The sequence below is a fragment of the Elgaria multicarinata genome, chromosome 5, assembly GCF_023053635.1.
Source record: "Elgaria multicarinata webbii isolate HBS135686 ecotype San Diego chromosome 5, rElgMul1.1.pri, whole genome shotgun sequence".
Classification (NCBI taxonomy): Eukaryota; Metazoa; Chordata; class Lepidosauria; order Squamata; family Anguidae; genus Elgaria; species Elgaria multicarinata.
In genome coordinates, this window is record NC_086175.1 from 114,354,095 (window position 1) to 114,498,273 (window position 144,179).

The window sequence follows — 144,179 nt, forward strand, 5'->3', positions numbered from 1 at the left end:
AGGCATATCGACTACCATACCTAGATAACGTTAAAAAGGGACAATATTGCAACAGAGTTGGAAGCAAATACACCAGAAGTGTTTAGGATCCAGGTACCAAGTGATACAAATGTACACTAATATGCATCAAGCACCTGGGGTGAAATAAATCTTGAAACTGAAGCTTCAGTCCAAAATGATGTGCAAATGTATGTATGTTCTCTCTCCTTCCTATTCAGTCTCAGGTTTCAGAGTAATACCTAAAAAATAATGTGCAGTGAATTGCCAGATAAACTCAAGATGGACTATGTCCCCCAATTGTATGGAATGCTTTCTTTGCTTAAACCTTTTATGATTAAGTTCTCAAAACATTCTCCTGCAGAATGTATTGTTCTGACTGCTAATGATATTTATTGCTTAAATCACATCCTGCTCACATAAAAGAAAATTGGAAAAATAGAAAAAAGATTTATTTCAAGATTTCTAAAACATTTGAGAAATATGTACATATTGAGCAGTTTGTTCACCAACATTTACAGGATAATTAATGGACTGGAAAGAAGTGCTGGTATCTTTCTGAATGGCTATGTAAGATGGACCATGATGATTGTAAGCCCCCAAACTCAGAGGCTTATGATCCTCCAGCGCGACAGAGGCGATTTTCACCTCTCTGTCATTGTGTCCTGCATTTTTTTTTTGGTTAGACAGGCTTTTTTTGCTCATCTAGGCATCCTGGAAGGAAGCTGGCAGAGGGTCACAATAGCTCATATCCTGGCTTCTCCGGGTTCCTCCCCTCCCTGTCCACTGAAACACTTTTCCTCCTCTTCAAGGTTGAGTTCCTGACCTTGGAGGCCAGTCAGCATAGTTCTTTCCTGAGACAGGGAGTCGGATCTCCGATTTTCCCCTCAGAGGTTGGAGCGCTGTCTCTGACCTTGGATCGGGGTATCCAAACTATCCTACGGCTCTTCAGATGCTGTCTAAGGGCCATAGGATTGCTCACTGATTCGTGCAACCAAATTCAAGAAACATGTTCCTTTTAAAGCACAGGTAAACTTTGCATTGAAGTGCTACCTCAGAAATTCTCTTCACCAAACTAAAGTGGGCTGTGTTGGTTATTTCACAACCAAATTTGTTTGATACTATGGCAAGATAGTTCAGGATCAAAGAGTTTATATTATGAAACACAGCATACAATAGTTCAATTTTCTGTGCATATCAAGTCTCCATGAAGATCTGTTCTTCAACAGAATCTGAAGCATTCTTAATAGTGTTATTTTTTCCACATAATCAGCGTACATAGTGCCTTAAAAGGATAGAAGAGGGAGAGAAGGGAAAATATGGTTCATTTTCATTATGTGAGCGTACAGTCCTCATGGGCCAGTGGAAGAAGACAGTAAACATGTATAGTTTGTATTAATTATCTTTCCTTGGCTCATTTCATTTTTCAATTCTTTTATGCCCTAGTGCATGTTGGAAATTACTTAGGTAACTGTGTTATTTGATATAAGATCCCACACAATAAAGGTTAGTATCTTATATAGATTTAAGGGCCAAAGGTCCTATATATATTATCATTCTGAACCAGGCTCAACAAGGTTAAGGCCACCCAACAGAAACAATATTACAAATATTTGTTTTTTGCATGGCTTGGGACCAGAGCACCTGAAGGAAAGCCTGGCTCCATATAGGTCTGCCTAAAAAGAGGAACAAATTAACATTTGCATAAACCTCCTCAAAATAATTGTATAAGCTACATATGTAGTATTCTTTTGAATACATATGTACACAATTTGATAGGATTTAATAGGAATATACACACAACTGATGCTTTCAAAGTACCTAAAAACTGCACAGCTTAAATTTATTACCAGACTTGCCATCAGATAGTGGCAACTGCCCAACAAAAAATGTATGTGGACATGTGGGCATAATCTCACAGTTGGGCTACATACATGTATTTGCAGCAATACATATTCTAGATCAAAACCACTTTTGCAGAACAGTAGCCATATTACATCAATATAGAGTTCTGACCCTCAAATCTCATATGACACCTGTTTTATATCGCCACCGTGTCCGGTGAGAAGAGATTCATACTCTGGTAACACATATTTTCAGTGCTTCAGGAAATTCCAATTTAAAAATGAGACCCCTACTTACACTCATCTTGAAGCCGGCACCCAGTGTAGCAAAGTAAAATTCCTAGTGCGTAGGAATTTGAAAGCTTTTTTTTAAAAAAATCACGATTTCAGCAGTAAGAAAATATTTCTTATTAAATGCAAAGAAAAAGAACTATTTCTTTTAGGAGAAAAAAACGGGTGATTTCTTATTGCACTCTGTGTTTAACATTCCACAGTTCCTTTCTAAATATTTTCTGATTTTAGAATCATAAAAAATAATGTTGTTTTTGATAAAGAAATTCATGATAACTGAATACTGATAATCCTAAAATGCATGTTTGTGTATATTATCACATTTCATTAAGTATTTAGAAATAAATTATACAAATATTTTCAATATTATGACATCCCCCCCCCCCCAACCTAAAGATCGTATTTTAAGAGGTCTTGCTCATATCCATAGATTGTCGGGCATCAGCAACAGTTTCAGGCACTCGGACAGTCATATTATTCATAGATTTCTTCAAGCAGATTTGACAACCCAATCGAGATCTAGAGGAGGGGGCAGAAAGCAGCTTATAAGAACACATAAATGTGACAGCACTTTCTGTCAGGGTCAACGAGGAGATGAATAAATTAAATATTAGATGAAAGGATAGTAAATAGAAGAGCAAAAAGACTACATAATAAATACTTAGCTTTAGACAGTTCAATGCACTCTGAATTCATTTGTTTATTGTAATTCTTACAACCACCCTGTAATGTAGGTCAGTATTATCTACATATTGCATCCAAGGCTGAAAAAGAAGGTAGCTAGGCAGAGTCAAGATTTCCTCTGCTCAAGTGATACACCTAGGCCTTAGCCAGACCTAAGGTTTATCCCGGGATTGTCTCAGGGTCATGCCTGTTCATGTAAATGGCACACAGGGGATCCCGGGATCAGGCAGGGACGACCCCAGGACATCTCGGGATAAACTTTAGGTCTAGCTAAGGCCTAAGATAACATCAAATACTGAGCTTAACTCTTGGTTCTTATTTATTTATTTATTTATTTACCCTCTTACTATGTATGCAAAATCACAAGAAAGAACTATCTGCCAAAAAGGTTTCCTTTTCAAAACATACTAAGAAAATATACCATGGAAAATGGTTTTGGCAGATAGTGAATGTTGCATTGAAAGTTGGAAAGAAACTCAAAAATATGCTTTTGCTTTGGCCTCTATTGCTCTGGAAAGTTAATTCAAAATTTTTTAGAAGCCACCATAAAAACTTTCAAAATAAAGATTTAAAAAGTAGGGGTTCATAGGCTTGGGACAAAGAACTGAACATTTCAGCTCTCAGGTTAGATACAGGGCCATTTTGCAAGAAATGGTAGCAAATTGTGGGTTACTTAACTCATGGCAAATCATGGGTTAATTAATACACAATTTGCTAGCTTGCATGCCGTGTGTGCGCTGCTGCTTTGAATATGCAACCTCTGACTGGCCTGATCATAGGTTGCTTTGTGACATACAAACCTGGACACTAAGGTCATGGCTAGACCAGGCCAAATCCCGAGATTGTCCTGGGATCATCCCTGTGCATCCAAATGACACACGGGATCCCGGGAGCAGGCAGGGACGACCCCTCTATTTGCCTGGGATAATCCTTAGGTCTAGCTAAGGCCTAAGAGTAATTATTGGGTTCAACAACACACAGTTAACATAAGAACTAATAGCAGAAAACCTAAGATTGGCCTGAATGAAGGCTGCATATTCAAAGTAGCAGTGGTATGCACACAAACCATGTGTTAATTAAACCATGATTTGCTGCTATTATGTAGGAACTGGGTCAATGTCTTACAGGTAGATGGCATGCATCACCTAAGGACAAATTACACTTCAGTTTTTGATTAACTGCAGGTTAGAATTACATCCCAACACTAAACTGGTGAACAATCTAATTTTATAACCTATAAGATTAATCAAAGTTTGTTGAGTTCAGATGAAGATGGAAAGTTAATCAAAAACTGAAATGAAAGCTTGTTTTTTCCTTATCATGGATAAGTTCAGACTGCTGTGACTTATACTAGATGTCATATATTTAATATAAACTAAACAGTGTGTAGTTTCTAGAGTGATGCAGTCAAGATCCTTTGGTAGATTTCAAGCTGGTTCCAACTTACTTTTCTGTCAACCCATAGGCAAGGTCCAGCATATCCATTTCCTCATCAGTGATTGCATCTAGCTTTTCAAATATATGATCTTCAAAGATTAAGTGACAAGTAGAACATGCCAGTGTTCCTTCACACGCACCTAAAGATAAGCAAAACAGTTTCACACTCATACGTAAAGTGGGTTTTCTGGTAAATTAATCCTTGTTCATTTTACATATACATATCTCAAAATTTCTCAATATCCCAAAGTATTTGAGGTGCAAAATCTGAGCATCCTTAACGTGGTTAAATATTCAAATAAATTCATATCTCTGAATTATTTTTATTAGGATATTTATAAACATTTTAACCCTGGATAGTTCAACAGCATGCACTTCCACTTCATTTAACTTTTAAGGGAAAGAGGGGAAACAAAAACATTAAATTATTATTATTATTATTATTATTATTATTATTATTTATTTATTTATTTATTTATTTATATAGCACCATCAATGTACATGGTGCTGTACAGAGTAAAACAGTAAATAGCAAGGCCCTGCCGCATAGGCTTACAATCTAATAAAATCATAGTAAAACAATAAGGAGGGGAAGAGAATGCCAACAGGCACAGGGTAGGGTAAGCAGGCACAGGGTAGGGTAAAACTAACAGTATAAAGTCCGCACAACATCAAGTTTTAAAAGCTTTAGGAAAAAGAAAAGTTTTTAGTTGAGCTTTAAAAGCTGCGATTGAACTTGTAGTTCTCAAATGTTCTGGAAGAGCGTTCCAGGCGTAAGGGGCAGTTAACATATTAATTTTAGCCTATTTAAAGAGCTGTGCATTAGATATTAGGCTCAGCCAAAAGTTTTCCAAGGATTTTGACCAAATTTGGGGGAACTTTCAGGAGAGGTCTATCTCTCTCACCGTTTTCACTACTCTCTCCACCCCCCACTCCCTTAGCAGTGAAGATAGCAGTGACTGTCCCAGTGGCTGCCATCCCTTTCACCCCACAGAATGGCATCATGTCATCACGGAGAATAATTGCAGGAGTATTTGGAGGAAGGAGGCGGTGAATGGGGACTGGCAGCTGCCCCTCGTAAGTCTCCCCTTTTACACTGTGAACTACCAAAAACCTTCCCTCATCATTAACACCTATGAATATGATGGTGGCTATGGTGGGCAGCATTTTGAGAGGGCAATAATAATAATAATAATAATAATAATAATAATAATAATAATAATAATAATAATAATAATAATAATAATTTTGTTACCTGCCTCTCCCTCCGGATTGATTTCCTACAGTCCCCTGCCAAAAATGAATTAGTTTCAAAACTTCCTATTGTGCCATTCATTAGGGGAACAATCATATAGCCCCTAGACAGTCTGGGGGAACAGAGGATAGCATGGATCCTTGGATCCAAGGACGGAATCAGCGCTCCCACTACAGATCCAGGAATCCCAGCTCCCTGTCCCCTACCCCTCGCAGCTGGCATGGATAGAACCATGTTGGCTGCTTCGTCAAGGTCGCAAAGGCGACCTCAGAGAGAAAGTAAAGGGGGGGGTGTCAGAGTGTGCCAGGGGGAGGGGAGGGAACTGGGGAGGCCAGCTTACGATGCACCTTCAGGTCTCCTCGGCCTCATCCCTTGCCGCTCCTCTGAGCCCATCTAGACCAGTGAAAAAACCCGTCTAGCCAAAATGCAGACCACGAGGAGCGTGGAGGTGAGGATTACTCCTTCACTCTGCCTTGGATGGCCTTAAGCCTTCGAGCAGGAGGCTTATAGCCATCCTGACAGGATTGTGTCCAAAGTTACTATTTCATGAAATTGCACTTTTCAATAATTTTTTCCCCATCCATCAGTTACTGTATTTATCTTTTAATGAATGTTTCTATCTTTATCTGTAGTCAAAAAAGAACTAACATGCATGAAATGTCTCAGGCTATTAATGTACGACAAATCCTTGTGTGTACTCTGTCTACTTATTTTCCCCATCATCTGTGGATGTTCATAATCATTTTAAGAACTAGATTTGCTATTTAAGTGAAGGGGAATAGGTATCTGAGACATGGCAGTGGAACTTGCTACAAAATGTAATAGTGTGGAGAGCTTCTATTCCATTTCCCCCTCTGCCCAATTTTAATCTCCCAACAAGCACTTGGCATTCTATAAACATGGAGCATGCTCAGTCCTCACTGGGCCCTCATGCTTTGTTTGGTGGAGGGAAAACACTCCTTCAGGGTTAGTTTCCTAAATATTGTTTGTATTTCTGCAAACATTGGACTTCGCCTGAACATACCTTCCTCTTGTTTCTCAGTGGCCCCTTTTTGGCCAAAATCCTGTAAGTTCACTATTAGAGGGAATGATTTTGTTAATGGTGTCCCTGAGGCTTCTAATGCAAATTAGCCTATCAACCAGGAATGGTTTCAGCATCCCAGCTTCCTTGCTCCAAATGGCCTTATCTATGTTAAACATATAGTAGGAAACAGGAACTAATAATAATATATCAGGAACTAATAATAATAATATATCAGAATTATAAAAGATGTATTTATGCCTCTGGTAAGAATTAAAAGAGCTGAAGCCAGAATAAGTAAAGACAAAAATGTGGAGATGGAGGTCATCTTATAACACCAACAGAGCAGCCACTTTACTGAAAGACAGTTATGCTAAAGGTAGGCAAGATTGTGTCAAACTTGTTTAAATCTTTCTGGAGCAGCACGCTATCTGAACCTGTATCGCCCCCTAGTGATAAATACACAAAAGTCTTTACAGGCCAGGAGCTTCTGGTAACAATTTTAAAGTGGTTAATGAGGGTTTTCAATAACCACACTAATTTTCTGTAACTTTTTAGATCTTAACCATCTTGCTTCCCTTATCTGGTTTAATAAAGTGCTTTAAGATGTGTCCAAAGAAAAACATGCTAAGCCACGGTGGTTAAGCATTTTGAGCGAAGTATTATGGCTTAGCATGTTATGTGAACCATGACTTAGCTTGTCATGAGAACCATTCCTAACCATAGTGGCTACAAAACCACGGTTTAACCACGTTCACTAAACCATTTGCTGCAAAAGGTTTAGCGGCCCAACCATGGCTTAGTGTGTTGGCTGAACAAACTCCTTGACATATTCATATATCAGAGTTCTAAGCAGAGTGATAACAGTTAAAATGATTTAACATTTCTTGCTATGTCAATTATTTAAACTCTTTATTTAAATCATATTTTAGAAGTATTTATTATTGTGTTAATTGTTTTAATTTTTGTAAGCTACTTTGAAATCATTGATAAAAGGCAGTATTATGAATATTTTAACTAAAATAAAATAAAATAAATGAGAAGAGGGGGACCAGACAGAAAGACAACAGTTATACTATGAATCAGAGGTGATGGTGGATTGTGGAGATAATTCAACAGAAAACAGGAAAGAGATTACAAACGTGGGTTCAGTGGAGACAGGAACAAATGGTAAAAGAAACACAGGAACATTCAACAGATAAAAAGAGAAAGGCAATTGGTCACTTGCTGTAAAAGATCCAGAAATAGTGTGATCAGTTATAGCTGTCTGACTGGAATGGTTGAGCAGGCAGGTGAAAGAACATACTCTAAGACGGTTAGAGTGCACCAGCAGCTCAGGGTTACCCCGTATCTTCTTAAGGATCAGAAACAGCAACACATGAACCAGTTCTAGGCACTGCATTCCAAGAAAGTTCCCATTGCATGAAGGTGAAGAGCTAGATAAGTGCATCTGCTTATTTTTTTTTATTTATTAAGGATTTTATTATTTCATCTAACCACTGGGCTCAACCCATGTTCTGAGCCACACAGAATATGAGATCTTTATCTTCCTGATAGTACTGAGCCTGAGGAAAGTAGAAATTACATGATAGGAACTAGAAATTTACGACACAGAATGAAATACCCCTATTGGTATTTCATTCTGTGCATACAAGGCAATCCATTATACATGGACGACCCTCCAACTGCAGAGCAGAATAAAATCAGGGCTACAATTAGATTGTTAAAAAGGGAAGGAACATTTGTGCGGGAGGGGAAAAAATACTCATGGAGACCATGCCAGATTAAAAACATTCCTGTTCCAGAAGGCACTAGATCAGCCCTATTTTAGTTTACTTTTAAAATTGACTAGTCTTGTAGCTCTCTAGTAAAAACTTTTGCATAACTCCCTCATTAATATAAGTGGGACCTGCAAGTGCTTAACAGTTTGAAGTTAAAACTGATGTTGAAGTTAAAAAAAATAGCAGAATATCATTTCCTTATTAAATTATATACTCTAGTTACATGAAATTAAGTACTTTTACTTACCAAACCCATCTATGTCTACATTGTTATCAACCACAACATCTAGAAGAGAGTCCCCAACTTTCCCTTTGGCTGTTAGCTTGTCACCATCACGATTTATGAAGTGCACAGTAACTTTATCTTCTGAGCTGGAAAAAAAATTAAAACAGCGTCTTCAATCATTTTTACGTATAACTGTGTGAGGGACTCAAAAAGACTGTACAATTTTCTGGAGCTTGGGTAAGCAACATGATAACACAAACTTTCAATATTTGTGAACAGGACTGCTGAACCACTTGCGGGAGAGATAAGCTGGTTGAAGGTTAGCATATATGTGATAAATATGGACTTTCATCTTGAATCCTTTAGTGTAGCTTAAAACTGTCTGTAGTTCACTGTCCAAAACATAATTTGAGATTTCCTAAATTTAAGCTTTTAATGTAATATTTCAGAAATCTGTTTAGTGTGTATGGCTATCAGAATTATAGAAGTCAGCTTATTCTATATCTTTGGCTAAAGAACAGTTATGTATTATTCTTATTATTTATAAGGCACATACATTTTCTGTGCATTGTACAAAGATCAAAATCCATTCCAGTTCCTCACTACAACCTCAGAAGTCCTAACACACATGATACAGAAGGAAAAAAGGAATGGAGAAGAAGACAACCAAACTCAGGCACCAAACCTATATATTAATATTAAACTCATTCTCTTGAGTTCCAATTCTGATGTAGCCAAAACAGCAGCATCCATGTACAACAGGGAGACATAAGTAGACTTGAGGAAACCCCCAAAAATCTTTTAGAAAAAAACTTTAGTAAAAAGCTGTAAGGGACTCCCCCCCCCCGGCCTCAGTACAATGAGGGCCAGAGAATACTGTGCTTGGTGGGGGTAGGGTTTGTGGGTGGGGGGTATGGAATGGAATGACACCCTGACTAGGACACTTCACACTGCAATATTTTGTTGCAAGTCCCACTTGTTCATAAAGTAACAGTTCATCTTTGGATCCAAAGGCAAGTTAACTTAGTGAGGTTTATCGATGGAAAGTTCTCTGCCCACTCTTCACCCACATTGTTCAGGAGCCTCCCCGACCCGCCAGCCCTCTGGTTCCAGCAGTTACAAGTGGCAACAGGGGAGAGGAGATAGGTTAATTTAAAGAAGCCTATGGAAGGAAAGTTTCCTATCGTAGGATCCAAACCATAATAATTTCTAATACTTCAGAATGTATAATTATGCCCACGATTCAAGAACCTCAAAATGATAATACAAAGAACAGAGGCAAATAATCAACAACGTCACATGGTTCTGCTTTTGCTGAACTACTGTTCAGCATCAGTTTGTCCATGGGGGAAACGCCATGCTTTAATACTTTTCAATATAAGCAAACTTCTTGCACACAGAAAACGAACATGCTGGGGAGAAGACTGCACAGAAAAATCTTTTCTTGGCATGCCAGCATGCTATATGAAGGCAGGCTTTTTTGTTTGTTTGTTTTTTGAGGAGAGAGGCATTCTGCTGCATTCTGAAAGCACTGTCCTATGAGCTGCTGTTGATCATGCAGGTAGGGTCAAAAACAAAGAACAAGAGATAAGTTTAATAACTAACATCTAAATAAATTTAAAGAACAATCTTTAGATATGGATTTTCTGTATGGGGGTATTTTTTAGGCATTGTGGATGAATAAAGTAATTGAAATGTGTCAATTAAAATCTTGAGTTTGTGGTTTTACAGTGGTCATACTTTAGTCTCTGACCCACCTGGATGCAACAGTGTAAATCTGAAATCCAATTAGACCACTGAATTAACAAATCAAATCGTGCTTCCAGAGCTCAGTTGACCAGCCTTTTCCAGCGCTACAATTTTATTTAAGATGTATGACCTGCCTTATCAACCAAATATTATTCTAGATGGTATCAAAAAGACAAAACATGGTTCTAAATTACATATGATTGTTTCAGTAGTAACATTCTTTAGCAGCAGTATGTGGCATAATTTATTATGATGCCACATTTAATTCATGTCAAATGTGTCCTCAATCCAGTCCACCCACAACTTTCCCCTGAGGACAGCCACAAGCAGTTCTCAGGAACAAGGATGCATTCCTTTAGATATAATCAGCGATGAAAGACTGACCTTGTTTATCAGCAAAATTCAGTGAAGTATATGCTAATTTGATTCTTAGTTAAGTTCCTGAATTTCTACAAAGGCTAAAATAATAGCATTTTAAAATACTGAATTATCATGCACACGCGCGCGCGCACACACACACACACGCACCGAGGACCTTTTTGCTTATTGTGTGGTCCCTGGGATTCTTCCTACAGCAAGATGAGAACAGACTTCAAGACGACTTCAAGTTCATGCATTCCCCTTTGTACCTTCCTACAGGAAGATATGGGAGATACTCAATTTAATCTAATTTGCATAGGAAAATTTTCCCATTCAAGTTTCTCTAGAAAACTCACATCACTAGTCAGATACAACTCCCTAATAGTCTAGGCAATACTTAAATCATTACATACTAAACAAAGTTCTAATTTGACTACATCCAATAAAATAGGGACTGGATACTTGTGTAATTTATAATTAGGTCCAATCAGATTTCAAGGTATCCATGGGTTACTACTACTACTACATCCAATTAGATACAATGGTGAGTGCTCCCATGGGATGGCTGTGACTTCCATGTTGGCAATGACTGTGTTTTTATAATGTATTAGTATTAATCAGGATACATGTCATCATGCATCATGCAGTAACTGGTAACTCATTAAAATAAGAGTATGTAACCCTTGTATATTCTTGTTTGTTCAGCTAGAACAGTGGTTCTCAACCTGTGGGTCACGACCCCTTTAGGGTCGAATGACCCTTTCACAGGGGTCGCCTAAGACCATCGGAAAACACATATTTCCGATGGTCTTAGGAACTGAGCTACATAATTTTGCTACATAACAGTAGCAAAATTACAGTTATGAAGTAGCAACGAAAATAATTTTATGGTTGGGGGTCACTACAACATGAGGAATTGTATTAAAGGGTCGTGGCATTAGGAAGATTGAGAACCACTGAGCTAGAATAAATAGCATATTTTGGCTCATCAAACCTTTGGGAGGAGGAAGAGTGTCAAAGGGGTCTTTGCAGAGTTCTGGTTGACCAGGTAACTGGATTTTGAAGGCAACGAAAAATAATTAGATAGACAGATAGATAAGACAAAAGAGAGGAAATAGGTTCTCTAGGCTCTCTAATAGGTTCTCTAAATAGTTCCCTGACTCTGTGAGAGATGGGCCTCTGGGCCCTCCTGGTCTTATCAATGAATTCTGCTAACTCGCATTCCCTGTACTACTGGTTATTCACCTACGAAACAGACAAAAGGGCAGATAAAGGATACAAAGTAACACAAACAGTTTAATTGCTGGAAGAGGGCAACCACAATGATCAGGAGGCTGGAGCACCTTTCTTTTGGCAAAAAGCTACATCATTTGGGACTTCTTAGTTGGGAGAAAAAAGTGAATGGGAGGATGGGACATTACATAGGTTTATACAATTATGCACTGTGCAAATCAAGGATGGGTCACTTGTGGCCCTCCAGATGTTTTGCTCTGTACTTCCCGTTACCCCTCATCACTGGCTATGCTGGCTAGGGCTGATGGGAGTTGTAGGCCAAAACATCTGAAGGGCCATAGTTTCCCACCCCTGGTGCCGAGAAAGTGAAAATGTCCCTGCCTGTTTTTTTTTTTATTGGTGCTCTTTTTTAAAATAACTGTTAATGTGTTATCCTTTTTATCTTTTATTGTTTACTACTATGGAATCTGCTTAGATGTTTAGATATATAAACGTTGTAAATAAATAAAACAAAAATCTTGGGTAAACTGATCCTTACTTCTAAGAATCTGTCATCCTCAGGCCTCATAATTTAGCTTGCAGGGGTGACTGAAGGAGCTAAACAACCTTCTTTTCCTTTTTCTTACGTTTTCTATTCTATTCTTCATCCCCAGAATTCTTCAGTGTGCAAGGGGAGGCCCTGTACACTGATATGACATTATTTGAGGAAGGGATGGGATAAAAAGTGAACCCGTTATTCTCCCCTCTACTCGTTTATCCTCACAACAATCCCATGAGGTAGGTCAGGCGGTGTGTGAGAGAAAGAAATATGAGAGTAATTGGCCCAAAGTCACCCAGGCAGAATCTACGGTACTGCTTTAAAATGGTTTATAACAGTACTGACAACCCATGACACTCTCCATATACAGTTTTCAAACCATTTTCAAAGTGTTACATCCTGCTCGGTGTCGCTCTGGCCCCAGTGAGCTTCACGGTTGACACTTTGGAAGGGGCATCCTACTGCTATGCTCTTGGGCTGAAGGTGAAGCCACAGCCGCCCTAGTGCAAAGTTTACCTGCCCCTTCAGAGCAGGGGGACGATGAAGGGAGGGAGCGGAGGGGACGGGAGAGGAGGGGCGCGAAACCTCTCCGAGAGGACCCCTGCTCTGAGGGGCGGCTGGAGGGCGTGTGGGGAGGCGAGGGGGGCTCCTCGTCCCCCGAGCACAGGGCATTCCCCGCGTACCTGAGTTGTACCAGGGCCGAGGCGTGGAACAGCCGGCCGGGGCCTAGGTTGGCAGCGCCGCCCCAGCTTCTCCCTGTCCCGCCACCACGCGTTGTAAGGAGCCGACGGCAGGAGGAGGCCGCAGCCACCCGAAGCAGGGCTCCCGTGGCGCCTGAGGTAGCCATGCCGTCAAGACAGGCAAGGGCGCAGGTCACGGAGGCGGCGCTGGGGTCGAAGGCGACGGAAACAGGCCGGGCGACTTCCTCCTCGCTCCGCTCACGCCGACTAAAGTCGAAAGGCCGCCCGTTTGCCCAACCGGCACCAACTGCGGCTATTCTCGTAGCCTCGTACGCCGACAGCGGAGGCGGCCGCTTTCGAATGAGGCGCCGCAAAGTGCGCAGGACCAGCGCTTCCTTAGCGTAGGCGTCGGATTACGGAAACTGCACAAACGCAGCGTGCTACGAAGAATGCGCAGTCATGGGGCGGATGGCGGCTGCTTCGGCTATTGCTCGCTTTTGCTCTTTCTGGCTCTCTCCGCTTTTACCAGATTCACCTTACAGCGGACGTTCCCGCTCAGAGAAGGCGGGGACACACACACACACACACACACACACACACACACACACACACACACACACACACACACGCATAACTAGACTGGCCTACTTTACAGGATTGTTGTAGGGATTGTTGAGATAATGTGCAAACCCAACACTGTATAGCCGTAGCCAATGTAGGCTGGTGGCTCCGTTTTCGGTGGGGCTGTGTATCCATCCTGAGTTTCAGTCAGAAACAACCAGAACTCTAAAGGAGCTATCCAAAGTGCCGAATCATATCACCAAAATAGGTTCAGAACCTTGGGTAACTCCTGTAGAGTTCTGGCTGGTTCTGACTGAAACCCCGAATGGATTCACACACCCGCTGGAATCAGAGCCACCATCCTCCACTGGCTGTAGATTTCAAACTTGTCTGTTTGATTGGCTCCTTCAGGACTCTAGATTTCTCTAAACTGATATTCCTTTCCTCTCTACATGTATCCCAGGAATGCCTATGCCAGTGGTAGGGAAAGTGTGGCTGTCCAAACATTTAGTACTCCAACTCCCATTATCCCTGGACATTGGCAATGCAGGCTACGGCTGATGGGAGTTGCATTCCAACAGCTTCTGGCAGACTCCCTCATCCCCCACTCCTGGCCTATGTGCTCATCTGTATGGTGACTTCCCACATGGGTGGTTCAGTGCCGAAGAGCTAAACCAAAATGGGGTGGGGGGGAGGAAAAGGCACCATGACAAAAAGGAGGTGACAAGCCGTGTGGGTATTTTGTGCTATCATAATTTTTTTGGACCAAGAGCTTGGCAACCTTTTTAGCCCCAAGGGCAGCATGCAGCATGCATAGCCCCAAGGGCAGCATGCACCAGCATGCAGTGTTAGATCACAAGGCTGCACCTGCACACTCTTCTCCTCCCTGTCTCCCACCACATCCCAGCATGCAGGGGTGGGGAGGATCAAACCTCATACTGAGATGAGAGGCGGGGAGTCTCTTCATGCCAGCAATCTGAGCGAGATTGCTGGCCAAATTTAAGACCTCTCCCCCTACTCTGTAATCCTAATCCAGTTTGCTGTTTGCCCACTCTTATTAGCAAGGAAACAGCAGTCTGTTCCTGGACAACCAGGTGATGGCTGGGAAGTGGGGGAAAGTGGGCAGAGTACACAGGGGCCCTCCACAGGCCGCATACAGCCTGCAGGTTGCCCATATATGTTTCGGACAGGGCCACCCATGTGCCGATCCTGCTAGTTTCCAATCTGCCATTTGAAGGATTGACATAGTCTTTGTGTGGCTGGCAGGCATGCCCAATAATAGAACATAAGAAGAGCCATGCTGGATCAGAACAAGGGTCCATCTAGCCCAGCATTCTGTTCACACAGTGGCCAACCAACTGTTGACCAGGAACACACAAGGCGGACATGAAAGCAGAAGCACCCTTCCACTCATTTCCCCCAGCAACTGGTGTATATATAGGCTTACCACCTCAAATACTGCAGGTAGCATATAGCTATCAGGACTAGTAGCCATTGATAGCCTTCTCCTCCAGGAATTTATTCAACCCCCTTTTAAAACCATCCAAATTGGTGGCCATCACTACATCTTGTAGAAGCAAATTTCAAAGTTTGACTGCGCTGTGTGAAGAAGTACTTCCTTTTATATGTCCTGAATCTCCCACCAGTCAGCTTCATGGGATGAGCCTGGGTTATGGAAGAGGGAGAAAAATGTCTGCCTATCCACATTCTCCACAGCATGCATAATTTTGTACACGTCCACTCTTAGCCTCCCTTTTTTCCAATCTAAACAATCCCAGCTGTTGCAACCTTCCCTCACAGGGGAAATGCTCCAGTCCCTTGATAATTGTAGCTGTCCTTCTCTGCACTTTTTCCAGCTCTGCAATATGGGTTTTTTTTTAGGTGTGGTGACCAGAACTGTACTCATCGAACAACCTTCATTTTGCAAACAATCTGCCATTACAGCCTCACATTTCCTTATCTGATTGCCATAAGTGGATGGGAGAGAAAACATATAGTTGCTTTGCCTCTTCTTCCACTTGGGTTGCTTCCCAGACAGTAAACTGAATCAACTGGTATCAAGCCTTACCTTCTTAATAAAAAATTTGCATAACTCATTTGTGCCTCCTCCTAATTAGTACCCATGTACTCGGGTAATAATGTTGACTTCAAAAAAAGCTAGTTTGCATGAAAGCGTTCACTCTGCCGAAATCGGGACCTGGTGAATAACTTTATTCACCAGGTCCCTGGTGAATAACGTTGAGCTTTTTTATTGTATTTTATATTATGGTTTTATACTGTTGTTTTATGTTATGAATGGTTTTAATTTTTGTGAACCGCCCAGAGAGCTCCGCTATTGGGCGGTATAGAAATGCAATAAATAAATAAATAAATAAACTTTATAAACAGGTTGGACCCAAAATTAAAAGTTACAGTATGAAGTGCTCCCATTCAGCATGCCAGCCACCCATGCCATCTTCCAGGATACTCCATTCCATTTCTGCCCTTCCTACTACCAGATGGTTTTCCAGTTTCCCTTCAACTGTCCATCAGCATTTCATGTCCATTGGTCATGCTCAGTCCTCATTGGACTCTTTTGACTAGGGTGGAGAGTGGGAGAGTCTCTCTATTAGGGGTTATTAAACTAAAGATTTTGTGTTCTTCTGCAAATCTTGTGGTTCCACAAGCCTGCAGATTTCTCACTTTTGTACATGAGTAGTGTCCTTTGACTATATAAAGATTGGCACTCGAGAATTGAGCTTGTGATTCGTATTAATTACATAATGATGACTACGTGATATGATTCATGTGAAATATTTGGAGGCCCAGGGTCATGTTTATAAACAATGCAGAAGTACAAGAGGGACAGTGAGTGGATTGGTGGCTATCTTGCACAATCTTTGCTTTCTTCAGGCTTGAAATTGCTCAGAAAATTCCTGGCGGGACACACAATCCAACTTCTGTGGGAAAGTTATGCCTCGTCCAGTTTGGTGATAACAATGATAACAGAATAGCTGTGATAGCTATGATGACAGCTGCAATGTCATAGCCTGAAAAGCTTATAAATATGGAAGTTCCATTTATATGAGGGCAGAATTGGATCAGGAACACATACATGTGATGCCTTACTAATCAGGATATGAAGCTAGGATCAGATTAGGACAGGTCTTTTCAGTGACTACATTTCCTCGCTAAAGAGAATCACCAGACAACCTCCCATATTACGTTTAGAAGGCTGGCAGAGACCTTCCTTTTTAGTAAGACCATAAGCAAGTGATCCCTGCTCCATGTCTTACCGAGCTGTTATAGTTTTGCATTTTTAATTGTAATCATTTCTTGGTTTAGTTTCAATATATGTTATTATCATTTTTGTAACTGTTGTGCTCCACAGCAAGGGACCATTGGGATATAAATGTCATTCGTTATAAAGTTGACATAAAACATTACACATTTCTGGGAAGATCAGAAAGCAGTCTACATTCTAGTTACACCCAGGAGGGGTGATGTACTCCCACTACTTCTGTACAGCACCATGTACATTGATGGTGCTATATAAATAAATAATAATAATAATAATACTTCCATGGAAAGGTTGTGATACCCAGCTCACCAGCGGAAACCACAATACTTGGAAAATCCCCAGAAGGCATAAAAACAGCAGCTAAACCCACAGTTTCCACAGAAATACAAGCATAGCCCACGAATCAGAGACTTTGCTGGTGTTGACACCCATATGATGTATTTATTGATTGATTGATTTAATTTATTTATTACATTTCTATACTGCCCAATAGCCGGAGCTCTCTGGGCGGTTCACAAAAATTAAAACCAAAGTGTAAAACAACAGTATAAAACCATAATATAAAATACAATATAAAAGCTCAACCAGATAAAAACAGCAGCAATGCAAAATTACAAATTTAAAACACCAAGTTAAAATTTATTTATAGACTGTTAAAATGCTGGGAGAATAAAAAGGTCTTCACCTGGTGTCTAAAAGCATATAATGTAGGTGCCAAGCAAACCTCCTTAAGGAGCTCATTCCACAGCCGGGGTGCCACAGCAGAGAAGGCCCTCCTCCTGGTAGCCACCTGCCTCACTTCCTTTGGCAGGGGCTCGCAGAGAAGGACCCCGAGGATGACCTCAGGGTCTGGGCAGGTACATATGGGAGGAGGCGTTCCTTCAGATAGCCTGGCCCCAAGCCGCAGCACTTTGAATTGGGCCCAGACCTGGACTGGCAGCCAATGAAGCTGGAAAAGGACTGGCGTGATGTGGTCTCGTCGGCCAGTCCCTGTTAGTAACCGCGCTGCCCTGTTTTGTACGCACCGCTTTTCAAGCTGCTACATGTATGCTATTCTTTTATGCTATTCTTTCAATGCTACTATGAGCATTACTAGCACGGACTTCATAGGTCAAATCAATCCGAGTTGCTACTTGTCAGCACTGGGCCAAGTACACAGTGGGTGAGTACTTTATATTAAGTCTCAGCAGGTTAAGAACCAGAACCTGATGGAGCGCTGGCGCATACAAAGAGGCAGGATCTGCTGCAAGCCAAGATCTGGAATTGGGTAAGTTCTCCAACTGGGGCAACAATCACTACAGAGAGAATATTGGCCACATTCAGGATGTGGTCTGTGATTTTAGTTTATCAGTAAACCATAGTTTGTTGGGTTCAGACAAAATGGCAAACTATGATTTGCTGCAAACTGGGAGTGGAAGTTTCTAATCTTGGCAGATGATGGGACGAGAGAAGAGGAAGGGAATAAGGAACCACATGAGCCCAAGGCTCATATCTGCTTATTCTTATACCACAAAACAATTTATTTCTCCCTCTGGATAAAAGTACTATAATAAATAAAATAAATATATGAAGCCAAATGATGGGAGATTCAGGATATGCAAAAGGTAGTTCTTCTTTATGCTACGTGTAATTAATTTCTAGAATCTGCATGGGCACTTGCTTTGATGGCATTAAAAGGGGGTTAAAGAAACACATGGAGAATAGTGTTAGAGCACTATAGGTCAGGCAAGACACAGGATTCACAGATTACAAAGGAGCACAAGGAGGAGAAATAGAGTTGCAGTAATTTGGCTTTGTACATGCCTGCCCCTCTTCCCTTGCTCACCAGTGCCAGGGCAGAGTACCTGTGTGGTGTGCTGTCTCCTGGCACCCCCAGTTCTAAGAGTGGAGTGAGAGTTGCGATTGGGTGTTTGCATCCCTAGAAATGTTTAGCCACGTGGTCAAGTTCTTAGGATTGTTTTAGAGACTGGCTGCTTGTGCAAAGTGGTCGCTTTGGGTGCAAAGTGCCCTTTCTCCCTAGTGCCCTAACTCAAAGTTTCCCTTTGTGTGTTCCAAAGTATGCACAACATGGGGCCAGCGAGAAAGCATCTCAGATGGGCAGGATCTACACTACTGCTTTAAAATGGTTTATGACAGTAGTGACAACTACTGGGATTGCAGACTTGGTAAATAAGGCAGGTGATGTGACATTGCCTTTCCCTGGCCTCAGGGAAAGGCAGCCCACCAAGCTCAGTGAGGGCATGGAAACTCACAACATGATTGATCGCAACATATCATGCTCTTCTAAGCAGTCCACAAGACTCCATGCCCCTCGCAGTTCAGGTGACACAGAAATGCCCACTGCTTCTTCATCATTATCTCAAATTTGATGAAAGAGAAACCTGAGACATGGCAAGGCCAGCTTGAGAAGCAAACATGATCGTATTTGTACATACACACCCATCTCAGAAACCATGGCCCATTTGCCGCCCTAAGCATGTTTCAGAGTCTAGGTGTTTCCGCAGCAGCTGTGAAACACATCCAAGTTGGCTCTCCAGAGAAGTACAAGAGGGACAGTGAGTGCAGCAGAAGGCAGATTTATCTTGTACACTCTTTGCTTTCTTCAGGCTACCTGCCCTCTTACTCCAGGGCTTGAACTTGTTCAGAAAATTCTTGGCAAGACATGCAATCTAATTCCTGTGGAAAAGTTATGCCTCATCCAGAGCATCCAGTGGAAATCACATTGTACGTCCTTGTTCTTTTGTGCAATTGTTATGGACTGCATTAGACGGGCAGAGAAGGGTCACCATGTGCCTTGAATTGAATATTTCCCTTCCCTTCCCTTCTATTGAGACGATGCCATCAGGTGGCACAAAATCCTGCTTTCCCCCAGATAGTACTACATTAAAAGTGGTTCTTTTCATAGCAGGATTTCCAAGGGATACCGTGGGAGACATCCTGGTCACTGACAATGTCATGTAATGGACCAAAAAACATCCAATCCTGAGCATACATTCAATTGCAGAAATATACATATGGCACTTTTTTTGAAAGCAGACAACCTTGGAGTTGAAGGTGGGAGGAAATTTAGGTCATCCCATTGAGAAAAAGCAGTGGTGGCGAGTCATCTTTGGGATATATACTTGTATATTAGTCGAGGGAGAGTAGAGAGACTACAGTTATTGCTGTAGTCATTTCAGTGCTGTGATTTGAGTGAGTTTAAAATGCAAAACTACACCTGCTCAGAAGATTAGTGTTTTTTGTGTTTTTTAAATCAGGGATGGCAAACAGGTTTGTCGTTGTTCTAACATACCTGGAACGTAAAAGCATTTTAAAGCATGGGATAGCAATTTGGAGGGGTGCAAGAGAAATGTTTGTTGTGTACTTCACAACTGAAATAACACACGGCTACCTCCATACCACACATAAGACAATTACGCTCAGGGTCTAAAATGACCTAACTGCACTTGGTTAGGGAAGGTTACTCTGGCATATTGGTGGAGTATCCCTCAGGCATATTGGAACAGGGTATCTCAGGTTCCACCGGCATAGATTTGTGTCCTGAATCATGTTAATTGTGTAATCCTATACATGTCTACTCAGAAGTAAGCCCCATTGTCTTCAGTGAGACTCTCTTCTGATAAGTGTGTATAGCATTGCACCTAAACTGAAGTTATCAATTCATATATGGTAACTCTGTGTTTGGCATATGTTTCATTAACTTTTATTTTCACTTGGTTCTATCACTTTGAACACCTGTGTGTATTTGGTTTCAATTTTCTCGTTGTCCATTCCATGTATCTAACCGTGTGGACTTTCCCCCATGAAGGCTCATGACTTTACAATAAATGCATTAGTCTTGAAAGTGCCACATGGCTATTTAATGCCTTTGCTACAACAAGCTCTTCTGGAAATGTAATGTCTCCTGCTCGGTTTGTATTCCTCTTCCAGAAATCCACAGCTTTCTACTTGCTTTGTACTGCTCAGTAAAGATCTTTGATTGGTTATTCACCACAACTCCGAGATCTTTTTGTTGACTAATCACAGGCTACTTGGAACAAGTTGTAATAAGATCCCGCACCATTAGGGGGCAGAGCAAACCAAAGAAGGGTCAATTTCTTCAATATCTATGCATACTGTTTTGTGTGCAATAGATATTTTCAGTGTTTGTCATATACAGATAGGTACAGCTCCAAGACATTGAGAGAGATGCTCCTTATAGCAAAGGGGTGAACAAACGGCCTAAGCAAAGAATCATAATATTAGTTTGCCATCTAGTAAGCACATCTTTTAACTTTTAATATCCCAGTATATAATTATAGACAGCTGAATTGCTCCATTATGAACAGAAAATCTATAATCCACAGTAAGGCAATAACTTCATTGGGACCAACTTAAATGTCATAAAATAGCGAGCAAGCTTTTGAGTTCTTCAGAACTTTTGCATGCAAGATATGAAACAAATTTGGGAGTTTAGTTGCTCCCCAAGTCTGCAGTTTATAACCATCATTGCCTAAAATGCAGCATTTCATACAAATCTAACTTCTAAATACTATGCTTTTCAGAATTGTGAATTTCATTATATGCCAGTAGAGTGGGCACACTCTCAGAAACATTAACAAGTTTTCACTTTTTGGCCAAAATAATAAAGTGAAGCCGGACAAGATGGAGACACTGTGGGTAGATGGTTCTTGGATCTAGGAAATCAGTGTTCATTCTGTTCTGGACAGGATTGCACTCCCCCTGAAAGAACACAGGTACACAGTTTGAAGGCATTCTTAGATCCAGCATTGTCACTAGAGGCCCAGGTGACCTCAGTGGCACGGAGTGCCTTTTACCAGCTGGCCATTCTTGGACAGAAATTATTTATTTTATTCCTTTATTTTAAACATTTGTATCCTGCCCTATATCACTAAGATCTCAGGGCGTCACACAGCTAACATTTCTCTTGCACCCCTCCAACTGCCATGTCATGCTTTAAAACTGCTTCTACATTTCTAGTATGTTGGGACAACAACAGAACTGTTTGCCATCCCTCTTAATGGATCAAAAGAGCAGGTCATAAACCCCTACGAGCAGTGAATACTGGAACGTACCACACATCAGGATATATTGATTTATTTGTGGCCTGTTTCTCATCTAAGATTCCCAGAGCGGCTTAAACAGAATCATTGAAACAAGACCGCCCCTGTCCATGCAGACTTCTAATAGTATTATTTTTAAAATCTAGGCAAGGGGTGGGTGTGCATGTTTTAGGAAAGTATGTGTTTTCCTTTGCCCTCCTCTTTTGTGATACATTGCCTCCATGTCTTTTGACGATGTATAAGTAGGCTCACTATCCTTCTACTTATTTCTGGTATTAGGTATAGTTACCCACTTAAGCCTTGCCCCACAAAAGAGGAAGTGCATCACCTAGAAAGAGGGCATTGATTTGCATAAAATCTAAATATGTTGATTTACATGCACATTTATAAGTCTTTGCTGTAATTCAAATACAGCAAAGAATGTGACCAGCTGACCCGCGCAGCTGCTCAGTCTGTGTTCCAGGTACAATCTGTGGGTGGGGAACTTCAACGCCCCTTTTCTTTCTTTCCTCCTCCTCCTCCTCCTCCTTTTCCATCTTATGTTTCTTTATCTTTAAACCAGACTTGGACTGGACAGGCCTTGAAATAGAGGACTGTCCTCCATAAAATAGGACAGCTGGCCACCCTACTAGGCTACAAACAAAATTTAGAGGACGGGGTGGGGAGAGGTACTGTCACTTTAAACTGGAGACATTTGGAAGGTTTGCTTGAACCTTCCCGTGACACTCGTATAGCTCTGTACATAGATCAGTCTGAAGACCGGAAGATAATTTGTGGTTTTCCTGTTGACTTTGAGCATTTGCAATAAAACCCCTGATACAATAAAAGGCTACATCTAATTGGTAGTAAATAATGTTATGTTTATCTAAGCACATGTTAACTGTGTTTGTGCAAAGAAAGCCTATTCATCAGCTTGTTTGCATTTCTTATCAGCTCACTCTTGTGCAATATATTTTGTGGTGCACTGTGCAGTTATAAACGTTGTCACTTCTCCTGCCAGAATCATCCCTTCAAGCAGTCCTCAGCTGGTTTGCCTGCATCCAGGACCCTATCTTGGCTAGGCTATGGAAACAGAACCAAGAAGCTCCAGGACTAGCAAGGATGAGGATGTCATATGCTTCTCAGGCTTCTCTGTTCACTCTGAGTTTAGCTACAATCCTCCCAGTAGCTGGAGGAGGGCTCTTTTCCCAGCATGAACATACTGTTATGAGCTATCCCTATTGTAATGCAAAGTATTTGGGGGTGGCTTGGCCCCCGTCTTTAAGGTGGCACTTTGGTTGCGTGAGGTGCCTTGCTTGCGCCCGCACTTGCGTTTCTTCCCGATATCTGCACAGGAAGCAATGCAAGTGCAAACTTTCCCAGTGGCCAGCAAGTCACATGGCAATTCAATCACCTGAATGTTGTTGTTGTTGTCGTTGTTATAAATATTTCTTGGTTGCTTTTCAGGACAGAAGCTCTCTGAAGGCAGTGTACAGTAATGAGCTAGCGGAGATGGCGAAACTCACGGCGATTATGAGAGAAAAATCAACTTTAAGATTTATAACTGAATGGTTACCAAACCATTTTGTAAACCTTTTGTAAACTTTATGAAGGGACGAAAAAAGATGACTTGTACATCTGTGGATTCAACAAATAATGTAGAAAATGTTATGAGAGAAATTAGAGATTTGGATTTGACAGTGATAGAGTAAGAAAATATAACAACAATATTGTTACATACTTTTGCTGGGGGGAATATTGGAAGGACATTTTATTTTTGTGTTTTTTGTTTGTTTTTGCTTTGTTTGATTTGTGTGTGTGTGTGTGTGTGTTTATATGTATTTTTTAATTTATTGGCGTTTTTTTAATTTATTGGCGTTTGGAAACAATAAAAAAGATTAATCCTCGTAAAAAACACATCAAACGAGAATGCTAGAGCGATAAAAATACAACAAAAACAGAACACAATAAAAGCAGCAAAAAAACCCAAAAACCCTAACAACAAAATCAGCAATAAAAATGGATAGAAAAGGTTAAGAAGTCCCTTTAATTTCCGAAGAAGGAACCTTGTTAGTCTGTTGCTGCAAAAATAACGAATTTATTACAGCTGAAGCTTTCACTCCAAACTAGTTTTCTGCTGTAAATTGCTATGTCTGGGTTTACATTTTTTAAAAGAAAATGTCAGAGAAATGTGACATGATGGCAATGAGCATGAAACTTCTCCCTTTCCAAGCACTGGGAAGATTTTAAATGGGGAAAGAGTCAAACGTGGAGGCCCTGGCCTGACTTCAAGAGTGCTGTTGTCTAAGAACGGCCTGTTCCACACATTATTTCTCTGCGTGTATCAAATTTCTCTTAGTCATCTTGACAGGAGCGGAGAATAAATGGGTTATTCTGGTTTAACATTCCGGTTTAACTGGTTTGTGGGCTGAACCATTTTCACTTAACTAATTGCTATAAGTATTAAATCGGTATGTGTTATAATTTGACACTTTGAATTTCAGAGGCGTTTCCCACCAGATATTTCTTGATTTACATTTATTGATGTCCTGGCTTTTGTGGAGCCAGGCTGGAAAGTTTTAATGTAGTGTTATATTAGAGTTATAATATCCCTTTACAGCACTGCAGAATTGCCCTTCGACCTTCTCCTTTCAGAAGAAGTCAGGTCTGCATCCTACTCTTCTCTCACCTTGACCGCTATGATTGTCTTCTTTCTCTCTGATCTCCCATTGACCATCTCAGTCCACTGGTGTCAACTCTGCTGCCAACATTATTCACTGCTCTTGTCACTCTGACCATTTGATGCCCCTCCTCTACACTGGCTTCCTGTCCATTCTCAAATCCTGCACAGTCCCTCCTTCCCTTTGACCCCACTTAGAGCGGATCTACACAGAGTCCTCAGGGCGCCCTGAAGGCGCTTGCGTGCGCCTCCAGGGCGCCCCGAAACTCCTGGTGTAGATAGAGGCGGCGGCGGCGGAGGAGGAGGAGGCGGCCCTGCATCGCCCCTCGCGGGGACGGGGCGAAGAGTTTCAGGGCTCGGCGGCTTCACTGGTGAGTCCTTGACGACACCCGAGCTCTCCAACCCGGGTGGCTCTTTCGCTGGCAGCAGGAGGCTGGTGGGGAGGTGGGCGTCGTCGGCGTCAAGGACTCACCAGCAAAGCCGCTGACCCCTGGAATTCTTTGCCCCGTCCCCGCGAGGGGCGATGCGGGGCCGCCGCTGCCTCCTCCTCCTCTGCCTCCTCTGTCCAGGTACGTAGGCAGGATCTACACAAAGACTTTCGGGGCGCCCTGGAGGCACACGCAAGCGGCTTCAGGGCGCCCCGAGGACTCTGTGTAGATCCGGCCTTACTCTCTACATTTACTGTATACAGCTCCATCCACCCTCACCCATCTGAAGACGGTCTGCTCCCTTAAACAACTTCACCCTTTCTCCCTTGCTGTCCTTTACGCCTGGCACTGCTCCCTAGAACACCTCTGTGGGATCACCCATTTTATGGGCTTCCCTTCCTCCTCTCTTCTCCCCTCATGTGACAAAATTAGAAACTTCCACAGTTTACAGCAAGCCATAATTAGCCATTGTGTCTGAAACTCTGGTTCACCCACAAACTAGGATCACAAACCACCTTCTAACCTTGGCCAGTGTTCTCTGTAGTGGCTGTTGCCCCACTGAACAGCTGACCTGATTCAAGGTCTTGGCTTGCAACACATTTTGTTTCTTTATTTGCCCCAGCACTCCATCCAACGCTGGCCCTTAACCTGCTGAGACACAGTCAGCTGACAAGTTGCATATTTTGGGGGGAATGCTGCTTTTTTACCCACCCACCCCACAAACATTTCAGGAGATTTGTGCACATTTGCATCAACTAATGAAGACCTTTTTATTCTCTCAGTATTTTATCAGTTTATCAATTAATTTTAACTTTGCTGTTTTAAATTTGTATTTCTGCACTGCTGCTGATGTTATCCTGGTTGTGCTTTCGTATTGTATTTTATATTATGGTTTTATACTGTTGTTTTATACTTTGAATGGTTTTAATTTTTGTGAACCCGCCAGAGAGCTTCGTCTACTGGGCGGTATAAAAATGCAATCAATCAATCAATCAATCAATCAATAAAATTAATGTGCATTAGTGAATGCAAATTGTGCACAAATCTTCCCAAATGTGACAAAAAAGGGTTAAAAAGCACAAATCCACATTTTCACACTTAAGCCTTTGGGGGGAAATGTATATTTTTGGTTTGCACCTAATGATAGTCCTACTCTATTCCCCCATCCCCCATCTAAATTTGTGTAAAATTCCAGAAAGTATAAAAGACGCGTTACAATCTCTGGAACACAGATGTAATGGATTTAACAAAGTTTTATTCTTTAAAAAATTGTTGTGCTGTAAAGGCCACTGGGATACATGCCAGGAGTGGGCAGGAATATCAAGGGGAAAACAAACCATGGCAAACCAAGGGGAACCTAATTGTCTGACAACAGCAGCCAGGGTTAGCAGTGGATTAAACAAGCCACCACAGTTTGTTTTGAGAGTGGCTTGTTGTGACTTGTGACCTCTCCCATTGAGTGGTCATTCAGGCACCCCTTGAGTGATGGGGGCTTTAAACTTTGACCTCAAAGCCCAGCCCTAGCTAAACCACTGGTTCTGGCTACGTAAGGACCAATGCTCGGAGAATGTGTCTTTTGGTTGGCACCTAATGATAGTCCTACTCATTGGTAGAGCTCAGTGGTAGAGCATCTGCTTTGCATGCAGAAGGTCCCAGTTTGATCCCCAGTATCTCCAGGTAGGGCAGGAAAAACTCCTGCCTGAAACCCTGGAGAGCCACTGCCAGTCAGTGTCAACAATACTGGGCAAGATCTAGATAATCCGTTTCATTCAAGAGTGCCTGGTTGCAGGACAACTCCAGGCACTCTTGGATGAAACGGATTATCTAGATCCATTTCAATCGTGTTTCAGGCCTGGTTTTGGAACGGAAACTGCCTTGGTCGCCCTGTGGGATGACCTCTGTCGGGAGAGAGACAGGGGGAGTGCGACCCTGTTGGTTCTCCTGGACCTCTCAGCGGCCTTCGATACCATCGACCATGGTATCCTTCTGGATAGGTTGTCTGAGCTGGGAGTTGGAGGTACTGCGTTGCAGTGGTTCCGCTCCTACTTGGATGGCCGATTCCAGAAGGTGGTGCTGGGGGATTATTGCTCTGTGCCATGGCTCCTAAGCCATGGGGTTCCGCAGGGCTCTATTTTATCCCCTATGCTGTTTAACATATACATGAAGCCGCTGGGGGAGGTTATCCAGAGATGTGGACTGAGGTGTCATCAATATGCGGATGATACCCAGCTCTACCTTTCCTTTTCATCAAACCCAGGTGAGGCAGTGACTGTTCTGAACCAGTGCCTGGGCACGGTAATGGACTGGATGAGGGCTAACAAACTGAGACTCAATCCAGACAAGACGGAGATACTGTTAGCAGGTGGTTCATTTGTCCGACGAGGTGATGTTTGCCCTGTCCTGGACGAAGCTGCACTCTCCCTAAAGGATCGGGTCCGTAGTTTGGGGGTGCTCTTGGATCCAGAACTGTCACTTGAGGCACAGGTGAACTCAGTGGCAAAGAGCACCTTTTATCAGCTTAGGCTGATATACCAACTGTGCCCTTATCTGGACAGAGATAGCCTAGCTACAGTTATCCATGCTCTGATAACCTCTCGTTTGGATTACTGCAATGTGTTATACGTGGGGCTGCCTTTGAAAATGGTCTGAAAGCTTCAGCTGGTACAAAACAGGGCAGCCCGTTTACTAACAGGGACTGGCTGGCGAGATCACATTACGCCAGTCCTTTTACAACTTCATTGGCTGCCAGTCCAGGTCCGGGCCCGATTCAAAGTTCTGGTATTGACATTTAAAGCCCTAAACGGTTTGGGGCCAGGTTATTTGAAGGAACGCCTCCTCCCATATGTACCTACCCGGACCTTAAGATCATCTACAGGGGCCCTTCTCCATGAGCCCCTGCCAAAGGAAGTGAGGCAGTTGGCTACAAGGAGGAGGGCTTTCTCCGCTGTGGCACCCCGGTTGTGGAATGAGCTCCCCAGAGAGGTCCGCCTGGAGCCTACACTGTATTCCTTTCGTCGCCAGCTGAAGACCTTTTTATTCACTCAGTATTTTAACACTTAATTTTTAACTTAAATTTAAATTTTACTGTTTTAACTCTGTATTTTAATCTTATATCAATTTTGCTGCGTGGTTTTATCCTGGTTGTGCTTTTTATACTGTATTTTGTATTTGTGCTTTTAATCTGTTGGTTGTTTTATCATGGTTTTAATTTTTGTGAACCGCCCAGAGAGCTTCGGCTATTGGGCGGTATAAACATGTAATAAATAAATAAATAAATAAATGGACCAATGGCCTGACTCAGTGGGCTTGTTCAGAAGACACACTAAGCCATGGTCAGACTGCTGACCCTTTTGCAGCAAATGGCGAGTGAGCGTGTTTAAATTGTGGTTACGTAGCCACCATGGGTAGGAATGGTTCACACAACATGCTAAGCCGTAACGTTTAGCTCAAAATGCTTAACCACCATGGCTTAGCATGTCATCTGAACAGGGTCAGCATAAGGCGGGTTCCTATGATCTTACTTACAGTAGAACCATTAAAATGAATGCAATTTAAGTTAGACTAATGGTAAATACATATTAATGGTAATATACCCTATTTCTTCGATTCTAAGACGCACTTTTTTCCCCATCTAAACATCTCTAAAAATGGGGTGCGTCTTAGAATCATGGGTGTATCTTAGGGGTTTTTTTTTCTGTTGGTGGTACTGAAATTAGTGTGCGTCTTACAATCGATGGCGTCTTACAACCGAAGAAATACGGTATCACTGAAAAGATGATTCTACACTTTCCCTTCCTTTCCTTAAGTCTCAAGAGTTGTTGTAACTAGAGAGTTTTTGATGGCTCTAGCCCAAAGTGCCTTTAAACTGCTCAGGCAGTTTCTTCTGTATCCTAAGTACAGAAATTGATTGCTGGTGAGTTCTATGTTTCCTAGGACTTCAAGGCAGTCTCTCTTCAGCTAACTTTAAAACAAAAGGCAAAACGGTCTTTAAAACCTGAGCGGCTGCCAGCACAGGACTGCTTCCCTCGGCAACACAGCCAAATACCCAAAGACCCTCGGTTCATTCAACTGATTTCCAAGTCTTCTCTTTGGCGTCAAGGGGATTATTCCTGGGCCCAGTGCTCTTCAACATTTTTATTAATGATTTGGACGAGGAGGTGCAGGGAACGCTGATCAAATTTGCAGATGACACAAAATTGGCTGGGATAGCTAATACCCTGGAAGACAGAAACAAACTTCAAAGTGCTCTTCTTAGGCTGGAGTGCTGTGCTGAAAACAACAGAATGAAATTTAATAGGGATAAATGCCAAGTTCTACATCTAGGAAAAAGAAACCAAATGAACAGTTACAAGATGGGGGATACTTGGCTCAGCAATACTACAAACGAGAAGAATCTTGGAATTGTTGTATCATAGAATCATAGAATAGCAGAGTTGGAAGGGGCCTACAAGGCCATCGAGTCCAACCCCCTGCTCAATGCAGGAATACACCCTAAAGCATCCCTGGCAGATGGTTCTCCAGCTGCCTCTTGAATGCCTCTAGTGTGGGAGAGCCCACAACCTCCCTAGGTAACTGATTCCATTGTCGTACTGCTCTAACAGTCAGGAAGTTTTTCCTGATGTCCAGCTGGAATCTGGTTTCCTTTAAGTTGAGCCCGTTATTCCGTGTCCTGCACTCTGAGAGGATCAAGAAGAGATCCTGGCCCTCCTCTGTGTGACAACCGTTGAAGAGTGCTATCATGTCTCCCCTCAAACTTCTCTTCTCCAGGCTAAACATGCCCAGTTCTTTCAGTCTCTCTTCATAGGGCTTTGTTTCCAGACCCCTGATCATCCTGGTTGCCCTCCTCTGAACACGCTCCAGCTTGTCTGCGTCCTTCTTGAATTGTTGAGCTCAGAACTGGACGCAATACTCTAGATGAGGCCTAACCAGGGCCGAATAGAGAGGAACCAGTACCTCACATAATTTGGAAGCTATACTTCTATTAATGCAGCCCAAAATAGCATTTGCCTTTCTTGCAGCCATATCGCACTGTTGGCTCATATTCAGTTTGATCACAAGCTGAATATGAGCCGACAGTGTGTTGTGCTTTTTATATTGTATTTTGTATTTGTGTTCTTAAATTGTAGGTTGTTTTTATGCTCTTCATGGTTTTAATTTTTGTGAACCGCCCAGAGAGCTTCGGCTATTGGGCGGTATAAAAATGTAATAAATAAATAAATAAATATAAATAAATAAATAAATAAATAAATGTGGGCTGCATGAATAGAAGTGTAACTTCCAAATTGCGTGAGGTACTGGTTCCTCTCTATTTGGCCCTGGTTAGGCCTCATTTTGAGTATTGAGTCCAGTTCTGGGCACCACATTTCAAGAAGGATGCAGACAAGCTGGAGCATGTTCAGTGGAGGGCAACCAGGATGATCAGGGGTCTGGAAACAAAGCCCTATGAAGAGAGACTGAAAGAACTGGGCATGTTTAGCCTGGAGAAGAAGAGATTGAGGGGAGACATGATAGCACTCTTCAAATACTTGAAAGGTTGTCACACAGAGGACTGCACTGACACTCAGTGCAGTGAAAAGGAGTGGGAGCCCCCCCCCAAAATGAACATTCAGTCCCTGGGCCTCTCAGAACCTTCAAAAGGGCCTGCAGTTAAGACAAGGGAGTGTACAAAATTATACATGGTGTTGAAAATGTGGACAGAGAGACCTCTCTCTCTCTCTCTTGTGGGTTTCCTGTGGGCAGCTGGTTGGCCACTGTGTGAAGAGATTGCTGAACTAGATGGACCCTGGGTCTGATCCAGCAGGGCCCTTCTTATGTTAACAGCTGGCTGGGCCATGGAAGTAATTAATGCCTCCTTGCGAGATGGAGTAGTCCTGGGTCACCTGAAAGAAGCAACAGTAAGATGACTCCTGAAGAAATCTCCCCTGGTTATCTGGGGGGGGGGAGGAACTTGACAGGGGTGGTGGTGGTGGTCCTGCAGCTTGGGTGTGTTGTGAGGTCATTTGTGGCACATGACATCATGACCAGTGTGCTCCCAGCCAGCCACTTTCACCCTGAAAAGCCACAGTATGGGAAAGTCCTTTTACTCCATACTTTTCAGTTAAAGCAGCTCCCAGGCGCTTGCTCTGCTGTGTGCCCCCGTGCTTCCGCATGAAATCCTGGCCATGTCGTGAGCTGCCCCTTCCCCCATTCAATCCTTTCCCTAGCATTCCCATTGAGAGACGTTTCTGCACTTCCTTATTGCTGCATAAATTCAGTTCTCTGATGTATTGTTAACTCCAGAGTTGTGAATAGGGAGCTGCGTTAATTTGCTACTCTGATCTATTGTTACCTCCAGAGCTGCACAGCTGAAGAATTGGGGGCTGCGTTAATTCGCTTTTCTAAAGTAGAGTTAGGGCTGGCGCAATCCTTTTTGTAGTGGGGCTTCTCCATTCCTATTCATAAAACTGTAGTGGAAGGGGGAACCTGGAGAGGGGTGGGTAACAAGCCTGTCTCCTTGATGATATTGGTAATACTCCGCTGACCCCCACCCAGAAGTATGTTTTTTCCAGCACTGAAAAGCTGGGTTTTAGGGACAGCTAGCTCTGCAGTATAACACTCACAGTGCAAAGCCAATTTCAGCAGGCTGAGGAGAATGACAACAAGGTGCACTCCTCCTGTGCTCATGAAGATGGGGGCTGGGAGCGTGGATATCTGCACTTTCAACCATATTGCTCCTCAAGTGGGATGCAGCCCAGCGCTGGGCTGCCTCCCACCTGAGAAAGGAGAAGTTTGAAGACATGGCCCCGTCTTGATGGCGCTGCGTTGGCACTGTGAGGCCTCGGGCTCCTGCACTTGTGCTCCTTCCTGGCATCTGCATGGGAAGGGGCACGAATGCAGAGTTTCCACCGCCACGCACTGGGGGGGGGAGGAACAAGGCAGCCAGAGGGGGAGGAAGAGAGGGACGCACAGCACCCGAATCTGGCTGCTCCGTTTCTCCCCTCCCCCCGCTGTTTTTAATCTGTAAATTAAAGATATTTATTTATCTGAAAATATGAAGCTTCGCATTTACAGATAAAAATAAAAATGGGGGGAAGGAACCGTTTTCCTCCCCTCTCCCATTTTTTATTTAAAGATAAAAAAAAAACTTTTTTAAAAATGGTGTGTGTGTGTGGGGAAGGAACGGGGCAGCCGGAGGGGTTGGAGGAGAGGGATGCATGGCACCCAGACCTTGCTCTCCTGACTCAGAGCTCCCGGAGGTCTGCCCCCTTCCCTGTCCAGCCATTGGTGACCAATCAGGGGTTGCTATCAGCTGTGACATGCCTCCACAGCAAAAAAAAGTCAGGGTAAATTCCTGACTATTTTTAAAGTGGAGTTTTGAGGTTTGCCCCTGGATGGATGACGGCTGTGTCATAAAAACCCATCTGTTGTTTGAGAGGGAGAGTAGGGTGGGTGGGTCAGGGAGCTGGATTTACCCCTTCCCTCCGCTCCCCATTAAACAGTTAACCAGGATTTTCCTCAGTCCCACTTCACATGTGCACCTGCGGATCGGAGTGATATTGTCAGAAAGGCACTGGTCTGAAATGTTCCTAGATCTTCACATATGCTCCACATAAGTCGATATGCAATTTCAAACATGGACCGAATCTACATTACTGTAGCTGTAATGTTATAGATAGCTTAGTATGACGTCAGTGATCACATGATGTGTTCCTTATATTGTTATACAGAAAGGTTTTGTACCGTTTTACTTTTCATTTTAATACTTCTGCGTCGTTAGACTTCTTTCAATGTGCTCCGTTGTTATGATATCTTCTGTGTCACATTGTGAAACTAATGTCACATGATCCCTCACCGGGCTTCCTGTTTGATGTAACTTCCTCTACATGCCTTCAGTAACCATTGTTAGAACTGGTGAATGGAATGAGTTAAATCTTTCTCATTTTTAAAACATTATTTCCGTGGCATTATATGCAACCTACCTTGGGTAAAAACTTTTTAAAATTTTTTTTATTAAAGGATGCGCATATGTGCATCTTTAATTTATTTTTTTTTAAAAAACCAAATTAAATTAGCAATGCGCATATGCGCATCCTTTAATTTTTTTTAAAAAAAAAGTTTTTACCCGAGGGAGGTTGCATGTAATGCCATGAAAATAATGTTTAAAAAATGAGAAAGATTTAACACATTCCACTCTCTCTGAAGAACTCCCGCCACAAAGATTTGAATTTAAGAGCATGAACATAAAGGAATGTTAGCTAGAGAGGCGCGGAAAATACAAAAACAAGGAAGTGGGAGGCGCAGAGAAAGGAAAGTCTGGGAATTGCAAGGATCACAGAAACGAGAAGAAGAAACAACACAGACAACGAGGCAACAAACAGTGTGCTCCACAACAACGCTACAAGAAAAGGTAAGTAACGCTACTGAGCAATGGTATACAAGGTAGCGATACAAATTACAACGTTACAAAGGCTCAAAAAATCGATATAAGCAGAAGTGTAGATCCACACATGGGCGTGACTTTCAGTTTTCCTTCGATTTAAAATTGTGAAGTGAATAGCGAGCCTACTGTTTGTAACATGTCAACGTTTTTCAGTCAGCTTTAAGAAGCAATAGAAGATATCAAATAGAGCTAATCATTTTTAATATCACTTTGGCTGGGTTCTTTTTAAAAAACATAAAACAGAATAAAACCCTGCATGCTCAGGCTAATCTAATCTCTGGAGTCAATAAAACACATGTAGAGCTAAAAGTCCTCACCTCAGGCGGGTGTTAAAAGTAGATAACATAAATAAAAAATGAACTGCTTTATCTGGCTTGGATCCCCACTCCGAATCGCCTTGCCCTGCTCTGGCCCTCCTTTTTCACAAGACTATAAAATTATAAAGGCATATATAACAATCAAAAGTCAATAAATGTTTGTGAATGTGCCAAGTAAGGACGTAGGTGGCATAATTGTAGCGGCTGATCAGTGGGTATGCCACTTTATTCAGTTCATGAACTAACATTAGCTGTGTAGTACATGTTTTGTTGCCTAGCACTGAAAAAGTACATTTAAAAAAAGAAAAAAATCAGCGACTCTGGCAGCTGTTCTCCAAATAGGGTGGCCGGACACGAAAGAGAACAAGGTTCCTGCACCTCGAACATAGAAGAGGGATTTCAGCAGGTGTTATTTCTATGGCACCTAATAGCCAGAGTTCTCTGGGCAGTTTACAAAAAATAAAACCCTAATCATGCAATATACTAACATAACATAAAACTATTAACATACAAAAATATAAAAATAATTTTAAACAATAAAAATCCAGTGACCCATTATAAAGCTGTCATATGCTGTCAAATGCCTGGGAGTAAAGTCTTAACATGTCGCCAAAAAGATAGCAATGTTGGTGTGAGGTGGGTCTCGCTGGGGAGGGTGTTCTAGAATCAGGGGGGCACCACCGAGAAGGCCCTTTCCCTTGTTGCCATCCTGTAAACCTCCTCAGAGGAGGCACTCAGAGGAGGGCCTCAGATGTTGATACCCTGTTTCCCCAAAAGTAAGACATCCCCCGAAAATAAGACCTTTTTTTTTTGTTCAACAATAAATGTGTACCGTATTCTTCTTCATGGAAAAATAAGACATCCCCTGAAAATAAGACCTAGCGCATCTTTGGGAGCAAAAATTAATATAAGACACTGTCTTATATTCACTATACCAGTGAATTAGCAGAGTAACAACGGTTCTTAACTATGAAAGTCAGCAAAGACCAAATTAACTTCAAGACAGAGTCTGTTTTGTTTGGTACAAAAATTAAGTATTTTACTGATAGAAAATAACATAGTTTATGGCAATACAAATATACACCAACATACTCACACACTTGGTCATATATACACGTCACAGCAGGGCTCACAGCAGCAGAGAGAGAATATTTTAATCTGGTTACAATGTTCCAAAACTCTCTTTATATACACTTCCCTGAACAAATGATGAAACCATTAATTGGCAATGGCAAGACAATTAGACTTTTGCATCATCCCAATAATTCAATAAAGTCCACCTGCAAACTTGACCTTTAAGCTGATTGACTGATGCTGAGTCTTCAGTTTCTTCCAGGTTTTGCAGACTTGTACAGAAATATGGAAATCACAAAAACCAGTCCTAATCTAGGACTTCAACATTATTTTCGGGGAAACAGGCAGAGGCGCTCTGTCGGGTATTGCGATCCCAAGCCATGTAAAGTTTTATAGATCTCCTTGAATTTGGCTTGGAAATGTACAACCAGCCAGTGCAAACGGGTCAGCTTCAGTGTTATATGTTCAGAACTTCTGGTCTCTGCTATCAATCTGGCCGCCAAAGTTTGCACAAACTGCAGCTTCCAAATAGTCTTCAAAGGCAGCCTACATAGCGTGCATCACAGTAATCTAACTTGGAGGTTACCAGAGCATAGACTGCTGAAGCCAGTTTATCCCTGTCCAGATAGGGGTGTGGCTGGGCTCCCAAGCGAAGGCACTCCATGCCACTGAGGCCACCTGAGCCTTAAGTGACAAAGACGGCTCCAGCAGAATCCCAAGCTACAAACCTGCTCCTTCAGGGGGTGTACAACTCCATCCAGAACACATTGCACACCTTCCATCTACTCAGAAGAACCACCCACTAACAGCATCTCAGGCCACCGCTAGACCTAAGGTTTATCCTGGGATCATCCAGGGTTCGCCCCTGCCTGAGCACTGGATCCCCTGTGTGTCACCTAGATGAACAGGTTTGACCCCTGGACGATCCAGGGATAAACCTTAGGTCTAGCTATGGCCCCAGTCTTGTTAGATGGGAAAATGCCCATTTTAACATATTGTCAAGGGAACTTTACATATATTTATTTAATTTATATGCCACCTTTCCACCAAAGAATGGCACTCCAAGTGGCTAACAATGAAATCTAGACTAACAAAATTTTAATTAAAACATAGCATAAAAACACAGTTTAAAACACAACAAGAGAAACAAATAGCCCAAGCTATTTCGAGATGGTTGTCTGAGCCAGTAAACCCAACTGGCTCTCTGCTTCCTTCACAGTGCACAGTGTCTCTCCTACAATACTTTGTGTGGCTTGAACTGTACTTTCTCCAAAACCAAAAGAAAACAACAAGAAAAAACTTGGCTACCATCTGTATGCTGCATCTCTAGGTCGTTGCTACCCTTGGGAAGGGAAAAAAACCACAATACACAACGGACAACATTCAACACTAGTTGTGTAAGGAATCTGAATTTCTCTGGGTCACAATGAGTTTAGGTGGCAGGGGAGAGGAAGGATGGGCCCCAAGGAAAACCTGCCTTGTATATGCATTGACAGGGCTGTCATCAAGGGTGAGACTGTGAAGGGCCCAGAGCTGTTTTTTATTGAACTGCTCACAGAGCCTCAGCTATTGGGCAGTATAAAAATGTAATGAATAAATAAGTAAGAGCCTCCTGAAGTTTTTCCTTGTCGACATTGCAATCTGCTTGTTCACTTGCTCTGGCCCAGACAACAGTGGTGGTGAGAAGGTGAGGCAGTAGATGCCACGGCCTACTCGCTAAATGGCTCTCTGCTTGACCAGCGAGCGTGTGTTGTTGCCTGCTGTGCTGTATATGATGTCTGGCTGTGCCATTAAATGACTCCAGGCAATTGTCTATGACAGTATAGTGCCTGCCTCTAAGGCCTTGGAATTTGGTTTGTGTGAAGTGGAAGGGGCATGGGATGGAAGGAGAAGAGAGCTAAATGCCAGTTGGAAAGGTGAAAGGGAATGTGGAGAGAAGAGGTGAAGGCAGCAGGAGAGGGAAGGAGGAGAGCCGAGAAGGAAATTCAGGAAGACCGGCAGTGTGGTGAAGAAGAGAAAGAAACAGACAAAGAAGCCTTCAGGTAGAAGAAGAGTGAACCGCCATAACAGACTAACGGAACTGGGGGGCTGTCTATATGCACAGAAAGCCCCAGGTTGGCTGTGCGGTGGCACTGCATTGATTATACAATGCAGCAACCTTGCAGTCATTGCGGGGCTTCCCTGTGAAGTTGCGAAGAAAAAAGTCGGGGACTTACCCTGACGTTTTTCTCCACAGCAAGGCAAGTACGGTGCATCTAGTATCTATTCTTGCTACAGATTCGCAGCGGAGGCATGGCTGGGCGGATGGCAACCCGATTGCTTGCTGTCTGCCTGGGCAGAGGGTGGGCCTGGCTGCCAGAAACCCTGTGCTTTTGCTGATACATTGGGATTAGCCACTGCCACCCCGAAGCAGCAAAAGTGCAGGGTTTTGCTAACCTGACACCCTATAGGCAGCCCTGGAACAAAGATGCACTTTAAGTGAAATGTGGCCTAAAGTTAGAGCTCTTGGTTTATCATTTTCTTAATACTGTTATTTACCAAATGTTCTAAAGTTAAGTAAATTTTGTTAAATATCTATTTTGTTTGTCTCTGGAGTGACTGCAGTCTGTCCTTGCTCATCCTAGTTATAGAAACCTGAAACATCACAACAGCACTTAGTACGGTTGGGTCACTGCAAAACATTGTGTGCAATGCCCCTGTTCAGGGTTGTGGCCAGTCAATCATGTCCTTTTCCAGGATACTCCATTCCATTTCTCTCCCCACGAAGTTGTCAGCATTCTGTGAACAGTTGTGTAGGAGAGGGCATTGTAGCAGGTGTAGCTCACATGCCATAATAAATGACAAATATATTGTTACAAATTGAAGATGACATTGTCTGAGCCTCCTGTAAAAATCTGTGAATGGGACAGGGGGTCTACAGAATAAAAGCCTGGTCCAGTAGTACCCTTGGAACCTCTGAAGCATGCATTCTGGGCTGCTCTTTAAGTAAGCCATTTACTGCGTATAACTGGCCCTGCAAAGTGGATTATATTAGTCCCAAATAAAGTGTGTCACTTTGGTTGTTTGACATACACCAGAAACGGATGTTAGAAATTGTGTTTTTAATTAGTCATTCACTGCCCTAATGGCTCTTTGACTGTGGATTCTTCAGCGGCTTGGCATAATCCTGCATTATTTCCATCAAGCTGGACAATGCATATCAATCCGATGCGCCAGACTGGAATGTCTTGGGCTGATTTAATAGGTCTATCTAGTCCAGTATTGACGACACTGACTGGCAGCAGATCTGTCTGGGATTTCACGCACGAATTTCCCCAACCCTGTTTGGAGACGATGGGAATTAAACCCTGGACCTTTTGCATGAAGAGCTTACGACCCTTCTCCATTTAATTCCGTAGGGCTTACTCCCGAGTAAACACGTGCACAGCGTATTTCCCATTTAATTCCGTGTGGGGCTTATTCCCGAGTAAACACATGCATGGATTCGGGCTGTCTAACCGTGCAGACGATTTACTCGGGAGTAAAGTGGGCATAATAGCACCGCGACACGAAGCGTCGGAGCGTTTCCCTGTTTTGGCTACCACCAACTCCAGTATCCCCCTCCCCTTCCCTCTCGCGCCACGTGACCCTACGATGCCGTTCACACGCGGATCCTTCCCTCCCCCCTCCCCCCGCGACCTTTCCAGCCAACCGGTTCTTTCTGCTGGGCTCCCTCCCTTCCCCGCTTCCCAAACCGAGTTGAGGGCAGCCCCTTCAGCCCGCCGGAGCGCGCGTGCTCCCGTCCCCGCCCGCGCATGCCCGCTAAGGCGACAGAGGCGCCAACGGCTCTGATAGGGAGGAAAAACCGAAACGGCGGCCGCCGCCATATTGCGGACCTGTCAGCGGGACGCGGCGCTGCCGCTCTTGCGCGTCTCTCCTGCAGCAGGACTATCGGCACCACTGAGCCCTGACGAGAAGGAGGAGAAGGAGAAGGAGAGCCCAGAGCGCGCGCGTGCGTGTGTGTGTGACGCTCGGAGCGGCCCCGCGGTCGTCGTCGTCGTCCTCCTCCTCCTCCTTCTACTCTCCCGTCGGACCAAAGTCTGTGGACGGCAGGCGGAAAGCGGCAACCGACGCCTCAGCCCCGCCAGGTGAGGGAGGAAAGCAGGCAGGGCCACGGTTACTCGCGTCGACCTTCTTGTAGCGCGGCTGCTAGGCCACGGTTCGCCTTGTCCTTCAACTCCTCTCCCTCCCCCCCTCCCCCCATCCATCCTTAACGCCTCACAACTTGGGACATAAATGGAAGCAAGTGTCCCGGTTCCTCCTGCGCCAGCTGAGGTGGATGTGCAGGAGGTGGAATATGTGTTCGTGTGTTTGTGTCTGGAAGACGGAAACTCCTCGCCTGCCACGATCCCTCCTTCTTTTCCTGACGGCGACGTAACTCCTCTTCTCAAACCCCCAACCTTCTCCACCCCGCCCCCCACCCCCAGGTATTTCCTTGCATATGAATTCCGTCTCTTCCCCGCCTTTGCCTTCTTCCCTCCTTTGAGGTAGAAAGGGGCTGGTGTGCGAGAGTATCACTGCTCCACGTAGCTGATGGCACTAAACGTGCGCACGCTTTATTTATTTATTTATGAATTATGTATTTATTTACAACATTTTATCCCGCTCTTCAGCCCCCCCCCCCAGGCGCCCGGAGTGCCCTATATGGATTATTAATAAATCGGTTTCTGCCCTCATGGTTTACACTTGAAAAGGTTTACACAGAAGGAAAACGGATTTGGAGGGAGGGGGGGAGTATATTCATAGAAAAAGTTTCTGAAATATATCCATATGAAATTAGAGTAATAGGGTGCAGACCTCTTCTAATGTGCATATTTCCCGCCCCTGAATCCACTTTTGCTCCACTTGTGTGTTTTCGCTGCTCAAGGGGAAAGAGCCTGGGGGGCTCTAAGGCTGCAATCCAAGGCATGTTTGTTCAGAAGTAAGTACCCCTCAATATAATAGGACTTATTACATAGTAAGTGTGTCTTAGCTTAAAGCTTTAGGATTGCTGCCAAACAAGCTGATTTTAAGTGTGTTTATATTGGATTTACTTGATGAAATCAGAGTGCAATTCTAAATGCTGTTGCTGGGGAGTAAGTTGCATCAAAATTGGTAGGACTTCATTCTGAATAAATATCTCTGAGATCAGGCTGCAAGTCTTTTAACAACAGGAGCTCAAGCACATCTGTTTAGAAGGAAGCTCTGATGGAATTCTATGGGGGTCATTTTCCAGTTAAACCAGTTTAACAAACTGCTGTCCAAGAATGATCGAGGTGCTGGTTATGTCTTCTCCCTCTGTATGTATGGTGAAGTGAATTGTGGTTAGTATTATAGGGGAAGAGAATCGTTTGGGAAAAGGGGAGTCTGAAATAAGCATCTCCACGACTACGTGGCTTGGCTACTTGTTGCAAAAGGGGACAAGTACATTGTTAACACGTTCCTCATGTCAGCAGCTGCCAAATCTCTACCCAACCCCCCTTATCCTTTACAGTTTCAGGAGGAGGGGGGAAGTCTAGAGAGGCTGCCAACAACTGGAGGAAGCAATGACTGCTGGTGTATTGGGTTCAGAAATGGCTTTCCAGGCTCTGTATGTTCTCCCCCTTTTACTGTTTTTTGCTGGTTGAGAACTGAAATTTAGATCATAGAATACAAAAACAAAGAGTTCCTGAACTAGCCTCATATTGGATCAAAAATCAGGAGAACTTGAAGTGTTAGAAGTTGAATCACTTGCATTATATTGGGTGGGTGTGTTCTGTTTTTAATGTCATAGGGCACAGATAGTTGAAACTTGCACAGTTCGCAAAACCCAGCACTGATGAAGAGAATTTAGCCCTTAGTATGGTTGGGCACCCATTCACTAGTCACATGTTCATGATAAAAGCATTCAGAATAGACAAATAATAAGGAATGACCTCATATGAAACAGCTCCAAATATTGATGCTGTCTATTGTTGAAAACAAATCTACATTTTAGTGGTGTTTGTCATTTTAATATATTGTTTTACGTAATGAGTACAATAACCCTATTGTACATTATTTGAGTCAGTGTTTTATCTCCTTAATAAGCTTCTGAACAAAGTAATGAAAGTTAAAAGTTAAGGTTTGAAAACTTTGGCAGCAATTCTCCACACAGGCTTTGTAAGTCCAATTGACTTCAGTGGGATTTAAGCAGCCTCTTATGTATGCAGCATTGCACTGTTTTAAACCCAGAATACTCTTGTTCTTAAGAACAGAAGAGCAGCTCTACTGAATCAGAACATGGGTAGAAGATATGTAAAATGCATGAGTGAATTTCATATATCTATTTTTTGTTGTTTAAATATCAGTTAGGGCCTGTTCATTTTTGGGTTAACTGTGTATTTAACCAATGATTAACCTATAGACCTGGTTCACATGATGGCTTAATTTACCAATAGGGGCTGTAGCATTGTGCTGGATACCTACAGGCACCTGGCTTGCCATAGCTTTTCATGTCATGTGAACCGAGACAGCAGGCATTGTTTGAGAGTTAGACAACCCATGGTTGGCTGTTGCAATGTGCAAGCTGGGAGGAACAGAGGTCTTTCCTTCCCTGTCCTCCAATCACCTATACTTTTGTTGAATGGGGTGGGGGGGAGGTGGGAGGGGAGGGGAGGAGGCTCAGGATAAATCATATCCTGACCTCTCTGGTATCCTCCTCTCCCTGCCCACTGTGATGCCTCCTTTCCCTCCTCTCAAAGGTTGATTTTCCAACTTGGAAAGGCAGCTGGCACGGTTCTCTACATGCCATTGAGAGGGGTTGTGTGTGTGTGTGGGGGGGCAGTTGGATCTCTGACGCACGCTTCCAAGATCTGAGTGCCGTCTTGCTGTCTCTGACCTCAAAAGGGGTTTTCTGACCCATCCTATGGTTCATGAGATACTTTCCCAGGGACCATAGGCTTTCTGAGTTTCCTAAGTTAATTTTACATTGTATAAAGAAGTACTCTCTTTTTAAATCACCCGCCTCTCAAAATTTGAGGATGACTTTAAATTCTAGAATATATATGAGAGAGGTCTTCCTTTTCCATTGCCTTTATGAACCTCTGTTATTTACCCCCAGTTACCTTTTTTCCTAACTTAAAAATGTTTAGCCTAATAAGGTGCTGATCTTAAGAACATAAGTACCATGCTAGATCAGAACAAGTTTCCATCTAGTCCAGCACTCTGTTCACACAGTGGCCAACCAGCCATCGGCCAGGGACCAACAAGGCAGGATATGGTGCAACAGCATTCTCCCACCCATGTTCCCCAGCAACATTAGATCCAAGAAAAGTGAACTAGTCTCAAGATGTGGAAATGTATGGGTCAGTCCTGACAGAGTTCTCTGAAGGTTTTTTAGGAATAAGTACACATAGGCAATTTTTGAAATGTATATTATTTTATGATACTTGTGAAGTTATAATTATGACATATTAAATTAATGTGATGTCTCTTTATAGCCCCTGACTAAGGCCACAAAGAATATATTGGCCTTCGACTTCTTAAGGAACAAAACTCTTTTTTCAGCATCTTGAGACTAGTTCTTGGATCTATTTTGGATCCTTTCTAGTTTCCTCATATTTGCTAATCATATTAACTGCTCATTTTCTATATCTTTTCCACTGCTAAGATATTCTTTTTGAGCTAGGCTGATAGGGCAATCACAATTGTACACAGTATTTCAAATGTGGCATCACGGTAGATTTATTTCAAGGTATGATATTGACCATTTCATTTTCAATCCTGTTTCTAATAATCTTCCTTTTTCATTGCCACTTAAGATTGAGTTAATGTTTTCATTTATTTATCCACAAAGACCCCTGTTCAGATTATTATCCTATTATGCAACACTTCACATTACTTTCATTGAATTTCATTTGCTATTTTGTTGCCCATTCACCCATTTTGGACAGATCCTTTTGGAACTCTTCACAGTCTGTTTCACATACTGAATAATTTGTTTTCATCCACAAACTCGTGCCTCCAAATAAGTTATGAATGTTTGCTCCCAATTTCTACTCCCTATTCTTAGACAATTACTAATTCATAAGAGGACCTGTCATCGTACCCCATGACTGTGAAGTTTCTTCAGGTGGCCTTGAGGGACTTAAAAGCTTTTTAGACGTCCATGTATATTAATGTTTACAGCATTATTGCTATCCAGATGTCAACATATTCAATGTATTCTAAAAGTTTAGTGACACAGGCCTGCCGACTTCCTTCTGCAGAAGCTCTTGTGAGGGTAGTAAATGTGACACTTTCCATGTTGTGGCTGTGAAGAATGAATTACAGTTCACATTTTATATAATTTTAAGATGTTGGGGGGGGGGGAATCAAGGTGCATAGTCATCTAAGTATCTAAAAGACTGATGTGAATGTTCTGAAATTTGAAACTTTCTGCCCTGTTTATGATTAGCACTGAGGAATCTAAAATATTTTCCTAATACTAGTTTAAGAGATCTTAGTTTGGAGGAGTCTACAGTTGAGAATTGAAAACTAGACATCAGCACTAATTTAGGACTCAGTCATAATTTATTTAATTTTGTTCATACACTGATTCCTATTTATATTACATAGCACATTGTTTTGAAGATGCATTTGTGTAGTACTTTGACCAACTATCATAGTTGGTCATTTAATACTGTAATATTGTACAACAGAAGTAAGAAAAAATTATTGCCGTTAACAAATAGTCTTATTGCTGTCTTGAAATGTGTTGTTACCTCACTGCATAAAATCTGGTAGAATGTTTTTGTTGTTAGTGAAGGCATTAGGATTTGCGGGGACATCTGATACCGGAGCTGCTTTTAATTTTTAGCTGTGTTAACTGTTTCACAAGGAAGTGGGGGCATCTAACTTATGTGGGTGTAAAATGTGCAACCTTGTTTTATTACTATGTTTGTAGATTTCTCGAACCAAGTCACTGAAATGACCACATAGTTTGGAACCTCGTATGTGCTGATTTGTGTATTGTGTAGATCAATGTTGCTTAATTTTTAAGATGATGGTTAGATATCTTATTCCTGTTATGCATGTGGCTGAAGTTGGAAAAATCAGTAATTTAACTGGAAACTTATACTTATGGAAGATAGGTTCTTTAGTAACTGTTACCTATTGTTGTTCAGGGTACTTTTAAATCTTCAACTGACAAGGGAATTCCAGCCTCATAACTAGTTCACTAATAGTGCCTGTGCCTGTAGTGATGCAATCCAGTTGCCTTTTAAAGACTTAATCTGCTGTAGTAGCCCTCTCTTTGCTTTCTCTTAAACCTATCTAAATCATTTTAAATCGGCAATAGTTTTTCAGGAATATATGCCATTAGGTGGGATCTGAAACAAAATGTTGCAATGTGGAGTGCTGCTGCTCAAGGTTTCAGCCACCCAGGCATGCTTTCTTCCAGGAGACTTCATTCCATTCCACCTCCTCTCTATTCTGCACCTTCACCCCACCTGCACAAGTTGGTCAGCATTCAGTGCCTACTGAACTTGCTCAGTCCTCATTGGACAATTTTGGGGGTTCATCCGTTATAAGACTCTTTGCAAAACCTGTGGTTGCCCAGGCATGCTGATAACCTCCCTCTTGTTTATGGATGGTGCTTTTTGGCTATATTATGATCTACATTTGGAAAATGAGGAACATCAGGAGAATGAGGAACATCCAGAATGTAGGAACATCCTGGCATCCATGCTGAGTATTTATATTATGGATCAGAATCAATATATTGATGAGGTTATCCATTTTTCTCCAGCACCACTCCACCTCCCACCCATCCCACACTCAAGCACATGTATTCACACAAGTTATTGCTAAGGATGGGAAGCTACTGTTTTTAGAAACTACCTGACTATCACATCTAAAAAAGAAAGTTGTCTTTAGGGCGTGCATCCCCCAAATAGAAGAAAATCTTATTTGCTTGCTAAAAGTATCATGTATATAGATCTCCACACCTTGTCATAATATAGGCATGGGTTGAATTTGTAAATAATGTTTATAGATTTTATGGAAGGCAGTGCAATTTTTAAAGTTCAAGGTGGCTCACTCTATAATAATAAATACATCAAATAAAAAAATGAATTTAACAAACCGACAGAGAAATGGCACCAAGGCAAGCAAAACAAAATTGCTGTCTAAATGGAATAGATGCATTTTGCACCCCCTGTAGGAAACAAATAAAATGCAGATTGCAGACCTCAGAATGAGTTGATTCCACAGCCTTGGGGCAATTATAGAGTTGGAACTGTGAAGTTGATTTATTTATTTATTAATTATTTTTATATACCGCCCCACAGCTGAAGCTCTCTGGGTGGTTTACAACAGTTAAAAACAGTAAACATCAAAAAAGTATACAAAATTTAAAAACCATCAGAAACATATAGACAACAATATAAAAACAACAGTTCTGATTGAAGCAGGTGGGTGGGACAACATAAGGAAAGGTGGTTTCTGAGATATGTGGGACCTAGGCTGTGAAGGTTTTCATAGGCCTTGTTCAGACAACACGCTAAACCATGCTGCTTCTGAACAAGGCCGTAGATAGCACTAGCACCTTGAATTGAAACATATTGGAAATTGGTGCAGTTAAAACAACATTGGCTGGCTATGATCATCCCATCTTACATTTGAGCTTGCAACCTCAAAACTGAATTGCAAATTGATAATGATATTCTGTTGGGTCTGCAGTGGGATTTTTGATGGTATCATTGTGTAAAATGCTTAAAATGTCAGTGTGTAAAATGTCTGTGGCTAGACACAGATTATACGACTGTTGTGTTTGGAACACCTGGAAACCTCCTCAGGTCCCAGGAATTTGTTTTCAAAGTGGTTAAAAATGCTGTTTTATCAAATTTGTTTATTTCAATTGTAAATAATAAGATTCTCTTAAGTAATAATTAGCTTAATATTAAATCTGTGTATAATGATGACTGCCTTTCTCAGCAGGCTTTCCCAAATTGGGAAAAGACTATGATGACTGGGGCTGATGGCACCAGATTGGGGAAGGCTGCGCAAAACAGAATCAATACCTCTTCCAAATACGTAGCTTTTGTATCATTATTATTTTCTGGTTGGTTTAACCTCTCCAGCTGGCAGGAGGAGCCAAGTGGGGGCAATTGTGCATTACATCCAAACACAGCTATTATCTCTGACTTCTAATCACATTTAAGAATGATTGATGTGCAGTTCTTCTGTGGTTCCACATAGTAACTTGAAGAGTTGACAAGGTACTTTAAGTGGAATCAGTTTTCTTCAGGTTTTTAAGATTCCTCAAAAAAGCTGTTCTGGTCTAGCTACATAGTTGAATTGTTCTGACAAGAAGGAACATTTCTAGGATATGGCTAAGTTAATTGGAGATAGTTTTGCTGGGTTTTATATTTTTATATTTATATTTTTTATATTATTAAAAATAGTTGTTGTCTCAGCTGTCCTAGGTGCAACCTGAATCCAGCATAGCACATAGTTAAGCCTAATCTAATTAAGTCTATCTCTGCCTCTACTTACCTTTTAACTGTGACCAAATGCAAACTTTGTGGGAGTAATATCAAGCCAGTTATCACATCCTTTGCTTAACTATTTTGAAACATTTTTGGTTGGTCCTAATAAAAGCATTGCCTGGCTGTAGATTTTTGAATTTGTCATGATAGTAAGTCTTAGCAGAAACTAGAAGGTTCAAAGTATAAAGCATCCTGCATTTTAATAATCAGTTTGTTTTTGGCAAATGATACCCAGGAAACATCTATTAGAATGCAGATATTTGCTCTTGTTTGTATATGACAAATAAATGCTCAGGAGTAGAGGAATAGACTTCATACCTTGATTAATTGCATTCATTGATGTGTAGTGAATTGAATATGTATAATGTAGGGCAAGGCATGCCATACAGTTGTGGAAGTAGATAATTGGGTATATACACTAACAAGTCTTAATTCCATCTGGTGGTTTGTTCACATAACTTGTAATCTAGCTAAGTCCAGGATAGGAATGCGTGGGGGAAAGAAAAGAGATCTGCTTCTATTACCCATCTGGCATAGTGGTTGGCACAGTAGTTGATCAGATTTGATTTGTTTATATGGTGATTAAAATGTGAGGTTTTTTTAAACCAGAAGATATATAAATAGTCTAAAGAAATAACATGTTATTTATTACTTAAGTATATAATTTAGATTTTTTTTTAATGTTTAAAATCTCTTAGAATTCTTCCATAGCCTTTGCATTTAATCTGTTATGCAAACCTGACCAAATTCAAAGAAAGTTTTAATACTAGTTTCTTTACTTATTTAAGTGAAGAAACCAAACAAAAAATTAGGGCCAGGGAGCCACTGTAAATCCTAATTCAGAGAAACACAACTTTCTGAACCTTTAATTTATACTATTCCTGATTCTTCCATATAAACAATGGAGCTATTTGAAGCATAGTATACATATGCACTGATAGCATATTGCACAGTTATAGTATGCATGGGTCAGTTAACTGACTAATGGAATGTGAACTACATCTAGTTATAAACAATTACTTTATTTTAACAGAAAAGGACAAGATTGTGGTCCAGCTGATGTTTTAACTGAACAAGAAGCAGAGAAGAGGGGGGAAGATGCCGAAGCCAGTAAGTAATCCACTCCTTACTCTTCTAGTACTTGATAGGCTTTCAGTTTGGTCTGTGCTCTGCTGGCAGGCAATTTTGCAAGCTAATACTTAAGCTAATACTCACATCACTAAATAGATATGCTGACTTGCATATGAGACCCTCCAAAGAAAGACCATGGGCTTACATCCCTGCTGATTCTGTTGTGTGAGTGGGACTCATTGCTTGTGCAACAAAGACTTAGCGCTTCCCAGAAGAAGCCCTGAAATGAGCGGAATCTCGTTTGTCTCTTGGGACAGGTCAGCAGAACTCTCTGATGCAAGCTACACTGACCTGCTCCCTTCCAGAAATGAGCGTTTCACTTGTTTCTGGTTGCTCCAGAAGCACTAAAGTTTAGTTTTGCAAGTACTGGGCTCTGCTTGCAGATGGGAATTGATCAGGCAGAAGAAAATTGGCAGAGGTGTAAGCGCTCCATTGGATTCTGCCCTGTGATCCAAAACTTAGGAACCTGGGGGTGCAGAGCATAGAGGCTCTATACTTGGAGGAAAGGAATCCAAAATACAGAAGGGAGGGCAAGTGTAGGAAGGGAATAGGCTAGTGCAGTGACCAAGGTCCATGTGTAGGGCTACTTTTGCTCTTATTACATTTTAATTTTATTTTTTACACTTTTAAATTTTTACATTGTATTTTATGTCTTTTATTTTCTGATTATAATTGTTGGGACCTGCTTCAGCTGTTGGACAGTATAGAAATGTAATAAATACATAAATTATAATTATCCTGCCTTGGGAGAGACTGAGACACTGGTTGCTCACAGGTGAGGAGTGTGCCATTAGCTGAGTGTCGAAAGAGTAGAGGGGGAAATAAACTAAGCTGTGCGCTGGCTATCCCTTTCCTCCCTACCTCTTACTCAACAACTGCTACTTGCTTCCTGTCCCTTGAGGGCAGAGCCTTCCTGTCCTATTCTCAATTTGCAGAGTAGCTGGATTGTAGCCAGTGAAATGAATATACTTCCAACAACTGGTGTGTGTTCTCAATGCATGCTTTAAGTGGGGAAATGTGCTTGAGAAGTATCTTATTTGGCAAACTGCTTTTACTACAAAGAACTAGTGAAAGGGAAACATGACTAGTGTGTGCTTCTTCTTATTTTTCTGGAGTTCATCCAAATGGTAGAGATGCTGTGCATTGTCCCCACATTGAGGGACTTGTACATTACCCACTGAGAAAAACGTCAGGAAGTATACCACTACTTTTCAGATAGTATCTAAAGAAGTACTGTGAAAAGTAGTGAAACAATTTTTAAAAAGTGGATGAAAGTGGTGCAAACATGGTCTCTTGAGATCTAGAGATTGTTTTTATTTATATCTGAAGAAAAAAGAAGTACCAAATAAGTACTGCAGCATGGTAATCCAGTTCTGTTGAGAATAATTTGACAATGACTTAGTCCTTAAAAATCATGAGTAAGATTGGGCTTTCCTCCCTTCCTGCTGCAGCCCAATGTGTCGTCCCTAAAAGCTAGTTCTATTGAAAGGTCCCTCAACCCCCAAGATTTGATGTGGGTGGGTGGGTGAGCTGTAACTGTGCAGTACAAACAATCAGCAGAAATGAGACCCTCCTCTTGTTTAAGTAGAAGTAGCTTCTGCTCCAGAAAGTGCTTTGATGGATGCAGGCCAGTGAAATTATTAACTTTTCAGCTTAGTGTGGTGACATCCACACAGTTCTCCAGCAAGTGTAAAAATGAGGATAGCTTTGTCGTAAGTGTCTGTTTTGTGTAACTTTCTAAATGATTGATCAAGATTTTCCTGGGGATGGGGGGAATGAAGTTATCCTTCATTGAGATCTGCAGATGTTCTGTAACTCTTGATGAAAAATTAGTATTCCAATACTACCATAGTTTCTTAGAGTGCTTCTCTTCTCCCTTACCCACCCAGTTTCTTGTTACAGTGATTGCTATAGGCCAGTCTAAAGAAGAACCTACCATGCCTATGGCCTTGAATCACCCAATCTGACTGCTTCAGCTTCATATTCTATATATTTAAGACAGCTGAACAATTTTATTGTCTGGATGTATAAAGCCATGCTTGTTCTCATCTGTAGGAATAAAGAAGTACTGCTTTCGGGGAGAAGACAATCTTGTTTTGTTTCCCTTATTTAAGTACATAATAAAAAATAATGAGCTAGTATAAGTGTCAGACTCGATAGAGCTATCCTTCAGTTAAGGCTGCTACTTAACTTTTGGAGAACATAATTGCTTCTAGGAGCCAGCTATAGCATGGACTATCTCAAACAGAAAAGGGTTATTTAGCCACTGTTGGGCTAGACTTAGTAGTTGGGGGTCATACATTTCTTGTGGGCATACTGCATTAGTTGTTTGGTTTCCTAGTGACCATCGCCTGGGAAAACCAATGTGGTAAGAAGCAAAGCTATTTAGAGCTCTTACCAACAAGTCAAGAGAGAAAATATTTGAATTTGGAGAACAAGAATTCTTAGGGAGAGTTTAAAAAAAAATATTACAGCAGCTAAATTATACTGCCAGAAAAACCTAGAATGGATTTTTGGTACGGAGAGTGTTCTGTAGTTCTGAATGGCATTTCCAAGGGGTTCTTCCTTTTCCCCTCCTGTTTATGGGAATATTGCAGGTCTGATTGGGGAGGAAGGAAGGCTGCACCATTTTCAGTTCCTCTGGTGCTTCCCAATATTGTATAAGTTTCTCTTGCTCTCCATGATTCCCCCATGCAGTCTTTCCTGTAAGTTGACTGACTGGATGGGAGAAGGAAGAGGGGTATTTCAAATCTCCCTTTTACGTTCCTCAGTTATTTGGTGCCTGCTTCCTCCCCTATGCATTTCTACCTCTGCAGCCTTTCTTCATTCCCCAACTGCACTTGCTGGGGAATGAAAAATAAATAGACAACTTTAAAAAGGTTAGGAGACAGTCTTTCCCTCGCTCTCAAAGAAATTTACTCCAGCTGTTTCCTTTCTTTGAAGCAGCTCCATTTTACACAAACCCAGTACTTGTTTGTTAGCTTAAAGATAATAAACAGGCAACAACCACAATCTAGTTTTGTGAAGGGGAACTGTTGCAAGGACAGAAGGATGGAAATCTGGAGTAGATTTCTTTGGGAGCGAAAGACTGTATCCCCTAGTCTTTTTAATACTAGTTCTGATGCTTCCTGGGCTGTGTTGGGGCTTGCCAGGGAAGTAGGGGGAACGTTTAATTTTCAGAGAGAGCTCAATGGGGCTCAGGCATATGGGGAACAGTGCTATCTGTGCTATTAACCCATCTTAATTTTGTGGGAGGGGTGTACTTCCACTTGCTGCGTAGAAAGGTCCTGGCACTCTGCATGTGTTCAGAGTCACTTTTACTATATTCGTGCAGGCTACCAAGCCTGGAGATAATTTTCAGACTCCTGATCATGAATGAATATTTAACATTAGGCCTTAGCTAGACCTAAGGTTTATCCCGGGGTCGTCCCTGCCTGCTCCCGGGATCCCCTGTGTGTCATTTACATGAACAGGGATGACCCTGGGATGATCCCAGGATAAACCTTAGGTCTAGCTAAGGCCTTAGTGTCATACTCTCTGATAGTCAGGTAGCCAGCCAGTGTCAGGAATACAACCAAAGATTATAATTTGAGAGAGTGATGGCACTTCAAATATTTCCTTATTTGTTTATTTAGGCCATAGCTAGACCTAAGGTTTATCCCTGGATCGTCCAGGGGTCAAACCTGTTCATCTAGGTGACACACAGGGGATCCAGTGCTCAGGCAGGGGCGAACCCTGGATGATCCCAGGCTAAACCTTAGGTCTAGCTGTGGCCTTAAATATTGCTTTCTGTGTCAAAGGATATCCCTAAGTGGTTTTATATACAGAGAGATTAAAATAAATAATAATAAATACAAAAATGCATAACTTAAAATGTTTAAAGTATTTAAAATCAAAGCTAAAAGCACAATAATGAATAAGCAGACAAATGGGACAGCACAGTCATTCAGAGAGGCTTGGGTGAAAAGATGAGTCTTCAGTAGATACCTAAAACATGCAACAGTTGGTGCCTCCTGAATATCAGGGGGAAGGCATTCTGCTTTACAGTAATCTAAATGTGAGGTTACCAATGCATGGACTACAGTGGCCAAGCTATCCCTGCCCAGGAAAGGGCATAGGTGACATACCAATGGAAGCTGGTAATTGGCAATCTTTGTTGTAGAAGTCACTTGGGCTTCTAGTGACAATGAAGAATGCAGGAGGATTCCCAAACTATGTACTTATTCTTTTTGAGGGAGTACGGTACAGACATACTCCCCACTGTACCTGTGAACCACCATCCATAGAGTCTCCATCTTGTCAGGAGTCAGTCTCATTTTGTTGGCACTCATCCAACCCATCACTGAGTCCAACAATGGTCTAAGATATTCATGGCCTTTCCTGAGAAAGGAAAGAGAAATATACACACAGAGAAATATACATTGGGTAGCACCTCACCCCAAATCTCCTAATGACAGCTACCAATGGCTTCATAAGATATTAAATAGCATTGGAGGCAAGATGGGTACCCTGTGGCACACCATGGCATAATTGCCAGGGTGCCAAATCACAGTCACCCAATGCTACCTTTTGGAAACATCCCCATAAGTAGGAATGGAGCCCCTGTAAAACAGTGGTTCAACTTAAGGAGGCAATACAAAACAATGTCAATGGTATCAAAAGCTGCCAAGAGATCAAGCTGGATCTCAGAGTCACACTCCCTCTGTCTTTCTCTCACAAGAGGTCATCCATTAGGGTGACCAGAGCCAGTTCTGTCCCTAAACCAGGCTTGAATCCAGAGAAAAATGGGTTGAGATAATTAGTGTCCTCTGAGAATGCCTGCAACTACACAGCCACCACTTTCTCAAGCACTTTGCCCAAAAAAGGAGCAATTAAGATTCAGCGGTAGTTGCCATAAACATCCGGATCTCCGGAGGGCTTTTTCAGGAGTGGACATACTACTGTTTCCTTCAAGGTGGTGAGCACCACCTCCTCATGCACTATTCCCTGGATCCACTCGGTCAGCAACTTCTGACTAGCTTGAATAAGCCAGGATGGGCAAGATTCAAGACACTGGCTGGATTCACACATCATGCTAACCCATGGTGGGTGGCAAGCTATGCTGGGTAGGTGGTTATGTAGACAACCTACTGTGCTCTTGTCAGATGATCAGGCAAACAAGCTACATATAATAATTTATTTCACCCCTTGCCCCTCCTCCTGTAGTCTTCCCACCCATCCAAACTTCTTTTATGGTGGGAATAGAGATTGCTTGAGAGGAGCAGAGCAGTAGCACCATTTTTGGCTGTTCTTGCCAAGCAGCTCTGTAGGCAAGCTCAGTAATCCATGCTGGCACAACAGACAACACGCTAACCCACCATATGTAAAATAACCTTTACTGCAGATTGTGGGTTCTCAGGGTGGCTTATTTTGTGGAAATAGCTCACCGTGGGGGCAGGGGGAAACATCCCACAAATAGCACTAAACCAGTGGTTCCCAAACCTTTTCAGGTCGCCACCCCCTTGGTTCCACAAACTCATGCCCAGTGCCCCCTACCCTACACTATAAAAATCATTATTCAGAATAGCCGTTTTCAATGACCCACTAAGGAAGATAATAACAAAATTCAAAACAGTAACAATTAATTGAATATTTATTCAAAACCCAATTACATTTTTTTTTAGTTTATTCAATTAAACTTGATCCAGTGATATCATCTTTTCAAAGTCTGATAGTCATTTAGCAAGAATATTAGATATCACATTTAGCAACTAGGGTAGAGTACCTCACTATTCTGTAAATTCTTCATGTGATGCATGGGCTTGATGAAATGATACCAGTTTCATCAATGTCTGGTTTGAAGTCACTTAACATGAGTCTTAAATCACCACATTTAGTAATCTGGAGTTAATTTCTTTGCTTGGAGAGAAGTAGGCAGGCCACACTAAAACCACATTCCACCAAATATGTTGGAAATGCAACCAGGAGCTTCTGAACCCACTCTCCATAGTGCAGGATAGCGGGGTACACCAAGCAGGGTATGTCTCTTAGCGTTTTGGTGCTTTCGAAACATTTCAATTCACCATTAAAAGGACTCTTCTTAAATGGTATTAATACATGTGTGGATTCTTCCCCTATATGGCTTGGGACCAAACTACCTTCTCCCATAAAAATGTCCCTAGGTTTTAAGACCTTCTGGAGAGGTGCTTCTCGGAAAAGACCACCTCAAGCGCCCCTCTGCTGCCCCTTTGCCTCTTAGCGCCCTCCTGCCGCCCCCTTGCCTCTTAACACCCCCCTATGCAATCCCACCGCCCCCTTTGAGAACCCCTGCACTAAACCATCCTGGGTTGTTCTGGAAAATAAACCATCATGGGTTAGTGTGTTGTGTGAACCCAGACAGTGTGTTCAGGCCAATCATCTGCAAGTGTCTTGTCCACATCCAAGAAAGCTCAGGAATATTACCTGTAGACTTCAATGCATTAAATAGTTCAAATGGGAAATTTAATCTTGTGTTCCCTTAATATGAAGCTGGATGTTGTCTGCGTATAATTGGGATTATTTCTTCCCATGAACTTTGGTTCTCTTAACTTGATTGCATGCCAAGCAGTATTACATTCAAGATCTCTTGCCTTGTTTTTTATGTGACTTTACATCATCTGCCCTTCAGCAGCCCTGTCCTAACATTATGCTTTGGATTGACATATGATTTTCTCTTTTATTCAAGCATTTGAATAAGGATTTAAAATCATTTCCTTAGCCATCTACCTTAATCAAATTGCTCATCTACCTAACCTTATTCTTTTCATTTCAAGAGAAATAAAAGTATTTGACTTTCTGGAGATGTTTAGGATTTATTTATTTATTTTTTTAAAAAAACTGCTTTTTTATTTTTTTATTTATTACATTTATGTACCACTCCACAGCCAAAGCTCTCTGGGTGGTTTGTTGGGTGCACATTTCACTGATAAAGGATATTTCAATTAGTTCTGACTTGAGTATTTATGCATTTTAAGAAAAAGGGTTGCACAGTTGAATATATACCTTTTTTGTACTAATTTAAAACAATATTTAGCTCTAAATGTCCTACCATGTGTCTAATTTTTTGTGATTTATTTTTAAGTTAATCATTCCTGTTTCTTAAGCATATATAAAAAAGAGTAATAAAACAGTGGGGGAAATCTAACATAAGTCCTACTTGGAGTAGACCATTGAAATGAATGTAATTTAATTTAAGTGTATTGTAGAATGAAGACACGTAAAAATGCATTCACCCACTATTGAATGATTACTAATTAAGTCATGTTCCTGGATAATCAGCAAAAATTGAAAGCTCTTTTTGGCTTTAGCAAGGCATTTATTTCCAAATATAATGTTGCTTGTGCTTATTAGAATGTTTATATAAAAAAGCTTTGCAATTAATGGAAGCCAGCAATTAAATGTAGCTGTGAAGTTAGAAGTATTATCATTACTCCTGAAGGCAAAATATTGTGATCACTCTTTGTTGTTAAAATGTATTCTACTATAAAGTAAAATTGCCGAGTTTTCAAGATTCTAGCCTGTAAAGAATGCAGAGAACTTCTTGCTTCATGGGAAAATTACTGTATCCCATTTCAGTAAACTAAAAATATTCTGAAATGTAAATTTACGTGACACCCATCAACTGTGGCACACGTTGTGCAGCTGAGGTTCTTGTTCAGTGTTGATTCTGTTTGCAGTGTTATACTTCTTGCGTGACTTATTCTATAATAGCCATAGTTCAATGGTGCAGCACATGTTTAGCATATGCAAAGTCCCAGGTTCAATCCCCAGCATCTCCAGATAGGGATGGAAAACGTCTGCCTGAAGGCTCTGCTGGACAGTGTCAGTGGTGCCAGGCTAGATCGATTAATGGTTTAGCTCAGTATAAAGCAGCTTCCTGTGTTCCCATAATAGCCATTACTTATTTGTAGTTTGATTAGAAATCCCTGCTAATACAGACTCCTTTGAAAGAGAAAATATGCTTGTCATAGTTGAATGGGATTAATATTATAGTTAGCAAATACTACAATATTTCTGCTTATAAGAGAAGTTCTCAAATTGTATTCTCTGCCAATTTGAGCAGCTTTCTGAGGTGAAGATTCAAACTTGTTTGCCTGCAATAATTAGAACTGTTGCTGTAATATCGAGCGCCATTCTAGGGAGTGGATCAAAAGCTTTGTGACTGGGGTCCTCAGCAGGAATTCTTAGTAGGCATATGAAGTCTGGGAGGAAAAAACATTTCTGTTTTTTCCAAAGAACTGTTTTTATTTTGTTTTTTCCCAAAAAATTGAACAGGTTTTGATAATAAAATATTTTCTTTTAGAATTTAAGACGAGGTGTATGTATATTGTTACCTAGCCTTTACTATCCCAAAATTATTTCTAAAAACTATATAATAACACTTTTATAGAAAGACTAGTGATGCAAAATGTCTGGAAATAATGAAGCCATGGGGAAAATGTTTTTAAATCGTTCCTGTAAGATCCCCTGTATAGTTATTTCTTCCCTTCCTTATTAAAATTATTGATCTAATGTATCTTTTACTGCTAGTCAAGATCAATTAGAGTCACCATATAATATGGAAGAAAACGTGTGTTCCTGGCAGTTTGAGTTTTGTTTTAGAGTCCTGTGTTTCTGGGCTTGTTCTGGTTAGATGCTGCAGCAGTCAATCAATGCGTGTGGCTTCCAGGTTTGCGGCCCCACTATTTCACTTCCCTGCCTCGGTGTCCTGGTCAATTGCTTGCTTCCCCCCCCCCCCCCAATCAGGCAATAGGAAGGCAACAAACAGGTCCTTTCCTATATAAAAAGTATTCAATAGAGGTTGTTGGAGCAAAGCTGTAGTGCATCCAACAACCTCTGTACAATGTTTGAGGGTGGGGGGAAGGTAGGAAAACGGAATTGTTTGTTTCCTTTCCTTCCCATTCTCCTCCCTCCCTCTTCCACCCCTTCACCACTGGCAGGAGCAAGTTTTGGTGGCTGGTCGCAGGCCTGGCCTGCACAGAGAGCTCGGCTAGTCAAGTCAATATGTGTAGTGGAGTAGAAGAATCTACTTCAGTCAGTCAAAGTTAGGCTGATGGGTATTACCCAGAGGACCTTCTCTTCTGCTGCTCCCAGACTGTGGAATGGCCTGCCAGAGGAGACTTGTCAACTTGACAGTCTATTAGCATTCAATAGGGTGACCATATGAAAAGGAGGACAGGGCTCCTGTATCTTTAACAGTTGCATAGAAAAGGGAATTTCAGCAGGTGTCATTTGTATATATGGAGAACCTGGTGAAATTCCCTCTACATCACAACAATTAAAGTGCAGGAGCTATACTAGAGTGACCAGATTTAAAAGAGGGCAGGGCACCTGCAGCTTTAATTGTTGTGATGAAGAGGAAATTTCACCAGGTTCTCCATATATACAAATGACATCTGCTGAAATTCCCTTTTCACTACAATTGTTAAAGATACAGGAGCCCTGTCCTCCTTTTCATATGGTCAGCCTACATTCAAGAAAGCTATCAAGAAAGCTATCTCTTCTGGCAGGCCTATCCAGTGGCATTTTAGGATGTTTTTAGAATGTTTTATCAATGTATATTATGTTCTTAATTCAGTTTTATGTATTTTATATTTACTGTTGTTCCCTGCCTCGATCAAAATGGAGAGGCGGGTAAGAAATTATTATTATTATTATTATTATTATTATTATTATTATTATTATTATTATTATTATTATTATTATTGAGGGGGCAGGCCTCTGACTGCACCACTGCCCTTGATGGCTGTAATTTAAAATGCTGTCCAACTGCAGCCTGGACTTGCTGAAGCAGTGCTTTCCTTTACCACATGCCAAGCCCTGCCATGCCGTTGTGCTGCCATTCTCTGGATTGTTTGGGGGCATTCCTGCACTGCAGGGGCCCAGATGTATATCACACGGTCTGACCCTAGTGGTACCACTACCCCAGCGTCTTTTGAAAGCAGCCTAACAAGCATCATCTTCAGCTTGGGAATTTTTGGTGCATCCTTTAATACAACAAAGGCAGCTGTAGTTAGGAGAAAATGAGGGAAATTCTTGAGTATGCACACTTTAAAGGTCTCTTTTTATCTTGGCATCAATATTGATGGATAATGTGGGGCCAGCAGACCACTTGTACATATCCTGGTCTCCTGTTAGAACTAAGCAAAGTGGTTCACCCTCCATAACTGTTGTGACTAATTCTGTCAGGAAAGTGGGTCAATTTACCAGCTTATGCTAGTCTGCTAAATTTGTAGGCTGTCATTTCCATAGTTGTTAACCAAGTAAACTGCCTTCAGTGACAGCTCCCCAGAACTATATTGAAGACAGGACTTTAAAGACGCAAAAATGTTGCCAGTAGCAAATAGTTCAAATGCACAATGTATGTACAATGCCTGCATGCACTCTGCTGAGTCATTAGAGAATAAAGTGTCTCACTTACAATGGGGGCAGAACCTTGACACTCCTTGTAGAACACAAATGATCTCTTTGAGCCAAGCTTCTTTGACTTCTGCTCCTACAAAGCAAGCCATCATTCTCAGCAAACTCAGAGGCATGGGGCTGACTTTGCCTCCAGGCATATTTTGAATCCTGCTGAGAATAGCATTTACTTTTCCAACTCCATTATTTTTACTACACTATATCATTCACTAGTCTGACTTTTTTATTATTACTAAAATGCATTAAAATGTACAAATTTTTTTTGCTGGTGTTTTCTTATCCATTTAGGTATAGAATATCTCTTTTCAATGTGTCTGTAGAAAAGCTTCCTTTTCTAGATACATCTTGGAGTGCCATTTCTAATGTAAGGATGTCAATTGCTCAAAGTGAGAAGTAGTTGTCGTATTGTTTTCAAATTGGAGTACTGGGACTAAAATCTGAAATTTATTTTTTGATCACTACTTCAATAATAGATGTCAAATTATTTTATATCTAGTATTATTTTACAAGCACTTTCATGGTAAAACTAGGCCACTGTTTATGTTTGCCTACATTGTAATTCTGCATTAAGTCACATGTTGTGAATCGCCCAGAGAGCTTCGGCTATTGGGCGGAATAAAAATGTAATAAATAAAATAAAATAAATAAATGACTTTATTTTATTTATGCCCTGCCTTTTTACCAAAAAATGGCACTCGAGGTGGCTGCATGGGAGAGAAGAAACCTAATTTCACTTTTAAGTTTTTAGATTTTAAGCCTTTTTTTTTTAGATTGATAGAAGCTTTTTTTTGTATTTTCCAAACAAAAATTAAAGACAAAAGAGTTCATTTTATGCATAATTCTCTCAGAATAGTAATGTCTCTGTTCAGACTTCTGTAGTTCTGCTCAGGTATTTGAATGTGTCAAAGAGCAGCAGGATACAACCACTATATATACATAGAAGGTATGTGTGGGTTGCTAAAGTCTCAAGGTGCTTAAAAGTAAATATAAAAACCAATAAATGTTCTAACAAACACTAAACACAAAATAAAAATATTAAACCTTGCAAAATAAAAATATTGCTAGATCGAATAGCAAAAGGGCAGCAAATGGCTCTCCCAACCATCACCTAGTGTTAGTGATTCCTGTAACTTGTAGGGCAGAAGGAGAAAAGAGAAGCAGAGCTGCTCCATATTGGTGATCTACATAACTGCATATTTTATAGTTACTGCATCTAGCAGAAAAACTGATCACATTTTGTTCTTCAGAAATTTTATACAGTTCTGTTCAATTTTATTTGTTTTTGCTATCATAAAAGAACTAGTACACATTTAAACCAGGGACAGGGAAACCCTGCTCTTACTTCTGGAGACAAATGATTTCTCCTCCTTTCTCCCACATGCAAGTGAGGACTTGAAAAGCCCAGTTGCAGTGTGGGAGGCATTTCTGGGGGTGGGTGCTATTGGGGAGAGAGAGGCTAACCTACCCCTTCCAAACCTTGTGAGCCCCTCAAAATGTCACCCCTCCTCCACTGAATTTACAGGATGGAGGTCTTTTGGGTGGGGGTGCTGGGGAGGGAAGGGATAACCCTCCCCTCCCAAATCCTGCAACCCTACCCTCCCATTTCAGGTTTTTTGAATGCCCCCATCGTCACCAATGCAACCGTGATTGCAGTGAGGAATAGTAATATCAGTTAATAGGGGCTCAGCAATCATATTTGGAGCCACATGCCAGTAGTGGGCTGGCCACACCCACTTTTGGGTGCAGCCCTGCCCATTGTTAGTTGGGCTTTGAATCCGCTTGGGGGTTTCAGTCAGATCTTGTCAGAACTCTAAAGCGGCTATCCAAGGTGTGACGCACCCGTTGCTTGCATGTGTCCCCCAACATGCTTGCTCAGAATAATTCAGCCTTCACAAGGTTCCCCACCCCTGATTTAAATAGTAAAAGTTTAGGAGATCATGGAACAAAAGTGTAATCAGCCACAAAAGAATATTGGGTATTTCAAATAATCATAAGGAGCAAGTATTTAGGTTGTTTTCAGCTGTCAGAGTTTGGATTTTCTCACTTTCATTGGACTGAAACAAATCTAATTTCCATAAAATTGAGCAATACTTGCATTTTTCAGTAGCTAATAAGAGGTCTATTCCTTGCATTTTAAAAAATAACACAATATTATATATACAGTTGGCTGTATCTTCTACTGTCTCATCCCCACAAAAACAATGGCATAAGCACATTTCTGCAGAAGGCATTATATTGCAAACAGAAAAGATTTACAGTAAACTTAGATAGCTCAATTAAATAATTTTCAAGATGGTAATAGAATTCAGTTGTTGCATTCTAGGTTATCTATTTAACTGCCAATGACTATAAGTCTTTGTGTACAAAAAGACTTTCATTCTTCAAATTTTTATTTGACTGCTTCTCTTTTTGTTTTGTTACAGAGAATGTATGAGAAATCAAATCAATACTTATAATTTAGCATTCAAATTCTGATCAAAGTATGAAAACTATTTTTATTTTTATTTTTTTGTTCTGTGCAGATTAATGTCAGAGTTACCACAATGGATGCAGAGCTGGAATTTGCCATCCAACCGAACACAACAGGAAAACAGCTTTTTGATCAGGTAACCTTTTTACTATGGCCTACTTCTGACATAACAAACCATAGTTTCTTGTTAGAAGAATGAACAAGTATGGACTTTGGACCAATGTGCTCCTGCCTCCTTTATGCATGAGGAGAAAACCTTTTGATAGCAGTCTGCAATAAATCACAATTTTTATGGTTTGTCTAAATACAGCAAAATGTGGTTTGTTCAAACCATAATCTGTTCACAGATTGTTCATAAACCACGATATCAAACCAGAAACTGCAGTTTAGCCTACACAAGCAAAATAGGAAAAGTGCGGTATGGGTCTGCACTGACCCAAGAGATTGAGAAAACCAGATTTGGAAAACAGCCAAATTCAGCTAAGATGTCTTTGGAAGCCACTTGATTCAGCCTTAGACCAGATGCTAGTCGTCTTGTCAGAAATCCCAAATCTTCATGGCTCCTATTGGCTCTCATTGGAAATCAACAAACAGCTGTAGCTTTTTTTTTCCTGTTAGAAGTAGTTGACATTTGCAGGCATAGTAGCACCTAATGAGGGGATTACATCTGCCAAATTTCAGACAGATAGGTGCAGATTTTTATGTGTGCTAAACACCTTTAAATGTTGGTCTTTTAAAGGAAGGAAACGGCCAAATTGGATGAAAATTGCAGGCATAGTTGCCTCTTTTGAGGGGATCAATCCTGCCAAGTTTCAGATGAATGGATTTATGAGTTCTTATGCAAGAGCAGTCTTTACAGTTTAGGGGTTTCTCAAAAAAGATGTGTTTATCTGCCTATGTTTTTTATGGACTATTGTTATGAAACTGGCATACAGCATAGAGATCGCCATATTTAAGAAACCTGCAAAATTTCAGACGGATTGGTCAATGTCCTTTGTGGAAGGTGAGTGTTTAGATTGGGGTGGGTGGGATAAATGATCCATATTTTTTTTTGACAATTTGTATGAAAATGACATGTGTAATAGCGGTGTCCCTAGGCAAGAAACCTGCAAAATTTCATACGGATGGATGCAAAGGCCAGGGGATTATGCTTAATGAAAAAGAGTTTAAGCCTTTTTTGTTTCTGCTCTGTTGGCACCAGAGTCATAGAAAGTACAATGGGACATGGGGTAGATGATAGATGTGGAGGGTATAGTGGCAGAAGAATTTGAACATGTAAGCCAGCACCTGAAGCTACACCCTCCTAGGTCCTACAGACTCTACCAAAAGTATTTTAACTTTCCTGCTCCTGGGAGAACTAGCAAAGAGCATTGAACATTGGATCAGTCCCACAAGATATTACTTTAACATCCCTCCCCTAAATCCCTGGCATTGGAGCAGGGGTTTGGACTTGGTGGCCTTATAGGCCCCTTCCAACTCTACTATTCTATGATTCTATGACCCCTGGTGAAACCACTCACTGTGATTAGACACCAGAACTGCCAGGGACAAAACTATACTTTTCTCCCTCTCCCATCTTCCAACTCTGGTGTTTTCTTTATAAGGAGAATTTGGGGGGGAAATGTATCAATTTTTGGAGACGTGTTGTCTGTGATCTGCTTTAGAAGAGCCCTGATTCAATTTGAATCTGCCTTGTTTAGGATTTGGCACACCTCTATTTTGCAGTGTTGTAGTCTATTTATTTAAAATTAAACAAAGGAGAAATAGTGACCAAGTTGCTTTAGCTACCTAAAATAAAACCTGAAAATTAGTGAATTTGGTTTAGCACTTCTGGTTTGCCAAATTCATAGTTTTATAAGTTTATAGTATGAAGGGTTTTCTTTCATGGATGTGTAATCAGACTGACTCTTTCTGATATTTCCTTGTTCTTAAAATAAAAATCAGTTCATATTGTGCTGCTATAATTGGACTAGTGGGATCCTCTAATTCAGCTTTCTTCAACCTGGTGCTCTCCAGATGTTTTGGAGAGCACCAGGACTTCTGGGAGTTATAGTCCAAACCTTCTGGAGGGGAATCAGATTCGGAAGGTGGCTCTAGTGCAACACAGTCATTTCCCAATGTGTTATATATTTTATATTCTTATTTAAAACTATCTCAGTGTCCTTTTTCATAAATTTGCATATTTCTGATTCTTACAAAAAAAAAAAGAGGCTATGAATATATGCACACAACATGTTTTCAAACTTGAAAAGTAAGTTGTGGGGGTGGGGAGAGATTTAATCACTTTGTAGAAGCTGGTTTTCTATGCTGCTCAAATAACAGCTGAACTGCACACTTGAATATTAAATTTCTCTGGTTTCATCAACCCTAAGTGAATCTTTATTCATATAGAGAAAATGAATAGAAAGATTTTACTCTCTCTCCTAATATAAGGCTCATCCAGTGAAACTGAATGGTGAAAATTCAAAACACAACACTTAGTTTTAAACTGTGGATGAGATGTAATGGCTAGGAATGAGCTGCTTTGTAAAGGTTTTGCATGTGCTCAATTGTAAGTCCATTCTGTCCCATTTTCTGTGATTTTTTTAAATATAAAACTCATGAAAAATCATACCAAGACTTATGAGTACAAGGTTCCTAGTGGCATTAGTTTTCCAGATTCTGAATCCTTAGCTGCTAATTGTGCATTTGTAGGTACTGGTGACCTGGCTTAAACAGTACACTGGCTTCATGGAATTGTGGCTTTTTAATGGGAAGCCCATTGTACATATTCAAACTTTGGATGTTACTACTTACGGCAAAATGGTTTGCCACTGTGTTATTTCTTGCCCTGCAATAGCCTTCCTCAACCTAATGTCCTCCAGACGTTTGAACCAGCTCCCATCAGCCCCAGCCAGCATGGCTAATGGTCAAGAATGCTGGGCGTTCTCATCCAAAATATCTTGAGAACACCATGTTGGGATAGGTTGCCCTATATGAACTGCATTGCTATGTTGTCGGCCAGCCATTTGCTGTTCTGGGTGTGTGTTACCTTAATGCCCTTCTCTTTTGCTGTATTTGAGATTCTCTTCCCAAGTTCTAGCTTTCCTTAGTCTGTTATGGCTTGGGTTTTTCTCCTTGAAGAAAGAGGCTAATCAAAGAACATCTGGGTTCCCTTGATAATACAATTGAAATTTAATTGTCAAATTTTAATGTGATTAATATAGATGTACTTCTTTTTAAGGTTGTAAAAACTGTTGGCCTACGGGAAGTCTGGTTTTTTGGACTGCAGTATGTGGACAGCAAAGGATACTCAACTTGGTTGAAGTTGAATAAAAAGGTAATGTTGTACTATTTGTATTCAGTTCAGAACCATTCAATTTGATATAAAGATTCAATTGTGCATTGTAGGTGATTTGTGAAAACGTAATAATCGCAAAGTGTGAAGGCTATGTTGCAAGCCATGCTAATTTAAATACTAGATATGATGCCCATTTTTTTTCTTGGGTTTTATGTTGGCCAACCGTAAAGAAACCTTGTTCTGAACTGTTAAAAATAAATTCTAGAGTATATGATCTCATTTCTATTCGCCCTATTCCTGGCATGACAGTCTATTTCTATGGAAAACAAATTTGTGGATTCTGAATTTGTTTTCCATGGACTACTACTCGGTAATATTTTGTACTCTAATAATATGCAACCTGAAGTACTGTAATAATATGCAACCTGCATTCCTTTTTCCATTCAGAAACAGATTTCTCAAACACAGATCCTAATTCACCCCCTAATACTTTCCCGGGGCCATTGGTTGAAACATGCCCCCTACACCTGGTTGATTTCCCAGGCTCTATGTCCTTATAATGTTGGATCTCCTGGTTTGGTTAAATACTTCTCTCTCCAGTGCTTGTGCTTGCTGTGGATGTCTTGTGGGGTGGGGTGGAGTTGGGGGTGGGATGAGGAGAGGAGAATGAATAACCTATGAGCAGGTGCTCTGCCAATTTTCCTGTGGGACAAGTGTTCGAGATGTCTTTGTCTTTTAACCCTTTACTTGTTTTGAGATCTTTGAGGAGACGGAGTGTCAAAATGAAAGCAATTGGTTTTTACATTTTTGTGCAGTTCTTGGTAAACTTCTCAATGCTATATGAAATATTAATTTGAAGTTTGCCAGTTATCAATTAATGTGTTCAGTTTGGGAAGTCTGGTATATACAGTGCTCATTTGGCAAGTTCATGCAAAAAAAAAAAAACACTTTCTGCTGGTAAACTTCTAAAACTACAGCCATGTGTCATGTATATCTTTGTGAATGCAAGTTGGCTTTAGTGAAAATCAATCTTGAACCCAAACTATATATAGTTAGGTTTTCAGAACTGAATTTGTATAATGAAAGTTGAAGTAACACAAGAATACAATAAGGACTTTAAATGGTTTTATGTAGCCTCTGAAAGCTGTCGTGTTTTCCTAATTCCCAATTAATTATTTAGATGTCTGTGTGAATCACAAGTCTTTCAGTGTTGTGCTTTCTAGAGTTGAATTACAGTATGTAACAACCAGTGACTAGATTGCTTTTCCTGATATTCTTATGTTCTCTTTACCTTTCTAAAAACTCCATTTTAGGTAACACAGCAAGATGTAAGAAAAGAAAATCCTCTTCAATTCAAATTCAGGGCAAAATTTTTTCCTGAGGATGTGTCTGAAGAATTGATCCAAGAAATAACCCAAAGACTGTTTTTTCTCCAAGTCAAAGAAGCCATCTTAAATGATGAAATCTATTGTCCACCTGAAACTGCTGTTCTGCTTGCTTCTTATGCTGTTCAAGCAAAGTATACTGATTACAATAAGGAAGTACATAAGCTAGGATATTTGGCCAATGACAGACTTCTTCCCCAGCGGTAAGAAACCACTATGCCACATCAAAAGTCTGGAAACTCTGTTGCGGTATAGCACATCAGTTTAATATTAAAGCATGCCTGGTGGCCTAAGTGATACAAGGTAATAACCTGGTTCACACATAAAGCTAGCCCATGGCTTATTTAACCCATGGTTAACCCATGTTTTGTTGCTCAACCTGGGCAAATGATTGAACAAACCATGGCAAATGATTGAACAAACCATGGTTTGTTTTCTCAATCTCTGAGTTGTTTGTTTCCCACCTCCTTCACCTGCTTTCTCCTTGTATCCCAAATACCTTTGTGGCGCTGTAGTACTGGTATATAGAGTGGCTGGTTTTTATGACCACTCTTGCCTGCCACCTCTGTAGCCTTGTGAAATAACACCTGAACAACACACAGTTCCTGGTTCACATATAAAACCACCCATGGTTTAAACAACCAGAGTTCACAACCCAACAACAAATCATGGCTTTTCTTTTTGGGTTGTTTGTGATTAACAAACCATGGTTTGTTGGTGTGGCTGAGTTTGCTCATCACAGCAACTGAAAATTCATCAACCTATGGATCAAACCATGGGTTATAGTTATTTGTGAACCATATCTTTGTTCGAGTTAGTGCTTAAGGTAAGACTAAAGCATGCACTCCTCAGTGATGTTTGTGAATGGCATTTCATCTGTCGGAGAACTGCAAATGTTTAATATAACTGACACAATTTTCACCTCTTTTAAGATGAGAGAACACCAAATTTAGATAAGTTAGAAGGGAACCTTTAACACTGATCTCACAAGTATTATGCAGGCAGGGAAGCAAACCAAACTTCAAATGTTATCCATTGCTATTGGCTACACAACTTGGCAATTTAAAAATATTCATTTCTTCATCTAAGCAAGGATTCTTTAATAATTAAACTTTCCAAAAGGAAAACTAGCAAGCTTAACTAGTCAGTCCAATGGTCAGAAGGGCCAAGCTTTGATCCAATATTACCATCTTAAGTGAAGAGTTAATGGTAGCTGCTATTTACTAATGTTATTGTTAATCAGTCATGCCAGTAAATTGTTTTGCATTTATAGAGGAAAGATACAGTCAGTGATTAGTTATAAAGCTCAGCAGAGATTGCTCTTACATTGTGTATCTGTTCCTGTTTTCATTACTATTTTTATAGTGTTAATGAGAGGGATTTTATTGTTTTTAAATCATTGTAATATGCTCTGAGTGCTGTGGAAGGGTGGGATGTAGCTTCCTCATTAAAATAAATACAAGAAAACTGGGATTTCAAGAACTGGAAGTAGAGTTGAAGGCATGGGATAGATCAGGCAGACTTTTTTTAGTTCTTTACCAAGCTTTAAAAATGGGTGAATGTCCTTTTGGACTACTGATTTTTTTCTTATTGAAGGACTTGTTGTTGTTGTTGTTGTTGTTTTAAACAACTTGATTCATACTCTCCCCATTATTTGTTTTCAAATGTTAGCAATTGTTCCAAGTTTTTTCTAGGCTAAATATACTCTGAGAGCTTTTCAGATTCCTCTCACATGCTATTTGTTGTTGCTGACTCAATTATTATTATTATTATTATTATTATTATTATTATTATTATTATTATTTATATAGCACCATCAATGTACATGGTGCTGTACAGAATTGCCTAAATTGATAGTGCAGGTTTTGTGTAGAAATATCAGATAAACATTTTATGATGATCCTTATCTTTACAGTGTCTTGGAACAGCATAAATTGACAAAAGAGCAGTGGGAAGAAAGAATACAGAATTGGCATGAGGAACACAGAGGGATGCTAAGGTAATTTCCCCAGTATAGCTGTAGTCCTTCTCCTTTGAAATTAGCTTGCTTTTGTTTACCCCTTACCTTATTCCTACAGACAAAAACAGTGTTGCTTGTTGGTCTAGCTGAAACATGTTACTCCAAAGAGGGATTTTAGTTCATTCTTGTATATAACTAGGTTAGGTTTTTTATCACCTTTTCCTGATTCTAATTTAAATCTGTATAAAATTATAATGACACATATGGCTTGCTAGTAATTGGCCTCAGTTAGGGCTACAATTCCATCTCCATTTATTTGCCAAGAGAGACCCCTTCAAGTCGGTAGGAGTAACTTCCAAAAAAGCATGAATAAGACTGGGTCTGCAAATCTCATTGTTCTCAACAGATGCAAGGATGTATTTACACGTTTTGCATCCATCTCTTGCAGTGAGACTTTTGCATGGTTGGGCCCATGACCGTTTCAGTCTTTACAGTAAGATAGACTTGCATTTTATGTGGTTTAAATTATGTTTTCCATTATCAGGGAAGATTCTATGATGGAATACCTCAAAATTGCACAAGATTTGGAAATGTACGGAGTCAACTATTTTGAAATAAAGAACAAAAAGGGAACTGAGTTGTGGCTTGGTGTCGATGCTTTGGGTTTGAATATTTATGAACATGATGACAAGTAAGTAGTACTATTTCAGTGTTCCTGAAATACTGGTCAAGGATTGCTCTTCTTAATAAGGTTCTGTATATATTTTAAAAATATACCCTTCGAGGAGAATCTGAGCTGTGGAAATTAATCTGGTGGAGGAAAGGAATGTGGGTGGTCCTGCCTTTTTGACAGAGGTGGATGAGATTACTTTGGTCCTTCTGTGTTTATGGGTGGTTGTTTTGTTTTTTTCAAAAGGTGTGTGTTTGCCATTTTATTAAACGATTTTTCCTCTTTACGAAAGGTTGACTCCCAAAATTGGATTTCCTTGGAGTGAAATCAGGAACATTTCATTTAATGACAAAAAGTTTGTGATAAAGCCCATCGATAAAAAGGCCCCCGTAAGTAAATCTTGTTTAAGCCAGAGATTGTTATAGGCCAAATCTGTATCCCTTCCCTCACTGATTTCCTTTCTTAATTATTGTACAATATTTATGTTGGATTTTTTCCACTTACTGGTTTTACTTATTTTTGCCCTGAGTGACAATCTTTCCCAGTAGAGTTGGAACTAATTCCATGCCTCCTTGTCCACAGTCCCCTGCTATTGTCTGCCACTTTCATTTCAATGTGAACAGCCCGGAGAGCTTCGGCTAATGGGCAGTATATAAATGCAATAAATAAAATAAAATAAATAAATGTTACAAAGCAAATTGACTTAATAAGGCAGTAAATGTGGTTTGGTGCAAATAAAATGTAATTGAATTCCTTTGGTATTGAAATAAGGTCATAAGGCCTTGTTGGATCCAGTCTTAGATCTATTCCAGCAATCTGTTATCAGGAATGGCCTTCAAAATGTCCTTGGGAGTGCACAAATAGATGTGGTGGTGGTGATAATTCCATGTTTACAGGATCCATTTTGTTGTTATGGTCAATAGCCGCTAGCTTAGAATTGTACACATTGATGGAAAATAGGTCTATCAAAACCTTAGCATTTCCGTCTTGTGATAGTGAATTCTATCACAATAGTAAATAGGCATCTTGAACTGACTGCCGAATTGGATATATCTGAATTCTAGTACAATTCTAGTACAACAGAATTCCCCTCTCTCACTACACCATTAATGATTTTAGAAACCTTACTCATTCCCCCCCCACCAAAAAAACAACAACTAAGAACACTCAGCCTCTTTTCGTTTTCCTCATAGGCAAGATGCTCCAATCCCTTGAATTGCCTCTACCTTTTCTGGATCCAGTATTCTTTCTAAAATGTACTTGGTATTTTAAAATGCACCTACACAATAGGTTTACTACTTTCCTGTTCAATTCTCATTTATTTATTTTAAGTATTTTGCGGGCACTCCCCCGCCAAAAAGGCTCCTAGAGCGGCTTACAAACCACCAGACAATCCCTGCCTGCAGGCTTACGGTCTAAAATGACATGACACACGAGGAAAAAGGGAATGGGGAATGAAGAGGGAAACACAATTATTTCAGCAGAGCTGGTGGAATAGTCTCACCACTCCCTGAGTACAGTCTGCTAGAATGGCTGCTGCTGGTGACAGTGGAGAGAGGAGGCGCCTTCATGATTGTGGCCTTCAGCAGGACTGGTGGATTGACCCTGCTTTCCCTCCTATCTCTCTCAGCTCAGCCTGGTGGAACTTGCCTTTTCAGTGCAGCATTATACTAAGTTGTTGTTGTTTTTCGTTAGAGTTTCCGACCATGAGTCAAGATACGTTTCAGCGTAGTTACATCCAAATCAAACCCTGAAGTCTATATGTGAAGTTTTCTTTCTGTCTCTAGTGTATGTAATTTCCCAAATCCTTCTGAATTCCTTCTGCCTGTCTGCTGCACAGTCATTTAGTTCAGAGATCCTTTTGGAGCTCTTCCCAGTCTGGTTGGGATTTTAACATCCTTAGCAGTTTGGTGTTCTTTGCAAACTTGGTTTTGTCACTGATTGCGGCTATTTCTAGGTCATTTATTGTTCTGTTTTGGAACAGCTAAGGACTGGTGCTTCATTAAGGGGTGGTTAGACTTAACTAGGAATCTCATTTAAGAAGCTGGTATGTCTGTGTTCTTCATAAACCTATATGTTTCTAAAATATAAATGGGATTGCAATAACTTAAAATATTTTTCTTTAGGATTTTGTGTTTTATGCACCACGCCTGAGAATTAATAAGCGGATATTGGCACTGTGCATGGGAAACCATGAGCTATACATGAGAAGGAGGAAGCCAGATACAATTGAAGTTCAACAGATGAAGGCCCAAGCTAGGGAAGAAAAACACCAAAAACAAATGGAAAGGTATGATACAGATGACCTATGAACAGATTGGTGTTCTCTTGGTATTTAGAACTGTTTTCATGGCTCTGTTTAGCACATATCAAATAGAAACTGACCTAATGAGGAAAAGAACGATTGGCTTAGGCTCTATTTGCTCTTGTGGAGAGAATACTCTGAAAATAGTGAGCGATTGCCCTTTATTAAATCAGTGCCAAACAGTGCAAACTATTGTTGATTGGGAGCTTTATTTGTATTTTTATACAAGACTTATACAGTTCCGGACAATGACATGGATTATATAGGGAGAAGGGAAGGATATTTATTAAAAATCCTTATTTTTTTTGGCCCTGGGTAGTAGCTATGAAAGCTCATGTGCTTTTCCAGCCGTGTTCCACAACAGGATTTGTCCTCCAGCAAAGTGTAGTGAGAACAGGCTGCCTCTAATTGGACTGTGCTAGAGTCCTGATGCTTTGGGGAAAAACAAACTGCTTGTACTGGCATGTTTACCACATATTCCCACTGTGACTTCAGAAGATCCTGTAATAGGTAAGCTGAATATTGATATGTAAGTGCCATTTTGATATTATATATACTTCAACTTAAGTGTAGGATCAGATTGAACATTGTTGCTTTATGATGTGCCTAATCTAATCCATATCATAAAATAGAGGTGACCCCTCGGCCAACATTCCAAGGTTATGTGGTACCAAGCAGATTGGTGTTCTCTTGGTAGTTGTGTGTATAAAATTAGAAGCATTTACATATTGCTGCATTAAGCTGATCTTCATCTAAAGTGGTTCGCATGTTCTGTTCTCAGTTAGCGAGAGAGTAGAACAAGCAGAAAAGGGTCAACTCTTTCTTTCATAGAAGGCAGGGCCAAACATGTAAATAACTTGTCATTGTGTAAGGGGAGCAGACCCTCAGTCTTGGCTCTCTGAACTATAGGGTTGATCTGCTGGTCCCAAGTTAGGCTTGGGCCTCATCTACACCAAGCAGGATATTGCAGTATGAAAGTGGTATATAAAAGGCAGGAGCCACACCAACCAGGATATAACACAATGAAAGTGGTATATGGTATGTGTCATGGGTCCCAACAGTTCTCAGAAGCGGAATTCCCCTTCCTCCCTTGCACTTCAGACTCTTCAGTCATGATCCATGATTGCAGCCACCAAGTCAGTGTCCTAGGTGAGATTCTTACAGTGGTTCCTCCTATGGTACCAAAACCAAATAAGGGGTTTAAAACACATGATGATGGAACTGTCCCTGTAAAGTATCAGGATCTTCCCAGTAGTATCTCAATCACCAAAGCAGAACTTCTCAAGGTATCAAAAGCAGAGGCCATTGATGCAGTGGCCCTGGTGGCTTTTACATCTTCCTACCTCTCACTTACACTGCAAGGACGCCCCTTCCCTTTGGCCCAGGGGAACCTGTTTTTCAGAACTGATGGATCTCAGTGTGAGTCCTCCTTGGGGACTGCCATTGCACCTGGAACTGATTTCCTAAAGACAGATTCTGCATCCAGACACAGGCTGGTTCCAACTGTGCATTTGGTGGTTGAACAGGAGTTCTTCCAGAGGTTGTTTGAACCATTTTAGCCTCCCATAAAGGCCTGCATCTGTGAGATGACATGTAAAGTCCTCCAACGATGGTGTAAGTGACAGGAGGTGTTCCCAAGCAGAGCTCAGGTGCCAGATATTCTTACCTTTCTATAGACATGGCTAAATAACAGCTTTGCCCCAAATTCCCTTAAAAGCAGGCTGTAATCATCAGGAATGTCCTGAAAACTTATGGAGTGCTTTCTCTTTCCAGTCACCTGCAAGTCAAGAATTTTCTTCTCCAGTGCCTTGCTCTTCCCCCTCCCTTACAGACTTACTGTAACGGAGCCTCCATTTGAGACTTTGTGTTTGGTACTTCTTGGGTACCTTAGTTGGAAGGCCAACTTTCTGGTGACTTTGATTTTAGCTAGGAGGGTGGGAGAGTCAGGAGCTCTCTGTGTGTTCCTTCTTCGGTGACTCCAGTTTCATACCTAAGGTCAGTTTGGCATTGCATTGAGCCCAGGAGGTTGTGCTCCCCAATTTTTGCCTGAATCCATTGCTCCACTGGGAAAGGAGGGGACATAAACTTGATGGTTGTAAGCACCATCTACATCAGACATTCTTGAGAGTCCCAGTGTTCAGATGCCTGCCTTATCCATGTCTTGTAAAGGTGGAGAACTAAGGGAGGAAGGTCAGCAGGGCCACCATAAGCTGTTAGGTCATGGAATGCTGTTTAGTCCTGGCCCCTGTTTCTGGGCATCTTCCTTCCTTCCTTCCCCCCTTCCTCCTCCTCCTCCCAACATTGGCAGCCCTGTATATTAATGCTCCTCTGGAGGACACATGCAGGGCAGCCTCCTGGGCGACTCCTCCAACTTACATTTGACATTACAACATATATAAATGCACATCTTCAGAAGCTTTCTTTGGATGAATGGTGCTGCAGCAACTTTTTCACCTACCCATACAGTGATACTGCATTTGGATGTCCTCGTGAAGTGGTCAATGAATAGTGGAACAGGTAGCCCTGCCCAGAACGTACAGGAATTTTTTACTGGCTCAGTTCAGACAACACGTTTCTCAATGGTGGTTTTAGAAGCCTACAATGGAGTTTTTACACCACTATTGAGACATGTGTGGTCTGGCAGGAAAACTCCACCCCATGGTGGAGTTTTTTGGAAAATGCTCCACGCTGAATATTATGCTGTGCAGAAGAGAGTTTCTGCAAACTGTTGTGTTGTGTGGTAGGCTCTGTGGAATTTTCTGTTGCGTTGAGTTGACTTTTTCCACTGGCTACAGAGTTCCCTGGCAAGAGCGGCAAAAGGAGAGGCACTGGGATTGCTGGTTTTGCAGGAGGACCAGGGAAGGAAATAGGGTGTAGAGGAACGGTCAATCAAACATCACAGTGGATTTTACTCAACTCCACAGTAGCCCACAGTCACACAACGGTGGAGTTAGAACATGTTGTGTGGGGAGTACTTCCTAAAAACTCAACCATTGACTGGAGTTTTCACACTGCGTTGACTAAGGTGTTGTCTGAACTGAGCCACTGTGTAGGTTGAGAGAGTATGTATTACATTCACACAGTAAGCCCACTCGTTAGGGACTCTGCTGGAAGCTGTTCTTCTCTCTCTCCCTCCCTCCCTCTCTCTCTATGTTTTCTTTCCTTTATTGGATCCTACTTCTTTGCCTTATGTTCTAGCTAGAGTTTGATAGCTTAATTCAAGTCTGGAGACTGAGGGGATTTTCCCCTTCCCAAAGTTATCTAAATGTTTAGCCTGCCTTCCACAGAAGAGGGCATTGACCCTTTCCTGCCAGCTCTTCTCCACACTAACCAGAAAAACCTTCATGGTAAGTCCAACTTCACTGTTTTATATTGTAAGTCAACTTGGGAAGTCTTCAGTATTGGAAGACAGCTGAGAAATATATTAAATAATAACTTTTCATTTCAATTTCCATCCTGGTCGTCACACTGCGATTTGGTTCTTTTAGACATTTAGGATATAACTTTGAAATCTGCCAGAACAAACCTGGTTTATTGCAGTAGGGTTTCCCCCAGTATATCACTTAGGGTGCAACCCTGTGCATGTTTAGACAAACAAAAGTCATACAGCTCCTAGCTGAAGGATGCTGGGGTGTTGTAGAACTTTTTTTCCTGTCCAAACACGCATAGGATTGCATTGATGTTGTTGGGATCAACTTGGCATGTTTGAATAAATGGACTTACTTATGGACCATAATTTAAGATTAAGCTGCTCTGCTATTCTTACATCTCTTTAATTTAGGGCACAACTAGAGAATGAGAAAAAGAAAAGGGAAATAGCAGAAAAAGAGAAGGAGCAAATAGAGCGTGAAAAGGAAGAATTGATCGAACGGCTAAGACAAATTGAAGAACAAACAATGAAGGCCCAAAAAGGTGAGTAATTGCATTACATTTACTTCCTTTGATAAATGTTGTGTGTTAGAAGGCAATGTGATATGTTGTATTCAGAGTTAATATTAGAAAGTTGACCACTAGCTTAGTAACAGTTGAATTTGATGTGCATATTATTTTTAATAGCAACATTTTGCTCTTTTGTTTGAGTGTGATTTATGGACAGTAGTGCAAAGGCTTTGTGTGCCATTGTGAAGAGTAAGAATTTACAATGTCTAATCCTGATTCTGGACGTTAACTTTTAAAAGACATTAGCTGCTTAGATCAAAATAAATTCAGCTATGCAGTGGTAAACACTTCATATGATATTCTTCCATGGGTTTGCATTAAGTTTTAGGTTTTGAATTATTTACTATCTTACTGAGAAGAAATATATTTGTCTATAAGCCACAGTTTCAGTAAAACTGAAAGAAGCCTATTTGAATTATAAGTTTACTTCTAAAATAGTGATCTTCATCTGATCCGTGTAGGTCAGATATCTAAAACAGTAATAGAAGTTTTTATGGAGAAAACACCTCCAAAGGAGAGAAAGAAAGCAAAGGGGCAAATGGCAAAGAAGGAAGCATGAAAGAAGTATGAGTATAAATCCCCACCCATAGTGAGGTGCTCTATATTCCAATCTGCTGGAAAAGTACAGTCAAATTGGATTTACTTCTGGAGCATTTCTAATCTTTAAAAAATAAATATTTATATTGTTAAATGTAGTAGTTTCTGGTTTCTTTACAGGATTTCACACTACATTTTCCTGCTACCGCCATTTAACTTTTTTGTTCTTGATTTTTCTGGATTGTAGCACAACTGTCCTATGATATGACTTGTAAAGCCATAATGAGTCTTTATCCTATGCATGTTTAGACAGAAAAAGTCCTAAAACTTCCACCATGCCCCAGCCAGACATGCTGGCCGGAAAATGCTAGAAGTTGTAGGATTTCTTTCTGTCTAAACATGCATAGGATTGCACCTTGTAACATAATTGGACAAAAGAATAGCCAGCATTATTTTAATTTTTATTGGTTCCTTATAGTGAACCAGTTCTTTGCAATATTTAAACGTTTGTCTGTCTCTTTTTAAAAAATGGCTTGTAGAAGGTGCTGGAGGCAACAATTCCCCAAACTGTTTGCTGTGTAAGAGCTGCTAGTGTGCTTCAAGAAATAAACAATGTAATTAAAGGTGCCTGGGAACCTAAAGTACCCACCCACAGAAGGCAAATGTAATCTATATGTTGCTGATTCAGACTTACTGGCCGCTATGGGTTTGTCCAAACCAAGAGGTCAGGAAGGGAATATGAATAGCTGAGCCTGAGGCTTGCATATTTCAAGCCAGAACATTTGGCAGAATCACAAAGAAGGCACCTAAGAATTCTGAAACGTTTTTCAAGCAGCAAGTGCAGAGCTGGTGCTTTTAAAATTGCATGCAGGTGTCTAAAAATTGGAAGCATTTTTGCAACCCTTGGAAGGAACATGGAAAGCTGCCTTACACCAGGTCAGAGTATTTGCCCATTTAGCCCAGGACTGACTGCCATTGGCTCTTTAGAGTCTCCAGATCTGCTATAGTTCGTGTGTGTGTGTGTGTGTGTGTGTGTGTACACCTCTTACTCAGCCATTTGGGTTGCTATGTCTTTGGTGAACCGGCTTGCTCTTGGGCTTTCTTTTGCTTTTATCCTTTCCTCGTACCATAACTGTTGACAGTTTTGACGGTTAGTAGATTTGCATGAATGCAAAGTCCTTTTGAGTTGTAAAATTTTTTTTTTTAGAAAGCATGTCTGTGCATTGTTTTAGATGCACAAGCTCCTCACTAGCAGCATAAAATAGAGAAAACATTGAAATAGCCCATTGCAGTGTAAAGTTTGCCTTAGATTATAATCTGTCATGTTTGAGCTGCTGTGCAAACAGGTCCTAGGTAATCTCAGCCAAAAGATGTTAAATCTACACCTGCTTCTGCTCTTTAAAAAGCAATGTGAGACTGAATTTATGCAGTCTTGAAAATCTTTAAAGTTTTGACGATTCAGGGCAATCCTTGCACTTGTAGATGGTTCATTTTGGTATAACACTGTTTTTGGGTAGTTAATCTGAAGGGATAAAATCTGGCTATGTTGTTGAGACATTTGGTCTTCTTTTATAACCATTTCACAGAACTGGAAGAGCAGACGAGAAGAGCTCTAGAGCTGGATCAGGAACGAAAGAAAGCAAAAGAGGAAGCGGAACGCCTGGAAAAGGAACGTAGATCTGCAGAAGAGGCAAAATCTGCACTGGCAAAACAGGCTGCCGACCAAATGAAGAATCAGGAGCAGCTAGTAAGTTACATACAAGCTGTGTTGGACTGTGTTGTTTTTTCAGAGGAGAGTTAAAACGGATACATCCCAGGAGGAATCAAAATTTAAGTAAACGATGCAGGACCACAAGTTCATGATGCCACTTGCACACAAAACCATAGATGAATGTAGTTGCTCCTCCTGTTGAGATGTACTCGGAGAGGGGGATTAATGTTGGATTTTCCCATATTTGAACCAGTAAATCCATTGTCTAGTAGTCTATGAGATTCAAATACTCCTTAAATTACATTATGCTGCTATCTCACTAATGGCGCTGTACCTTCCTTTTCCCAAGGAAGCCTTCCTGGCTCCTTACCATCTTGAGTTTTTTTTTAAAAATTGTTTCTTTTTGGTCTAGCTATTTTAGTTTGAATGGTTGCCAGTTCGTTGCATTATGCCTAAGAAAATATGCTTTATACGACTTTTTTTTATAAAATATACTGACTTAATATATAGGTAATACTTTCGGTAATGCCTCCAAAACGCCCATGTGCAGGTCACATTCTGATTCTAAAGAAGTCATGTACGATGCAGACAATTTTATAACTGGACTGAAATCACCAGATGGCAACCTGGGTTCATCTGTATTGCAAACCATTATGTGAGGTTGCTTTTTTCTTTCTTGTTCCCTAGGCAGCAGAACTTGCTGAATTCACTGCTAAGATTGCACTTTTGGAGGAGGCCAAGAAAAAGAAGGAAGAAGAAGCTTCAGAATGGCAGCACAAAGTAGGTATTTTGTGTACTAAAGCTGGCATTTGTGAATAGTTAAAGTATTCTGACCCATCTGCCAGAGCTATTTTCATTTATTGTGTTTATTTTAAATAACAAGGCATTTCCCACCAGTGGCTCAAATTCCCTGCCTGTTTTTCTGGAACCTTGTTTTGTACTAATACCTACGAGAGGAGGGAAATACTCAGGTTTGCATATTACCATGGCCTTTCATCTTTTCTTCCCAGGTAGAAAATAGGATATGGATATGCAATATGGATTCAGTATCCAGGAGGGAGACATGTATGGATATCTTCATAGGCTTAACTATCCCCAAATAATTGCCTTCTCTTTATGCCTCTTTGAAATCCCAGCCTAAATGGATGTCTTGTTTCGCTGTAAAAGAAACAAGAGAGAATGTCTGTTAAGATCTTTCTAAATGTGCTGTTTTGTCAAATAATTATGATGGGTGTTTGGGGTGGAGAGAGATGTATCACAGTTCCTTTATATCTGTTGATTATAGCTGAGAATATTTAGAAAGAGTTGGCTTTTGGTCTGTTCTTGAGACTACTTGTATATAATTTTAAGCATATAGGCTGTGGCCTACAAATCTATAAAAAGTGTGAGTACTTAAATTGTTTCAATCCCATTGACTCCAATGTGATTAAAGTGCAGGTTTGGCGACTTTTGGCTATTTGTGGTGCATGGGTGTTAAGTGATTTTTATTTCTTTTCTTAGGCTTTTGCAGCCCAAGAAGATCTGGAAAAAACCAAAGAAGAACTGAAGACTGTGATGTCAGCTCCTCCTCCGCCTCCTCCCCCGCCTCCTGTCATCCCTCCAACAGAGAATGAACATGACGAACAAGATGAGAATAATGCTGAAGCTAGTGCAGAATTGGCTTCTGAAGGTGTTGAAAATCACAGGAGTGAGGAGGAACGTGTAACGGAAACACAGAAGAATGAGCGTGTTAAGAAACAGCTCCAGGTAATGATGGCTTGTAGTGACATGTAATACAGGCCACAAACAAGAGTGTTCTTTACTTGGGGGATTATTTATACCCATCGGGAGTCTTTCTGTTCTTTGTATAGTAGTCCCATGCATACAATATCACAAATTGTTTTTGAACTTCTCCCAAGTTACCATCTGGGGGTGGGATATAGCAGGGCTTTCCTGCTGGACTTGCAGAGCAAGTTCAATGAGTTGTGGCCATAGCCTCAGCTGCTTTGCAAAAAGCAAAACAAAACATTTTATATATCCTTCACACATCTAGATATCATTAATATAATATGGAAGCATAATATTTCACAAGGTCTAGATTAAAAAAAAGTGTAATGGAAGAAAGTCTTCATTCAGTTTTTCATTTGTGCTGCATTATGAAATGAAATTGTTTTGAAACTGTAGAGTGGGAATACGGCAACCCCATGTGGTGATAAAATTTATTGTAAAATGCTCAGCACAGTAACATATTTTAATGTTCATAGGTATAGTGCAAATGTTGCTTTTATTCAGTGTGAATGTTGAGTATTAAACCAGTTAACACCTTTTTAAAAATGCTAAGATCAGATTACATTTTCATGGAAGCTCTTGGAGTGGACTTTTCTGCTGAGCTCCCTTTTTAAAGGTCTTTGGGCCCCTTCAATAATGCACATGAAGGCATCATTTACTTTGGAAGGGCATCAAGAATTTTGATTCAGTTAGTAAGCTTCCTGGCAATATTGTTGTACGAATAAGCATTATTCTCAAGTATAAATTTATATGATGTATTGAGAAGTAGGCAATTGTTTCAAATGGGTAAGGAAGTTAGTTTAATACAACTCAACGCTATAATTATCATCTCTCTAAAACAAAATATCTTTACCTTCCCACATGTTACAGTATCATAAGATGGCTTGAGCTGTGAGTTTGGCAAGATAGTAGAGTGCAAAGAATTAATGCAAATTATATACTTCTCTTCCTCGTCATCTCCCCTTCTCCAATAATTCTCCAGAATATGTGCATGAGGAATTGCATTTGTCTAAACCTTAGGTGATTCTTTGAAAACAGTAAGAAGTTGAAAACTGCTGTGTGGATAAAACATGTGTTTATTCTCAAAACTATGTCAGTGAACATCCTCAGTACAATATTTGCCACTTTCAAGAGGCCTTCCCCAACTTGGTACCCTGCAAATGTTTTGGACTTCAGCTTTCATCAGCCTCAGCCAGTATAGCAAATGGTCAAGAATGCTGGGAGTTGGAATTGAAAACATCTGGATGGCACAGGCTTGGGGAAAGCAAGATTGGGGTATTGATATTATGTGTACATAGAATTTCAATAGCTAGGGCACATGCACAGCCATTTCCCCCTCTGCACAAGTGCACTCTCATGTTTTAAATATAAACCTCAGGCTGTTTGCGTGGAACACTGACTTCGCTTGAGTGGCCCTTCAGAGGACGACAGACCAACTCCCATCAGCCCCAGCCAACATGGGCAGTAGTCAGGGATAATGGGAATTGGGTCCTAACGTCACCTGAAGGGCCACCATTGCCCATCCCTAGTGTATAGCAAACGAAATTTTGAACTTGATGGCTGGACGTGGCAAAGTCTGTAAACTCCCAATACATTTGTTCAACAGGCTCTGAGTTCTGAGTTGGCCCAAGCCAGAGATGAAACCAAGAAAACCCAGAACGACGTCCTTCATGCGGAGAACGTTAAAGCAGGCCGTGATAAATACAAGACTCTTCGACAGATCCGGCAAGGCAATACAAAGCAACGCATTGATGAATTTGAAGCAATGTGAGAGTTGTTCCTTTGCATATATGTTCTTCATTAAGCTTGAACCACCAGCAGAGAAACACAGGCCTTTCCACAGGTGAAAGGAACACACCCCACCTTGCCAAAGCACTTATACCAGTTTGTGGTTAAAACGCATTTCATGAAAGCTGTTCAACAATCAGGCAGCCTGTACGCTATGGCGCTCTGGGGGTGATGGTAGCAGTTTCCATGATCTCATATCACACATCTTTATTCTTTGTCCTCTGAAGGACTAGCATGGTCTCATGCTGACAAAGCTATTAACCCAAGCATTGATCATTTGAAAGAATACTAGTTTTTACCTTATAATAACTGACCACAGTTTTGGCATGGGTGCACTTTGGAATGTTCTTTTCAGTTTAGCGAATTTGCAAGAATTTTGATATTGCTGAATGCATCATGGGTTTTAAGATTTCCCCCCCGTTAGGTGGAATTCTTTGGTGTTTCATGTCCTGTCATCATTGATGGTTTTCTTTGCCTGCCTGTTCACAAAGATCTAGATGGCAGGTAGCTGTTCCAGCACACCTTTTTCTTTAAGAAAAAGAAAAGAAAAAGTGGAACGTTACCTGTAAAAACTTTTGCTTATAAGCTTTACTGAAGTCTTTAGTTTTTCAAATAAAGTAGGAAAAATTAAACTCTCTAGGTTCTCCTTCCCTTTGCACTCTGTTAGTCATCATATGGGATGCAATGTTGGAAACCTGGACCTTTCTGGCAAGGGAGCATATGAAAACATCAGTCCCATGGAGGGGACAGTATCCTACCTCACTACTATATATATGATGACTGGTCTTATAAACACCATATTGAAATGCTGTGTTAAGCTGGGATCTCCATAGCTAAACACAACACAAATCTAGGAGCCTTTACTCTTTAACATTTTGTTCTATTACAGATAGATTTATAGTATTCAAAGAGTGTTCAGCTGCCTTTTTGTCGAGTAAAATTATGCATCATGTATTTTACTTCTTTCTTTTTTCTTTTTAAATGTAACCTGTCACTGGTATATTATCCAATGAGAGGGAGTGAAATGTTTGAGCTTGTCTTCTGGATTTCTTTGTACTCAATTAACATTGCTGTGGGGCTCATTTCTTAATGAAGTCTGTGCATAAAACAATGCTGTCTTGCACATCATGTTCTCCCTGTTCTTTCCATGTTAACTCTGAAGATGCAAGGGAACAACATCCATGTGCTGTGCGTGTTCAGGGAATCCGGTCACAGGGATTGTGGCAGAACAGGGGCAAATGACTTGTATGAACAAACCTTTAGGTTGAAGTTCAATATGCGCTCAATAAACATTGAACGTGTGTTTTGAACCAATGGTGAATCACTCTTATCTAGTACTTCTTGGAATGACTAATCAAAATTGGGCACCTTGAGTTTGTGTTTATAGAAACGAAACTGAAACTATGTACCGTTTTTATAGATCTTTAACTAGCAGTTGGGAGAAAGAAGCTCTGCTTTCTCTGAGGATGGTTCAGCTGTCTTCTGTTTGGTATTATGCACTTAAATTTACACTTACCTATTACAATTGCCATTTTATTAAATTTTCATGCACAAATTCTTTATGAACCCTGTTGTGGGTTGTTTCTCCCCTCCCTCCCCCCCCCCCCCAATTTAAAGCAAATCCTTTGAGGGAGGACATCATGAAAGGGAATAGTATACATACACAAATTATTTTTGGGATAACGTTAGCTGGCTAACCTTGCATAGACTGGTGTGCAAATGCTGTGCACGTGCTCAAAAACACTGTTTGATTGCCCCCAGGTATTTCTGTTCCCAGTTGCAGAAAATGGGGCAAATGTATTGCATGTTTTCACGCAGTGAATCATGAGACCTCTATTTCTACAGTGTTCAAAAAATTTTTTTGCCATAGCAGGTGGAATGCTGTGCATGGTTCTTCCCTGAAATGTGTGCACATGCATTGACATGCTAGTCTATAAGTGTGAGGGGGGGATACCAGTTAGATTTGTTAATCATAATCTATAATGTATAGATTAGTATTTAAATGGATATAATCCATTTATAAAACTGTGTGGATTTTTCTAAGCAACCAAGAATTAATATCTGTAACAAGGATTTTCACTATGTGTAGAGGTGATGGTTGTCACCAGCTGTTGGGGAAACACTGATGCAGAGGCAGGAAGAAAATACTTGGTGAAGTAATTCTCAATGTGCTTCCCCATTTGTTCCCCCCCTCCTTATGTTTTGTGTTGTAAAATTAAGCTACAGTCAATAACATCTATTATTTTGGATAACACCCATTGGCTAATAATAAAGAGAATACAGTTCATTATTCTGAGGTCCACTGTTGTTATTTAACCCATCTTTCCCATGCAAAATTGTCTGGTTCTGTTGTAAAAACCTAATTTTCCTAGCACCACTGAATACATACCTGGAACATACATAATAAAAACCTTGTGACAGAAGTGCAATTGCAAGGGTAAGCAGAAAATGCGGAGGGAGGGCGGGGGTTCTAGGCTATCACCTACAGTTGCGAGGAAAAACGGTAATTGTGGGTTCAAAAGAGATGGAGCATTGGCACAATGATTCCCAAGGACAAAGAGCACAGGTGTTGCATGCGAAGTTTAGACCTGTTTCCTTGATGTGCGTCATGAGGTGACTGGAGAGGACTTGCACAGGTGACTGCCTGCATGCTTGAAAAATCCACTCTAGTTTTGCCAAGTGGAGGTGGATCGGTAGGTAGTACAAGATCTCTCCGCCAGAACCACAAACAGATTTCAGTGGAAGTTCATTTGTATGTCATTGGCTTAATGTTGCGCATACAGAGTGACTCCACTTGTAAGCCAGTTCATGAGCAACTGTTACCAGTTTTGTAATATAGATAATTCTCAACTTCCTGCAGTCAGAAAAACTGATGACAATCCATGTAAATGAAAGCTGCTGAGCTGAGACACTTGGTTCTAATAGTTAGACACTTCGTTCTACACGTAGTACTTCTGCATCAGTCTGTTTAGACACAATCCATATTCTGCCTTTGTAGCAGGATTTGGTTAAATCAGTGAAGGAACACAATGTGTTGGCTGGACAAATCCTGTTCAGCCATGAAGATTAATGATGATGACCCTAGCCTGAGAGATTATGACTAGCTCCTCACCATACCTCTTAGGGTGAATGTGAGGATGAAAGAGAAAACCTTCATGCACCCCACCCTGAGCTCTTTGGAGGATGGTTGAGATTCAGTTGTAAAACTTCAGGATTTCATCCATACATATTGTAGATGTCCTTTCTACCACCAGAAATTCCAGTGTCTGCTTTCTACAGCATACCACTCATTTTTGTTTTGTTTAGGAAAGGTTCAGAAAATGAAGCCCCACCCATGACTCCCATACAGAGGTTACACCTAGCTAAGAGGTATTTGAGGGAAAAGTCCTGTAATGGAAGCTGCCTACCTGTACCACTAGCTTTTCTACAGTCAAGTCTTTTGAGAAGAAAATTTGCTGGGATGATCCATGGGGCATACATGCACTTCTACATTCCTTTATGTCATCTACAGTTTTGTACTGGGTGCATGTGTGGTTGGAGGATTATGTTTAGATTCTGGCTCCCCAAGCATACCATGCATTTCACAGTATGTTTTCTGATTCTGTCTCCCGCCCCAAATATAGAATGAAGGTAGAGTTCAAAGAAATGTGTAATACATGTTTTATGTCCTCAGTTCCAGGAATGGTTGCTTAGAGATGAATGAATATTTTGGTTCCACTGGGCTCTTTCATATAGCTATCGTTTTGGAGGTGGGAAAGTAACCCAAAGCTGACTTCTCTCCTGAAGGAAATAGTATAATTGATTTTTGAAGGCACTGTGATTTTCTGTTTCATCTAGTGTGTTTTGAGTATAATTCCACTTTGCCAAAAGGACAATAGTCATGTCTTGTCTCCTGAATGTATTCTTGGCCATTGAGAGCACTTGCCACCATGTAAGATTGTCAAATAGCATACCAGGAAACAGTAGAAAACATAAGTTGAATGTATCCTGCAGTGGGTTATTCCTCCTGCTTGATCCATTAGGCTGTGCTGTGCAAAACAGACAACATTGCCCCTTCCCATGGAAGGAGAATCTGCTCTCTGCTGACCAGGCTTGTGTAGACTTCTGTCCTGTTTTCACTTTTGGGGGCTGGTTTGTTTGTTTTCCTGTGGGTGTGACTTTGCAAAACCACTTTCCATCTCAAAAACAATGGTTTAGTTCTATCTGTAGTTAAACTCTTTTTTTTGTTAAGCACTCTGTGCGATGTCCACAGATTCAGGCTTACTCCACCTCCATCCCTTGTGCAGAGTTTTTGTTAATGTTCTTGTTGTGTTCTCAGTCTTTTACAGCCTGAGTGCCAAATTGCCATCCAGAAAACCTCTCAGGGAAACATGTTACTAGTGGGTGTGGTCAGAGCCCAGAGTGGGCAGGGCCATCTCATTTTCACAGCCCTTTCTCACAGGCAGGCACCCACAACTGATCCATGAAGATCAGCTGAAGAGTGGGGCACAAGGCTTAAACCTTCCTCACCGGAATCCCATGGTGGGGATAAAAATCACTGCTAAGTGTTGAAAAACCTCTTTTCCAATTGGCTGCAAATTGGAGTTAAGAGTTTTTCCCTGCTTGGTGAGCATGGGGAAGAAGGTGGCAGGCCAAATGGGGAGCCCCCACAGCCCAGATGTTTCCCATGCCTGTGCTACAAGATTCTGTCCCTGTTCACACCAATCGCAGCAGTTAAAAACCCTTGACATGTATTCCATCCTCTTCCTAGTGAAGAAAAGCAATATATGTATACATCACATAGCTGCAACCACACTTTTTATTTATTAAAATATTTCTTGCCCACCTTTTGCACTAAAGGCCTTTCTTACAATAAAGTTAAAACTGAAATGCAACAATAAATAAAACAAATAAACATCAAAACTAAAAACTGCAGAGACCCAACTCCATAGCAAAGGAAAGAAGTTCTTCTCACACTCAGGACAGCACTAAATGGCTAAATGGCGTTTGAAACAACACTGTTTGAAGCTGGAATGTTGGCAGCAAAGGGAAGGAACGAGTTCTCCCAGGAGTGAGTTCTAGGGCTTTGACACCCATTTTCTACAAATGGCCCTGTTTCCATTAGAACTGCTTGGGAACATTACCAGAATAGTGGTGGCCCTCCCTCTCATTTCAGTACAACAAAAAGAAGCAAAAAACTGGGAGGCTACAGAGATTTAGTTCTTAGTGAAGTGGTACCACTGTGCCTGGGCAGTAGCACTTTTACACAGCAGGTTCTAGCATGACTGGAAAGCTCCTCTCCCACCCACCACCCACCCACCCCACAAATACTTCATGCACAGCAAAGAGAAGTATGTCTTTCTCTCTGACGTCTGGTTCTCTAGGTAGAGGGAATGTTTCGTTTGGAGGAGCCTCAACCTCTGTGAGCCTCCACCCTGCAGTCTAAGTGGTGTAGTTCTCTCTCAGGTTTGCCACCTCAGGGAGAAGTGTGCTGTAGATTCTCTAATGCAACCTTCCCCAACCTGATGCACCCGGTTGGGGTATGCTGCTCTAACCTGAACCATGCAACAAATCAGTTTTCTGAGCCAAATTTTACAGAACTGCAAGGAGAGAGATGGGAAATAAAATATGGAGTAATTCAGGTGAGTTGCAAAAATATCCTCTGCGATTGATGTTTCTGTAAAATGCTTTTGCAGCAAATATTCAGCTCCTTATATATCCATGCTACACTACCAGATGGTAAGAGTTCCATGTAGCCTACTCTTCTATGCCACTCATTTGACCGGTTAAAGAAACCAACTGTTTCTGCAAACTTTCCAACACCCCCAACCCCGTCTTTGCCTATCACTCGTTTTTAGGCAATAGGTGGAAAATAGATAATTGTTACTTAGGACTCTGTACCTGATAGAGTGACCTGATGGCCTTCAGATGAGTTGGACTGCAACTCCCATCATCCCCAACCAGTATGGCCAATGATGGGAGTAGCCCAACAGATCTGGAGGCCGTCAGTCTGGGGTAAAGCAGCTGTATAGTCTGGGAAGGCATCAAAAGTGCATCTTTGGATATTGTAAGATTCTGCTTTGGCTTTGTTCTCTTGCCTACAACTAGTTCAATAGCTGAGTGTGTTCTCTCTCTCTGCGTGTGTGTGTGTGTGTGTGTGTGTGTGTATATATATATCAGGTTGCAGGTACAATTCCTGAGTCCTCCCGTGTGTGTTTCTTAAATGAGTTTGCAGCACCGGAAAAGACTTTTGCTAGAGCCCTGGGAGAGCCGCTTCCAATATTGTTGGGCCAAAATGCCAGCATATTTTACTTGTTTGTTGTTGTTGCCTGGCTGGGGAATGCTGGAAGTTGTAAGGCTTTTTTTCCTGGCTAAACATGCATAGAATTTTGCCCTAAGGCACTTTAAATAGTACAAGTCAACTGCTGGGATATGGACTAGTACAGAGCAGCTCCTTATCCTATTAGGCTTACTAGGAGCATTCAAAGCATACGTGAGTTGGAACCTCAAAGTCTGCTTTCCCAAAGCCACCATTTTATTGTTAGCAGCACGGCTAATACTTGGTAGTGTGGCCTATTTGATACACATTTGAGCTGTAATCCAGCGCAGACTTGATGTATGCTTATGCCTTATTGACTTCTATGCGACTCCCAAGTGGATATAGCTTTGTAGGGGATTGTGCCCATAGCTGGCTCAAAGGCCTTGTAATCTAAACTTCCCCCTTCTCATGATTTTAGGAGTAAATTCCAGGGAAATCCCTGGTGGAAACTATCCAGCTCTTCTGATTTCTTAAGCCTGGGCGGAATTGATGACCTTCCAAATGATGTTGCGCTCCAGCTCTGATAGGTCAGGCTGGCTGAGGCTGATGGGAATCAGAAGGCTGCAATTCCCCCTATCCCCCCTTGCTGTCTGCAGCCGCTTTCGCAGCTTTCGATAACCATGCTTGTGCTCTTTTCTATTTTCTTATTAAATCTACTTTGGTTTTTCTTCTTCTCTTTCTTCCTCTTCTTCTGTGTCTTTATGCAGGTTACAAAAGTTCGATCTCTTGCAACCCTTAGGATAGAAACATATTAAGGAGCAACAGAAGAACCTGAGGTCTACCCAGGCCTGCCTCTGTGCTTCTGTTATTTGGAAAAATGTACAATCCTTTACACAAACAAAAGGTGCTATGTATTTTTCAACTCTCTAGAAGGAGCCAATCATGGTTGGGAGATCTCTTTGGACTCAGTTCTCCAACTTGATTTTTCTAAACATTTCTTGGAGGTTGGTGTGTGGGGTGGGTTGTCACTTGAAAAGATAATGCACATTTTCGAAATTCTTCATGTGACATTTCCTCAGGGCACAAGAAACACAACCGATTAGTTTACTTTCTTGCTAAAATGGAAAATAATGTAAACAGAAGACAACCTGTTCTGTAACAGTGGATCATTCAGGTATTCTCTGCATGCAGCCTGACAAAAAGCAGGCATGTAAGAGTAATTGCTATTTCCCTTGCCTTTACATATATATTTTTAAACACGTTTTATAGTAAGCTTGGATGGCACATTAGGGCCAGATTCAGTGGTCATTTGTTACTGGCAGGTGCAATTTCTTCGTGAATAGTTTTTCTTTTAAGGTGTTGCGACGGATTCTCTCCCCCGCCTGCCCCCACCTCCATATCGTTCAAGCGGCCAATTTATGTGTGTATAGCTAAAGATATACTGTAAATTGTCTCTGCAATATGTATTTGAATAAATGCACCCTAAATGCTCATATGACTGCCTGATGACTCAACTTTTCCTCAGCTGTAGCTGTTAAAACCTCTTGCCTTGAAAATAATTGTTCAAATGTCCTCAAGGGAGAGAGAGAGATCAGTTGTTAACATTCCCTTTTAGTTTAGGAGTAAAAAGGTCCCAACAAGCCAAGAGGAGTGTGTTAGTGGCCATGGACAGAGAATATAGACAAGGATGGACAACACAACATGTGGCTCTGATGCCCCCCTTTTTTTAAACTAGAAAAAAAGTGAAAATTGTGCTTTGCCACTACAGAGGCTTAGCATGGACACTTTTAGCTTGGAATCATCACCCACCCACCCTGGGTATAGACCAACCTTCCCCATCCTAGTGCCTTCCAGATGTCCAGCCAGCATGGCCAATGGGAGTTGAAGTCCATCACATCTGGAAAGCATCAGGTTGGGGAAGGCTGCTACAGGTCCAAACTGTTCTGCAGTTCCTTGTACAAGTCTTTTTCTTTAGCAGGGTCCCCCTGATATTAATGACTTGCCTCCCATGGCAGTTTTGACGATGGACAACGACGACTCTGTTTCTTGAGTCAAGCCATCTACTTAGAACATACTTTAGGGTTTCAGACAATCTGCAGTAAGGAACAAAGTGCCTGCACAATTGCTTTCCAACACCAACAAATCCATACAAGTGTTCAGTACCTTTCTAGGCTGCCAAGAAACAAGATTAGAGGCTTTCTTGCCCCCTACTGAGAATCTCTAGCATGAGGGATTCTATGTGTAAAAATGCAATGCATTAAACAGTTGCTCATGCAAATCCAAATGGGGCTGCCATATATGAAGCTTTCTTTTATGGATCCGTGGCAAGACAAAAAGAAGGGTGAATCTCAGTTTGTAATTTGATCTACACTGCTGTAGAGTTGGTCCACTCTCTGTCCTGTTCCTCACAGGGCGAGATTAGTTCATTGTTGTGCCCATAGAAAACAGGAGATGGGAACCTTTGTCCTTCCAATGTTGTTGGGTTAAAACTCCTATCATCCCTAACCATGGGTGGGGAGGTACATAGGAGGGACTGTGTGACTCATGAGGTTAGAAGAGCAACGGCTGAAAAGGGCCAAGTAAGAGCAATTGAATCCTGGAACTGGGTGGGAGTTGGAGTCACCAGGCTGAGTAAATCTAAGGTAGGGACTTGAAAGCATGATGGATATATTTTCATAAGGAATTAAAACAGAGAAGGGAGCAGGGCCCTGACAAGTGCAGAGAGGGGGAAATTATGCGAAGGTTCTTCTCAATAGACTGAACTCTTATGGGTGTCTATGGAGAAGCAAGTCACATTTAATTCTATGGAGTTGGCTCCCATGTAAGTGCACATAGGATTTCAGACTGAGGTACTTTATGTATATGATCTTGCAGGTAACTATTAAAGGTACAGTAGCACCATGTACTTTCCCTCTCAACTATTTTTTAAAAATGTTTTACACAGACTTGGCTTCTAGCTCCCTGCTCTTCTACAAACACCATTTCCCCGAAGCCCCTCTCAGTCAAACTGGGATGAGGACGCACTCGGGAGGAAGTACAACACAATCTGATCTAGGAGTCATGCAGACCCCAAAGGACAGAAGTTAGAACTACCCTTCTGACCAGTTCGATGCATTCAGACTGCTTGGTCCGCTGCCCCTCATGGCAAAATTGCACCCGACCTAACAAATGGAGCCAGGGCTTTCAGGACATGTCGGACGGCTCAGCCCCATATGCTAAGAACTAATGTGAATTGAAGCCCACCTGATTAACATCTATGGAAGTGCGCATTCCTGTTTGGCTCTAGTGGCGGAACTCAAAACATTTCCTAGATCAACCTTTCTCAACCTTGTGTCCTACAGATGTGTTGGACTACAACTCCCATAATTCCCAGTCAGCATGTCATAACTTTCAGTGGAGGCTGTTGGCTCCTATTTCAGTGGAGCAGTGCCCCCTCTCTGGGTTTCAGTGAGAACTCTAAGGCGCTGTCCAAGGTGCTGAGTAATTGCATGCAGTTACTCCAGCCAGTTTAAGGAACCAGGATATCCTATGTGTGATGCTCCATAAATGAAAACTTGTTTATATTTGCCCAAACAGAATCAAGTGTGAGACTCTGTATTTTATATTGAGCTACACACCTTGAGTGGGCTTTTGGAGGAGAATATGCCAAGATGGGATTCTGGTTTCTTTGTGGAAAATATGCTTTAAATCCAGTTGGAAGCAGAAAGGCAGGGATCTCACAAAAGCATTTAGTGTGGTTAGCAGAGGGGGAATATTTTCCCATAGCAAGCCTCTCAGTAACTGAAAACAGACGGTGTCAATGAAAACGTGTTGTCTGAACAACATATGAGCCTTTGACTGTGCAAGATGCTGGCACAGCAAAACATCTGGAATAAATGCTCATACCCAAAAGGCAGAGATCAACACTGATGGTGTCATTTGCATCAAAAGGGAAATGTGAATTTGGGGAGCAGGACCTGTGGTCTCTCACACTCGCAACAACCAAGCATGTGCCAAAACACTGGCGGTACTAACAAACCCTCAAAAGCTGGACCTTAGGAAGCTCTCCCCTGCTTCCATTTCACACCACACAAGATTGGCCAGGAATTCCATGGAACTCTAGGAACTTCCAGGCTTGGTACTAGGCGATCATATAAACACTGCAAGGCAAGGCCTGGAGACCAAGGACTTTTCTTCAGTTTTAATTGCCATAAATTGGATCCTTCTGGACACTCCCATCTCCTCCCAAACTCCAAGGCAGGGGTGGGGAACCCCCTTCAGATGAGGGCAGAATTCTCTTTCAGAGATGATCTCAGGGTATGCATTCTAAAGGCAAAGTGATGGGGCCAAAGGCAATATGAAGATACATATTGTAACTTCAAATTTTACCGTAGTAACAAAGTCTTAGGCGGCATTTCAACTTTTTAGAATTGAGGGAAAACTGTACAATAGCTGGGAAATCATCAAATGATGGGTGGCGGGGTAAAGAGGGTAGGGTCAAGGGAAATGTTTGGCCATTTGGGGAACCCAAGGCCCAAATTGGGACCCGAAGCTGGAGGTTCCCCACTCCAAAGTCATAGCCAGTTCTTTAGCCTGCATGCAACAAGCTTAGATTGCAACATCCAGGCCAGAAGACTCCACTGTCGCCTTTACACCAAGACCAGAGCTTGACTGGCTGTCACCACCACCATTGGTAAGTAATATACTTTGTTTGTTACTTTGGGATAACACAGCATTGGAGATAGTGAAGGCTGCAGTAAGATGGCCTCAAACCAGGTTCTAGGTCTTCCTGGGCTCCATCTCATATTGCAACACCCTATGAATTAATGGCACGACATACTAACATCTATTAAAGCTCTGAACTCAAAGAGCACAAGGGGAAGAGGACTTCAGCATGAGATGATGTAGTGTTCTTGAGGAATGCATCACTTCTTGCTGTAGAATACCAGAACATTGCAGCAGAATGAGCTTAGAAATTTTCACTCTTCTGACACTTCAGAAATGCCACTTCAATCTATTAGTGATGTGCATGAATTACTGTCAAGTAGAAGTTGACTGTTACTGATGAGAACTGTACTATGAAAAACAACAGCAGGAAAAAAGAAGAATGGCATGAGTACAAGAAGAGTGGGAGAGACCTCAAAGGTGAACTGTGAGCATTATGTTTAGCCCAACCCATTTTAAGCCATAAGAATAATGTCTGGTCATTGATTTGTTAAATGGATTGCGTATGCATGTAGTTGTAGATCTGTCTAGACATAACAGATCGATAGTTACTCCTGGAGAAGAGTCCCATTATTTGAAGCACATTGGGCCAGATTTTGCTCTCAGTATAACTTTGAGGTCTATTTCCTCTCTCCTTTCTTTCTGTGAAATTGCATCACACAAGTACTTGCCATATTGTATGAACATGAACAAAATAATAATAAAAAAAACTAATTCTAGATTTTGGCCTGGAAGTGAGCCTGGGCAGAACCTGAACTGAAAGCAATTCAAATAGCTACAGCACCCAACCAGGGTCAGGGAAAGGCAGGCGTTTCTTCCCTTCCCAGAACCCCCTGGAAACCGCACCACCTGTCCTGCCTTGTGGACACATAGCAGACCAGCACAGCCTGATGATCCCGTGACTGGACTGCAGGACAGGGAAGAACTGAGACCGTTCAGATCCTCATACTTCATGGTTTGGCAGGCTGTCATTTCATTCAATAGCTCCTAGCACCAAGAAGCCATTTATCTTTGCAATCTCAAGCACTAGTTTCGAGGTTTTCAGAGAATAGATGGTCTAGTAAACAAGATGGACAAATTGTCCATTATTAAGAGCTATTGTACATTGGCAACTACAGTTGGCCAGAACTATGGTCTGAAGTCACATGAAGAAACTTTGCTGACGTTATCTAGCCAGTGCATGGATGGACGACCGCCTGAGAACCCTTTGTATGCTAGCTTGAATTGTATGAGGAATGAAAGGCAGAATATAAACAAGGCCTTATTTATCTGAGGGTCTCTGCTAATAGGCACATTTTAGACACATGAAAGTATGATGGTGCTATATAAATAAATAAATATTAATATTAATATTAATATTAATAATAATAACAACAACAACAACAACAACAAATTATATGATCTGGATTAGCATGGATGCTTTCAAGCCAGTTAGAGAAATTTTTTTGCATGTAAAAAGGGAAAAAGAAAAGGAAGAAATCTGGGAGTATCCAGATTCAAATATCTAAGAGAGCAAATGCCTGCTATACAGGCTCTGGGAGGGACATAGGATTCTTTGGTTGCTGGGAGCCGAGGTCGGAGCTGCTCCCCTCACAGCTGGTGCGGTTCTTTCCATGCTGGCCATATCTCTGCATTTCTCTACATCTCTACATCACGCAGACAAGCTGGAGCGTGTTCAGAAGAGGGCAACCAGGATGATCAGAGGTCTAGAAACAAAGCCCTATGAAGAGAGACTGAAAGAACTGGGCATGTTTAGCCTGGAGAAGAGAAGATTGAGGGGAGACATGATAGCACTCTTCAAATACTTAAAAGGTTGTCACACAGAGGAGGGCCAGGATCTCCCAGAGTGCAGGACACGGAATAACGGGCTCAAGTTAAAGGAAGCCAGATTCCAGCTGGACATCAGGAAAAACTTCCTGACTGTTAGAGCAGTGCGACGGTGGAATCAGCTACCTAGGGAGGTTGTGGGCTCTCCCACACTAGAGTCATTCAAGAGGCAGCTGGACAACCATCTGTCAGGGATGCTTTAGGGTGGATTCCTGCATTGAGCAGGGGGTTGGACTCGATGGCCTTGTAGGCCCCTTCCAACTCTGCTATTCTATGATTCTATGATTTGGAAACAGAATGCAGAGATGGTGAAAAGGGCGCAGTCCTGGAGGGTGGGCAGGGGACTATTTGGTGGTATCCAGGCTCCTTCCCTCCCCCCTCCCCCAAGCAGTGGCAAGATGGGTGAAATGACCCATCTAGGCAAAATGCAGGGAGCACGGAGGAGAGGATAATCAGCAGCCTCTGATTTCTGGATAGATTTGTGCCCCAAAGTAGTTGTGAGCAATTTGTGCCTACAACCCCTATCAGCCCTAGCCAGCATAGCCAATATTGAAAGATGATGGGAGTTGTAGGCCGAAACATTTGGAGGGTTATAAGTTGCCCACCCCTGGTCTAAAGAAAGTACATGTCACCCATTTCTGATCTAGACTTATTTATTTATTAAATTTATATACTGCCCCATAGCCGAAGCTCTCTGGTACATTTTCTATTGAATGGCTTAGAGGCATTCAATAGAAAACATTAATCACAAAATGTAACGACTTGAGTTCATAGACATTCCACTCTTTGGTATGTAATCATACCTCCATGGCATGGTTCCACAGCCACAGAACTATGTAAGTATTTGAAGTGGACTACGCTTACTTCAGCTCTCCCATTTCCCAAATTTATCAATTAACCCACATCTTATTTTACTATAATGTCCTACTAGTTTCCTGTTTATTACTCTAAAAGTACTGGGGGGAAATCCTTGTTTTCTACACATGATCAGCACAGACCTTGACCCTGTTTAGATGACACGCTAAGCCAGTGCTTAAGCATGTCACATGAACCATAATGCAGTGTGTTGTGTGAACCATTCCTAACCATGGTAGCTACATAATTAGAGTTTAAACATGCTCACTAACTGTTTGCTGCAAAAGGGTTGGTGGTCTAACCATAGCTTAGTGTGTTGTCTGAACAGGCCCATTATATCTCAAAAGTAGCCATTTGGCTGCCCTTGAATGTTCCATTCTTTCCACAAACGCTTCCCCCCCATCAGTATTTTGCAACTATAAAAGGGTATGCAGTGCTTGAGGGGGTCTCTTAGTGAACTTGGACATGTTCCTTCTCTGCTATCATAACAAGGAATCAACATACTGACCCCACACGAATATCCCATTTAACTTAATGTGTGCCATAATCATCTGAGGAGACAAGAAATCTTCCTAGTCTTGTTACCTGTTTTGTTGTAGATACGAAGGATGAACTTGGGAACTCTAAGCATGCTTTCTAAGCTGATATACATAAATCCTGGGAGATGGATCACTACTACTCACGAGAAAAAAAGCAAATGCCCCAAGGCCACACAATAAGCCCATGTCAGCAACAAGACTGAATGAGAAACAGTCATGTGAAAAAGAAAGTACACCCTCTTGGAATTGTATGATTGTACATATCAGGACATATCATCTGTTCCTTAGCAGGACTAAAAATTAGGTAAATACAACCTCAGATGAGCAACAACACATGGCATATTACACTGTGTCATGATTTATTTAATAGAAATAAAGCCAAAACGGAGAAGCCATGTGTGAAAAAGTAAGTACACCGTTACTGCTTCCATAGGAATTAAGATGCTAAGTAGCAGACAGGTGCTGCTAATCAAATGCCCGTGATTAATTGATCATCAGCAAGTATGACCACCTCTATAAAAGTCGAAGTTTTTTCAGTTTGCTGGTCTGGAGCATTCAGGTGTGTGTTAACACAATGCCAAGGAGGAAAGACATCAGCAATGATCTTAGAGAAGCAATTGCTGCTGCCCATCAATCTGGGAAAGGTTAAAAGGCCATTTCCAAACAATTTAAAGTCCATCATTCTACAGTGAGAAAGATGATTCAAAAGTGGAAAACATTCAAGACTGTTGCCAATCTTCCCAGGAGAGGACGTCCCAGCAAAATCACCCCAAGGTCAGACCGTGCAATGCTCAGAGAAATTGCAAAAAACCAAAGAGTTACATCTCAGACTCTACAGGCCTCAGTGAGCATGTTAAATGTTAAAGTTCATGACAGTACAATTAGAAAAAGACTGAACAAGTATGGTTTGTTTGGAAGGGTTGCCAGGAGAAAGCCTCTTCTCTCTAAAAAGAACGTGGCAGCATGGCTTAGGTTTGCAAAGTTGCATCTGAACAAACCACAAGACTTCTGGAACAATGTCCTTTGGACAGACAAGACCAAAGTGGAGATGTTTGGCCATAATGCACAGCGCCACATTTGGTGAAAACCAAACACAGCATATCAGCACAAACACCTCATACCAACTGTCAAGCACGGTGGTGGAGGGATGATGATTTGGGCTTGTTTTACAGCCACAGGACCTGGGAAACTTGCAGTCATTGAGTCAACCATGAACTCCTCTGTATACCAAAAAAGTATTCTAGAGTCAAATGTGAGGCCATCTGTCCGACAGCTAAAGCTTGGCCGAAATTGGGTCATGCAACAGGACAATGATCCCAAGCACACCAGCAAATCTACAACAGAATGGCTGAAAAAGAGAAGAATCAAGGTGTTGCAATGGCCCAGTCAAAGTCTGGACCTCAACCCGATTGAAATGCTGTGGCGGAACCTTAAGAGAGCTGTGCATAAACAAATGCCCTCAAACCTCAATGAACTGAAGCAACGTTGTAAAGAAGAGTGGGCCAAAATTCCTCCACAACGATGTGAGAGACTGATAAAGTCATACAGAAAACGATTACTTCAAGTTATTGCTGCTAAAGGTGGTTCTACAAGCTATTGAATCATAAGGTGTACTTACTTTTTCACACATGGGCCATAGCTAGACCTAAGGTTTATCCCTGGATCATCCAGGGGTCAAACCTGTTCATCTACGTGACACACAGGGGATCCAGTGCTCGGGCAGGGGCGAACCCTGGATGATCCCAGGATAAACCTTAGGTCTAGCTGTGGCTTTGGTTTCTCCATTTTGGCTTTATTTCTGTTAAATAAATCATGACACAGTGTAATATGTCACGTGTTGTTGTTCATCTGAGGTTGTAGTTACCTAATTTTTAAACCTGCTAAGAAACAGATGATTGTTATTATGTCCTGATATATAAAATCATACAATTCCAAGAGGGTGTACTTTCTTTTTTACACGACTGTAAGTGATTTATGGGTTAAATCCAACATTTCATGCGTGGACTTCTGCTTACACAATGCATCTTGCTCTCCTCTGACCTACAGCTCACCCACTCCTATCTGCTCTGGAAGGTGTCCAGGTGGGGAGGCAGAATCTATTGCATCAGCAATTTCTGTTCCTCTGGCTGACAGCCGCCACTGGATTCAACCCGCTGAATCCTCTCCATGCCAAGATTCTCCTTAAAGAATGCATGATTGACCACACATTTCAAACACTGTTTTAAATGAATTAATCCACTAATTATGTAAAGTGTTTAATAATATTCCTTTAGCTTTGAGGAATTTATTTAACCCATGCCAACTCAGGCAAATAAGCCTTACCATTTCATTATAAATTGAGCATGTTTTAAGTATGCGCCTTTCTATGAAACAAAGACAGCTCGACCATGAGGGGGAAAACCTAGGCATTTTTTTATTTTTGATCAAGAGTAGAACCATGTACATGCTTTGCATTAATGTTCAGAAGGCCAAGTACTGCTTTATTGGATGTGAATGGCCATATCGTGGAGAAAGTACAGAACAGCCAGTGAAAAGACATTAACAATTGTTTCACTAGGTGTTTGTTACATGTTTGACCCTCTTTCCTACACATAAGAGTTTCCAAATAGACATTAATATCCCACCAGATCAAATCAAAGGAAATGTGGTGGAGCAGGGGAAGAGAACCCCCCAAACCCAAGAACATCAATGGTGGAATATCTCTTAATCATTTGCAGATGAATTCACTTACATGTGATGATTTCAAAATGCTGATCTAACTAGGAATCTAAATAGATTGAAAGAAAAATAAAGTTGTACCATACTAAATGGTTACATATTTGAAAGGTGGAAAGACAGGAATTTCAGTAAGTCTATTCTGGGGGCTAAATTTTAGTCATCTTGGGCCACTTTGGGATTTTTTGTACTCAACTGTATCGGTGATCAAGTGTCCCTCCATAAATATGTACTACAGCAAATGTCTAAAATGGGGTTACTGTTGACACTATGATTACAAAGTATTTTTTTAATACATCTCACTTGCATCTGAAAGTCCAGTGAATGTTGGCAATCACGAAAAGGCCTTAAGTTGTCAACACTTCAGTAGTATAATGCCATAATTTTGGATACGCTGACAATATTCATGATAATTATCTATACATTTTGGACATTCCCTATAAGACACACAATCCCTATATTTTGTAAATATCTATGTTTATGTTTAGCTGCAAATGTGTAAGTAAACATAATCATATTGTCCACAATTCATATGAATTCGTTTACATGGACTAGCCCAGTCACTTCAAGCGGGTGTGCCATGGTCACCCATCTTTTTGTGTGCATAAAGCTGCCCCTTTCAGTCAAGTGAATAGCATACTCTGTAGAAGCCATATGTGCTGAGCCAGCATCTAGAGGTTAACATCAGAGCTTCTTGGCCCTCCTCCTCTTCACTGTTGCTGCCTATTCACAAGCAGTGGGAAGCATAAGAAGAGTAGCTTCTCCTTGCCTTGCTCTCTCCTGGGCAGGGCGGCGGATTGAGCCCATAGGAAGCGAGCAAATGAATAGGCAATGGTATCATTGGCAAGGAGGTGCCCACCCCACAAACAATCTGAAGCCATCACTGCATGTGCACACATTAGAATTCCATGCCCACAAGGCTGGAGCAACAGGATTATTCATTTTTAAACCCAGACAAGTCCATCCGTGTTTGAACCAACGGAATGAATCTCAAAATTAACACAACACTCCACAAGGCAAAAAGATCTTATACTACCTTCACAGGTAAATTTATAATTTTTTTAAAAATAGAATCAAATTCAGCCCACAAAAATACTGTTTTCTATCATCTACTTATTGCTATCATCACTGAACAAGAAATTATGTAATTGCCTACAAAATTCTATTCAAGTTAATTTTATGTTCTCATAAAGAAGTGCTATGGATAATCTCTGTGTACAGCTAACAGTTTTCAACATTGCAGAAATACACAGTGTAGTAAGATTCAGATGTCCAATGCTGTAGAAATGTACATCACTTCATCATACGGCCAGGTGTCATTCAAGATGGCCGTTCAAGTTAATTAAGGGCCCAATACTACACATGTTTAGACAGAAGTCCTACAACTCCCAGTTGTAGGACATCTTTTTCTATTTAAATGTGTAGACTTGTGCCTTAAAGGTGGATTATAAAACAAAATTTCATTGTGTATTGCTAAGTGCAGATCCATCCATACACAGACTAGACAGTACATAAGTGGTATATGCATAATATCTTCTAAGTTTGTCATGTACAAAATATAAAAATGGAGATCACATATTAAAACATGTACCAGTTGAAAATAACTATATGGCCAAAATGGAGCTTTGTTTAAAGTTGTCTTATATAAAAATACGTTTCTCATTTGTTCTCAACCTCCACCCCCACTTTCTAAATAGAAAGGTATTCCTCTCATTTACTTATCTTAAAATGTAATTAATTAATTAACTTCCCAGATACACAGTACATAACTACATCTTTCCCTATATGAAATTTAAAATACAAATTATGAATTTCAATTGACTCGATATTTGCCATTAGGAAATACGCACTCACATAAGCAATTTTATCTGATATTTTCAAAAACTCTTAAGCTATTTCTCTTCTACGAAGATGTGGAGCTTAGAGGCAGTAGTGCTCCTTGTTATGAGCTATTTGGGACAAAGAGGAATGTCAAGCAGGGATGGGATAGGTTTCACATGGTTGTGCATACTCAATTTGGGAAGCAAAGTGGTACAGAAACTCCCAACTAGAAAGAGGGTAATTCATGGGAAGCAAATACTAAGGATCTAGCAGGCAGGGGAAAAGCAAACAAATGTGGAAAGATAGAAAAAGAATAAAATCTTGCAAGGGGGGGGACACCAGAGAAAGGAAGAGACTGAAAGTAGTAAAAGCAGTAAAATATATAAAGGTGGAGAAATAAGGGATGTATGAAGATAGAAAGACAGGCATTAGCACAAAAGGGAGAACAAAGGCACACATGACATAACAGTTCACAATTATGCTCCATTTTAATTTACATTTAAAATGTATTATAACATACAACATCCAAAGCTTTGCTTTGTCTTAGATGAAATTTGGGATGGATTTTAACTGTTTTATTGCCAACTCACTGATGTCACTACGACAGGCAGAATTTTCATGGGTGCTGAGGAAATTGGTAGTGTCTATATAATGATGTCATGAACACACACATTATGAAAATTCACATTGTGTATTTCCTTAACTTCTTCTTAGTAAGCCACCATCTTTTAGAGTGGGAGGCCATGATGCCAAGGAGGTGAGCCTCAATGTTTCATTTTCAGTAATGAAGCTACTGTAGCTTCCTCATGACTTCATAGATACAAGTAAGTCAAACAGTCATACATCAAGCATTAAATGCAAGTGTAAATAAATCCAACCTCTGAAATCAAATTTAAATTGAGTCAAGCAGGCAATATAATACATTAGTCAATCAACAATGTCATGAGGGAGGCTAATCGGAATTATTCATATAACTTCTAAAACACACACATACCTAAGACTGAAGCCAGACTTAGTCAAATTTAAAGTAGATCCACTGAAAAAATGGGACTTGTGTCAGTCATTACTAACTCAAGTCCCATAGATTTTAAGGGGTCTACTCTATAATTAAGTCTGGTTCCAACTCGTACAGTTGGAAAATCCCAATTTGGAGGATCTTAACATTTGAAAGAAAGAAATATAAGCATGACAAGAATAGGCATATTTGGTTTAATCTTGAGATAGCATGAGGGGAAAAACATTCGGAATCAAAGTGATATACTGTATGTGCCCAAGGGAATCTTTGGAAAACCTGTTCAGGGCTGAAGAGATATAGCTCTTAGTCTTTCTATGTGAGGTCTTCCATGTCATCTCTGCTTTTTGACAATGTTCTCTCCGTTTTTCAGACCCCCCACTCACCTCTCCACCAGTTGCATCTTCCAATCTGGAGCTCGAACATTCCACTCTTCCAACTTTGGATCTGAGTAGCTAATTATTTTTGGGTAAAAAATAAAGGCAATTATAGAGGCATGGAGGAATTAGCAATTTGTTACAGTTGCATTTGAGCATGCAGGGGAAATTCCATAGAATTGAGACTGGATATCCCTGCAGGCAGGATAGTAGAAATACTTATTGGAGAACCTAATCCATGCTGAAACTTCATCAACATTCTGTTTTATTTTCTGCAGTGTCATCAGTTTTAAGATGATATTCCAGTGTATCTTAGAGATAAAAAGGAGTAATCACTGCTATATGCTCTTTCTCCAGATAACTAGTTTTTGCCATGATTGGGGCATTACCAATCAAGGGACAATATTGAAGATGCATAGCTGTGAGGAAAATAGTATAACTATCATAGCTTCCTAAAAGCAATCATAGCTGAGCTACACTGTAATCCTATGTGTGACTGCTCAGAAGTATGCCCCACTGAGTTCAACTTAATAGTAATACCTAGATTAAAAAGTGTTCTAGCTAGCTGAATGAGATATAGCATTGTGTAACTCCATATATGTACACATACATATTTGTCCATAAATTACAATGCTTAAATGTTTTCAGTTAACAATTTACATCCCATCTGTTAAGTGCTTTGAAATAGTAACAGATATGCATTTTCAGTGTTGGCCAAGACCCACTTTTTCACTGTGTTCATCTGTTGTGACAAATTAGAGCAAATCCCACGTTTTGACTCCTTAAACGGTATATAGCATATTTTGACATCACAGTTACAGTGGCCTGGATCCAAGACTTGTATGCAAGGATGTTCCACTTGCACATGGGGCTTTTACACACACACACACACACACACACACACACACACACACACACACACACACACCACTTCTATCAACTGCCCCTTTGAAAGACCTCTCCATTCCAGCTCAGGGCAGCAGCCCATGAGGCACAAAATGCCTCTGTCAAAAGGAAACGTTACCCTTTCTCCTATGTGTAAGTTGGTGCTTTCCATTCATGCACAGTGTGTGTTTATGTTTGAAACCCACCCAACATTTGCACCAATCAATTGATATAAAACTTGATGCCATTTCCCACTTTTCCTGTTTTCAGCACTGGCTTACCATTTCTGTAAACCTATTAAAATTTTAGGAGGAAGATGCACCAGGTTCTGAGTTTTTCATACAAAGAGGAACTAAATTATTATTATTATTTATTTATATAGCGCCATCAATGTACATGGTGCTGTACAAAGCGCGGATGTTGTCCATAGTAGGAAGTCCACAACAGGAAGAAGTAAAGTGAACAAGCTGTAAAAGTGCCACACAAACCCTTGCCTGTTTATAAAATGGGTTTTGGTAGTAAATGCATTTTGGTCATTGGAATGGCTGTTAAAGAGTTCTTGCAGCACAGAAAGGCTTGCTGCTGGACTTCGCTAAATCAGTCGAGACAGTTAAGGATCTGTCTGGAGATAGAAGAGTTATGGCTAACCCAACCATTTCTCTGCAGGAAAAGGACATACTGAGGGCAGGAGTTTGAGTCCATTGAAGCCTGGATGTCCTTGTGAATTACAGAAGCAGGCATGGAAAGCTACTTCAGCAGAAAACAGCGTACTTGGGGCTTTTTATGTCGGCTTTTAATAGTGCACAAAGAAGGCCATAATAAAAGAACAACTGTCAACACCGTCAAGGACACTGAAGCAGAGCCACTATGAGTTCTGGGCTCTCTAGTCTGATGGGGTTGCTGTTTGATATTTATTTAAATTCATTCTGCATTACACAATACATGGTAGTAGCTCACTTCACAGTGTAGCACTCAGTGAACAATCAACCCTTCCTTCACAGTCAGTAGGCTGTGGTCAAGCCTAAACATGAAACACACCATAAGCCAATTGGGGGGTGGGGGTGGGGGAATGATGATGAAGTGATTCTATTCAAGAACACATTTCTGCATTCTGCGATCACTAGTGGCAAGAATCCTGTTATACTTTAGAGAAACACATGAATATACTGTCACTAAAAATGCAAAGTTACAATATAAGCCACAAATAATGCATGAATCAACCATCACCTGTGGCAACAGACCACTAGGATTTTTTTCCCCTGCAGACACCCACTATAATAAATGAGCCATGCTTTTGTGCAAATTCATTCATTTGGGGGTGGCCAGGGGGGAACAGGGCTTGTCTAGGAAGCCGTATGCAATGTACAACCTTTCCATTAAAATATATTCTGTACAGACATGGAACAATGGGGCTGAGGAAAAGACATGAAACTGACAGGGAAACAGGTTTTCTTTCAGGAGAAATGGACAGAATGCAAGGTAGCACCTACTGGAGGGCAGATGAATCTAACACAACCTTCCTCAACCTAGCGCCAACCAGATGTGTTGGATTACAACCCCAATCATTGGGGAAGGCGGACCTAACAGAACTGAGATCCTGTCTCATTAGTCAACAGTGAAAGCTGTGTAGAAGAATAATTCCTGAATTAAAGTTGCTGAACATGGTTCAGATTATTGGATACATCTATAAGCACAATGCTTTGCAGGAGCATTTACTGTATACCAAAATCCTACTTCTTGCAACACACAGTGTTGCATGAGTAGTGAAAAAATGTTTTCCTATTCAAAAGGTGCTTGGACATTCTTTTCAGGCAGCATTTTACCATTATTTCTTATATATGATCTCACTCGACAATTGTTTTAGGGAAAAAGGAGAGGGAGATTTAATTAGGAAAAAAATACTGTATGTGTTATATAAGATCCGAACTATCTGCCTATAAGCAAGTTTTGGGTTTGAAATCTACAATTTTTAAAATAAGAGATAAAATGTTGCCCAAAAGTCTAAAATCATCTTTACACATTTGTACATGTGTTTTTAAAGTTAGATCTATACATCAAAATAGTTCTCATAGTTAAAGATACAATTTGTATCAACAGTTAAAGGTACTTTCTGGTTCTACGGGGTCTTCAAGTTGCAGCTGTGCACCCAGTTATCAGCAATAATATTGTAAACTTGGGAATCATCACAGTGTGTTGCTCCGCAGGGAATCCTAGTGTGTAAGCAACTGATTACAATGTCTACACATAAGTCACTGGTTGCAAGATCTATTACTAACCTATCTATGTAAAATTACATTTTAAAAGAGCTAGCAGAACCCACGACTTAAAACCAGAATTCTCCCTTATTCATACTAGAAGAGACGGTTCTGTCTGCTTCCAAAACTACACTGTTTGTGACAAGAGTCAGGCCTACATAATACAACAGGCCATACAAACTAACTCTGAGAACATCTACAGTATTTCACAAAAGAGAATGGGCCGTTCTCGGCTATAATACTATTACTATAGTGCAGTCAATAAAAATGTTGCATATCATCAACATAAACATAAAACCTTCTTAGGCCAGCCTTGATAAATAGCATGAAAAATACACAGTATCTTATATACAAAAATTGCATTGAGAACAATTAGTTTCATTTAAAAACAGGTATTTTTTTTTATGAAAAAAGCATTTTGTCCAATATACCTGTGCATTAATTAGAGGAACAAGACACACACCTAAAACAAATCTCAATTTCATTGCCATTTCTGATGGATGGAAGTGTACATCAGCTGGATAAAGCTGTTTCCTAAACTGATATATCAGTAGCCTAATTCTAGACAGTTATGAGTTGGATAAGCTCAACGTCTTCAAAACCTGCACAAAAGGCTTTGGCCTTTTACATAATAAATTAGTGATGGCAGGTTTCTTCCCCAATGATTGCTTCTGCTTGCACCAAAAAACAACAGTAATAAACAAATAATTTCAATTAAAACCCAAAACCAAACAAATGAAAAAGTGCCATACTATAAAGTACTAATATATTGTTACCCATTTCTGTGTTAAAACTGGTAACTTACAAATTGTTTAAAAAATAAAATCAGTGCTGTAAAAGACCTTTGTTTTCTATAAATAAAATGATTATAGCACAAATAAAATCACACAATAAAATTAAATAACTTAATTGCAATTTAAAAAAGAGTTCATAAGAAGCTTGGCTTGAAAAAACCGTTTGCTGGGTGCATAAAATCCTCTTCACTTTTCTGCAGCTATTAAAAAACATGTTTTGCACTTGAAGGACAAAACACCCAATAATTTAATAAACATGTAACAATATTAGAAAGTGCTGCATGTAAAAACCCCAACGCACCAAATATTCTTTTCCAGAGACCACAGATATAATAATATATTAAACTGGAAAGATCTTCCAGTTATGATTTTTGTTTTTAAATTCAAGTGAGCATTTAAAACTGATCATGTCACTTCCAATGTATGGGGTTGTACATACAGATTCCATGGCACAGTATTTCACATAAATGGATTACTATATAACCTCCTTGCTGAGAAGGAGATTACAAATGCTATTGTAGCAAACCTCCCTCAGCGTTACAGCTGAAACTGAACTAATAGACACCACAAAGATGCATCATTATGTCATTAATAACCTAGCTGAGATTTCTCCACTAAAATGGCTGCAGCGAGCTGCTGAGCGTCTGTCATGTGAGGATTCCTTTTCATGACGATCCTCACGAGGTCAGGGGGGAAAATGTTGCACAGGTTTATGTAGACTTTCTCTCGGCTGTCCTGATACCTTGGGGGGTCCTGAAGCATTCCACAGTAAGGTATCCGCCAAGGTTGATCTTGTTGCTCAGGTAAACTTTGGAAGGCAAACTGCTCGTAACATGGCTGGGTGGAGTTACTGGGCAGGGAGTAAGTTTGACGATAGCCATATGCATCAATCCCATAGCCCTGCCTTTCCCAACTACTGAGCCCGTCTTGGCCAGAGTAGGTTTTTCTTTGCCTTAATGGAGAATTATCATACAAACGCGAGTCCGATATGCTGTCTACCCTTGTGGACACAAGGGCTCTCCCCAGATGCATGCTCTTCGAGTGCTGTGAACTCTGAGGAGCAGGGTAGTCACTAGGACAGCTAGAACGAGCGCCAACACTGGGATGCTGAAGGTGTACAGCCATGTAAGGATGTGGAGGCTTGTGATGATGCTTTGGTTCTTCATGACTGTAACTTTGCACTCTGGTGAGCGTATCATGGTAACCCTGCAAGAAGGGCTGTGAATTAAGGTGGCTGTGGGGATGCATATGTTGGCACTTTAAATTCTCTTCCAGCTGGGGATCAGGAGAACTCACATAAGAGCGATCATTGTAGCCTATGTAGGAATCGCTACTGCCACAGCTCATGCTCCCTTCACTACTACAATCAGAGGCTACAGAACTAATTCTGTAATCTGTATCCAAAGAAAAACGCCTTTCAGGACTTCGTGGGCCAGAGATACTTAGGTTTGAATACGCATTTAGCATAGAGTAGTAACCTACGTCCACAGGAGACTCACATTTGGGATACTGCTCATAAGGCATTGGCGTTCCGTGATTTTTGGTTCCCATAATCACTGGAGGATACAGTCCCTGTGGTCTTTGATCCTGAGGTGGGAAATGAACTCCAGGTGGAAGGCCATTGCTTAAAGGTGCAGTACTTTGGGGTTTTGCAGCAGCAGAATTCGGTATACTAACTAAAGAAGGTACAGACCTGGTTTCCAATTTGTTTTTGGTGGGAAGCTTTTCCTCCAAGTCTTGGTAGACTTGAGTCCTTATACTAGGGTCTGATTGCCTCTTTGGAGCAGTTCGCTTGAGATCCGAAGTGCTATCAATCTTAGTGCTACACGGAACACTGTTGCTTTTCACCAGCCCTCCTTCACTAGCAGCTTTGGCCACTGTGTTCCTAGACATGGCACGAAGTTCATCAGCTACCGACCTCTGAGGCTGATTTCCTCTTTCTGGATGGTAGTATTTGCATTTGTGTCCATAAGTGCATTTCTTCCCTGTACAAATGTGAAGATTTAAGCAAGCAAATGGGGAAAGAGAGGTATTAGGAGAGAGACTGAAAATAAAACAGCAAATATTATTTACACTGAATCACACAGATCAAGGAAAAGGCTTTCAGGATATCAAACATTCTGCAGCTGGATCAGAAATGGTATCAGGAATTGAGCACTGTGTGTGTGTGTGTGAGAGAGAGAGAGAGAGACATACACACACAGAGAGGAAGAGAACACAATTTCAGAGCAGCATAATAAAGCTGTATGCTAGTTAGTTCACTATTTATCATTGTGATTTCTAACCAGCTCAGAAATCACCCTTCCCCCATGATCATTAAGTGGGATAGGGCAATATTTTGTTCATTTTCAAGATGAGAAAGTTATACTTCAAAACACTGTTTTGCACACGGCCCCCAAGAGCATCCTTGGCTGAGCAGGAATTTGACTTTACGCTAAAACTATCAGACCACGCTGGCTTAGTGAATCAGAGATCCTGAAATATATATTCCGATTTTAGGACTGTCCTCCAATCAAAGCATTGGGCCAGGGGGTTAATCTGCATTAAACCTATTATCAAATGAAAGATGTGACACAAGTCTGTAACAATTTTAACAGAGACAAATATACAATCAAGCCTCATTTTTAAAAATATATTTAGTGTTTAGTGCAATACAATTACCATATGGACATGGCTGTTTCTTATATTCTGGTACAACAGGTTTCTTCCTCAGAAAATTATCCAGACTGGGGCCATGGCGGCCAAGAGGATCATCAGGAGGCATGAATCTATAGAATATAAAATAAAACAATTCAATGAAAAAGGTATTTACTCCACTATATTTTAGATGTATTCCACACATAGTCTTGAAAACACATACTTAAATCTATGTTTTATAGCAAAGATAGCAGTTGTATGTCAGATACCAAGATGGAAAATAATGTAAACAATGCATTTACATTATTAGACCACTACAGATGGTGGTCTGATTCACACATCGGCCAGTACTGCAATCTTGCTGGTAGAGGAGTGGGTGCATCCTCCTCCACTCCACAAGTCACTTAAAATAACATGTGAGACAGATACTCCATGCAGACATGCATGATTTCCCCACATTTTGCCTTGTGCATACGGGCACATGTAATACACTTTAGCCTAGGTGAAGGCTAGATAGGAGGGGAGTTTGCACAGACCACTAAGGATCGCAGACAGAGTAAGTGCTAAATCAGACCTATATTTCATTGTTACCATGTGCCCTCCCACCTCTGTATCTTTCTTAAAGTTACATTTTGAGTGCATGGATCAGTCATGTATCTACAGTAAAGACCCTGGGCGAGAAATTGCAAACACTACGCACAAAACAAAATAAAACATTGCCATGCTGGAAGGAAAAGAAAAGCCATGCTTGGGAACTTCATCCACAAAATCAGACTACTCTAGCCCCAAATATCACAACATTAAATATTTTTCCTTCACATCCAACTTTCCAGTTTGTAGAGATCTAGAAAAAATGTTCAATGTTAGTGGTTTAAGTGTATGTTGAGAAACATTGAAGTCAGCATTGTTTAGGCATGTTTAGATATTCTCTTTAACAGAATAGAGCACTTGGTATTAGGGTGACCATATGGAAAGGAGGACAGGGCTTCTGTATCTTTAACAGTTGTATAGAAAAGGTAAGTTCAGCAGGTGTCATTTGTATGCATGCAGCACCTGGGGAAGTTCCCTCTTCATTAAAACAGTTAAAATTTGCAGTAGCCCTGCCATCTTTTTTATCTTGTCACTCTAGTATAGCTCCTGCAGCTTTAACTGTTGTGATGAAGAGGGAATTTATCCAGGTGCTGCATGCATAAAAATGACACCTGCTGAACTTACCTTTTCTATACAACTGTTAAAGATATGGAAGCCCTGTCCTGCTTTTTCATATGGTCACCCTACTTAGTATTGGTTGGAGCATTTATCTCTTCATAAAGCTTCAGACTTTATCTCGTCATTTTAAATAATCAATCTTCTAAGACACTGACACTATGTTTTGCTTTATTTATCTTTAGAGAAAACCGTGGTATGGCTCAAACCTGTTCGCCAGAAAGAAGAGTCTATTTTAGCTCATGTGGCATAATACATTTGTTTACACTGCAGGAGCACAGGAACAGGAGAAGAAAGGTTACAACTAGAATGGCAAAGATGCATGGAGCTATAGGTCCTATTTCATGAGCCCCTGCCAAAGGAAGTGAGGCAGGTGGGTACAAGGAAGAGGGTGTTTTCTACTGTGGCACCCCAGCTGTGGAATGAGCACCCTAGAGAGATTCACCTTGCACCTATGTTGTACTCCTTTTGGCACCAGGTGAAGACCTTTTCATTTGCTCAGTATTTTAGCATTCTAGTGTTTTAGCATTATAGTTTTAAATCTGTATTTTATATCTCTACATTGCTGCTTGATTTTATTCTGGTTGTACTTTTATATTGTGGTTTTAAGCTTCCATCTTTTATATTTTATGCTGTAACTTATTGTTTTAATTTTTGTAAACCGCTCAGAGAGCTTTAGCTATTGGGCAGTATAGAAATAAATAAACAAATGTGCTTAAATACCATTCAGTTCAGAATTGCCCTGCATGAAAGAGATCAGGCTGTATTTTTATTATTGAAAAAAAACACCCAACAACCCTGATTACCATAGAAGCAAGATCACACGGGCAGAAATGTTACTAGGTGTGTGTGTTTGTGTATATGTGAACACACACACGAACACACACACACACACACACACACACACACACACACACACGTGTCTGTTTGTAAATACACCAAGTCTTGTTGGTGGTTATTTCCAAGAAGAGATAACAAAAAAAGTGCAACTTACTTGTCATTGACAAATGAATACATCAGCAGCCGTTCATCAATGAACTTCTTCCATTCCGGTTTTTCATTAGCTAGATCCCTGTAGTTGTCATTAGACACAATTATACCATCTGACTCAAAGGCCAACTTCACTATGAACCTGTCATCATAGCATACCACCCTTCTCCCCTGAACACGGCGGGATGGGGTGAACACCAAAATTTTCTCTTTTTCTAATTTACGCAAGATTTCTTGATCTAGAAATATTAAGAGAGAAGAAAGCAAAATACTGAAAAGAAAGGAAGACTTAATTCAGCCCACTGAACTCTGTTATATGATAGACCAAAATATAGCAAATAACTGTTACAGATCAAAAAAATTAAGGTCAGACTAGGATGACTTAGTTTAACTAAAGCAGTTCTGTTTCTATTGGAAGCTGATGGTTAACATTCGGCTACATATTAAAATATATCAACATAAATTGCCTTTATCCCCAGGCTCTACAGTCATGTTTACACTTAGGACCAGGTGTTATTGCAATCAATTCCAGTAACTCAACTTTAAAAGCATTCTTGTTTACTTAGGTTACTTAGCTGAAGTACAAATTAGCAGAAAAAACTTTCCACTTTCTCCCTTAACAGAGTATAACGAACTGATCATTGCACACACAACTATGTATATTGATTCCAATCTCTATCAAAATCAGACATTGAGGAGCTTTCTTCTCCTAAGGATAAAACCAATGCAACTAGCTTCAGACATGGGAACACCTAAGAACATAGAATCATAGAATAGCAGAGTTGGAAGGGGCCTACAAGGCCATCGAGTCCAACCCCCTGCTCAATGCAGGAATCCACCCTAAAGCATCCCTGACAGATGGTTGTCCAGCTGCCTCTTGAAGGCCTCTGGTGTGGGAGAGCCCACAACCTCACCAGGAAACTAATTCCATTGTCATACTGCTCTAACAGTCAGGAACAATGAGCTTCTAGTTTGTCTCATGGATATGGAGTTTAAGAACATAAGAAGTTCTATGCTGTCTCAGACCAAGGGTCCATCTAGTCCAGCACGCTGTTCACACAGTGGCCAACCAGCCATCAGCCAGGGATGAACAAGCAGGACATGGTGCAACAGCACCCTCCCACCCATGTTCCCCAGCAACTGGTGCACACAGGCTTAGTGCCTCGGATACTGGAGATAGCAGTTTGAAGGGGTGGAAAGAAGTTGAATATTTATTTACTGGGATCGTGTAGTAAGAATTTTAGCAAACTCAAAATAAGATGATCCAAGTCTGAATGATGTTAAGAAATTCAGAACAAGGGCCTACCATCATTATGAAGTAGCTTCTGAACAATTCAACAAACTCATTTAAATACGATATTTTCCCCTGAATACAAACAGTTCATCCACAAGGGATTCCAGGGCAATGTAACAAGAAAAAAAATACAATAATGCTATAATTGATAATAAAATCACAATAAACAATATTAACATATAAAAAGTCACCTGGATATTACATCCACAAAGTAACATGAAACAAGTTGGCTACTTTAAATAAGGTTTCTTTTTCTTTAGCTCTGCAGGATGATAGTGGGATGTGTGACAGGATCAGCAGTAAATAACTGTGTAATTGCTTCAATTAATGCTTAGATTATTTCTGTTAATAAACTATGGAATAAATCAGGTGTCAGAGGGTTTCCTGGAAAGACAGAGAGCTGAAGTTCACAAAAACTATGGGTCAATCCAAAGTTGCACAAGTGGAAAGCAGCTTGCAAATTGGTGTTTCCTGTTCCATTCTCCCCCTTGCAACTTCCTATGCAATTCCAAAGGTATCTTCAGAATTTGGTGGACTCCCCTGAATGTGGATTGTGAAAAGGAGGGTGGGGAAGGGATGTAGTGATGGGGAAATGACTCATAAACAGTCAGAGGTACTTTGCATGGTGGAGTTCTGCTCATGTATGATGCCTCCACTTGATATTCAGTGTGGAGGCATCATACATGTATGATGCCTCCTACTTCATTTCTTCGTGCCAAAGCTCATGCTGTGCTGAAGGATTCCCTGAAAATCCCAGATAAACTTTTTCGGATTCACAGGGGAAGAGAGGAAAGGAAAGTTCCAATTCACCTCTCACAACTTTAGATCCCCTTTGATACATAGTTTCTTTTCTCTCTGTTTAACCAGCACCTGCTATGAAGTCTTCAGGTCCCTGCTTCAGAAGATACAGCAGAAATAGAGGATGCAGAAACATGAGTTACTAGAACTTCTAATTTCTTCACTTTTGTAGCAACTGAACTAGTTCTCACAGTAGCCAAACAAAATGGACTGTACCTTTTGACAGTATATCTCACAAACACTATATGAGTTTACTAAGACAGTTGTATATACTGGATGTGAAATTCTTGTCTCTCTCAAAAACACTAGAACAAATGAAATTGAATGATGGGAGATTCTGAACAGATGAAAGGAAGCACTTTGCAGTTACACTATGGGAGTTGCTAAGACAAGGTGTAGTGTTGGGCACCACCTTGGACAGCTTTAAAAAGGGATTAAAGTAATGCATAGAGGTTAAGGCTATCAATAGCTATATAATACTTCCAGTATCAGAGGCCTCTCAACACCAGCTCTGGGAAATACAAGTGGGAGGCTGCTCTAGTGCTCATGTCCTGCTTATGGACTTCCTGTAGGTATCGGGTTAGCCACTATGGGAACAGGATGCCACACTAGATAGACGGTTGGCCTAATCCAGCATGGCTCTTATGTTTTTATATTTAATTAGTAGCTATTTGTCACAGATGGAGCTAGCTAATGCTACTATCCACAATGAAATACAAACCTGTATAAATAGATCAAAGGGTGTGTTCTTACTTCTCAAGTCTTGCTGATGTTATGATGGGATAAATTGGCGTTCCAGAAACAAGTGTTTCTGCTAATTTCCTGTTGCTCTCTGAAGTGCTAAATCTCTGTTGTGCAAGTGGTGGGCACTGCCTGTGAATGGAATCAAGGGGGAATAGCCCCCTTTTGGGTCCTTCCCTCTGCGTTTATTTGCAGTTTATTTATGTGACTTCCATTCATTTTCTATCAGATTTTATAGATAGAGCAAGATTCAGATCTTTAGTATGGAAAATGACTGTTCGTAGGGGAAATTCTTCTTGATAGCTTTGTCAACAATGAATGCTTTGAATACTTAATCATAATCTGTCTTAGGGCTGGCTGCAGAATGCTGGGAGTTATAGGACTTTTTCCTGTCTAAACATGTAAAGGATTGCACCCTTATTCTTTTTTAAAAAAATAAAGAAGGCAACAACCTAAGAACCAGTTTACTGGGCCAGACCGAAGATCTCTCAAGTATAGCATGCTGGTTTCTTCACTGGCCAGCTAGATGCCTCTGGGAAGCTCAGCAGCAGGTTCTCATAGAAATAGGAATCCCCTTTTCCTTATCTGCACCAGGTTCCATTAAGCTATCATGGCTAACAGCTGTTAATAAATCTATCCACCATAAATTTGTTTGAAATCACATCTACAAAGATTCCCACCAACCCTACCCTTGGCAGAACACTTTAGAACTCAGCATATGGTTGTACCATAGAAGCTACTTTGCAGTGACCAGTCTGGAGGCAGGTAAACATTTGGTTTTTAAAACATTTCTTCAGTCAGTCAAAAAAAGTGATTTTAGCATTGTCATAGCTTTGTAAAACAAGCTGCCGAAAGCAGAGCAGAGTATACCTGCAATGAGAGCATCCGGTCGGGACTGTTCTTTTCTCCATGCTGGCACAAACACTGTGACATCTTTGTGGCCTCTTTCCAAAAACCAGTCCACTGCCAGTTTTATTCCTCGACATGAGAATACTTCTTTGTTTCCATGGCTGAAATAGACATCCCAAAATCAGTGAGCTCCTGTATTACAACTATTGCTTTCTCATATAAGTATGAACGTTACCAATTACATATCTGAACTTTCCCTTTACAAAGGCAGCTGGTCTAAGACACTATCTCTCAATATATAGGGTGCACACAAAACAGTGAACAGGAGTGCATAAAATGCTCAGTGGAGCACCTAGCTATACACACGTTACCTCTCTATTAGAAGAACTGCACTGGCTGCCTATTAGCTACAGAGTTATGTCTCAGTTTTGTTGTTGACATTCAAAGCCCTAAACAATTTGGGATTGGGATATCTAGCAAACGGTCTTCTCCTATATATAGCAAATTGACTCCTGTGATTGTCCAAAGAGGTATAGTTAGTCATCCCATGGACCAATATCACATTGTCAAACTTTCTCATTAATGGCACCCACCCTTTGGAATGCTCTACCGAGGCAGAAATTGTGGCAAACTTTAGACAATGATTGAAGACACACCTATTTAATTAGGCTTTCCCCAACTTGTAATTGCTCTGTACTATTTTTTATTTATTTATTTATCTATTCATTTTTCCATTGGCTTTTATATTGTATTTTATGTGTTTCGCATGTAAAGCGCTTAGGGTGCAATCCTATGCATGTTGAGACAGAAAAAAAGTCCTACAACTCCCTGAATTTTCCAACCAGCTATGCTCTCCAGCAGTTAGACAAGGCCTAAGAGTAGCAGCACCCTCACATTTGTAAACTAGCTGCATCACAATTTGGTGGGATCTTGCTCTGCCAAAACTTATGCCTCTGCTCCACACTTCTGGTAAGGGAGCTGGGACTGTGAAGGAATGCAGGTGAAGGAAGACACTAAGGGCACAATCCTATACATATTTAGATGTGGGGGTGGGGGGAAGTCCTACAATGCTATAAGGTGGCTGGGGAGTACTAGGAATTCTAGGACGTTTTTCCATCTAAAATTAAACCTAATGTGAATTCTTCCTAGATGAGCCTGTTCTGTGGTAATGATGGAGGTGAAGCAGCAGTATTTCTCTGCCATCATTACATTCTTACAATGTCCAGAAAAATCTTTTCTACGTGGTGTGTGATCTTCTCTAGTCTGAAGCTAGGTTTATTGGTATGTTGATATGTGGAAGAACTTGAAGCACTCAACCAAAGCATTTGGAAAGAAATTGTTTAAAAATCCTAGAAAATCTGTCCTAAAATATAAGTAGTTTCTGAGCACTACTAAGTACAAAGGTTTTTCTTTTTTATTGGCCATAAATTACTAATTTAGGAGGAACTGAAGCAGTCAAGCAATCAGATACATGAACAAGTTTGTGCAAGACTCCAGCAAACTCCAAAGAATTAGGGCCCAATCTGGGGGGGGGGGGGGGAGAGAGAGAGAAAGGGTTGTACCCTTAGAAGTGGATGCCACCTCAAGGGGAGCCATCAGTCAAGCTCATACTGGAGTACATGAAACAATTGATTTTCTGCACCCAGAAAAGCCTACTGATTTAGCATTCTTATTGGTAAATCTCAGCGATCGATAAATTCACTTTACTTAATTCTACTTTCTGGCTTTTGTGTTTGTTGTGCATCTACTTTGTTTTACATTTGTTTTCACTTTTAAGATGCTGGTTTACTATACATATAAATTAAAATTACTTAATATTAAAATAAATTTAAAAATTGCTTAATCATGAATAAAGCCTATAGAACCAGAACCTTTCTTATAGAAAGCAATGGGCAAAAGAAACTTGGGAAGGATGATACACAATCCTCAACAGAAAAACATTCCTGTAAAGGCCACATTCTGAGCTTTTCTCTCTTGTTAATTTAAAAAAAAAAAAAACCCACAACCTTACATTTTACCATTCAGTAGGCACCTTTTAGGAGATCTAAGATGTACACAAAAAGGAAGTGAAGTCTCAGGATGCTATAGGAAAATTTTATTATACAAAAGCCCAACACGTTTCAGCCTCTTGCTTTTTTAAGCCTTCTTCAAGGGGCTGTTATAAAGTCAGCAGAAATTATTAACAAGACAAATAATTTCTGCAGACTTTATAACAGCCCCCTGAGGAAGGCCTAAAAAAACAAGACGCTGAAACACGTCGGGCTTTTGTACAATAATTTTTTTCTATAGCATCCTGAGACTTTTCTCCCTTTCTGTGTATCATTCAGAAGGCACATGAGCTAATCTAATCAATATGTAATATGATTATAAAGCTTTACTGGCTTAAGAGTGCTGGAACTGAGGTCAGCGCCTTTGAAAAAATCACTCATGATGAATCATCTTTTTTCCTTGTTCCCAGAGACTTGCACAATTAATTCAAGTAATTAGGCGTCGGTCATATGCTAATGTAAATAGTAACAATACCTTTACATTGAATTTCAAGGCAGCTTAGCTTTGGAGTATATTTTCATTAATTTATAACCATATAACTCACTCCCTCTCCCACGATTTGAAGCCATGAGGTGTTGTGATGAAGGGCACATCCATGGAATTTGTGTTGTTTTTTAAAAAATCTGGCTGAAATAGTGAACAAAAGGCATTTTTCTATATTGTGAGCTAGGAAAACATCATGTAGATGCAACAGTCTATTACTCTTGCCATCATCACCAGCTTCTTGGAAATGGGAACATGTCACTTGATGTAATTGGATGTACCTTTAAAGACAAGCTTAGCATGGTTCAGTACTCAGATAGCAGCTATAAGACCAGCTAGGTGAAAGCCTGATTCCATTAAAGGCAGTGGGGAGTCTACAATTAACTGCACTGGGATTTAAAGCTAAGGTCTTAATCCTTATATGATCACTACAGGCCTTGCTAAAAAAATATATCTGTGTATTAGTCTGGCCAAATGTCAAATACATAATCACATTCAAAATGCAGAAAAATTGCCCTTCAGGCTGATAAAAATATTATGTTTTGCCTTAGCGGAAAAGAAATAATTTTACAAGTCCACTTTTTGTCAATTTCTCCTACCCAGTTAACTCCCTCATTTCCACATACACACCTAAGCTGCTCTTGAGGGTTGGGAGACCATCCAGAATAGAACGGGATATGCCTTGGAGGGCTGCGGTACAGACGTGTGATTGTTAAAAATCAGGTGCCCTGTTTTCCATTAAAGCACCACCAATATTGGATACAATCTATTATTTAGTTGAAGGTGTTTTAGTTGGTGTAATGAAAGGAGAGCTCTGAATTTTAATATATTATTTATTTACTAGCTCAGTTTGATGGTGGATAAAAAGTTCTCAAGCTTTATGCACCTGTTCAGACAAGGAGTATTAACTAATGTGATACTCCACCCACCAGAACTCGAAATTATCTATAAACAGAAACATTTAATGCATATCAGTGAAGCCATTGAGTTGTGGACCACATCTGAAATGATCACCACACAACATTCAGAGCATATTTCAAATGTTATTTTACATATGATGGTGGCCGATTTTATGTTCTATTCATTCTGGGTTTTGGTTTGTTTATTTATTTTAGTGTTTGCACTGTATATGTTTTATTGTAGAGATTTCTGTTTTAAATTGTTTTAATTCGTTATTGTACATTGCTCAGAGCAGGATAAGCAAAAAGTATATCTCCAGATGTTTTGGACTTCCAACTCTCAGCATTCCTGACCATTGGTCATCTTGGCAGGGGGTTCTGGGAGTTGAAGTCCAAAGCATCTGGAGCTCTATCTTCTGTCCACTGCTAATCTAGAGAACTTAGGTTATGAGACAATTAAGAAATACAATGACCTGCTTCACAGGTGACCTGGGTTGTTGTTTCTTGGGAACCCTGCAACCTGGTCTAACTATAGTTTGTTAACAACAAACAACCCAGAGTTCACAACCAACAATTATGCATAAGTTCTCTTTCTGGATTCTTTGTGATTAACAAACCATAGTTAAACCATATTGCAAGGTTTTCACATAATGACCCTGAAACATTGCTGCCTAGGACCTTGCTGCTGGTACATAGAAATCTTAAATACGTATTCTAGCTTGTTCAGGGATGGTTGTGGCGTTACACCCCACAAGTCAGTTCCCTAATGTATGTCTAAGATTTGTAAGTCTATTGTGTTTAGAATGTTGACCTGAGTAGGTGAAGATTGAATATCTTAGGAGGGGGGAAGAGGGTATATAAGAGAATGACTGAGGTGATAAAAGTGTGTTTTTAAAGTACTTTGGTTTGAGGGGAGAATTAGAAGATCAGGGTAAAGAGAGTTGTCTTTTGAATGTAGTATGCAGATAATCAGTTAGTGTATATTAAACAATCCTGATAATAAAGAAAGTTCAAGAGTGAAGGTGTGAGAGAAAAGAAAGCGTGTATAACAAGAGTCTGAAAAGTTTTATTATGAAACAAAGTTTGTAAACATTGAAATAAATTTGTATTCAGTTTGTTTTACTACCACAAAAATCCCACGTGTCTCCTTGGGATTTATCATCTGCAGTTATACACATATAACACCCGTTCTGACATTAATTCACCATCAGCACATATAATTCACAGCGCATTATTTTATTCCTGAAATTATTCCTGTTTAACCCCTTTCTCCACAAAGTTTGTAGAAAGGTGGTGTTTCTCCCTCACCTCAAGCTCATAAAGTAGTAGCACTTCGCTTGAGCAGAGAGTGTCTGTGCACAAGCCTGCTGTAAAGAGCCTGTGTTGTAGCAATTGTACCTAAAAGTGTGATTCTGACTCCTAAATAACTGAAGCTAATCCTTGGAATTTCAAATACTTTCCCAGGCTTGCTCTTTGGGGTTTCAAAGCGTTCATAAATCATAGTTTTGAAGAATGTACTTTTGTCCCTTCTTTCCCTGCTTCCGTTACTAACATTTTAAAATATATTTATTATTTATATCATGCTGTTGTCTATAATATCAGGAGTTTCTCCAGTATTCTCTTCCAGTACTTTAGAAAATATATATAAACATGTATATAAATATATGGCAAAAGCTTCATTGATATATCTGGGTAATCCAAAATACTATGAACAGAATATTTTACTGTATTTTTAGAAAGCAGCCACCATTAAATTTCAGTGAAAAAACAACCTCTCTAATCATTTAGTTTCATATAGATCACTAGTCCAGAGGACAAGGTAATAAAAACTAAAAATTATAGCATTATGGAGAAAAGTAAAATACAAATGAATACAATGAATCAGTATACCCCAATTACATATAGTGCAGAAGAAGCTTTCTTGCTAGAAATTTCACAAGTACATCCTTACACAGATCCATTACATTACACATGGTTTTTTTTAAAGAACTGCTACACTTATTTTTGCTGTTCTGAACGTGACACACTTTGAGTACTATTTTTTTGGTAGAAAGGTGAGGTCAAACAAATAAATACCTTCTCTAATAGCACAAAAAATATGTTATGTAGTATCCAAAGTTTATGGGAATGGCCACTAGCACAACAGGAAGCTAGTGCTTCCTAGTGCAACTGGAAACTAGCTGTAACTAGCATTTCCGGAACAGAATAAATCAGCAAAGCTCACTTAAGGGAGCTGAGTATCATCATCATCACCTACATTTATATACCACCCCATAGCCAAAGCTGTCTGGGCTGTTTACAAAGATTAAAAGACTGAACATTAAAAATAAATACACAAAACCATAAAACCATCAAAACAGCTAACATTTAAAACAATTTTAAACTCTCAGCCAGGCCAAAAATAGTTCTGGAATCAGTTAAAACTCAACATATGCTGTTAAATGCCTGGGAGAAAAGAAAAGTCTTGACTTGGCGCCAAAAAGATAACAATGTTGGCGCCAGGCGGGCCTTATCAGGTAAATTGTTCTATAATTGGGGGGCCACCAGAGAGAAGGCCCTCTCCCTTGTTGCCATCCTCTGAGCTTCCCTTGGAGTAGGCACTAGGAGGAGGATCTTAGATGTTGAACATAGTGTATGGGTGGGTTCATGTTGGGAGAGGCCATCCGGTATTGTGGTCCCAAGCCCTAATTAGATTTTAGTTGAATTATAAACTGGATATTTATTTTTGTTATCTAATATTGCTATTACTTAGACCTTAGGACTTCAAGATGATACAGATTATCAATTTAAAACATACACATAAAGGCAACCATTTGAAGTGAATCTGCAAACTATGGGCTGTACTAATTATGGTTTAGGATGAATCTGAATTGACACACCATAGCTACACCATAGAAATGGGAGTAATGAATAAATGCAAAATGAACATAGATAAGCAGCTCTAAACTATGGTTTACCTGTATGTTTTGAAACTCAAACTATGGCTTGGGTAGTTAGCTTTAGCATAATGGACCAGAAGAACACAGAAATCACTCACATTCATGCAGTTTAGTCTAATATTCTGAAAACATTCACATGTCATAAAATGGGGCTCTATGGGGTTATTTTATTTTATTTTATTTTATTTTATTATTTTCCCAGTATTTTAACAGTCTATAAATAAATTTTAACTTGGTGTTTTAAATTTGTAATTTTGCATTGCTGCTGTTTTTATCTGGTTGAGCTTTTATATAGTATTTTGTACTATTTATTTATTTATTTATTATTACATTTTTATACCGCCCAATAGCCGAAGCTCTCTGGGCGGTTCACAAAAATTAAAACCACAGTAAAACACCCAACAGGTTAAAACACAATTATGAAATACAATATAAAAAGCGCAACCAGGATAAAACCACACAGCAAAGTTGATATAAGATTAAAATACAGAGTTAAAACAGTAAAATTTAAATTTAAGTTAAAATTAAGTGTTAAAATACTGAGTGAATAAAAAGGTCTTCAGCTGGCGACGAAAGCAGTACAGTGTAGGCGCCAGGCGAACCTCTCTGGGGAGCTCGTCCCACAACCGGGGTGCCACAGCGGAGAAAGCCCTCCTCCTAGTAGCCACCTGCCTCACTTCCTTTGGCAGGGGCTCATGGAGAAGGGCCCCTGTAGATGATCTTAAGGTCCGGGTAGGTACATATGGGAGGAGGCGTTCCTTCAGATAACCTGGCCCCAAACCGTTTAGGGCTTTAAATGTCAATACCAGCACTTTGAATTGGGCCCGGACCTGGACTGGCAGCCAATGAAGTTGTAAAAGGACTGGCGTAATGTGATCTCGCCGGCCAGTCCCTGTTAATAACCTTGCTGCCCTGTTTTGCACCAGTTGAAGTTTCCGGACCGTTTTCAAAGGCAGCCCCACGTATAACGCATTGCAGTAATCCAAACGAGAGGTTATCAGAGCATGGATAACTGTAGCTAGGCTATCTCTGTCCAGATAAGTACAATGTACATTGATGGTGCTATATAAATAAATAATAATAATAATAAGGGCGCAGCTGGTATATCAGCCTGAGCTGATAAAAGGTGCTCTTTGCCACTGAGTTCACCTGTGCCTCAAGTGACAGTTCTGGATCCAAGAGCACCCCCAAACTACGGACCCGATCCTTTAGGGGGAGTGCAACCCCGTCCAGGACAGGGCAAACATCACCTCGCCGGACAGAAGAACCACCCGCTAACAGTACCTCCGTCTTGTCTGGATTGAGTACTATGGTTTTATACTGTTGTTTTATACTTTGAATGTTTTTAATTTTTGTGAACCGCCCAGAGAGCTCCGGCTATTGGGCGGTATAGAAATGTAATAAATAAATAAATAAATTTTGTGAGGTATAAATCAGTATTTTCTATAACTATATACCATCCAATCATCGTCTTGCCTAGCATGTTACATTTTGTTTTGAATATCCCAATAGTGGTATGAAAACATCTCTGTTGAGCCAATATTTTTGCTCAATGTGTCTCAGCATGCACACCCAACTTCTGCACTCACTGCTGATATTTTATTGCCCTTGTGGTATTTTTAGCAGTACGGAATATCAAGCATTATCTTGGATAATCTTCTTGTAAAAATAAGAAATACACTTAACAATGTTCATTCTATTTAATATTGGATCCCATTCATAACCTGCATAAAACCCCCAATTTTTCATTATTATATGTTGTTGTTTTTTATCAGTTTTGTAAGGGGCATCTTCACATTTTAAGGACACAATATTTTTTTATTATTATTATTATTATTATTATTATTATTATTATTATTATTATTATTTATTACATTTATATTCTGGCCCATAGCCGAAGCACTCTGGGCGGTTTACAAAGGTTAGGGGACTGCATTTTATACTGTATTTTGTATTTGTGTTTTAACCTGTTGGTTGTTTTATTATGGTTTTAATTTTTGTTAACCGCCCAGAGAGCTTCGGCTATTGGGCGGTATAAAAATGTAATAAAATAAATAAATAAATAAATAAATCTTCATTGAACTATTGTTATTCTCCACTGCTGTTTTTATTCTGTTTTAGGTTAACATCATAATCTTCAAAAATCACCATCAACATTCTTATTTATATAGCAACATCTATGTACATCCTTACTCCAAGGGGCTCATACTTCATGGTTTTAACATTTACTGCAAACCTCCCAGAGACCCTTTTGTTACTGGGTGATATATATATATATATATATATATATATATATATATATATATTAGTAAGTAGGTAACAAAATAGCTCATTTTAGACCTTTTGTATAAATCTTTCTCTAAGTATCAAAAACTAAAGTCATCAATATTCCTTTACTTACATGTTCAGTTTATGGGATCTCATAGGTGATAGTGAATTTTTTTAAAGCTTCCCAGTAACCTTGGAAGATACCAATTCAAGGGATCACTCATTTAAGAATATTCAGTAATAGGTCTCCCCTTAGGAACCATACTCACAATATCCAGGCACCATGAAAGCTGCAGGAGCATCAGCCCTTCTGGAGCCTCAAGTTAGTATGAGAAACGGCCACTTGGGAGGAGCCCAAGTTATGGATCCTTCCCATGCTAGAATTAACCAAGATTTTCTAGAGATGACATTGACATACATGGGCAGGAGCATGGGTTCCTTCTGCATGGCCTGGGACTTTTCCTGGCAGTGCACATCAAAGCTCTGCTGCGTCTCCCACACCACCAAACTAACATGAACGCTAGTCGTAAAACTAGAGGTCATTGAAGAAGTTCAGTAAATTCTAATTAATATGAATTTCCCCTAAATTGTTTTCACAGGGCTAAGTTTGGAAAGAATGTATGTTCCTGAAGATCCTGTAATGAAGCCTTGCAAATATATTATATTGATATTTTAACAGTTTTTCTCAAAACAGTAATGCACATTAAAAGCAATGGCAATAGTTAACTACATAGCATTTGAAACTGAGGAGATCCCTTCGTGAGTTCTGAGCACACTTTATATTGAACTGGACCACAAATTCTCTGGTTAGGCATACATGACTTTCTAAAACAGAGGAATTCAAAATCCTAATCTGGGATAGATTGCTAACTCTCTATAGTAAGATATACTTGTCAACATGATTTTCCAGGCTGTATACTGTTCTGCATTTAGGCATTCTATGTCTCCTTGTTGTTAAAAAAACACACCTTGGAGTTCAGAAGGCAGGCTTTTATAAATGAGTACAAGATTGAGTTTTATTGTTACTATTGTATATAGGCTAGTCTCCCATGATAGTTGCAATAAGCATTTTATTTCCTCCACTGCCCCTGCCCACCAAGCTATTCTTCTGAAGACTACCCGCATAGCCTTAATGTTCGTAAATACTTTTAATAGTCCACTTCGCATCAGATGTTTTGATACTGCTATGCTAGTGAAGTTGACTAAGGATTTAAGAATCTCTCAAACTTACCTATTTATAATAGTTTTATTCTTTGAATATTTAGCTCTTTTAAGAACTTCTATTGTATTATAACTTCCTGAAGTATTGAAGTATATTGCCATTTGCTTATTATTCTACTTGTTTTATTTTATTTTGGGGTTAACTCCATTTTGCGAGCATCACACTACAATTATATGCATGAATAACAGAAGAGTGATCATAGATAAAACTTATGATCTAACTGGTTACAATTTAAATCTAATATACAAGGAATATTATTCTACTGGAACATACCTCATTGCCACATTGCTGCCATCAATAACTATGGGTCTCAGGTTATCATCATCCACTGGCACATCCTCCTGAAGGGGAGAGTCAGATCTCTGAGACTCAACAGAAGATGCTTCACGCATTAAGCTGGCATTAATGTTACTTACACTCTGATCTGTCTCAGTTTTATTTCCAAGTTTGACCAGTTCTCCCAGTATATCATTGATTAAAGCATCAGTACCAAGCTTAGTCAGGACAAGTTGAACCTGTTCTTCAGAGTAACCTAACTTAAGTGCAAACTCCAGTTTGGTTTGATATTCTTTCACCACGTCAGGAGGTTTTTTAATTTCTTTAGTCACTATCTGAGCTTCCTCTAGCTTAAGGTCTTGCAAAATTTCATTGCGCTTTAATATATGTGGTTCTAAGCAAGGAGACCTGCAGAGTTGTCTATGAGTCTTAGGTAAGAAGCTTGATTCTGTTCCAATTGTGGTTGGTCGTTCTGATTCATTATCAGAATTTGTGCTCTCCTCCGAATCACAACTGGAACTTCCAGTTTCTTCAGAAGTCTCCTTGTTAGCATCTTCCTTCCTAGAGTTAATTTTATCCATTGTTGGTTTCTCTACCATTGACCACGGTGCAATTGCACTTATTTGAGTCTCTGCGGTGTCCTCATAGAGGTGGCCTAGGTCATGCCCCAAGTGATCTTTCAAGCCCATGAAGCTGCTGCATGTACTTGACTCCACTTTGTTGATATTCCTGTATTCCTGAATATAAAGTATCCTGTATTCCTAAAGAAGAAATAATAAGGTTAGAACTAGTTAGAGATGCTAAATTTAGAACTTTTCTTGCAACTTTCTTCAGATTTAGTTTATTTCCCTTCATAATGTTAAATGCAAAACACTATCAAATCAGCTCACAGTGAAATCTACCTAGAACTCAGTTGTGTGAAAGGTCCAATGTATATTTGCATTACTGGTAAAAGTACGTATTTGTCAAACTTCTGAAATTTTGCCAAATTAATGCTGGCCTCTGACCCCTGAATAGGCTTTCAACCAGGTGTCAAGTCACCAATCCAATAAAGCCTTTTATTATTTCAACAATGAGGCAGCTTACCAAATAGTATTTACTACTTTAAATCACCGGGACTTACAATACAAACTCACTGAGAATATATCATAAGAGAAAGAACTAAAATTTATTAAAAGCATACACTGCTATAAGGCACCAGAAATTTATGAATATTATTTAGAATTAAATATGAATTTTCAATTTTCTTCTGAATCAATATCAAGTCCTGACACATATTTAATGGCCATCATAAAACTGTAAATACATGACACTTAGTTGGCATGTTTACAACAGTTCTTCAAATAGTATATAATGTCTACCACATTCTTTAAGCATTCTGATAAAACTAACTTCAGCCAACTTACACTGTCTAACCAAGTCTCTCTTTGTTACAGTATCATATTGTCCATCAATGGCCTTCTTTTACTTTCCACAGAATCTTTGCACTCCCTCCTCCTCCCACAAGCTCCTGCTACATCAATCTGCAGAATCTAGACCATGGTGTTATAAAAGCAGAGAATAGGAGAGAACAAGGGGCACAGTACCAAGGATGAATGGTGTTCACATGGTTCCAGATTTCACAAGCCACAGAGCAAGGAAACAAGCCACATGTTACACAAAAAGATATTTAAGATGATTTATAGTTCACCATTCTGGCTTTGTTCTTGAAATTCTGACATAATTGCCACTGCCAGAAAAATAATATTGTATCCCATTCTTAAATGTTGACTTTGACATCTCAAGTGGCATAAACGTTACCAAGCACTGTCAGCAAGTAGGGCATATTTGCAAATAAAATTAACTCAGTGGCTGTAAATGCTGCAACCCTCCAACTGCTGTTGTGCAATTATTAATTTAATTTCAGGTGATAGATCACATAAAGCTTCAGCTGTGTACACACAAAAAGAGGGAACAGGATTGGGTCCACCCAGACACTGGAAAACCATCTCACCACCAGACCCACCTGATAATCCAAATAGAATGTCCATTGTGGGGACGAAGACTATGCACACTAGATGCTTTTAAAAAGCCACTACCCACCCCAACTGCAAAGCCATTTAGGCTCAATCCTATGCATGTTTGGACAGGAAAAAAGCCCTATAACTTCCAGCCATGTACCCTTACATGGCTCAACATCTATATAAACAAAAAAACACATTAAAGCCATTTGTTCCCAATTCAGAAATGGCAATCAGCAAATAAAAAACAGCTCTGTCTTCTGGATGGGATCTCATATGTATAAAAGGGTGCTTTGTGTGTGCAATAGATGGGTGCAGTAGATGGTTGGTGATAAAACAGATTACTGGGGGTGAGTCAGGAGAGAAAGAGGCTTATTCCAGGCACCTTCTTTCCTCAACAGAAGATCCGCACATACAAGTGACAATGAATTAGGGCCAATAAATACAAAATACAGCCCCCCCCCCCAAAAAAAAACATTTAAGAAATTGTAAAAAAAATGGGTTTTAAATTATTCACATAAAGCTTTTAGATGCATAGTTCATCCTGTTCTAAAGACTGAGGGTGGGTAGAAGCAATTTTAAATTCACTGTACACTTCTGTCACAAAATGATTCAATATCTATGGGTTGGAGTCAGACCTAGTCAGGCTTGGAGCAGACCCATTAAAATCAATGGTACTTAAATTAGTCACAATTAATTCAGGTCCCATTGATTTAAATGGGTCTACTCTAAGAATGGGCAGGTCTGGATTCAACCCTCTGTGTAGGGGGGGAGTCCAAACAAATAATTAAAAAAATTAAAAGTACATGTGGAATTCATTTGAGTGGCTTGTTACTGGATATACAATTTTAAATTGTTTCACTTGTTCGCCATCATAGTACAACTAATAAATGTAATAAATAAATATGTTAAAATGAATAAGATGCCTAATTCATCCCAACTTAGTAACTCTTATCGCTAATATTGCTTTGTCTCCTCTCCTCTCATAGATTTCTATACCTGCCCTTTTGTGCAGTTTTTAAAGAATTGGTTGCAAAGTTATATTTTGTTAGGCAATACCGAACTTTCCCATTCTGTACCCTATAGTCTGAAGTATGGAACGACAAAAGCAATTTGCCTGTCTAATCTATTTTCTGTCTCTTACAAAAAAATTATCTTGGCCTTTTTCATGGAAATCCCAATTTCATTTAAAGGATATACAACTTTAATAATGCCTGTTAAGATGATATCAATTTTTGTTAACAACAATAAAACCCAACAGACTTGACATTATAAAAATAACAATCTTCAAGTTCATTCAAACAATGCTACAGTCCAAATACATGGTGAATTCAGGAAGTAAAGCTGAACAACTTGGTGATTTACTAACTACTGCAATTCACTTGTAGCCCGTTGCCACTACCAAATCACAACAGTATCCTAATAAAAGAATACAGTTCAAAACCCACACTTTGTCGGCCTTCATAAAATTACCACCAAAAAGTATCTTAAACAAGAAAAAAACCTATGGAAAGCTATGTTGCTAAGCAACCAGCCTTTCGTTGCTAGGATGCGCTCCTTTAACAAGCTATCATGAATGCTAGCAGAGTGCAAGAATAATTTGGTACGAACAAAGCCTATGAAAAAAGACGGGGACTTAAGTGTGTCTGGTATACCCTTGGAGAACAATGAAGCTGCCAAACCAATCTGGAAGCTCCGACATCATTGTTCCACAAACCCTGCAATCTGCTCTGATTTGAGGAAGTATATTTAATGGGCAACACTTTTAACTAGACTGAAAAGTTTAGGTTGGCTCAAGTAATGTATTAGGAATACACTGAGATAATGGGCCATTCACCAATCCATGCACTTCAAAATGCTGCCCTGGCAATGAAAATAACACTACCTGGAAGCTACTATCATTGATTTCAGTTGATTTACTTCCATGTAACACATTTCTGATTGGGGCATAAGTGTGGTATATAGAGCAGAAGTAAGAAAGATCTAGACTAGAAAAGGAAGCGAAATAACTTTTTGCTAAAGAGGTTTCATGTGCAGCAACCTTATAAGAGAAAGTGTGAATCAACATTGACTATTCAATAAAAAAAATGGCATGCACAAATTAGCCAATGTATACAATTTGCAGAGCTCCAACCAGATGTTATACAAGGATCTTTATAATTAGAGTTGCACATATGTATATTTAATACAGCTAAAACACATACTAGCACTACAACTGACAACAGACCCATCTTGCACACAAAGCTTACACTCAGATCAGGGGCACACTTACTTGGAAATAAATCCCACTAATTATAATGGAATTTATTTAAAATTACACTTAGGATCAGACACTGATATATTATGAACATTATCTAGAAGAAATGATCTATATTTAAAGTTATCAAAATGAGAAAAGCATAGCACTTTAATAAAGTTGTTAAGACTTTTACTGCAGCACAGTCCTATGCACATTTGCTCAGCTCCCCTGAGTTCAATGGGATTTACTAGGAAGTAAGTGTGTTTAGGATTACAGTCTTAAAATAATCTATTGGAGTGCACTAAAACATGACTCCAATATAACATTCTCACCAGCATATCTGTATTTCAACACCTATATATTTTATCTTTTCATGAACTGTGGCAGAGTGATTTATACAAAAGTTTTCAGCTACAGGTCCGTAAGTTGTCAGGTTTGGGAAATAACATCTGATGCACACTAAATAGTACAAATATAGTACATCCCATAAACCTCTAAGGGTACAACCCTGGCAAATGCTGGGAATTGTAGGACTTTCCCCCCCATCTACACACATAGGATTGTGTCTTAAACAACAAATAAATGTAGTGGGATCAGCTGCCCATATATTAAACGGAGAATATTAGGTACTACTCCTTAAGCATGTATTGAGAGGCCTTACTGAAAACCTGACATGAATTTACAGTGATGCACAATAAAAGGTTGATTTAATATTTAAGTTGAGTTGCCCAGTTATCATCTTTGACTGTTGAGCCAGGAAAGTATTTTTATAATGTACTCGTTAGCATTTAATAATACCAAATAAGTCTATGGAACTGTGTGTCAGAACTGCCTGGCCTATCTCATCTAGTGCTTTCTAGACTTACTAGTAATCCATCCCAGTACATCATAAACATTAAGAATATCATTAGTATATTTTAAATGAGATGCTTTGCTGGGGGACTAAGAGATCACACAAGCTTTAAATAAGTTTAATTAAAACTGGAATATGTGGCAAGTGTTATAAATGGCTAAAACATTGTAATAATGCAAATCAAAATAATGAATATGTAATAAATATCTGTTGCAGGACTTTTTTGAGTATTTAATTACCATTGTATTTCAGAGTGTGATGCAGACAACAGCCCTCAGTCTAACAAAGGAAAGATGTGCCGTTGAACAGATTGGTTAATGCTCTGGGGCAACAGATGTCTACTGGAACTGCAGGAGACCAGCAACTGGTGGCCTGCCCATCTTCTGAAAACTTTCAATAGACTTATGCATATGTTCACACAATAGGGCATGTGGTAGAAATGCAAACCTCTTTTTAACCCTTTTATGTGGCCCCTTTTCCTCCCAACTGATACAGGAAGATCTCTCCCCCACCTCTTTAGAGGAACTCTGGCACTGGCTCAAAGAATAAAGTGTTAAATATCTCTCAGACTAATGTCTGAATTCAAAATATAAATAGTAAATCAGAAGGACTCAACACGTACACAAGTGCATACACACAGACATACATATATCCTACATATGCACACACAGAGGTGCATACACACAAATATACAGGTTTGAGATCACCAAGTCCACTGAGGTCAATGGCAAAAAAACCCTTTGATTTTAAAGAAGCTGGACTGAAACCTGACTACAATGCACATTATGAAGTCATGTGAAGTTTAATTCATCCCCTAAATAAATATAACTGAAGTTCTTCCCAGCCTTACAGCTGCTTGTTTTACCAAACAAAAGTACAATTTCCCAAGGTCTGTTAATTGCTGGATGTCAGATTGTCAAATATATATCCAGTTCCAATGAAAAATTCTCATTGACCATTAGCCATTTCCAAGCTTCTGGCAATGTACCACTCTTGCTTCTCTTCTATTTCTTCACTGAACATATCAAATTTAAATAACACATTTAAAAGTGTTTTGGTGAGGGAGAGAGATTGCAGTTTTTACAGTTTTTTTTCTTTAAAAGAAACACTCTTGGCATATATTATGCTCCTTTTATTTGGGATGCAGAACAACAAACTGGCAGGTCAGAAAAGTAAAAATGGATAATCCCTGGTAAAGACAAGTCCAAATACTTACGTTAACTAGAAAGTACACAGATATTGGTTTTTTGCAGCAGTTCCAGAAGCAACTCCTTAATACGATTTCAGCTGCAAACTTCCAGGCAGGCAAGCAGAACAATGAATGGTTGACCAGATGGAATAGCAATGTCTTTGCTAACCTATTACTGAGCAGAACAACAACCAATCACAGGCCAGAAAAGGCTCACAATTAGTTGGCCAGGCAGATGCAAGGCAACCTCCCCACCCTGCGTCAGGTTTGTAGGTTTCTAAGAGAAGCAAGTTGATGTCATTCTCAGGGTCTGCCCCGGGCAGCATGTGTATTAACGAGGGGTGTGCAGCAACAATAGGCCATACAAAAGAGACTAGCAGGCAGCTGCTGTATGAGAGCCAGAGTCATTAGGGAGCAGGCTGCCAACAAGAAACACCTGGCCTGGGCAGACTTCAGCTTTTCCTCATTGTTTCTAATTCATGAAACAAAGAAAGGGAATTATTTTTGAGTAGTAAAAGTTGCAAGGTTCTACTAGAAGAACTCAAAACAAAAAAACACAGCTAACTCTGTCACAAAGAACATTTCACTTCTATTGGGGGAGAAAATGCAACAATAGTGGAATAGTGGCATAATTATATCTGTATTCTTCTCCAGCTTCAAAAAATCAAATCAAATTGAGACAGTGAGAAAAGTGTTCAGAGGAATCCATATTACATGACAAATTACTTACAAAAGTATTATTTTTCTTGAAACATTTGAGTACTTTCTTTAAAACCTACAAACCTTCTGTTCATACACTGCAGTGTGCATTAGGTTATATGCATCTGAGTAGCAACGGAATCAGGAAGTGACAGATGACAACTGGGAGGACAATGCCACTTTTAGAATCCCTTTATTGGGAAATGTGGAAACAAACCAAGAAAAATGAGGGTTGGTGTGGGGAGAGCTGATAATACTTGCTGACTGGGTTTCCTATAATGTAACATGTTTGTAAGAGAAACACTTATTCTATAGATAAGTGAAATCTCACTGTTTGCACTCTGTCTTGGTACAGTCAGTACCAATCTAAGTACAGCAATTAATTCTGAGAAGACTTCCATTGGAAGGACAGTATCCAATACTGCTATGAAAACTCCACTGACCTACCCTGTTCCAGGAACAAGCATTTCAGTTTATTTCCACTTGCTTCAGGAACCACTAGCTTACCATTGCATTAGTGGTGGAGTCCACTAGCGCAGGGGGCAACATTGGATATTGCTCAACAGAACCCTGCAGTTTTAAGGAGACGGCCTCTTGGATTAGTTTAGAGACACTTTATAATGTACATTATATAATGTCCCCCACTGTTCTATGCACAGATACATTCTGAAAAACAACACTGCACAGAAATAACTATTTACCTTTTCCTGCAGGAAAATATACAGGAAAATACTGAATAAGATTTAAAAAGAACAGGAGAAATGAATGGTTTATTGTAAGATCTAGTTCATTAAAATTTGTTATGTGTCTTGTTTTTGTGGAAAATAAATAAAAGTATTAATTTTTTAAAAAAGAATTTGTTAAAAGTTGAATCACAAAACATTTCAAAATGAATTCAAAAAGAATTCATACAATATAACCCAATGGACTGTAATATATATTTAATTTTTCCAGATGCCCATATTTCCAGATCTTAAGCTAACTACAGAATCTAACTGTATGCACTGCTGCACCTAATCCTTTTGGTAATGGTGCCGGCAGCAGGCAATTTCACAAAGATGGAAGTAAACCAACTACACACACATATACACACACACACTTACTTAAAATGATTAATGAAAAACCCACCCATATTCTGAGGCTGTCATGGCTATTTTGAGGTTTTCAATCAGAAACAGGAGGAGCCCCTCCCTAATTTCTGCTATTGTGAACACAAAGAATAAGAGAAAACTACCTCAAACCACAGCAGGAAGCCTGATCTCCAGCACTGGATTAAGCTTCTTTGCAAACAGCAAATAAAGGCGGTGATCTGAAAAAGCTAATCAGTCCCTGCTGTGGTATTTAGACTACCTCGGTTACTGGTATTGGATAATGTTAAGCGTATTAAAAACATCTGTAGGTGAGATGAGGGATCCCAGTCTGATTTATCCAGTTGCAAGTACCACCTTTTAGTCCTAACAGAATAATTTTGGGGGTGATTATTTCTAAGTACTTTTAATATCATTGTAGCCACTGCTTATTTTGGCAAAGATAAGATAGCTAAATGACAAACATAATGTCAACTGCAAAGATCTCTGGCAGTATAATATAAGCAGTATACTTAGGGGCTCCATGAAATGTGCGTTCACAAATACATCTTAGTTTAGAAGCCTAGCTAACATTATTGTGTATGTTAAATATAAAGTTAATTGATTATGTACAGACATCATTCCTTGCTGCTGAGATACAAGTAGCACAATGTCTGTGCCATAAGTATGTTCATCCACTTCACTGTGTACATCTTGCAACTTCATATTGTATTTCATTCTTTTATCTTATATGGTTTCATATTGCATTTTATTCTTTTAGATTTGTAATCTGCCCAGAAAAAGTCTAGTATTGGGCAGAGTAGAAAAATAAATAAATAAATAAAATGTGTTAATGCCACAATAAATATGTTTCTTGTTAAGATGTCATAAGACTCTTTCTTGTAAATAGAACTTTGCGGAGCTTATTTGCCCTTTACAAACAAAATGAGTTACATTTAAGTCACTGGAAATAGATGTCATGCAACTCTGATAATAATCAAGGGCTTTTATCCTAAAAGCACTTACGCTACAGGATTCCAATTGCTTGGCTTGAAAGCAATCTCTCCCAAATTACTCTAGTGGGGAAAGTTTTCTGAAAAAGCTCAGAAACGCCAAGCTTCAGGGGAACTCATCCCCAAACTCCTGCCAAGCAAATTTACTTTGTGAAATGAAGGTGGGACAGGACAGGGGGATAACAGTAGAAAGGGCTACTTGGTGATAACAGCCTTTATCATTATCATACCTCATCATTAAGGTATGGACACATACCGGGTTATGTGGCAAATGTAATTTCCATAGGGACATAGGAAACTGCTTTATCATAGCCTAGAGTATTACTCCACTTATACCCCTCTGGCAGCAGGGCTCATGTAGAATGCTCCTGCATCACCTACTATCTGATTCCCTTTTAACTGAAGATGCTAGGGATTGTACCTGGTGGCTTATCCATGCAAAATGTGCTCTCCCAATAAGCCTATGTACACCAGCTGCTGGGGAACATGTGTGGGAGGGTACTGTTGCAATCGTGACCTGCTTGTGGGTTCCTGATCAACAGCTGACTGCCCACTGTGTGAACAGAATGCTGGACTAGATGGACTCTTGGTCTGTTCCAGCATGGCTCTTCTTATGATCCCTTGCCATTTCACTGAACATTGCAAGACACTGGAAACTATCATTCTCATGCAACACAGCACAATAGAGACACCTGAGCATGCTCTGAAGGGTCCAGGCCTTAATGACGAGACCTATATGGGTGTGTCAGCAACCATCCCTCCAATCAATTGTTCCTATTCCCTTTTGTTTTTCTCAGATAGCTGGCTGGTGCGAGCCCAACTCATAATGGGCCCAGGAATTCCAAACTGAGGAAGTTAGTTTCTGAACTTACCCCAGTTCCAAACTTCATAAGCACTAGTTTAGTCTAAGAAGGAAACAATTTGCAGTTGCAACTGCATGTCTTTGATAGCACAGATCTATGAAGAATCAAATTCAGGTTGTGTTAGCAAGTGGCAAACATAGCAATCTCCAAACTATAGGGTGAAGATTGCAGATGTGTCCACAGGCTCATGCAGCCTTCCTTTCCACTTCCTTATTTCTCATACACAAATAGCGATAACCAAGAATTGCCTCCAAACAATGGTTTTAAGCCCACCAAATCATGCTTTGCAGGCAATTCTTGGTTATCGCTCACCAGATGCTTAATTAAGATATCAAGCAAATGAGAGTTATCAAAAGTCATGGAAGCAAGGTGGAATTTGCATGTAAAAGGTGAGGAAGAAGAAGAATGTATCACATTCCTGATCCCCAAATCATGGTTTTGAGGTTGGGTATTTGAACATCTGAACTGAGCAGTATACCTATGGGTGATTTAAAGTCAACACATGTGTGCATATCATAAAGATACAAACCCATAATACTACTACATTATATAGATGTCTCTTGATAACTTTCTTTGAATCATTTCCAAATTCTTCCTAGAAAGATCACTGTCTAAGATTAGAAATTGTTCAAAATTATTTTAACTGTCAGAGTAATCTTACTGTCAGAAAAACATTCATTTTAGGTTTTTAGCTAGTACACTAGATTTCCTACTAGAAACAATAGCAGTAAAGAAACTTAAGCAGGAAATAATGTGGATCCCCCATCACATTGGTGACAGGGTATAATGACATTACGAGAAACTATATTGAGCAGATGAACAAAGAAAGTTCTAGCTCTGCACCAAAGCTTTCAGATCCAACAAACTAAGCAGTCTGGCCATTATCATTTGCTATATTGAAAACACAATGCTGAAATTTAAGAGGTTATTACAGGTCATTGAAAAAGAGCCTGCAGAGTTTATCTCTACATTTCTAGGTTTTCCGCCTTGAGGGGTCACAAATTCTCCTCACTTTCAGCAAAACATCAAAAAGAATACGCATCAGAGTTTACTATTGATTAACTCTGGGTATAACTGCTTTAGTAAGGCTAAGGTGGTTTTTATATAACACATGAGAGTTATTCAGTGGGGGGGGTATTTTGCTTTCAAATATTTTGAATTTCTGGCACACAGGAAAAGAAGTTATTGGTAGGTTGTTGGGGTTTTTTTTTTTTCATTTGCCATGATAGTCAATGGGAGGCACGAAGCCTCAGATTTCCAAATATCAGCTTGGGCTCAGTATATAAGTTGAGGTGGACAGCCTCCGAATTGACCTGAAATTGATTTTTCGAAGCACGGAATCAAGCTCCGAGTTGAATCTCTAATAACTGTGTTTTTTGCAAACCCATTTCAAACTATTGTTTCAATACCTATAGCAGGTGTAAGCAGTGCTTTACTGCCTCCCTTCTGCAAAAGCCAAGAACGAAGGCAGAGGTATAGCCCCTTCCTTCTCCTGAACTGCAAAGAACTCAGAAGAAAGAAGAGTGGCCTCCCACTGGGAGGGAATGGGTTAGCGGGGCCACAAATAATCGATAACTATTAATGTAAGGCCCAAAAATGTGAAACCCTGCCCCTAAGCTACACCAGCAGATCTGCAGCATCAAAATAACATGTCTACAATGTCAGCTTGTGACACTGTGCTGGTGCAGCAGCTGGTACATCCCCGCTTTAGTACTTCTTTGTTGCTGTAGCAATTTTAGGATTGAGTCGATCAGGCTCACCAAATTCAAGACAGCTAATCTGATTTATATACAAAAAGGCCAGTGTTAAATTGTTTCTAGGTAATGTTCTTACGCTTAACAGTGTCCTATTGCTGTATATAATTTCTTCCCCACCCCCTATTTGTACTGTACAAAAACCCTGCAAATCCCATGCATCTGATAAAGTGGACTATAGTCTACAGATGTTCATGCCAGAATACATCTTTAAGGTGCCACAAGGCACTTTTCTCTCTTTTTTCCTTTTTTTGGGTTTGTTGTTGTTATTATTATTTATTATTATTATTATTTTATTTATTACATTTCTATACCGCCCAATAGCCGGAGCTATTGTTGTTGTTGTTGTTGCTACAATTTGGCTGCTCTCAAGAATTTGGTCAGAGTATTGATCAGTCACTAGTCAGACTTTCAATAAAAGCACGTTTTCATGCACAACAGCCTGTTACTTATACAAATAAACTTTGTTCTAGAATAAATAATTAGGCAACTATGTTCTTTTAAAAAATGGGATCTTAAAGCTATATGGAGGAACAAGCCAAATTGAATGACAATCTAAAAATATGGAGAAAGACATAAACCTAGAAGAGAAGCAGCTATATGAGACCTAGTAGATTTCATTTATTTCACAGTAAAGTAATCCAGTAAGTGGCACTGCAAACCCTGCACAACTGACACTCAAATCTAATCCAATATTATGCTTCTTACAATAGCTAAAATAGATTGCCTCAGGAGAAAGCTTAATATTATCCCCTCCCTTCCCTGGCCCCACTGCCTTTTAGTATTGTGTGGGGAGTTGGATTTTCTATGACCTCAGCTTTCATCAACAGGCCCTGAGGCAACACTACTGTTCACCTCTGTGATCATCCTCTAGTTTGAGGAAGTGAAAAACACACATCTAACTAAGCTTGCAAAAATCCAAGAGTTGCTCAGCCACCAAAGGTATCTTAAAGTTTTACTGGACTAAACCAAGTTAGTAATGAAAATCTTGAAAAAAGTAGTTTTATTTTAAATGTTCTTAGCCCCTTTTGGTCACAGACAGCACATCAACATATAACTGAAATAATGCCTGAAACAAGGGGCATGTCTACATCAGCCCTATATCCCGGGATCATTCCTGTGCATCCAAATACCACACAGGGGATCCCAGGAGCAGGCAGGGACAATCCCTCCATTTTCCTGGGATAACCCTTAGGTGTAGAAAGGGCCAAGATCTTTTAACCAGAGTTAGCACATCCCCATCCACTTCCCCTGGGCTCAGCCTCTGTCAAGAAAAAATGGTGGCAACCCACTCTTAAGCATGGCCACTTTATTGTCCTTCGGCTACAATAACACACTTAACTCTAACTTCTGCTTGGCAGGATGTGGATGGGCCTGGAATCTACAAGTTGATCCCCACATGGGTGGAAGCTGCCAGAGAGAAGCAGCCTCTTGGAACTGGGAGCCCTGCAAGCCAGGCACTGTTTATCTTCTGTTTCCCACACCACAAAGCAGCTAAAACCTGATTTTATTTTTATTCTTTTATTCGAACTTACTTTTATTGTTGCGGTTTTAATATTTTGTTCTGTGATAGTTTTAATTATGTATTTACTTTAAATGCTGTTTTTAGTTGTTAACCGCCTTGAGTGCCATTTTCTGGTAGAATAGCAGTGTATACATTAAATAAGCCAGTGTGGTGTAGTGGTTAGAGTGCTGGACTGGGAATGGGGAGACCTGGGTTCAAATCCCCATTCGGCCATAAAGGTCAGTGGGTGACTTTGGGCCAGTCACTGAGCCTTAGCCTAATCTACATCACAAGGTTCTAAGCCGTGCTGCCGCGTTCTTTTTAGAGAGAAGAGGCTTTCTCCTGGCAACCCTTCCAAACAAACCATACTTGTTCAGTCTTTTTCTAATTGTACTGTCATGAACTTTAACATTTAACATGATCACTGAGGCCTGTAGAGTCTGAGATGTAACTCTTGGGTTTTTTGCAATTTCTCTGAGCATTGCATGGTCTGACCTTGGGGTGATTTTGCTGGGACGTCCTCTCCTGGGAAGATTGGCAACAGTCTTGAATGTTTTCCACTTTTGAATCATCTTTCTCACTATAGAATGATGGACTTTAAATTGTTTGGAAATGGCCTTATAACCCTTCCCAGATTGATGGGCAGCAGCAATTGCTTCTCTAAGATCATTGCTGATGTCTTTCCTCCTTGGCATTGTGTTAACACACACCTGGAAGCTCCAGACCAACAAACTGAAAAAACTTTGGCTTTTATAGAGGTGGTCATACTTGCTGATGGTCAATTAATCACAGGCATTTGATTAGCAGCACCTGTCTGCTACTTAGCATCTTAATTCCTATGGAAGCAGTAAGAGTGTACTTACTTTTTCACACATGGCTTCTCCATTTTGGCTTTATTTCTGTTAAATAAATCATGACACGGTGTAATATGTCATGTGTTGTTGTTCATCTGAGGTTGTATTTACCTAATTTTTAGACCTGCTAAGGAACAGATGATTGTTATTATGTCCTGATATGTACAATCACACAATTCCAAGAGGGTGTACTTTCTTTTTCACACGACTGTACAATTATATCATGGCTTATTAAAAACGATTCTCTAGTGAAAAATCTAAACTGATTTCTGAGATTAAGCATGATAAAAATGACACATAGATTTATATTTATTATTATATTTATTATCCTGTGCTTCCTACTGGATTGACCAACTAGCACATCTTCGTAAGTGCTAGGATCCATGAGATTCCATGATGTATGTTATCAGGATTTTATCCACATAGCCAACACAGGTGATCTTGTGCTCCTATTTTATATCCTCTGTAATGTATTCACAGCCTCAAAATATTAGTATTTATGATTTTACCAAACAGCACATTTACTTATCATCTTAATGCTATTTTTCCCAGTAACTACCAGCCCTAATTTGTGGAAAGATCTGGACATGTATAGCCCAAGTCTATACACATTTACTCAGAGTTAAGTCCCACTTTAGGACTTGCTTCCAAATATTTATACATAGGATTGCAGCCTTAGTCTTCAAGTAAGTGTTCTTACTTAGCGTACAAAGATAGTCAAACATAAATCTCCATTTTGGGTTCCAGTTTTGCAATGCATGTGGACTGCATGGCCAAAGGATTTGGATTATGCTCTTAGGTTATAGAAACTGCATTTAGCTCAAACCAGTATATTTTTATCATTATAGAAAACAGTCGTATGCATGACTGTTCAGGAAATAAAAGAAATTTCAAAATGGGGAATAATTTAAGTCAGTGTTTAAGACTACCCAGAAAGCTGAATTTCAAATGATGATCTACCAAATCTAAATTCAACACTATCTGCTGGCCAGCACCTGTTTTGAGCATACATATATAGCACTAAGTGTTTGTACAAATGGAATACATATAGCAACAAACATAGTCTTGTTATTTAACAATAAAATCCTTCCCACTGACTGTACCCTTTCCCATATCCCAACTAAGAATTTTCTCAGTAGTCCACCCACTTAGCATGGAGGAAAAGCCATTGAAGCATACCTCCAAGTTAGTCCTTTTCAACAAATGACTGTATAAAATATATCCAGCGACCCTTATGTAATCAACATTTACTATTCTTCAAACAGACAATTCCCTTTGAAATACATTCAGATTTAAGTTGCATTTAATGTTTTAAGCTTTTTGATGTCTAGAAATACTCCCTACACAATCCAGATTTAAAACCAGGGAGGTGGGGGGGACACACACATTTTTTCTGAATATACGTATGCCCCCTACTGTTCTAATACTTTAAATGACTATAAATGAGAGATTACAGAAAAAAGCCTCTTTGTTAAAGTTTACTTGATGCATAGCAATCAGTTTCTATTAAAGAAGATAACAGATCCCCTGCAAACCCTCAACCAATTTATTCAAATTCCCAAACTTTATTCTGCTATTTTCCATCACAAAATAAAATATGATAATTATCTATTAATTAAGGGGAATAGTCCCTTGAGAACCCATTAAAATAATGTCTAGTACGTTGCTCAGATGCGCATGGACATTGCACTGCCAAGGTATGTTCAAAGCTTACAACTTGCCAGACTGCTGTTTCCCTGCCCCCAGCTGTTCTTTTGTTTATGGACAAGAGATACAATTTTGCAACTAGGGCCAATAAGGTTACAGTGCACACTCAAGAAATGTTTAGCCCTTAAGTGGTATGTTCTATTTTAACCTACTATCTTGGTACTAGTCAGAAAATACATTTTCACTAACAACTATACCTGCTGAGCCCTTTCTTCAGCAGACTATGCTGAATATATCCATAAGTCCCCCATTGTGCTCTGTACAGAAAAAATCTTATCAGTGAAATGGGGTTTCAAAATTTTCCATGACTATATTTTTCTGTGAAACATTGACCACTTTTAGAACTACTAGTTAACTTTATGAAACAGTGGGCCTGCTCACACACACATGCAGGGAACTACAGAGTGGGGAGTAGTTAGGGGAACTATGGAGCAGCGAGTTAACAAAACCACAATGCGATCGTCTGTCATGTGACAACGGAACCATGTAGTGTAACATGGTTCCCTTATCTCTCCTTGCTCCATGGTTAGGCTCTCATCTCTCACCACTGCAACTATGGCCACAGCTAGACCTAAGGTTTATCCTGGCATCATCCAGCGTTCACCCCTGCCTGAGCACTGGATCCCCTGTGTGTCACCTAGATGAACAGGTTTGACCCCTGGATGATCCAGGGATAAACCTTAGGTCTAGCTATGGCCTATGTATCCCAACCGGCCACCGCAGTGGGAATCTGGTCGTGCTGGATGTTGTAACTAGCGTGGGTCAATCTTGAGAAAGTCCATGCTGGCTAGAGTTTTGCCAGAAGTTCTGACCACTCTAGGTGGCCATCCCTATGGTTGCTGTGTTTTTTTTTTTGTGGAACAATCATTTTGACCACGGGAAGCCTGACAGACGACATAGTAAAATTAGGAGGGGGGGAAGACAACGTAGTAAGCCACCCTGGGGCCCCTTAATCCCACTGCAGAGGGTGATTCCCTCTGGGTAGTTACAGAAGCCATCATGGTCGGGGTTCCACTCCCATGACACTAAGCCACCATGGTTCACTCAGAAAGGTGAACAACAATGCTTAGGGTGACATCTGAACAGGCTAAGTGTAACATAACGAATGAATGCAATACCAGTTAAATTGGGCAACTGTAATAATAGATACAGAACTAATCAAAAATCAAACTTGTAATAACTAGGTACCTATTCCTAGGAAGCATATATTTTTGCAAAATTCTTCAGGCATGCTAAAATTAGTACGTTCAGCACCTTCTTTTTTCTCCTTTAGCTATGAACCAAAACACACTTACTAGGAAGTAAACTTCAATGAGTTCAGTAGGACTTCCTTCTGATTAAATTTGCATAGGATCATGCTGTTTAAAATCTAAATAATGTAATACAAGTTTGTGCTATTGAATTGCTGTGTCTTAAAATATTTACAAGCATTCCAATTAAAATGTCCAAGTAAAGCTTTCACTTTTGTTTCCATAAGGAAAAAGCAAGCTCAGTCAAATTCAGTTCTTACAACAAACTGGGATGGAGACACTTTAGGTAGCCTGATAAAATGGCTGCTGGCTAGGTGACAATTGGATAGAGTCAAAGACAGCTGATCTCTCAGGAGTTGCAATGGAAAAGCCCTGCTTCTCTTCTCTTCTTCTGCTTTGATCCTGATGGTATATTTCATGTAAATCACACTATGTGTTTTATTTAATGTTTCCCCCTAATCAAATATTTCCGATTAACTACTTTCGTCTCTTGGAAAAACTTTTCAAATATTTCTACAGGATGAAAAATTAACATAATAATTTATGTTTAGTTTTGTTTAGTAAGTCAACTAAATATGCTAAATCAAATCTCCATCAATTTAAGGAAGTGGGAAAGTTTCCAATTTGACATTTTCTGGAAGATCCACATGACTGATCATAAGTTATATTTTCCTTGTGACAACATAAAGCAACCAGAAATCTGCTATACAACTGCAACACTGTTATGCTAACCAAAACACTTTAATTGAATTGTGGTCTGGCAATAGAACAACAAAGTACAATATTCACATATACTAGTTTAAAAGAACTCAATTATCTCTGTAGTGATGGTTAATGTCTTGTTTGAACACTGGAAAACCACCTTTAAATCTCCAGTTCATAGGGCTAATTCACACATTTATGCTTGCCATATATACATCATTGATTGGTGCTGAATGTAATTAACTGTGGTTGAATTAAGCCAAAGTTTAAATAAATTACATTTTCTCTCCAATAATAAAGAATTTATATTCAACTGTATATCTGTAAGAACAGTTCCAAGAGAACACACTCCTTAGAAAAACTGTGGAATTCCTCAACAATGAAGACTCTTAGGGCTAAAGACAAAGAGCTGGATCCAAACTAACAGTGCAAGCCTATACCTGCCTATTAAGAAGTAAATATCACTGAGTTCTTACTCCAGGTTTAACAGTCAGTCAGCTGAACGTAGTTCCCACTGAAATCAGGAGGACTGAAATAGTCACTAACTTATCCCACGAAGTTCAACTAACTGGCAATGGAAACTCTGTTCATATTTACTCTGAAGTACATCCTATGGAGTTCTATGGTGTGTGGAAGACTGCAGTCTTGGTTGTGATACTACTGAAAATGTTTGCATGGATTGCATTAGATATCTCTTGTTGTTTTTTACTCCGGGCTGTAAAAGTTGGATGGCGTTTGTATTCCATCGTAGTAATTTAGGTATGACTATGATTGACTCGAGATGGAAAATGTTCCACTACTATATTTTTCTATGGAAAAATCCATTTTTAAAATTGCATTGCTTCACAAATAATAGATACAAAACCAGTTAAATTTTCAGGTGGAAATCTTTAAGAAGCATGTCTAAGTCTTCATTTTAACTGTACAATATTTACAAGGATTCCAATAAAAAATCCAAGAAAAGGTTTAAATATAACATGTGTACAACATTATGTTTACTATGTTGAATTTTTGTATCTAATTAAATTTTTCAGTTCAACTACTTTTGCATATTGAGAAGCATGTTTTAGCTACTTATGCAACAAATAAAATTAACAGGCTGTGTTTTTGTTTTGTTTAATAAATATGCCAAACATGCTCAATCAGAACCCAATCAATTTAGTGTACTGGGCAAAAACTGATTTGAACTTTGCTGTAAAATACACTGCATTTATACTAAAGGACCAATATTACCCTCTAGCAGAACATAGGTAAGGCAGAAGATAAGTCTGCCTTACATCTGAAATAAGTTGTTTACTTTCAGAAAATCATACATTTTCTTGGTGGAAAATTGAGCAGGCAATTCAGAATACCTATTACATATCTGTGTTTATGTGCACCTCTTATTCCTCTCTGCTTTCAATGTAAGCATGCTTTTTCAAAAGTTCAAATGTGTCAATTTCCTGACAATGACAAATGCACGTAAGGCATTTGAAAATCTTGCACTGGAAAGTGGAAATGGCAAAACAATTAACATCAATATATATTGATATTTACAACATCTCACATTGCTGAGAGATGGCTTTAAAGTGTTACGTTCCAGAATTAATTCCCAGCATCAACAGATGGTTGGAGGACCAGTCTTAGTAAAAGCTTTTTCTTATTAAAAAAACCAAACTTTTTTTTTTACTTACGCATTTTTCTATACACATGGGAAAAACCTACATGTTTCTGAGTGCTCTTCAGCTGAAGTGAGATAAACAACTTATGTGCTAAGTGAACAGCAAGTGTAGATCTTATCAAGAAGCTGATGGGTTCTCTTGGCAAACAAAATATAAATGTATAACAGTTTTAGCAAGGTATATGCATAACATGTGTGCACCATTTATCGCATGCAGTTTCTTGGATTCTGAACTAGAATGTCTGGTGCTATTACCTTATGAAAATGAAGTTCTATCAATATTCACAGGTGGCCAAATGTTATCCTTCCATGTTGTTGAGAACGCCTAGCATTTTCATTCTTTTTCTGTCATATTTCTGGAAACTAATTTCTGGCTTTAATCCAGAATGGGAATAACATTCATGTTTGCAAGAAACTGCAAAAATAAATGCTTGTTACCCTGCTACTCCCTCCAGTAGAAAATAGTAATGTTCTCCCCAACCACCCAAATTCAACTGAAAGCCATAAAACACAAAAACCTATATATGCTGAATTTCCAGAATCATTTCGTTGTACAATTATATTTTTGACAGAATTAACAATCAAGTTCATTTTCTTTGTCAACTACACAGAAACTATATTTTCCATCAATTCCGCAGACTCATTAATGATTCTCATCATTACAGTTAAGTAATCCAGTTAAACTCTAGAATGAGTAGACAAGTTGCTTCCCTTTGCTTACAGTAGAGATACATAGGAATTCATTTGAAAACTATCCTGTTACATGTTCTACCCAATAGTTGCTGAAGAAAAAAAAAACACTCAAGATGTGTTTGGTGAATTTAATTGTAGGTGTTTCCAACACACCATGCTTCCGTGGTGACTGCATATCAGACCCCCTTAGTTGTTTTGCTCATACCTTTTCTAGTAACACCTGAAGGATCAATTTTCCAATTATTATTAAGCTAAAAGTACCTAGTCAAAATAAATTAGAAAACACAGAACAACAAACTGCATTTCAAGGAACTTGGTAAATGTTAGGGCAATTGCCACATGTCCTTGCTAACCTCCTTCAAACATTTAGATCACTACTATAGACCGCAAAGAAGATACTGGGTTTTCCCCTTCACCACAACTGCTATGGTAAATTTACATATTAATTATGCACATACAGTGCTTTTCAATGCCCCATCTTTCCCCATCTTAATTGTGCTCACCAAGCTGAACAGGTTTCAGGGCAGGAAGATCACCACACTGGTTCCTGTTAAGTCATTACCTGATAGCCATCACACTGAACTTGTAAAAATTATCTTGTAAGAACATACAGGCTATCAATAACATATGGAAAACACAGTCTAAGTTGTGCATATTAATTTTCCAGTTAAGTAGGTCTTAAACGAAGAGGAAATTAGATAGATTATATGCTTTTGATGAAGCTGAAGTTTATGTAAAATGTGTCAATTTGTTCTTAAGTTTTGCCGAGGGGGAATGAAATTTTACAGCAAATAAAAATAAAGGAATATCTTTTTAAAAGAAAATTAGATGACATTAAGTATGAATCAACTTTATTTTAACAATGGATGGTAAACAGTTAGACAACTTAATAAAATAGTTTAAATAGAAAACAAGATTTCTGGACATCGAGTTGCATGTTTCCTTATACTTCAAATGCAAACCCTTCTTCAACTTGCCTCATTCTTCCCCTCTCCAAGTGTGTGTGTGTGTGTGTGTGTGTGTGTGTGTGTGTGTGTATTCCTTTTTTGTCTGACACATTGACTATAGTTTTCTATGTTATACACATAAGAATGTCAGGGAATAAGAGGGATTTCTTCCCCACAGACAATGTATAAAAAGCTTATCATCACTTGCCAATTCCCACTTACTTACCACAAAGCAGGTAGGCTTAGAGTTGCAGAGTCACAACCTGGTCTGGGCCATTTTTAATTTAATTGCTGGGGGGTCTGAATAAACGTGTTTAGGACTGGAGTGTAAATTTTAACTTACCATCCTCTCAAAGGGTAACTAACATCACAGGCCAAATTACATATGAACACATCAACCTGATGTAGTTTATAACAGATTATTGGTCCAGCTGGGCCAATATGGTCACCTCCTAGGCTTCATCTTGACGATCCGGGAGGAAAGCACATTGCTCTTATTCTTTGCAGTATGATGAAATTGGCTCTGCTCCTTCAGTGTTATACAGAAGAGCTGGCTGTCCCTACAACCTGGAAAAAACTTCTGGGTGGGGCAGAAGTAATAGCTTCCCACCCCCTCCCCCTATTATGCTCACTGTTCTGAGAAGAATTTATTCAGGGCAGGATCTGAAGGGAGAATCTGTGCATTTGTGGAGGGAGCTCTTATCCTTTACTTTGATGATGCACAGCTG

General features: G+C 40.1%; 3 protein-coding genes across 4 annotated transcripts in view; 1 reads left to right on the forward strand and 2 right to left on the reverse strand.

Annotated features, from left to right (window-relative positions):
* Nucleotides 1–432: 432 nt before the first annotated feature.
* FDX1 (ferredoxin 1) lies at nucleotides 433–38,763 on the reverse strand. The gene is made up of 5 exons (XM_063127730.1): nucleotides 38,632–38,763; nucleotides 13,100–13,491; nucleotides 8,558–8,682; nucleotides 4,264–4,393; nucleotides 433–2,651 (listed from the first exon to the last, which is right to left on the reverse strand). The coding sequence occupies exons 1-5, from the start codon at nucleotides 38,761–38,763 to the stop codon at nucleotides 2,537–2,539; spliced, it is 894 nt and encodes a 297-aa protein (XP_062983800.1). The 3' UTR covers nucleotides 433–2,536.
* On the forward strand, nucleotides 38,755–82,074 carry RDX (radixin). 2 transcript variants are annotated; one of them, XM_063127075.1, is made up of 14 exons: nucleotides 38,755–39,024; nucleotides 47,438–47,514; nucleotides 60,495–60,578; nucleotides 63,666–63,761; nucleotides 65,036–65,310; nucleotides 67,023–67,106; nucleotides 67,612–67,758; nucleotides 68,030–68,126; nucleotides 69,864–70,027; nucleotides 73,824–73,954; nucleotides 76,105–76,265; nucleotides 76,917–77,009; nucleotides 77,730–77,975; nucleotides 79,603–82,074. In XM_063127075.1, the coding sequence occupies exons 2-14, from the start codon at nucleotides 47,503–47,505 to the stop codon at nucleotides 79,765–79,767; spliced, it is 1,755 nt and encodes a 584-aa protein (XP_062983145.1). In that variant the 5' UTR covers nucleotides 38,755–39,024; nucleotides 47,438–47,502; the 3' UTR covers nucleotides 79,768–82,074. The 2 variants fall into 2 exon arrangements, with proteins under 2 accessions (XP_062983145.1, XP_062983146.1); XM_063127076.1 differs by lacking the exons at nucleotides 38,755–39,024; nucleotides 47,438–47,514; nucleotides 63,666–63,761; nucleotides 65,036–65,310 and having other exon boundaries at nucleotides 60,520–60,578.
* Nucleotides 82,075–101,649: 19,575 nt separating this feature from the next.
* Nucleotides 101,650–144,179, reverse strand: part of ZC3H12C (zinc finger CCCH-type containing 12C) — a 53,247-nt gene continuing 10,717 nt past the window's right edge. The window contains exons 2-6 of the mRNA XM_063127074.1: nucleotides 122,455–123,218; nucleotides 112,343–112,482; nucleotides 108,644–108,878; nucleotides 106,468–106,574; nucleotides 101,650–105,791 (exon numbers count right to left, since the gene is read on the reverse strand). Coding sequence (XP_062983144.1) covers nucleotides 104,395–105,791; nucleotides 106,468–106,574; nucleotides 108,644–108,878; nucleotides 112,343–112,482; nucleotides 122,455–123,146 — 2,571 coding nt within the window. The 5' untranslated portion in view covers nucleotides 123,147–123,218 and the 3' untranslated portion in view covers nucleotides 101,650–104,394. The remainder of the gene's footprint in view (nucleotides 105,792–106,467; nucleotides 106,575–108,643; nucleotides 108,879–112,342; nucleotides 112,483–122,454; nucleotides 123,219–144,179) is intronic.

What these genes read in the sequence shown, in the direction of transcription:
- FDX1 (XM_063127730.1), bottom strand. Translation starts at nt 38,763, where the DNA reads ATGGCGGCGGCCGCCGTTTCGGTTTTTCCTCCCTATCAGAGCCGTTGG. An exon ending in TCGGCCCTGGTACAACTCAG is followed by an intron (nt 8,683 to 13,099) that starts GTACGCGGGGAA and finishes TTTTTTTTCCAG; the next exon opens with CTCAGAAGATAAAGTTACTG. An exon ending in TGTAGACATAGATGGGTTTG is followed by an intron (nt 4,394 to 8,557) that starts GTAAGTAAAAGT and finishes GCTTATCTTTAG; the next exon opens with GTGCGTGTGAAGGAACACTG.
- RDX (XM_063127075.1), top strand. An exon ending in ATTTATGAACATGATGACAA is followed by an intron (nt 67,759 to 68,029) that starts GTAAGTAGTACT and finishes TCTTTACGAAAG; the next exon opens with GTTGACTCCCAAAATTGGAT. An exon ending in CACCAAAAACAAATGGAAAG is followed by an intron (nt 70,028 to 73,823) that starts GTATGATACAGA and finishes TCTTTAATTTAG; the next exon opens with GGCACAACTAGAGAATGAGA.